Below are 125,125 nucleotides of genomic sequence, written 5' to 3'. Positions count from 1 at the left end.
ACAATTGTATGATGTATACGTCACTAATTCAGAGCCAATAGCGAGCCGTATCTTGTTTTCTCACACTTGAACCTAGCTAGCTGGCTAGTTTTTTGCAGCGAGTGTATGTAACGATGGCAACTGCAGAGAGAGTAATCAAGGACGATTAGGTGGCTAAATTGTTAGCATCGCCCTTTTCAAGACTAACTTTGAATTAAAAATGTAATCTTGTACAGACCGGGAGACCAACTCCTGCACTGCCTGATTTGATGGAAAGAGTTTTGAAAGGCATTTTCAAGTTAATAATTATGAGCACTATCCGTGGCTGTGAGCCAACAAAAAAAGCTTTACTGTTGGAATTGCCTACTCTTCAGCACTGATAATAGCTCAACCTGGACAATTGGTTTCAAAGATTTAGACTGTTTGACAAAGTCAGCACGTCGACACAAAAACTCAACTTCACACCTGCGAGCTACAGTGAGTTACATTTTTGGGGGGGACACAGATCTTGAGAAAAATGCTGCTAGGCCACCAAGATGAGAGAAAAAAAATCTTGCATTCTTTTAGTTTACCAGCACCTTGTGACATCACCAGATTAAGAGAGTGCGCATAGCAATGAATGAACAGAGTTTGCTGGAAGTTTCTTTCACCTTGGTTTGTACGGCGTTTATTCCAGAGGCCATGACTGCGGCCCCATCATAACACTGCGCCACAATTCGATTCCATCTACGAGGACACTGTGAGTGAGACCGGAGTTCCGACGGGGGCGCAGGACACATACAAGGAGACGTTCGCGGGCAGTACCAACAGCTACACAGTGCGATCATTGACAACATTGTCAGTCAGCTAATAAACAGGTTCAATGACCATGAAAGGCTCATGTTCCTTGCCCTCCTTGACCCACAAAAGTTATCAATATATAGGGAAACACCAAACTTTCCAAACGTTGCATTCTCAAGTCTCGAGGAAAACTATGGCCCTAATTTTGATTTGCCGCGGCTTAAAACAGAGCTCACCGTTATATACTCCATGTCTGACTTCGAGGGTAAGAGCCTGGCTGATCTGCTCCACTTTCTCCAGCAGAAGAGTAATTGATAGTATGCACCAATTGTATCTGCTTACCTGTCTAGTTTTCACCATTCCAGTGTCCACTGCATCAGTAGAAAGAACATTTTCAAGACATATTCCAGGAACACCACTGGACAGGCCTGACTGTCAGCCCTGGCTTTGACCTCAATCGAAAAATAACTTCTTTCAGATTTAAAATCAAAAGACAAGCTATATGAACCTGCCATTGCCCATTTCATAAAGAAGGACAGAACAAAGGACTACGTTTTTAAATTATAGTCATAATGGTGAAGGGACTTTTTGTTTTTATCTACAGCTTGCTTTTTGTTGCTATCTCGTTCATATCATTTTGAATACATTGTGTAAAATATTACTTCAACTTTAGATCACTGATTGTGTGGTTAAAACTAAGGTAATGACGTTGCAATTGGAAGTACTGGGTACATGACATTTCGTGTTGTGCATTTTTTTATTGTTGCATGCTGGAGATAGAACATCGAATACAGCGCAACTTTTTCTCTCTCTGACAGCGTATACTGTCCGTGGTCTTGAAACAATGTGAGTAGTTGTGTGGTTGAATTTATTCGGCCACTATTTGAGTGACTGTTTGTTCTGGCAAATGTTTATTTGAAACGACCCAATCATATTTTATTCTAACGTGGTTCCTGCTATTGATATTTGCAACCGTTGTGTACGTGTGCTGCTTCTGTGAACCACAGCCGAGGAGTGGTTTAGGACCGTTTGACTCTGTCATCAAGTAATTGCTTCCCCTACATAGGTCTGCAAAAGACAGGTCTCATGTCATGCTCTGTATACACAGGCATCCAAGTTCTCTATATGTATGACGTCAGATCTTTTTCCTCAACTAAGGGCCTATCTCCAATAGTCATGTTTCGCCACTGTTTTCACATGACCATGTGACCACCAGGAAAAACTTGGTCTGCAGAACCTCCTGCTACAGAGCTATAGGTAACTACCAAAATATACTTGAGTAAATGAGAGATACAAAAGCCTTGCTCAGACTGCAGGCCTTAATCCTTAAAGAGCAACTGCCCCTAAAAAGCAACTAATCCCTTTGAAAACAATAGTGTGCAACGGCAGCCCTTAATTAGGGGCGTTCCTCCATGTTCCTCCACACCCCCCTCGAGCATCCCATTGGTTCCTTCATGAATATTTTAAAAACATTTATTCCGATTTTTTTTTTTTTTCATGTGAGCTGTATTACCCTCAGAACCCCTACTTCTCGCAACTATGGAAAATATATGTTGTATGTTTCTGGATGATGCACTATGATGCCTTGTTGACAACATGGGCTCAGGTGTGCAACTACCAGTGGGGTGATACTGGAAAGACCTTTCTGGTAACCACAAGGTAGCTAACTTTTGATAAAGCGAGGCAGGCTAGCTAACGTTTTAGCTAGCATTAGCGTAGCTATATAGCTACCTCATTACAATTTAGGGCATAGCTCATATAAGTTTGAATTGTTATTTGAATTGTTTTACCTTTATTTAACCAGGGTAGTCCATTTAAGAACCAATTCTTATTTACAATGACGGCCTACCCCGGCCAAACCATAACCCGGACAATGCTGGGCCAATTGCGTGCTGCCCTATGGGACACCCAATCACGGCTGAATCACAGCCTCGAATCGAACCAGGGTCTGTAATGACACCTCTAGCACTGAGACACAGTGCCTTAGACCGCTGTGCCACTCGGGAGCCCCGGGTAAAGTTATAATTTGATAATGCTAGCGAGGCTGAATAGCTCGTTACAGGCTAACTGATGTTAGTCTACAAATAAGATTTGCATGTTAATTAGTAGCTAATACAAGTGTATTCTGTATTGTCTAGGGCAGGTATTCCCAAACTGGAGTATGTACGCGTAATGCCGTCAGGGGTATGCCAAATAAAAATGTGATTCACATTTAAAAAATATATATAAACTCAGCAAAAAAGAGTCCTATCACTGTCCACTGCGTTTATTTTCAGCAAATATTTTTATGAACATAACAAGATTCAACAACTGAGACATAAACTGAACAAGTTCCACAGACATGTGACTAACAGAAATTGAATAATGTGTCCCTGAACAAAGGTGGGGTCAAAATCAGAAGTAACAGTCAGTATCTGGTGTGGCCACCAGCTGCATTAAGTACTGCAGTGCATCTCCTCCTCATGGACTGCACCAGATTTGCCAGTTCTTGCTGTGAGATGTTACCCCACTCTTCCACCAAGGCAAGTTCCTGGACATTTCTGGGGGTAATGACCCTAGCCCTCACCCTCTGATCCAACACGTCCCAGACGTGCTCAATGGGATTCAGGTCCAGGATTCAGGTCCGGGTTCTTCGCTGGCCACGGCAGAACACTGACATTCCTGTCTTGCAGGAAGTCACGCACAGAACGAGCAGTATGGCTGGTGGCATTGTCATGCTGGAGGGTCATGTCAGGATGAGCCTGCAGGAAGGGTACCACACGAGGGAGGAGGATGTTTTCCCTGTAACGCACAGCGTTGAGAATGCTTGCAATGACAACGAGCTCAGTCCGATGATGCAATGACACACCGCCCCAGACCATGACGGACCCTCCGCCTCCAAATCGATCCCGTTCCAGAGTACAGGCCTCGGTGTAACGCTCATTCCTTCTACGATAAACGCGAATCCGACATCACCCCTTGTTAGACAAAACCGCGACTCGTCCATGAAGAGCACTGTTTGCCAGTCCTGTCTGGTCTGGCGACGTTGTTGCTGATGATGTCTGGTGAGGACCTGCCTTACAACACGCCTACAAGCCCTCAGTCCAGCCTCTCTCAGCCTATTGAGGACAGTCTGAGCACTGATGGAGAGATTGTGCGTTCCTGTTGTAACTCGGGCAGTTGTTGTTGCCATCCTGTACCTGTCCCGCAGATGTGATGTTCGGATGTACCGATCCTGTGCAGGTTTTGTTCCACGTGGTCTGCCACTGCGAGGACAATCATCTGTCTGTCCTGTCTCCTTGTAGCGCTGTCTTAGGTGTCTCATAGTACGGACATTACAATTTATTGCCCTGGCCACATCTGCAGTCCTCATGCCTCCTTGCAGCTTGCCTAAGGCACGTTCACGCAGATGAGCAGGAACCCTGGGCATCTTTCTTTTGGTGTTTTTCAGAGTCAGTGGCCTCTTTAGTGTCCTACGCTTTCATAACTGTGACCTCAATTGCCTACCATCTGTAAGCTGTTAGTGTCTTAACGACCGCTCCACAGGTGCATGTTCATTAATTGTTTATGGTTCATTGAACAAGCATGGGAAACAGTGTTTAACCCCTTTTATAATGACGATCTGTGAAATTATTTGGATTTTTACAAATTTTCTTTGAAAGATAAGGTCCTGAAAAGGGGATGTTTATATATATATATATATATATATATATATATATAAACAAAAAAACAGTACATTTATATTTTCCAACAGGGCTATACATTTGGGTGAGGTTTTTTTATCGCCTGAATAGCCTAGTTTCACTGCCAAAAATAAAAATTAAACCATCTAGTGGTCAGCGAAATAACAACACAATGTCAAGTACAGGTAGTCTAGTCAAATAATTAACATCCAATCACATTAACCCGTTACTCTCTGACGGGAATCCTTCACTCTTGTGCAGGCATTTAGAAACAAAACATGACAATTTGAAAAATAAGCCAAAAATTAGCTTGACCCGAGTTACTGCCTGATGACAGATGGCTTTATCAACAACGGTAATGTCTTTATTGAAGATTCATCTCTTCAGTAGGACCTATGATTGAGTGCAGTCTGGCCCAGGAGTGTGAAGGTGAACGGAAAGGCACTGGAGCAACGAACAGCCCTTGCTGTCTCTGCCTGGCTGGTTCCCCTCTCTCAACCTGGATTCTCTGCCTCAAACCCTATTACAGGGGCTGAGTCACTGGCTTACTGGTGCTCTTCCATGCCATCCCTAGGAGGGGTGCGTCACTTGAGTGGGTTGAGTCACTGACGTGATTTTCCTGTCCAGGTTTGCACCCTCCCTGGGTTGTGCCCTGGGGGAGATCTTCGTGGGCTATACTCGGCCTTGTCTCAGGATGTCAAGTTGGTGGTTGGAGATATCCCTCTAGTGCTGTGGGGCTGTGCTTTGGCAAAGTGGGTGGGGTTATATCCTTCCTGTTTGGTCCTGTCCAGGGATATCGTCCAACGGGGCCACAGTGTCTCCCGACCCCTCCTGTTTCAGCCTCCAGTATTTATGCTGCAGTAGTTTGTGTCAGAGGGCTAGGGTCAGTCTGTTACATCTGGAGTATTTCTCCTGTCTTATCCGGTGTCCTGTGTGAATTTAAGTATTCTCGCACTCACTCACACACACACACACACACACACACACAGAGGACCTGAGCCCTAGGACGATGCCTCAGGACTACCTCGCCTGATGACTCCTTGCTGTCCCCAGTCCACCTGGTTGTGCCGCTGCTCCAGTTTAAACTGTTCTGCCTGCGGCTATGGAACCCTGACCTGTTCACTGGGCGTGCTACCTGTCCCAGACCTGCTGTTTTCATCTCTCTAGAGACAGCAGGAGCGGTAGAGATACTCTAAATGATCGGCTATGAAAAGCCAACTGACATTTACTCCTGAAGTGCTGACCTGTTGCACCCTCGACAACCACTGTGATTATTATTATTTGACCCTGCTGGTCATCTATGAACATTTGAACATCTTGGCCATGTTCTGTTATAATCTCCACCCGGCACAGCCAAAAAGAGGACTGGCCACCCCTCACAACCTGGTTCCTCTAGGTTTCTTCCTAGGCTCTTTTCCTTGCCACCATGCTTCTTCACCTGCATTGCATGCTGTTTGGGGTTTTAGGCTGGGTTTCTGTACAGCACTTTGTGACATCAGCTGATGTAAGGGCTTTATAAATACATTTGATTGATAATGTCTTGTCATCTAAAAAAAATACCCGGGTTGATATAAACAAAAATATAAAAACAGAAATAAACGCAACATGCAACAGTTTCAAAGATTTTTCTGAGTTACAGTTCATATAAGGAAATCAGTCAATTGAAATAAATAAATTAGGCCCTAATCTATGTATTTCACATGACTAGGAATACAGATATGATAGGGGTGTGGATAAGAATAGCAGTCAGTATCTGGTGTGAGTGTGACCACCATTTGCTTTCTGCAGCATGACACATCTCCTTCGCATTTAGTTGATCAGGCTGTTGATTGTGTCCTGTGGAATGTTGTCCCACTCCTCTTCAATGTGCGAAGTTGCTGTATATTGGCAGAAACTGGAACACGCTGTCATACATGGGTGACATATCTGGTGAGTATGCAGGCCGTGGAAGAACTGGGACATTTCAGCTTCCAGGAATTGTGTCCAGATCCTTGCGACATGAGGCCGTGCATTATCATGCTGAAACACGAGGTGATGGCGGCGGATGGATGACACAATGGGCCTCGGGATTTTGGGCTGTCCATACCATAACCCTCCTGCCACCATGGGGAACCGCTCGCCCACACAACGCCATACACGTGGTCTGCAGTTGTGAGGTCAGTTGGACGTACTGCCAAATTCTCTAAAACAACATTGGAGGCGGTTTATGGTAGAGAAATTAACAATCAATTCTCTGCAGTTAGCATGCAAATTGCACGCTCCCTCAAAACTTGATACATTTGTGTCATTGTGTTGTGTGACAAAACTGCACATTTTAGAGTAGCCTTTTATTGTGCACCTGTGGAATGATCATGCTGTTTAATCAGCTTCTTTATATGCCACACCTGTCAGGTGGATGGATTATCTTGGAAAAAGAGAAATGCTCACTAACAGGAATGTGCTGGCTTCTGATTAAATTAGCTTTTTGTGCATAATGGAACATATCTGTAATATTTTATTTCAGCTCACCCGGAGGCTTCTAAAAAATCCTGCTATGCCCTCCGACGAACCATCAAACAGGAAAAGTGTCAATACAAGGCTAAGATTGAATCGTACTACACCGGCTCCGACGCTCTTCTTATGTGGCAGGGCTTGCAAACTATTACAGACTACAAAGGGAAGCACAGTCACGAGCTGCCCAGTGACACGAGCCTACCAGACGAGCTAAATCACTTCTATGCTTGCTTCGAGGCATGCATGAGAGCATCAGCTGTTCCGGACGACTGTGTGATCACACTCTCCGTAGTCGACGTGAGTAAGACCTTATAACAGGTCAACATACACAAGGCCGCGGGGCCAGACGGATTACCATGACGTGTGCTCCGGGCATGTGCTGACCAACTGGCAGGTGTCTTCACTGACATTTTCAACATGTCCCTGACTGAGTTTGTAATATCAACATGTTTCAAGCAGACCACCATAGTCCCTGTGCCCAAGAACACGAAGGCAACCTGCCTAAATGACTACGGACCCATAGCACTCACATCCGTAGCCATAAGGTGCTTTGAAAGGCTATCAAGGCTATCATGGTCCAAACACACCAAGACAGTTGTGAAGAGGAGCACGACGGCACCTTTACCCCCTCAGGAGACTGAACAGATTTGTCATTGGTCCCCAGATCCTCGAAAAGTGACCGGTTGCATCCTGACCGGTTGCATCACCAACTGGTATGGCAACTGCTTGTCATCTGACCGTAAGGCGCTACAGAGGGTAGTGCGTACGGTCCAGTACATTACCGTGGCCAAACTTCCTGACATCCAGTACCTAGGCGGTGTCATTGGAAGGCCCAAAAATGGTCAAAGACTCCAGTCACCCAAGTCATAGACTGTTCTCTCTGCTACCGCACGGCAAGCGGTACCAGAACGCCAAGTCTAGGACGAAAAGGCTCTTTAACAGCTTCTACCCCCAATCCATAAGACTTCTGAACAGTTAATTAAATGGCCACCCGGACTACTTACATTGAAAACTGTTGAGCGTGAAAAACCCAGCCGCATTGCCGTTCTTAACACAAACCAGTACGCATTGGCACCTACTACCATACCCAGTTTAAAGGCACTTAAATATTTTGTCTTGCCCATTCACCCTCTGAATGGCACATAAACACAATCCATGTCTCAATTGTCTCAAGGCTTAAAAATACTTATTTAACCTGTCTCCTCCCCTTCATCTACACTAATTGAAGTGGATTAACAAGTGACATCAATAAGGGATCACAGCTTTCACCTGGATTTACCTTGTCAGTCTGTCATGGAAAGAGCAGGTGTTCATAATGTTTTGTACACTCAGTGCATGTAGGTAATACATTCACTTAGAGATAGCGTTACAGTATTATACAAAGGAAAAGAGTTAAAAACCACGGAATGATACCACTGCTCTCCTAAAGAAGAATGTGTGTGTGAGTCCAACGTTTCATACATGGAAGCCTGTGCATAAAATACAATTACAGCAGTGGAGGCTGATGGGAGGAGCTATAGGAGGACTGGCTCATTGTAATGGCTGAAAAGGAATGATGGAACGGTATGAAACACATTGCACATATGGAAACCACATGTTTGACTCCGTTCCATCTATACCATTCCAGCCATTACAATGAACCCATCCTCCTATAGCTCCTCCCACCAGCCTCCACTGAATTACAAGTATATGTGTACAAACCTGTGAAATACAGTAAGATGTTCCCAGGAACATGGCATGAAAGAAACACTTATGTACAGCATGAAATTGCATCCTATTCCCTATCTAGTGCACTACTTTTGCCCAGGGCTCATAGGGCTCTGGTCAAAAGTAGTGCATTATGTAGGGAATAAGGTGTCATTTTGGCCGCACTCAAGTCATTATAATACAGTAGATTCAAACATAATACTATTTTGGCCTACAAAGCAAAGGCTATTTTTACTGTATTCATACAAACAAAGGCATATTGCAGTTATCTTGTCTGTGGCGTAAGAAAATAGAAGAACAATACTTTTTCCCACTTCTAGTACATTTACACATAGGCTCTCACTGTGCTCAGGTGTCAGATGCTTTTTTTTAACCTCTTGTCTAAAATGCAGTCTTCAGCTTTTGACATCTTAGACTACAGCGAGTTCAAAGTTTGTGCACACCCACGTTTCATGGCAAGGATGGGTATTCTCCAGATAAACTCCTCCCACACGTCAAGTCAAAAAGATGGACTCCGTCTTAGGGTGAACAGAACACTACGGGATGTATCCTCATCTAGAAGGAAGGAGGGTGGAAGTTCGCCAACATGGATTCCACTAGGCAGGCTCTATTGGTGCGTAGTTGATATTCTAATCTTGCACCTTAGTCCTGTCACCAAGTCGTTGTAGCAAAAAAGCTTTACAATAATAAAGCACGGCAGTCTCTTAGTTCCTCTCAGTTGGATGCTTCCTGGGCCTGGAGGGATTATTATTGCTGTGATACAAAGACTACTTTGGTCTGTCTATGTCCAACCTGACATTCATGTGCTTTTAATTTGACATCACGCGTGTCCAGCTTCTCCCCTGTGATATGTATGTGTTACATATTTGTATCTCTACGCCAAGGAGTCTTTCTTGAAAGAAGCTTTACTTGCTGATCATAAATGTCTGAGCGCTTGAGGCGAAGGTGGAGGTATATTTCAGAAGTGAAAAGTAGGTAAACTGGCTGCCACCGAGGTATGCCACCAACGACCTTGTATCCCAAACAGTCACAACCAATCACATACAAAGCACTGTTAGAGTGGTGTTGTGTAGCAAAGTGTGCCTCATCGTAGAATATGTCACCGGCCCTTACCCAGCCCTACCGCCCTATACAATCTGGGCCTTGTGGATGAAGGAGGCGTGTGGTGATGAGGTGAGGAGGATGCCATTGGGCTGGTATTTGGGGAGCGGTTTGGGTCTCAATGTTCCATTGTTCTGCTGGAAGTGAGGGTTGAGTCCACATTCTACTTCTGAGATCTGAGAACTGTTGGTCTTGCTGTCCTGGTCTTCTGACCTCCCCTGATCCAACGGACTCATCCTCGGGCACGTTTCCCACTCCCCCTCCACACCTTCATCCTCGTCTTCGTCGTCTGTGATGGGCGGGTTGTTGCAACTGAGAGGGGAGTGGGTGTTCCTGCTACCGGGCCCCTGTCGTATATGTAAACCCCACTCCGTTGGGATGATGGCACTGCCGGTCAGGGACCTCAGCAGCTCGACGGACTGTTCCATGGGGAAGGGAGAGGGTTGGAGAGGGGGGTGGAGATGGTTTGACTGTGAGACAAGTGGTAAATATGTGGTTAGATAAAGGAAAATACGACTCATCCATAACTATAGATCATTTGAGTATCTCTAGCAATCTCTACTAAACCTATGAGTTTAAAAGGTTTACAAGAAATTGAGTATGCCATTGGTGATGCCTCAAGTCTAGCATTGCATCAGAAATTGCAACCATGATTTCTGAAAGAACAGTGAATTTATAAAAATTATTCTGAATTTTGCAACCCCCCCCCCCCCCCCCCCCCACACACACACACACACTTACCAAAGACATGGTGCTGTTCTGCTCATTTGACTCCACCCTAAGTCTGTTCTCCTCCTCTCTGTCCATGGCTCTGCTCTCCCTCCCTCTTCGTGAAGAATTGTACAGAACAGGTCGACCCAGGTAGTCTAGCCCCCCGCCCCCTACCAGAGTAGATCGACTCTCCCTAATGCGCCCTTGCTCCTGTGTGTGAAGGAAAGGGAGAAAAAGATCACTTTAAACAAATGTTAAAATTAGAATGAGATTTGCCTGCCCTGCGCAGCTCAGAACTTAGCGGCCATGCATCTGGAGGCTAAATCAGAGGTCTCCCTCACATGCAGAGAAAGAGTGAAATGGAGACTGACCACTACGGAGGACAGACTGGTCCGCAGTGTCCCCTCCACTCTGAGAGGGATATCCTCCTCTGTCTAAAAGAACAGGGGATAAGAAAGAGAGGGAAGGGAGAGAGGGAGGGAGGGGGGAGAGAATGAGACAGGGACATAGAGTGAGGGAGAGAGAGAAAAAAATGACCATATTAACTTCAAGCAAATAGATAATGCTCATGGAAGTGCTAGTATTTATTTACAGAATGACAGCATGCCTAGACCACAGACCAGTGGAGGCTAGTTGGAGGAGCTATAGGAGGACGGGCTCATTGTAATGGCTGGAATGGAATAAATAGAACGGTATCAGACATGAAAACCATATGTTTGACTCGGTTCCATTTATTTCATTCCAGCCATTATAATGAGCCCATCCTCCTATAGCTCCTCCCACCAGCCTCCACTGCCACATACTGTAAGATATGGTGATTTAATATCCTACCTGTCCTCTAGTGTCCATACTGACTGAGTTCATTTTCCTGAAAGATGCCTGTCTGGAGAGAGTACTGATCTCCTCCCTGAGAGACAGAGGCATTGTAAAATATTCGGAATTACTGTTTCGGCGTAACATTTATCCTTAAGATTCTATAACGATTTTAGGGGAGTTACTGTAAAGTTTGAAAACATACTTCCTCACAGTGAGTTCCCTCGACAGTTTCTTGTTCTTGCGTTTGTGGTGACGGGTCACAGAGATGACTATGATGATCATGACTAGAAGCAGTACTCCGGCCACTCCTCCCACTATTACCATCAGGAGACTGTCGAACGACGCCTGCTTCTGAGGCAACTCTGAGGGAGAAGGACAATAGGAAGTGATGTCATATTCAAAGAGATACAGAAATACACATCATTTTGAAAATGTGTGTGTGATTGTATAAACTGGCTTTGTTAGCTAAACTTCTTTGTTTAACAGAACAAAGGTATTTCACAGAATTTTGTTTCAGGATACAAAAATAAATGAAAAATAAAATACAACATATATATCCAGGACTAAAGTAAGACAATTATTACTCATTCAATATCACTCTCTAACATGAGTGATAGCCCAACCTACCTGTCACAGTGATCTCCACCTCTGCGTTATCCGCCCCCACAGAGTTCATGGCCACACATTGGTAGATGCCAGCGTCCGTCAGGACGAGGGGCCGATTAAACAGCAAGGATCCATTCCCTGTGGTCACGCCCTCTGGTAAGTCTCTGCCCTTTCTGCACATAACAGAAATACTATAGCACTTAACATTGGGTTTAACAGAACAGTACTGTTTATATCTTACAATAATGGTCTGAATGCCATAACTCTATAAACACCCAACAACACCACAAGGTACTTAATTGAACCTGAATGCACCCCTTTAACACACCCATCAGTAACGCACAAAACATCGCATTCAAAACAACAACACTAACCGCAATGTCATAGCAACACAGCCCAAAATAATATTGACTATGGATCACCAACCACACTTCCCTGATAGGACCACAACAGTGATATAAAGAAAAACATGACTAAGAATTTGTGGGCGCAACAAATTCATTAAAATGGCTTTTTCTGACCACTACTGAGCTGTGTTTTGGACCTTTTGAACATACCCCCATTTGAGCAGGAGGAACCAGAAACAGGAACCGTACAGTTTTGCATATAGATATAGATCACACAGCATGATTATGTTCCAAACAAATCCAATTCCTTACCCCCATACCTCCCCACTCCTTCTTCCCCTTCCCCAGTTCCTTGTCTTTCATCCCTCCTTTTCGTGGCCCACACTCTTCCCTTTACCCCCCCCCCTTCCCCTCCCCTCCCTCTTGTGAAACTGTCTCTTCTGTCTGCCCTTGCACAAGCTGCAACACGACACTATGACAGCAGGGTTATTACTTCTGCTGCTGCTTTGCATTGACAAGTACAAAGAAGGAAACTGGTTTTCCCACTGCAACGGGCGTGTGTGTGTGTGTGTGTGTGTTAGGATGAGTACGAAAGTTTTTGATCAAGTAAGGAGAGATTGAATGTAAAAAAGAGATCTGGGTCTTAAGTATGAAAGTGTGAGATAGAGGTGAGTCAGTGTGTGTGTGTGTGTTTGTGGGGGGGGGGGGGGGGGGGGGGGGGGGGGTTGTGGGTGTCTTGTGTCTTTGTACTTTCGTGTGTGTGGTATATATCTGTTACTCACACGCAAACACACCTTACTGTAGGTGTGTTCATGTGACTAACAGCTTTAGACTTGGTGACAAATTTCTCACACGATCTAGTAAACCACATATAAAAATATAGAAAACATAATTAATCATACTCAATCATAACTTCTATAAATCTAACCAGACATACAGCCTGACACACATGAGACACTTTCCCTAAAGGCCCATCTGTAATTTTATTAAGAATTATTAATTTTCAATAGATGGTTCGTTTTACCTCCACCCTCTACCACACCCAGAGAATGGTTTAATCCACCTAACAGCAGGATGCCTTCCAAACGCTGCCAGAAAAATTACTCAAGTGAAAAACCACAAGAACTTCAGTCAGCTCTCTCTGCCTTCATTGGATTACTTTAGCACTGTCGGCAATCATCACCGTGAATGACAATATATCTGAGATAGATGTTCCATTTGAACTGTCCCTGAACCAAAAGTGTATTACTATTTATCTAACCTTTATTTAAAAACCTCACAGGAGGTTGGTGGCACCTTAATTGGGGAGGGCGGGATCGTGTTAATGGCTTGAGCGGACTCAGTGGAATGGTCAAATACATGCCATCCATTCCAGCCATTATTATGAGCCGTCCTCCCCTCAGTAGCCTCCACTGTACTACATGCTCCGGGAACTTTGGCAACTATTGAAGGGGTATTTCACCTTGACATATAGTCATTACTATATCATCAACATCACATTTATCCAAACTACAAGCTAGAACATTTTCATTTCACTGATAGAATCGGGAAGTTTCGACTCCCTGTGTATTGGTCTGCTCATAGTGAACCTCAAAGTCCGGCATTCATAGTGAATACTGATACCGCAAGCTAGGTAGAGGAGACGTGCACAAAAACTTGAATAATGGTGTTGTTTACTTCGACCGACCAACACACAGTAATCTCAGGACTTCTTTAGGCAAGATTTTTTTTTAGAAAACGTTTATTTTTCACTGTTTGTCCTCATGCCCGTGTGATGTTCTATGCCTGGCTGTCCTAATTACAAACAAGCGTCATATTTCACCATTCTACCTACAAGACTCACCCTGATTCTGCGGCTATCAAGAATGATGCGGTGACCTAAAGATTATCAGGCTGAACTGATGGGGAATCCATTTCGATGACAGCTGAGAAGTGATGCGATACCATCAATTTCCCCCCCTTCACAACAAAACAGAAGATTCTCAATTAGAGGTGACCTAACGTTAGCTAGCTTGCTAGCCTAGCGGGATGAGTTAGCTAGCTAACGTTGCAGTCCTGTATTGAACTCTGAAAGCCAATCAGCTAAATCATATAGCTATCTACAGTATCTTTCAGTATACACACGGTCAATCAATTTCGCCTATGCCATGGTGGTCACTGCTGGACTGGTAACTTAACTACCTTCAGCAGAGTAAACATGTTTGTTTATTTGTTCTATCTTTGACTGACGTTAGCTGACGTAAGATAGCTAATGTTACCAAATAAAGTATCTCAATTTGGTAGCCATTTATTCCACCCTTGTCTGGAAAACACTCCGTTACTAAAAATAGAATTGTCCATACAGCTAACTGTTGGTGGCAATGATGAATCTGTATAAATCTATGGTTGGTTCTCAGCCAGTCTCAGCTGGCTAGCAATCTTGTTGTCCATTTTGTGACGCTAGTTAGATAACAGCAAGCTGACAGTATTGGAAGGTCCATGTTAGGTATGCATAGCTAGCCAGTCTAATAGAGATCAATGCAATTAAGTGTAGTGGTTAAATTGTGTATTGCTGTGCATTTTCTTGTTGTCATGTATTGTCATGTTGTGTCCTGTTCCTGTTCTTTCTCTTCACCCTGTCTCCCTCTGCTGGTCGTATTAGGTTACCTTTTCTTCCCCTCTTTCCCCCAGCTGTTCCTTGTCTTCTCTAACTACCTCGTTCACCCCTTTTCCCACCTGTTCCCTTTTTCCCTCTGATTAGGTCTCTATATCTCTCTGTTTCTGCTTCTGTCTTTGTCGGATTCTCGTTTGTGTTACTCATGCCTGAACCAGACTATCGTCGTGTTTGCTGCAACCTTGTCCTGTCGGAATCTGCCTGTCCATCTGAGCCTACGTGTGTTTCGTCATTAAAGAAACTCTGTTTTGTTAATTCGCTTTTGGGTCCTCATTCACGCACCTGACAGAAGAATCCGACCAAGAATGGACCCAGCGACTTCGGCTCCTCTCCACTCAGCCGTCGAGATCCAGGGAGCGATGCTAGGCAGACACAAGCAGGAATTGTCTGCTGCTCGACATGCCGTTGAGACCCTGGCCACCCAAGTCTCCAACCTCACAGAACAGGTTCACCATCTCCGCCTCGATCCACCGGCCACTTCCAGGGCTTTCGAATCTCCGGAGCCCAGAATCAATAACCCGCCGTGTTACTCTGGGGAGCCCACTGAATGCCGCTCGTTCCTCACCCAGTGTGATATTGTGTTTTCTCTCCAGCCCAACACTTACTCCAGGAGCACTGCTCGTATCGCCTATGTCATATCTCTCCTTACTGGACGGGCTCGTGAGTGGGGCACGGCAATCTGGGAGGCAAGGGCTGAGTGTACTAACTAGTATCAGGACTTTAAGGAGGAGATGATACGGGTTTTTGATCGATCTGTTTTTGGGGAGGAGGCTTCCAGGGTCCTGTCTTCCCTATGTCAAGGTAATCGATCCATAACAGACTACTCTATTGAGTTTCGCACTCTTGCTGCCTCCAGTGGCTGGAACGAGTCGGCTTTGCTCGCTCGTTTTCTGGAGGGTCTCCGCGCAGAGGTAAAGGATGAGATTCTCTCCCGGGAGGTTCCTTCCAGCGTGGATTCCTTGATTGAACTCGCTATTCGCATTGAGCGACGGGTTGATCTTCGTCACCGAGCTCGTGGAAAGGAGCTCGCGTTCTCCGTTGCCCCCCTCTCCGCATCACTACCATCTTCCTCTGCCGGCTCGGGTGCTGAGCCTATGCAGCTGGGAGGTATCCGCATCTCGACTAAAGAGAGGGAACGGAGAATCACCAACCGCCTCTGTCTCTATTGCGGTTCCGCTGGTCATTTTGTCACTTCATGTCCAGTAAAAGCCAGAGCTCATCAGTAAGCGGAGGGCTACTGGTGAGCGCTACTACTCCTGTCTCTCCAAGATCCTGCACTACCTTGTCGGTCCATCTACGCTGGACCGGTTCGTCAGCTTCCTGCAGTGCCTTGATAGACTCTGGGGCGGAGGGCTGTTTTATGGACGAGACCTGGGCTCGGGAACATGACATTCCCCTCAGACAGTTAAGGGAGCCCACGGCCTTGTTCGCCTTGGATGGTAGTCCTCTCCCCAGGATTCAGCGTGAGACGCTACCTTTAACCCTCACTGTCTCTGGTAATCATAGCGAAACCATTTCTTTTTTAATTTTTCGTTCACCTTTTACACCTGTTGTTTTGGGCCATCCCTGGCTAGTTTGTCATAATCCTTCCATTAATTGGTCTAGTAATTCTATCCTCTCCTGGAACGTCTCTTGTCATGTGAAATGTTTAATGTCTGCTGTCCCTCCTGTTTCCTCCGTCTCTTCTTCACAGGAGGAGCCTGGTGATTTGACAGGGGTGCCGGAGGAATATCACGATCTGCGCACGGTGTTCAGTCGGTCCAGGGCCACCTCTCTTCCTCCACACCGGTCGTATGATTGTAGTATTGATCTCCTTCCGGGAACCACTCCCCCCCGGGGTAGACTATACTCTCTGTCGGCTCCCGAACGTAAGGCTCTCGAAGATTATTTGTCTGTAGCTCTTGCCGCCGGTACCATAGTCCCCTCCTCCTCTCCCGCCGGAGCGGGGTTTTTTTTTTGTTAAGAAGAAGGACGGGTCCCTGCGCCCCTGCATAGATTATCGAGGGCTGAATGACATAACAGTGAAGAATCGTTATCCGCTTCCTCTTATGTCTTCAGCCTTCGAGATCCTGCAGGGAGCCAGGTTTTTCACTAAGTTGGACCTTCGTAACGCTTACCATCTCGTGCGCATCAGGGAGGGGGACGAGTGGAAGACGGCGTTTAACACTCCGTTAGGGCACTTTGAATACCGGGTTCTTCCTTTCGGCCTCGCTAACGCTCCAGCTGTCTTTCAGGCATTAGTCAATGATGTCCTGAGAGACATGCTGAACATCTTTGTTTTCGTTTACCTTGACGATATCCTGATTTTTTCACCGTCACTCCAGATTCATGTTCAGCACGTTCGACGTGTCCTCCAGCGCCTTTTAGAGAATTGTCTTTTTGTGAAGGCTGAGAAGTGCACTTTTCATGCCTCCTCCGTCACATTTCTCGGTTCTGTTATTTCCGCTGAAGGCATTAAGATGGATCCCGCTAAGGTCCAAGCTGTCATTGATTGGCCCGTCCCTAAGTCACGCATCGAGCTGCAGCGCTTTCTCGGCTTCGCGAACTTCTATCGTCGTTTCATCCGTAATTTCGGTCAGGTGGCAGCTCCTCTCACAGCCCTTACTTCTGTCAAGACGTGCTTTAAGTGGTCCGTTTCCGCCCAGGGAGCTTTTGATCTCCTCAAGAATCGTTTTACATCCGCACCTATCCTTGTTACACCTGACGTCTCTAGACAGTTCGTTGTCGAGGTTGACGCGTCAGAGGTGGGCGTGGGAGCCATTCTTTCTCAGCGCTCCCTCTCTGACGACAAGGTCCATCCTTGCGCGTATTTTTCTCATCGCCTGTCGCCGTCGGAACGTAACTATGATGTGGGAAACCGCGAACTGCTCGCCATCCGCTTAGCCCTAGGCGAATGGCGACAGTGGTTGGAGGGGGCGACCGTTCCTTTTGTCGTTTGGACTGACCATAGGAACCTTGAGTACATCCGTTCTGCCAAACGACTTAATGCGCGTCAGGCGCGCTGGGCGCTGTTTTTCGCTCGTTTCGAGTTCGTGATTTCTTATCGTCCGGGCTCTAAGAACACCAAGCCTGATGCTTTATCTCGTCTCTTCAGTTCTTCAGTAGCCTCCACTGACCCCGAGGGGATTCTCCCTGAGGGGCGTGTTGTCGGGTTGACTGTCTAGGGAATTGAGAGGCAGGTAAAGCAAGCACTCACTCACACACCGTCGCCGCGCGCTTGTCCTAGGAACCTTCTTTTCGTTCCCGTTCCTACTCGTCTGGCCGTTCTTCAGTGGGCTCACTCTGCCAAGTTAGCCGGCCACCCTGGCGTTCGGGGTACGCTTGCTTCCATTCGCCAGCGTTTTTGGTGGCCCACCCGGGAGCATGACACGCGTCGTTTCGTGGCTGCTTGTTCGGTCTGCGCGCAGACTAAGTCCGGTAACTCCCCTCCTGCCGGCCGTCTCAGGCCGCTTCCCATTCCCTCTCGACCGTGGTCTCACATCGCCTTAGATTTTGTCACCGGACTGCCTTCGTCAGCGGGGAAGACTGTTATTCTTACGGTTGTCGATAGGTTCTCTAAGGCGGCTCATTTTATTCCCCTTGCTAAGCTTCCTTCTGCTAAAGAGACGGCACAAATCATCATCGAGAATGTTTTCAGAATTCATGGCCTTCCGTCAGACGTCGTTTCGGACAGAGGTCCGCAATTCACGTCTCAATTTTGGAGGGAGTTTTGCCATTTGATTGGGGCTTCCGTCAGTCTCTCTTCCGGCTTTCACCCCCAGTCTAACGGTCAAGCAGAACGGGCCAATCAGACTATTGGTCGCATCTTACGCAGTCTTTCTTTTCGCAACCCTGCGTCTTGGTCAGAACAGCTCCCCTGGGCAGAATACGCCCACAACTCGCTTCCTTCGTCTGCGACCGGGCTATCTCCTTTTCAGAGTAGCCTCGGGTACCAGCCTCCGCTGTTCTCATCTCAGTTCGCCGAGTCCAGCGTCCCCTCCGCTCAGGCTTTTGTCCAACGTTGCGAGCGCACCTGGAAGAGGGTCAGGTCTGCACTTTGCCGTTATAGGGCGCAGACTGTGAGAGCTGCTAATAAGCGTAGAACTAAGAGTCCTAGATATTGTCGCGGTCAGAGAGTTTGGCTCTCCACTCAGAACCTTCCCCTTAAGACAGCTTCTCGCAAGTTGACCCCGCGGTTCATTGGTCCGTTCCGTATTTCTCAGATCATTAATCCTGTCGCAGTGCGACTTCTTCTTCCGCGATATCTTCGTCGCGTCCACCCGGTCTTCCATGTCTCCTGTGTTAAGCCCGTTCTTCGCGCCCCCGCTCGTCTCCCCCCCCCCCCCCCCCCCCCATCCTTGTCGAGGGCGCACCTATCTACAGGGTCCGTAAGATTTTGGACATGCGTCCTCGGGGCCGTGGTCACCAGTACCTAGTGGATTGGGAGGGGTACGGTCCTGAGGAGAGGAGTTGGGTTCCCTCTCGGGACGTGCTGGACCGTTCGCTGATCGATGATTTCCTCCGTTGCCGCCAGGTTTCCTCCTCGAGTGCGCCAGGAGGCGCTCGGTGAGTGGGGGGGTACTGTCATGTATTGTCATGTTGTGTCCTGTTCCTGTTCTTTCTCTTCACCCTGTCTCCCTCTGCTGGTCGTATTAGGTTACCTTTTCTTCCCCTCTTTCCCCCAGCTGTTCCTTGTCTTCTCTAACTACCTCGTTCACCCCTTTTCCCACCTGTTCCCTTTTTCCCTCTGATTAGGTCTCTATATCTCTCTGTTTCTGCTTCTGTCTTTGTCGGATTCTCGTTTGTGTTACTCATGCCTGAACCAGACTATCGTCGTGTTTGCTGCAACCTTGTCCTGTCGGAATCTGCCTGTCCATCTGAGCCTACGTGTGTTTCGTCATTAAAGAAACTCTGTTTTGTTAATTCGCTTTTGGGTCCTCATTCACGCACCTGACACTTGTAGGTGGTACTTGTAGTGGAGGCTGCTGAGGGGAGGACGGCTCATAATAATGGCTGAAACATAGCAAATGGAATTGCATCAAACCCCGTGTTTGATGTATTTGATACCATTCCAAAAATTCTGCTTCAGTCATTGCCACAAGCCTATCCTCCTCAATTAAGTTGCCACCAAACTCCTGTGGTGCAGAATCTCATTCCACCAAGATGTGCTTCCAAACCCTAGCTCTGCACAAGGTGAAAGTAAATTGACAAAAATATTTACAAGGTGATGTCTAAAATAGCTACATTTCCAGTAAGCATGGTATAAACATGAATTGGTTAGTGTTATAGGGTTACAGGTGGTTAGAGTTAGCATGAGGACCACAGAATACCTTCCAGGCCATGTAATCAATTTAGTCTATACCTCTTCTCTTTTTACCTTTTCTTTTTGTAAACTCTGGTTATCTGGAGTCATTTCACAGTGGCCTGCTGAAAAATACCCCAAAGTGGAGGCATTTTGGGTACACAAGCATGAGGAACGGAACACACCTTGCAGTTATGGAGCACAGCAAGATTGTGGGACAGAAACCAGCAAGGGACACTGAAAGATATAAAATCAAGACTACAACAGTAATGACACAATCACCTCATTATTCTCTCTGCAGATTTTCAAAACATAATACAAAGACATCTACAAAATTCCCCTCCAAAGAGCTTCTGTTGACAAGGATGATCTGTCAATGGACTGGGGGAGGTTTACAGACAGCACTTTGAGATGTGTAAGGGGTTTTTGGTTGTGCAGGGTTGTGCTTAGACAGTACATTTATTGTTGTGTATGAGAGCGATTGAGGTGCCATTTCTCCTCAATCTCCCATACACAACAATTCATACTGTGTACGCACTGCCTTCCTAAGACTTTTCACATCTTTAGCCACCCAGCCCATTCACTTTATTGATTTATCTTTTCTCTCAGAAGCAGCTCCCAATGTCCCCTCATTAAGCAATACGCTAGCCGGTCCCATTCGGTTGATACCTGATACCTTTGTCCCTTCCACAAAAAGTGTAAAATGCTAAGACCACAACCATATATTTCCAGGAGATGTGCAGTACCAGCAAATCTTCTACAAGAAGACCAAACATTTGGTGGTTAAGAAGCCCTACACCACTTTTGGCAGAGTCTTATCCAGCTGGCCGTTCACCGCAGACAGTTCAGGCCCATCGCAAAGAGTCTTAGCTTCCCAAGCCAACCATTGCCAGTGTACCGAAGCCTGATAAATAAAATACAATTGCATTGGTCGCATACACATATTTAGCAGATGTTACTGCGGGTGTAGCAAAATGATTGTGTTCCTAGCTCCAACGGTGCAGTAATATCTAACAACAATACACGCACATCTAAAAAGTAAAAGAATGGAATTAAGAAATATTGAAATATTAGGATGAACAATGTCGGAGTCCAGAGTATATCAGTGGAGCCTGCTGAGGGGAGGACAGCTCATAATAATGGCTGGAACGAAGTAAATGGAATGCAATCAAACCATGTGTTTGATGTATTTGATACAACTCCACTAATTCTGCTCCAGCCATTACCACGAGCCGGTCCTCCCCAGTTAAGGTGCCACAAACCTCCTGTTGAACTCTTGGCTTTCTCTCAACCAGCTTCATGAGGTAGTCACCTGGAATGCATTTCAATTAACAGGTGTGCCTTGTTAAAAGTTCATTTGTGGAATTTCTTTCCTTAATGCGTTTGAGCCAATCAGTTGTGTTGTGACAAGGTCAGGGTGGTATACAGAAGATAGCCATATTTGGGCTAAGACCATGTCCATATTATTGCAAGAACAGCTCAAATAAGCAAAGAGAAATGACAGTCCATTACTTTAAGACATGAAGGTCAGTCAATACGTAACATTTCAAGAACTTTAAACGTTTTTTCAAGTGCAGTTGTAAAAACTATCAAGTGATATGATGAAACTGTCTCTCATGAGGACCGCCACAGGAAAGGAAGACCCAGAGTTACCTCTGCTGCAGAGGATAAGTTCATTAGAGTTACCAGCCTCAGAATTCGACAATTAACTGCACCTCAGATTGCAGTCCACATAAATGCTTCACAGAGTTCAAGTAGCAGACACATCTCTACATCAACTGTTCAGAGGAGACTGTTAATCAGGTCTCCATGGTCCAATTGCTGCAAAGTAACAACTACTAAAGGACACCAATAAGAAGAAGAGACTTGATTGGGCCTAGAAACACGCGCAATGGACATTAGACCTGTGGAAATCTGTCCTTTGGTCTGATGAGTCCAAATTTTAGATTTTTGGTTCCAACTGTCGTGTCTTTGTGAGATGCAGAGTTGGTGAACGGATGATCTCCGCATGTGTGGTTCCCACCATGAAGCATTGAGGAGGAGGTATGATGGTGTGGGGGTGCTTTGCTGGTGACACTGTCAGTGATTTGTTTAGAATTCAAGGCACACTGAACCAGCATGGCTACCACAGCATTCTGCAGAGTGTTCAGGATCTCAGACAGGGGCAAGGTACACCTTTCAACAAGACGATGACTCTAAGTACACAGCCAAGACAATGCAGGAGTGGCTTCGGGACAAGTCTCTAAATGTCCTTGAGTGGTCCAGCCAGAGCTCAGACTTGAAACAAATGGAACATCTCTGGAGAGACCTGAAAATAGCTGTGCAGCGACACTCCCCATCCAACTTGAGAAGAGCTTAAAAAGATCTGCAGAGAAGAATGGGAGAAACTCCCCAAATACAGGTGTGCCAAGCTTATAGCATCATAACCAATAACACTCTGTAATCACTGTCAAAGGTAGTGCTGAGTAAAGGGTCTGAATGCTTATGTAAATGTGATATTTCAGTTTTGTATTTTTCATATATTTGCAAAAAAATCTAAAAACCTGTTTTTGCTTTGTCAAAATTTGGAAAAAGTAAAGGGGTCTGAATACTTTCAGAATGCACTGTATGTACAGTTGAAGTCGGACGTTTACATACACCTTAGCCAAATACATTTAAACTCAGTTTCACAATTCCTGACATTTAATCCTAGTAAAAATTCCCTGTTTTAGGTCAGTTAAGATCACCAGTTTATTTTAAGAATGTGAAATGTCAGAATAATAGTAGAGAATTATTTATTTCAGCTTTTATTTCTTTCATCACATTCCCAGTGGGTCAGAAGTTTACATAAACTCTGTTAGTATATGGTAGCATTGCCTTTAAATTGTTTAACTTGGGTCAAACATTTCGGGTAGCCTTCCACAAGCTTACCACAATAAGTTGGGTGAATTTTGGCCCCTTCCACCTGACAGAGCTGGTGTAACTGAGTCAGGTTTGTAGGCCTCCTTGATCGCACATGCTTTTTCAGTTCTGCCCACAAATGTTCTATAGGATTGAGGTCAGAGCTTTGTGATGGCTACTCCAATGCCTTGACTTTGTTGTCCTTAAGCCATTTTGTCACAACTTTGGACATATGCTTGGGGTCATTGTCCATTTGGAAGACCCATTTGCGACCAAGCTTTTACTTCCTAGCTAAGTTGGCAAACATAAAAATAATTCAATTTCCCCCCCAATGTAACACACAGTGGTGGTGTGTGGGTAAAATCACTGTGGAAGACAAGCCAGGGGAAAAAATGCCATATTAAAACCTATATGTTCTGACCATTGCATTGTTTGCTCTATAACCATTTCATATGCCTTGCCACCGTGGTATATAGGCCTAAGGCTGAGACAATAAGAAGACACAGTGGCAGAATCATTTCAACCACACCTTTGTTTCATCACAAAGCCAGAGAGTAACCTCCACAAAGCATATTGCATGGAACAAGCAGTTACATAACTTACAGCATGGTCAAGCAAGTTAATGTTTCTGTCATTTTCACACCACTAAACAACTATTGATTTAGAACCACGGAGAGTTACCGCAAGTCACAAAGAAAACAGGAGCTGCCTCCACTATTCCAGCACTATTTCAACTTCAACATTTCAACATCATGTAATCACCTCTGCTTAGTCCAATACAGTTCGAACTAAAAGATACCAAAAACTATTTAGTCCAATCAATGTAAGCTAAATATAATGTGGATGACCATGGCTCTGATTTGTGTGCGTGGGAGTGCTTTGCAACAACAACAAAAAACATGTTGACTCACACTACTTGTAGAGAAATGCCAATGCCATCCTCCTCTCTTTCATGTTGACAAAACGTTCTACCACGCTGTCATACAGTACATGCTTAAATGTTTTGTTGTCCTAGGCTACCTGGCTAAAATGCTTGCTCGCTAGCCTAACGTCCTTTCATGGGCAACGTTAACTAGTTGTTTTTTTAATTAAAATTTCATCTTTTCATCTTTAAGTTTCCATTTCATCTTTAAGTTCAAATTTCATCTTTAAGTTCTCATTTCATCTTTAAGTTCAAATTTCATCTTTAAGTTCTCATTTGCAACTGCGACCTGGCCAAGATAAAGCATAGCAATTCGACACATACAACAACACAGAGTTACACATGGAATAAACACAACATACAGTCAATAATACAGTAGAACAAAAGAAAACAAAAATTCTATATACAGTGAGTGCAAATGAGGTAAATTAAGGCAATAAATAGGCCATGGTGGAAAAGTAATTACAATATAGCAATTAAACACTGGAATGGTAGATGTGCAGAAGATGAATGTGCAAGTAGAGATAACTGGGGTGCAAAGGAGCAACATAAATAAATAAATACAGTATGGGGATGAGGTAGGTAGATAGATGGGCTGTTTACAGATGGGCTATGTACAGGTGCAGTGATCTGTGAGCTGCTCTGACAGGTGGTGCTTAAAGCTAGTGAGGGAGATATGAGTCTCCAGCTTCAGAGATTTTTGCAGTTCGTTCCAGTCATTGGCAGCAGAGAACTGGAAGGAGAGGCAGCCAAAGGAAGAATTAGCTTTGGGGGTGACCAGTGAGATATACCTGCTGGAGCACGTGCTACGGGTGGGTGCTACTGTGGTGACCAGTGAGCTGAGGCGGTGCTTTACCTAGCAGAGACTTGTAGATAACCTGTAGCCAGTGGGTTTGGCGACAAGTATGAAGCGAGGGCCAACCAACGAGAGCGTACAGGTCGCAATGGGGGGTAGTGTATGGGACTTTGGTGACAAAACGGATGGCACTGTGATAGACGGTATCCAGTTTGTTGAGTAGAGTGTTGGAGGCTATTTTATAGATGACATCACCGAAGTCGAGGATTGGTAGGATGGTCAGTTTTACGAGGGTATGTTTGGCAGCATGAGTGAAGGATGCTTTGTTGTGAAATAGGAAGCCGATTCTAGATTTAATTTTGGATTGGAGATGCTTAATGTGAGTCTGGAAGGAGAGTTTACAGTCTAACCAGACACCCAGGTATTTGTAGTTGTCAGAGCCGTCCAGAGTAGTGATGCTAGACGGGCGAGCAGGTGTGGGCAGTGATCGATTGAATAGCATCCATTTAGCTTTACTTGCGTTTAAGAGCAGTTGGAGGCCACGGAAGGAGCGTTGTATGGCATTGAAGCTCGTCTGGAGGTTAGTTAACACAATGTCCAAAGAGGGGCCAGACGTATACAGAATGGTGTCGTCTGCGTAGAGGTGGATCAGAGAATCACCAGCAGCAAGAGCAACATCATTGATGTATACAGAGAAGAGAATCAGCTCGAGAATTGAACACTTTGGCACACCCATAGAGACTGCCAGAGGTCCGGACAACAGGCCTTCTATCAGAGAAGTAGTTGGTAAACCAGGCGAGGCAATCATTTGAGAAACCAAGGCAGTCGAGTCTGCCAATAAGAATGTGGTGATTGACAGAGTCGAAAGCCTTGGCCAGGTCGATGAATAGGGCTGCACAGTAATGTATCTTATCGATGATGGTTATGATGTCGTTTAGGCCCTTGAGCGTGGCTGAGGTGCACCCATGACCAGCTCTGAAACCAGATTGCATAGCGGAGAAGGTACGATGAGATTCAAAATGGTCGGTACTCTGTTTAACGTGGCTTTTGAAGACCTTAGAATGACAGGGTAGGATAGATATAGGTCTGTAGCAGTTTGGGTCTAGAGTGTCACCCCCTTTGAAGGGGGGGATGACCGCGGCAGCTTTCCAATCTTTGGGAATCTCAGACGATACGAAAGAGAGGTTGAACAGGCTAGTAATAGGGGTTGCAACAATTTCTGCAGATAATTTTAGAAAGAGAGGGTCCAGATTGTCTAGCCCGGCTGATTTCTATGGGTTCAGATTTTGCAGCTCTTTCAGAACATCAGCTATCTGGATTTGGGTGAAGGAGAAATGGTGGGGGCTTTAGCGGGTTGCTGTGGAGGGTGCCGGGCAGTTGACCGGGGTAGGGGTAGCCAGGTGGAAAGCATGGCCAGCCGTAGAGAAATGCTTTTTGAAATTCTCAAATTATAGTGGATTTATCGGTGGTGACAGTGTTTCCTAGCCTCAGAGCAGTGGACAGCTGAGAGGAGGTGTGCTTATTCTCCATGGACTTTAAAGTGTCCCAGAACTTTTTAGAGTCAGTACTATAGGATGCAAATTTCTGTTTGAAAAAACTAGCCTTAGCTTTTCTAACTGCCTGTGTATATTTGTTCCTAACTTTCCTGAAAGGTTGCATATCACGGGGGCTATTCAATGCTAATGCAGAATGCCACAGGATGTTTTTGTGCTGGTCAAGGGCAGACAGGTCTGGAGTGAACCAAGGACTATATCTATTCCTAGTTCTAAATGTTTTGAGTGGGGCATGCTTATTTAAGATGGTGAGGAAGGCACTTTTAAAGAATAGCCAGGCATCATCTACTGATGGGATGAGGTCAATGTCATTCCAGGATACCCCAGCCAGGTCGATTAGAAAGGCCTGCTCGCAGAAGTGTTTTAGGGAGCGTTTGACAGTGATGAGGGGTGGTCGTTTGGTCGCAGACTCATTACGGATGCAGGCAATGAGGCAGTGATCGCTGAGATCTTGATTGAAAACGTCAGAGGTGTATTTGGAGGGCGAGTTAGTTAGGATGACATCTATGAGGGTGCCCGTGTTTACGGATTTGGGGTTGTACCTGGTAGGTTCATTGATAATTTGTGTGAGATTGAGGGCCTCAACCTTAGATTGTAGGATGGCCGGGGTGTTAAGCATGTCCCAGTTTAGGTCACCTAGTAGCACGAGCTCAGAAGATAGATGGGGGGCAATCAATTCACATATGGTATCGAGGGCACAGCTGGGGGCAGAGGGAGGTCTATAGTAAGCGACAACAGTGAGAAACTTGTTTCTGGAAAGGTTAATTTTTAGAAGTAGAAGCTCGAATTGTTTGGGTACACACTTGGATAGTAATACAGAAGTCTGCAAGCTATCTTTGCAGTAGATTGTTAACATTAGGCTTCTACATTTAGCTACATATTAAACTTCTATCCTCTCAGGCCAGGGGCACAATGTTTTATTTTATGGTTGGATCAGAATCGCTGTTATAATCATTGGCCAGTACAGAGAATTAAGTAAAACCACAAGTCCAAATCCTTATCTCCATCCAAGGCTAATTTAGGAAAGGACCAATTTTAGCTAGTTAGCTAGCCACCAGAGGAAAACAACACAACGAGATACATAACGAGTTTCTGTCAATGACGTATGCTCTCGATTCGATGTGAATGGAGTGAAGCCAAATCCAAACTGGCTTCCCTTTACACTTTTTTTTGGTGCGCCAGGACCATTCAGAGTTGAGCTCACTCAGTTTAGCTCAATGCTGATTGACTATTATTTTATTTTAAAAATTATCAAGGGAGGCCAAATACTCGCTGGCTTCCCTTGCATTCAATGCTACGGGCAGCAACAATTTCATACTCTTTTGGACCAGACTGCATCAGATAGATGGCCTACACATACAGAGACATAGGGGCGCTGTTTCGCTCGCTCAGATTTTTTCTCCGGTGAGATACTGTACATTCAGCCGCTTGCGAATTGAAGGTCACTTTTTGGGGAAGCCTGGTTTCCCTTGGCATCCATGAGTACATGCCACTGGCAACACAGTAGAATGTTAGCCAGCAATACACAATATGGGTTTCAATAGATAAACTAAAGTTAGCTAGGTGGCTTGCAGGAAAAATAACTGACTTAGCTAGGCACCGTATTTGTCATCTGCCCTCTTGGTGCTGGCATTTGCTGTAGCTGAGCTTCTAACACTAACTAAAGCCAAGTCTTTGTTTTGAATCCTCTTTGCTAGCTAATTGATGCTCTATCGTCAAATTTGGGTTGATTAGAGGAATCACTTGAAGCCATTGCATCTGGTCAGTTCTTAAAATTCTGCCCAAACGATTGTTGTTAATGTCCACCTCCTTTTCAAAGAAGCCTGCCTTGGGGGAGGGACAGGGGCCAGAGACGAAGCAACGTCCAAACACAAGTTGTCGTTTTTCAGTGACTGGAAAATATGTCTGATTGTACATTTACTGATGAATCCACCAATAGCAACATTGCTGAAAGACATCAAATGGCTCTATCGAACAAGGACAACCATATCTACACCCACAAAAACGTATAGTGCGATCAGTATAACATAGAGCCTTTGCGAAAGGCCACAAAGCAGGACTAGACTATATGCATTTTTAGATACACACTCAGCAGAGTGAAATAGAGAGCAATGACGTGGTGCACACATCTGCACAAATGTGTCCTAGTACGCAATCTTCGGGGACCACTTTTGGCTCGTGAGCGCCACTTTCACAACTACTGGCTAAAAAGTTTACAAAAGTACTGGAGAATCTCTTTAACCATGTAAGTCAATCAAGATTCAAGTCAATCGCCTTATTATTGACAATGACTGCCTGGCAAGTGGCACAAAAAACAACTCCTGAACTCCCCGGTTGGCCCACTATTAATAACTGACTAATAGAATTACCAGTAAATCAAACTAAAACAGATTAGCCAGACATGATGTGAGTCAGACAGGCAGAGAGGGTAGGTTGGGAAAGTAAGTGTTACCTGGTCCAATTGAAACTCTGTGGTTTGGGGTTTCCTCCACTGACACAACTGAGGGCAGCTTCCTCCAGACCAGCATACCAGTTCTGATCAAACCCAGAGATCTCTGCATTGGGAGGATCTAGAATAGAGGAACATGATCAAAGTCATTATTTTGGCAGAACTGGCAGATACACAGAAATACACAATCACACACACTAATAATAAAGTCAGGATAAAAAATGAGCTGTAAAAGATCTTCCTGGTGAGAAAGAAGCACATTCAGCTTACAATGAAGTTACTTTAGATTCTGAATTCTACCAGGGACTTTAAATAAAAAGGGGTATATTAAATGGAAAAGTCACCGAAGGCATAGAAGTCTGTATAAACATGTAGTGAAGTGTCACAATTAAAAATGATATTTCATCTCACGTCTAGATTCATAGTTATTAAAGGCCCAGTCCAGTCAAAAACTAGATTTGTCTGTGTTTTATATATATTTCCACACTGAGGTTGGAATAATTCTGTGAAAACGATGATATTGCCCTTTTATTGTGAGAGCTGTTTTAAAAGACTGCCTGTTTTGGTGGGTTGGATTTTTGGCCTTCCATGGTGACATCACCATGCGGTAAATTAGTTAATAGACCAATAAGAAAGAGAAGTCCAAGCCTCTCTGTTAATAACAGCAACAACAAAAAATCCCCTTGTAAAATGCCCTTTTCTAAGACCATTTGAATTGAAAACAATCACTAGAAGGTACTCTTATTACCCTGAAATGGTTTGATATTGAGATAAAAATGGCTGCATTGGACCTTTTAATGCGAAGTCTAAACTCACAGTGCACCACCAGGTTGTTGGTGATCCTGCGTGGTTCCTTCAGAGCCGGGTGCGTCACCAGACAGTCCAGCCTCTTCCCATCCATACTCCTCAGGGGATGCAGAGAGAAGTGGGTGGAGACTGAACCACCCTCCAAACTCCTGTTGTGTGATTGGCCTGGTAGTTCTGTGTCCCAGGAGAGGTTGGGCGGAGGGCGGGCCACAGAGCGGCAGGATGCAGCCAATTGGAAGGACTGGCCTTCGACAAGGACCACAGGGTCCAGGGAGGAGATGGGCGTGGCTGCGGGGGTCAAGGGTCAAATGTCAAAGGAATCAACTATTCCTTGGTCTTAGTGCTTGGGAAGGTGATCTTAGAACTGGTCTTAGTTGTTAATTGGAGGTTAAGCTGATCCTAGAACATTGTGACATGATGCTTCAGGGGGTGGAAGTTCTTAAATGCTTAACTAGGATCAGCTTTATGATCCAAGCTGAAATCTAATGAAATCTAGATTTCTAAAGTACTCTGTTAGGTAGATGTTTAAAAAACAGGAACTTTTATCTTAAAAAGACAGCTGGATACACTGACAGTTACAATGACAGTTGTGGCTTACATGACTACTATCACCACTAGAGCTATTGTTTTAGCTAATAATACTACAACTGACACCTGTAAACATCATCATCAATCATTATTATAATCACCGTCGTCAGGACATTATACTCTGTAAATCCAAGTCCTACAATGAGTAAGGGGAAGCAAGGGGAGGGACTTACTCCACACGGTGAGTGACAGCTGTTGTTCGAAGTTCCCCGAGGGGAAGGTGCTGATGTGACAGTTGTACCTGCCCTCATCTGACTCAACGGTGTTCATGATGATCAGGGATGAGTCCACGGTGGGTTTCCTGCTGCTGAACCGCACACGCCCTGAGTACTGACCAAACTCTGAGAGAGGGGGGAGATTGAGGAGAAGGGGGGGGGGGGTCATACAGGGAGAGTGAAGAGGGGGGTGGGTGAGAGAGAAGAAGACCGAGTTAGAAAGAGAGATAGAGAGGAAGTGAGATATGGGGGTGGCAAAAAGAGAGAGATGGAGTAGCTAGATTGAAACTGAATATGTGGTTTTGTCTTCCACTCTAAATATAACTTGTAAGGCTTCAAGGGCTAGCAAAGCAGATGAACTACCAATACATAAAGAGATGGATGGTTGACACTCTTAGTACTTTAACATCTATATGTATGTGTCCTACCTGTGTGTCCGTCGGTGTGGTGTACTGTGATGATCTGGTCCTTGGTGCCATCTGCTTTCTCCTTGGTCCAGGTGACCTGTGACAATGAGAGACGAGACCATTCTGTTAGGGACGTCTTTTCTAAGATAAAACCAGATATGTTGAACAGAGCATTATGGGTACTGTAGTAACTCATGCTACAGACCTGAACCACCACCTGGCCCACTTCCACCTTGAACTGGCAGGGCAGCCGGGTCTCAGCCTCAGCCAGGGAGTCGAAGGAGTACGGGGGAGGGGGCTCCACAAAGTCCCCCTGCACCACAGCGACTGGGGGGAGGGGGGGGGGGCGTGAGAAGGAGAGATGGAAGGGGGAGAAAGAGAGTTATTTATTTGTTGACTTTATTTTATTTATTTATTTATTTATTTTCCTTGGGGAAAATGTGTGTGGCATTGTTGACGTCATTTACAATAGAAATACAACACAATGTCACAGTGTAGCGAGAGAGATAATGAGAGGTTGAAAGACATTAGGAAGACTGTGCACTGAACCATGAGGATTTTGTAGTCTTAACACTTTCCTTACTGTCCTTTATATGCTTCAGGGGGTGAGCGACAGAAAGAATGAGAAGAGAGGAGATGTAGAGGATAGAGAGATGTGGTTGGAAAGAAGACAGAGAGGCCAAGAGATGGGGGGGAGGAAGAGTACACAAAGAAGAAAGGGAGGCAGTCAGAGGGAGGACATAGAGCAAGCGATTCGATGTGTCAGTGAGGATATGTCGCTTGACTTGTTGCACTAGTGAACCTCCGAGTGTCCAGAGAAACACACACACACACACATACTCACGTGCACACACACAGTGACTGCAAACGCATGCACACACACATGCAAACGCACACATATACGCACACGTATGTACGCACAACCTGCCCTATTTGATGTAGACATCTTATATCATCTACAGTGGCACACTAAAGTGGCACACGGTTTCACAACATTGATGATCCTTATGGAATGAAGGCCTGATTGCCATCTCCTTTTCTCATTAAAACAACGTGTTCTTTTTTGGCCAAACAGCTCACTCTTAGCGTAACAGAAAAAGCATTTATGCAACCTACCAAATACCAATACAAATGTTAAGTAAAAATGTTGTAATCGTGCTCTATGTAGAGTATTTTTTTATACCCATAATACATTTAGGATACCAGTTCCAGATAACATGAACTCAGCAAAAAAAGAAACGTCCCTTTTTCAGGACCCTCTTTCAAAGATAATTTCGTAAAAATCAAAATTACTTCACAGACCTTCATTGTAAAGGATTTAAACACAGTTTCCCATGCTTGTTCAATGAGCCATAAACAATTAATGAACATGCACCTGTGGAACGGTCGTTAAGACACTAACAGCTTACAGACGGTAGGCAATTAAGGTCACAGTTATGAAAACGTAAGACACTAAAGAGGCCTTTCTACTGACTAAAATATCAAAAGAAAGATGCCCAGGGTCCCTGCTCAACTGCGTGAACGTGCCTTAGGTATGCTGCAAGGAGGCATGAGGAGTGCAGATGTTGCCAGGGCAATACATTGCAATGTCCGTACTGTGAGACACCGAAGACAGCGCTACAGGGAGACAAGACGGACAGCTGATCGTCCTCGCAGTGGCAGACCACGTGTAACAACACCTGCAGAGGATCAGTACATCCGAACATCACACCTGGGGGACAGGTACAGGATGGCAACAACAACTGCCAGAGTTACACCAGGAACGCACAATCCCTCCATCAGTGCTCAGACTGTCTGCAATAGGCTGAGAGAGGCTAGACTAAGGGCTTGTAGGCATGTTGTCTGGTGAGGATCTGCCTTACATCACTGGCAACAACGTCGCCGGACCAGACAGGACTGGCAAAAAGTGATCTTCACTGACAAGTCGTGGTTTTGTCTCACCAGGGGTGATGGTCGGATTTGCGTTTATCGTCGAAGGAATAAGCGTTACAGCGAGGCCTGTACTCTGGAGCGGGATTGATTTGGAGGTGGAGGGTCCGTCGTGGTCTGGGGCGGTGTGTCACAGCATCATGGGACTGAGCTTGTTGTCATTGCAGGCAATCTCAACGCTGTGCATTACAGGGAAGACATCCTCCTCCTTCATGTGGTACCCTTCCCGCAGGCTCATCCTGACATGACCCTCCAGCATGACAATGCCACCAGCCATACTGCTCGTTCTATGCGACTTCCTGCAAGACAGGAATGTCAGTGTTCTGCCATGGCCAACGAAGAGCCCGGATCTCAATCCCATTGAGCACGTCTGGGACCTGTTGGATCGGAGGGTGACGGCGAGGGCCATTCCCTCCAGAAATGTCCAGGAACTTGCAGATGCCTTAGTGGAAGAGTGGGGTAACATCTCACAGCAAGAACTGGCAAATCTGGTGCAGTCTATGAGGCGGAGATGCACTGCAGTACTTAATGCAGCTGGTGGCCACACCAGATGCTGACTGATACTTTTGATTTTGACCCCGCCTTTGTTCAGGGACACATTATTCTGTTTCTGTTAGTCACATGTCTGTGGAACTTGTTCAGTTTATGTCTCAGTTGTTGAATCTTGTTATGTTCATACAAATATTTCCGTATGTGAAGTTTGCTGAAAATAAATGCAGTTGACAGTGAGAGGACGGTGCTAAGTTTATTATATGCCCATAGTAAAAGCTGTTTTGATATGGCTGTACTGATTCAACGGTGACTTTTGTTGTTGTTGAACTAATAGTTTGTGTGTGTGTGTGTGTGTGTGTGTGTGTGTGTGTGTGTGTGTGTGTGTGTGTGTGTGTGTGTGTGTGTGTGTGTGTGTGTGTGTGTGTGTGTGTGTGTGTGTGTGTGTGTGTGTGTGTGTGTGTGTGTGTGTGTGTGTCATGCGTGAGCGTGTGTTTGTAAACAGCAGACAGATTGTCTTTAGTATGATTTATGTATTTACCAGTTCACTTTGTTGTCTACCATGCTGACAGGTGCTGTATTTTTCCATGTGAACAGTGTGTTACTGTTGTGTCACAACAGAGTTGTGAACATGGAGTAGGGGCAGGCAAGGCTTTGAGGTTTCCTGAGGAATCTGCCTGTGCAACATTACTGCCATAACACTCCACCTATGACACAGCATCCGGTCTGTCTGACTGACTGTCTCTCAAGATTAAATACACATTGCCAAGATAAGGGTCTCTCTATATCTCTCTTTCCCTCCTCTCTAAATTGCTGTCTTGCTCTATCACTCTGTCTCTCTTTCTCTGTCTCTCGCTCTCTCTCTTTCTCTGTCTCTGTTGCACTCTCTCTTGCTCTCTCTCTCTCTCCCCCCTCTCTCTCTCTCCCTCTTTCCCTCCTCTCTCTCTTGCTGTCTTGCTCTGTCACTCTGTCTCTCTTTGTCTGTCTCTCGCTCTCTCTCTTTCTCTGTCTCTGTTGCACTCTCTCTTGCTCTCTCTTTCCCTCCTCTCTCTCTTGCTGTCTTGCTCTATCACTCTGTCTCTCTTTCTCTGTCTCTCGCTCTCTCTCTTTCTCTGTCTCTGTTGCACTCTCTTGCTCTCTCTCTCTCTCCCTCTTTCCCTCCTCTCTCTCTTGCTGTCTTGCTCTATCACTCTGTCTCTCTTTCTCTGTCTCTCGCTCTCTCTCTTTCTCTGTCTCTGTCTCTCTTGCTCTCTCTCTCTCTCCCCCTCTCTCTCTCTCTCTCCCTCCTGTCTCTCTTGCTGTCTTGCTCTATCACTCTGTCTCTCTTTCTCTGTCTCTGTTGCACTCTCTCTTGCTCTGTCTCTCTCTGTTTCTTTCTGTCTGTCTCACACAAACCATGTCTTTGTTTTCCTCATTTAAAAAGTCATTATACATCAGCTTATATAAATACAGCACAGGACAATAGGCGCCTGCTGCAATCCTTCTCTGATCCTCATAGAGAGAGAGAGAGAGCACAGGAAAAGAGTCAGACTGAATCACAGACATGAGGGGGGAAATTGATCAACAGTAACCTGTTTTTCCTGAAATATCAGACAACTCCTCAAGTGTTGTTCATCTAATCCAGCAAAGACTAACCCAAGAAGCTGGACAAGTTGGCAGTAGCCTACTTATTTAAATATTTATATAAAAATCGACTTGCTAGGTCAATTACCAAAATCCATAGAGGAGCACAGATAAACCAAAACTAAAAATGCAGAGCTTTAGCTGAAAATAGTTGTCATTATTGTGTGTTACTTTGTTTATATCGCTTTACTTAGACCCTTTGCAGTGTTATTTCTCCTAGTCTAAACATTACATCATGAATAACTAACTTACTGAAACTCCAAAGGATCCACAGCAGTGGTGTCAGTCTGCCCAGGTGAGATGTCATTCTCCCCGGTTCGGTGGAGTGGTCCGCCCGCCTTGATAGATCTGGAGACAGCTAGAGGTTTGTGGTCTATTCTGATGATTGAATTTGTTGTGACTTTGGTCCAATTTCCACTTAACTTCCGTTTATGATCTTATCCCAGACAGTGAACTTTCATCCAGTGTCAAGTCCAAGACAGGAATGTAAAAAAAAAACGTCTAGGCTAAAAGTAGTATAGATCCTCAGATTTAGCCAACATTTATGATTCGACCATGTCTGGCTTGTTGTTGTTGGCTTATCTTATTCCAACAAATCCTTTGGAAAGTTGTTCTCTCTCAATGTGAAAAGTGCTGCCTATTCCTTTTTTTGCATTTTGGAAAAGCAATTGATTCCTAGTGAAATGCACAAATGATGTTCTGTTTCTTTGACACAAGCACACCATATTCTGGCTTCTCAAAAGTAGGAGCGGTTACCTGTTTTCTTGGGTACACCTGTTACAAGCACGCTCTCGCTCTCTCGCTGTCTCTGACACACACACACACACACACACCTGGGAAGTCACCTTTCCAGTTTAGTTAAAGCAACAGACAGTTATTTTCAGGCCTTTACTTGCAGCCTTCCACAAGGCTCAACCGGGAGGTGAAGTGATGTAGGCACAGTACAAATGCCCTCTAGATGGAGTAGCCTAAACAACTTGTCTCGATATCGAAGATACAAAGATACATCTATCTATCTACAAACTACATCATGAACTACATCTATCAATTTAGACAGCAGAAAATGGTTGTTGACGTCTACATAGGTGTGGTAACTATTAATTGCAGACGTAAAGAGTTGAAGCTTAAGCAAAATGGCTCCATTCTGGCTCTGACAGAACGACGTCTCTACTGAAGGGGTTAAAGAATAAGTAAAACAGGTATCTGTCTACCTCTAAAACAGTTAAGTTAAAAACCCTCAGGCACTTTCAGTTGGGTAAATTGACTCCCCCTTCCTTTTTTCTCTCTCTCTCATAGGGCGGCGCACAATTGGCCCAGCATCGTCCGGGTTAGGGGAGGGTTTGGCCAGGGTAGGCCGTCATTGTAAATAAGAATTTGTTCTTACCTGACTTGCCTAGTTAACTAAAGGTTCAATTTTGTTCTCCAGTACAGTTGCCAAGACATGTTTCATAATTTGACATCTTTTTGAGTTTGCATGTTCAGGTCATGTTTAGGTCAACTGTTGTCCTGTTTTTCTACAGTGTGTAATAAATTAATGTAAGTAAGATATGTGAATATATCTATTACACAGGTACAAGAGCAACTTAATAAACAGTTACCATATATGTTTTGCCATGTTTTCACTTTCAGTTAAGTGAGGCCAAAGTAGCTGTTACAGCATCATTGTTTGTTAACTACATCAGACATTGCATTGGGCTACGCAGAGAAATCCCCCCCTCCCCCATTGTTTTTCTGTGAATGTGCAGAGACACCCACAAAACTTAGCAGTGCCCACAGGATGTGACTCGGACAGTGTGTGATCAGTTGTCATGGCATTGGTGTAACGGAAATCAACCTCTGAAATAGCTATGAGAAACTGTGAAAAAGAAGCGCAAGATACCACAGACCCATCATTTTGATATTTTATTAGAATGTATTATAAAAGCACCATAGAAGCTTTGAAAATACCTAAAGTACACCCAGAACACAAGTCTCAAGAGTAAAAAAGGGGTATATTATTTGCTAAAACTGTATATTGATCTATTTAGAAAAATATTTGAAAATACCTAAAGTACACCCAGAACACAAATCTCAAGAGTAAAAAAGGGGTATATTATTTGCTAAAACTGTATATTGATCTATATAGAAAAATATTTGAAAACACCAAAAACATCAATCTCAAGCTAAATCTAAGACATTTTAGTATAAGTAGCATACAAAGAAGACATACACTGTCAAAAGTGGGGCATTTTTACCCACAGCTCAACTTCCCCTTTAATCTTCTCACATTTCTCTCTCTTACGACACATACAAAGGAGGTTCACACATACGCAAGTAAATGTTAAAAAATGAATACATTTTCTCTCAAACCGTTAAAAGCTATGTTAAATAAAATACATAAGAGGCCTGGGAAATTCTTGGAGACAAAAGTGATTTGACAGATGACTTCTTCAACTCTTCACCCTCTGCTACTTCAATCTTTTCTTCTGACCGATGGTCTCATAGGTATCCGCAGCATGAGGGGTCAGACCCTGAGATAGAGAGACAGGGAGAAAGAGAGAGAGTAAATATATCATGAAGCAAGGCCCTACAATTTAAACTCCACATATTGACTAAGACAACCTTCACCATCACACATTCATTATCACCACCATCATCATCATCAACTCACCGTATAGATACCCTCCTCCGCTTTCTGTGTCAGAGTAAAAGAGGAAATCCATTAGGAAAAAACACAAGTGTGTGTGTTTATTTTTTTAGGCAGTGTGTGAGATTAGCTATTTGGTTTAATGTTAAATGTTAGCCTGGAAATCACCCTCTGCCCCCAACCCACTGTAAAGCTGTAGGGCAGTAAATGTGTCTGTCTGCATTATACAGGACTAAATAAATGGATTGCATATATCACGTTACATCGATTTGACCCCCAGCCAACTGCAAGGTCTAGTTTCTATGTATCTGGGCGTCATGGGGTCTTGTTTAATGGAGTTGGATGTAGATCATGTTACAGTGCGTTTCTCACCGGTGGCTTTTCTGTCCCAGACCCAGTCACCGGAACCATCTGTGGGAAAAACTGAGTGTTGAGAGATAGATGGGGTAAGAACTTGGTAGAGACAGAAAGAGGAAACTGAAACAACCCCCTAGCCTCAGGGACTTTAGGCACTTAGATCTGAAAGGATCGGATGGGTAGGATAGGTATAAGCAATATGGTGAAATTTACACCAAACCTTTCAGCGCACAAGGTGGAGCTACTATCATATTGTTTATACCCATGGTCATACTGTATTGCACATAAGTATAAAGACTGATCTAAAAACCTATCTTTCAGATCTACACGAAATGCCAGTTACAGTTGTCGTGGCTATTGGATCGGGTATAATAATACATTAGGTGGGTGCTTATATTTGTCCTATTTCACACATGTATAAGTGTGTATTATACACGTGTGAATTGGCAATGTATTTTTTTTGCACAACTCCCCCTGATGCACCCTCTGAGAGTGGGTATAGCAAGAAAGAGATCAAAGAGAATTTAGGGAGGCAGGGAAAGAGGGGGATTGGGAAAAAGAAGGACAGAAAGGCAGCTGTACCTTGAGCCTGCAGTAGAGCACGGTGAGGATGATACCGTACAGAAACAAGATACCGTCCAGGATATAGCAGATCTGAGACTCACCCAGGGCCGCTGAGAACAGAGGAGAACACTTTCTAGTTACAGGCCGGCCCTCTTGAGGTTTGACCACCATTTGTCATTTAGCAAACTCTCTTTTTCAGAGTGACTTAGTCTGGGCATAAAACTAAGGTAGGTAAAAACGACCACATAATATCACAGTTATTGCAAGTGACCTCCAGTAACCAGGGTTGGGAGGATTACATGTAATCCGTTACATGTAAAAGGTTACAAAAAAACAGTAACTGTAATCCGTTATGTTACCAGCAAAATATTGTAATCAGATTACAGATACTTTTGAAAAACTAGAAGATTACTTCGAAGATTACTTTTCAATTCAGAAAGGATGTTTGCAAAAAAAATATCTTTGACAAACAGTAACTGTAATCCGTTATGTTACCAGCAAAATATTGTAATCAGATTACAGATACTTTAGAAAAACTAGAAGATGTTTGCAAAAAAAATATCTTTGACACTTCTTTGTTTTGTCAATGACATTCAAATCAGCATTGAAAAAAGGCAGCAAGTTTAAGTTTGTTCCACCTGAGCGAGTCTGACCACAAGTGAGAGACCAGAGACTATGATGACACTGCAAATGTGTTAGATGGATCGCGGGAAAAGAGCAGGAATAGGTTTTTGTAGACTACAGTCCAAGCTATGTCTTCCAATTGTGCGACTACTGTTGGCATTCAAAGATTATCCAATTTGAATAAACACATGGAGGTAAGGATGACAGCAGTGCTGTAGTCTACAGTGATACGGATATCACTTATTATTGATACCTATATAGCGCATTGATGTGAATCACACTGCTGCTCTCTCATTTAGCTATTTGCGCCTTACGGATTGTGGCTGTTGTGGATGCCTGTTCACAAATCTAAATGTGCATTTGAATCCAATAATGATTGAATTCAAGAAGTTTAAACTGCCTATCAATAATCGTTTTTGAAACCAGTGGACAGCCAGTGAAATATGTGCTCTTGCAACAGCTGCATAGTGCGGATCCCAGCCAATGGAATAAAAGTGAGGCTTTTATTATTATGCTCAATCTAATTCATGCTGATAAAAAAAATCCATAGACCTAATGGACACATGCTCAAACTCGTATGCTTTTCATAGTCTTAAAAAGGGGCAATCTGTAGTTGCTATATCCATTTATGGATTTATAAATTATATATATTAATGTAAGGATATAATTGAATCGTATATGTAGTAAAAAGCGATGCGTTAGAAGAAGCCTACATAATAAACAATTTAACATCCATCTATGGCCAGCTATGGAAACTTTAACATTGATTTATCCTGCAATAGATGTCGTTCAATTGGTAAAATATTTTTGTCTTCTTCTAATGCCTCTTAAGGGAAAGTAATGTAAAAGTGACTGAATGTAATCAGATTACGTTACTGAGTTTGGTTAATCCAAAAGTTGCGTTACTGATTACAATTTTTGGACAGATAACTAGTAACAGATTACATTTAGAAAGTAACCTACCCAACCCTGCCAGTAGCCTTAGTCTATCATGCAAATCTCAAGGTTATCTTTCATTACCCGTTTGGCTGTTACCTATCTACTCCTATCCACACCATGTCAAAAAGGATCTTGGCTAATAAATGTTCCTTTTTCAGAACCCTCTTTCAAAGATAATTCGTAAAAATCCAAATAACTTCACAGATCTTCAAGGTAAAGGGTTTAAACACTGTTTCCCATGCTTGTTCAATGAACCATAAACAATTAATGAACATGCACCTGTGGAGCGGTCGTTAAGACACTAACAGTTTACCGACAGTAGGCAATTAAGGTCACAGTTGTGAAAATGTAGGACACTGAAGAGGCCTTTCGACTGACTCTGAATAACACCAAAAGAAAGATGCCCAGGGTCCCTGCTCATCTGCTTGAACGTGCCTTAGGCATGCTGCTGCAAGGAGGCATGAGGACTGCAGATGTGGCAAGGGCAATAAATTGTAATGTCCGTACTGTGAGACGCCGAGGACAGCACTGCTCATTCTGTGCGTGATTTCCTGCAAGACAGGAATGTCAGTGTTCTGCCATGGCCAGCGAAGAGCCTGGATCTCAATCCCATTGAGCACGTCTGAGACTTGTTGGATCAGAGGGTGAGGGCTAGGGCCATTCCCTCCAGAAATGTCCAGGAACTTGCAAGTGCCTTGGTGGAAGAGTGGGGTAACATCTCACAGCAAGAACTCACACATCTGGTGCAGTCCATGAGGAGGAGATGCACTGCAGTACTTAATGCAGCTGGTGACCACACTAGATGCTGTTACTTTTGATTTAGACCCCCTATTTGTTCAGGGACACATTATTCCATTTCTGTTAGTCACATGTCTGTGGAACTTGTTCAGTTTTTGTCTCAGTTGTTGAATCTTATGTTCATACAAATATTTCCACATGTTAAGTTTGCTGAAAATAAAAGCAGTTGACAGTGAGAGGACGTTTCTTTTTTTGCTGAGTTTGTCATTCTGTACTGACAAGTAGGCTTTGATCATCGTCATAGCACAAATTTGTCAGCAAAGCGGACACCCTAATCTTATAGGAGTGGCTATACGGTATATGCGAAATCAACTCTTGTGGCATTATATTCACTAAATATCAGTATCCCCCCAAGAATTTAGGTTTTGGTTATAGACGTGGGCATAAGCCAAAGTAAACATCTGTATCTGTTGCAAAGCTTACCCTGGGCTCAGACCATTTACAGTAAATAATATGTGGCTTCACTTTAACCTGACTCAACTGATTGCAAAGCCCCCAGAGATTAATGTAAAAAACAAAATTCCAGCAACTCTTCACTGATTGACCTACTTCTGACAAGTACTTGTCCAGTGGTGTCTTTGCTAATGATCTCAGTGATCTCAGTGATCTTTGTCCTATTGCGTGTATTGGAGACGGCAAACAGATTAACACTGACCCTCGTATAATTATGAAGAGACATTTAACGTGTTTTTCTTCATGAAAGTATTACTCTGAATGTTTCTCTATCAGCTGCATGCCTGACCCTGAATTAGATCTAGAATTGTTCTCATCTATTTGAATATCTCTGGCAGACAAACACGCTTCCTTTAAACACAGAGTAAAACATGATAAATCCTTGGTTCTCTAAAGAACTTTCAGATGTTATGAGAAATCAGGCCTTGGCCAAGGCTAGAAAAACTGACTGTGTAGCTGATTGGCAGTTTTTCAGGCAGTTGAGAAATAGATGCACTTCCTCAATCAAGAAAGCTAAAAATCGAGCTACTTTCTAAATTCTTAGACTCTGCTGGTGATCTGTCTACATTTTGGAAAACGGTTAATGTACTGAAGGAAATTCCTTTCCATCAATGCCTAAGAAAGTTGTGCCAGACTCATCATTACTGAGAAAAATTAGATAAGTGATGCATTTAATCAGCATATAATATATATTTTTTAAATTTGAAATAAATGGTGGTTTAACCGACCCAGGTCAGCCGGTCAACTGCCTACCCCTCTCCCAGTCTCCAGTTGGCTCGATGGAAGTTCCATCAACTTCAAGTAAACCTTTTCATGTCAACAACTTTCTTCTTGTGATGTGCTCGATGGCTTGCGCAAGATTGATGTGATTTTAAAAAAAAAATAAAAAATGGTGCTGCTTTGCTTGATCCTTTCTTGCTGCAGCTTTCTGCTCCTCTGATTTTTACCTTACAATTATTTCTGGTACCATCCCTAGGGTCTGGTAGGTGGCCCATATACTCCCCCTTCACAAACGTGGTGACCCATGTGCCATAAATAATTATTACACAGCTCATTCAAATAACCAACTCATCAAGCTTTGATTACTTGAATCAGCTGTGTAGTGTTAGGTGGAAAAAACTAAATGTGCCAGAACCGAGTTTGGGAAACCATGCAGTATACATCATTGCATTATTGTATTAGAATGTAGGCTGGCCTACCTTGTAGATCAGTGCATTGCGCTCTTGCATAAACTTCCACCATACCGTAACCCATTGTTAAGTTATAGATGCTCAGGGATGGCTAAGTCTGAAAACCTCTTCGATCTCCACTGAGTTAGGTAGATCTTCCTTTAGGTCGTTATGCACCTTGAGGAATGAGGAATGATCTAAAATACACTTTAAAATGGAAAGAATTGGTGCCTCTAGGGCATTTCAGACAGCTGCTAGGGGACCTTTTTACTGCTTGTTGTGTATTGTGCATAACAACATGTATTTTAATGTTTATATGAATGTGTAGTGTAATGTCTTCATTATATTTTGTGGGTTCATCTGGAAAAGAGATCGTGGTCTCAGCATTGACTTCCTGTCAAAATAAAGCTAGATAGTTAGTGATAGCATTATGTATGAAAATGTCAGCACTAGTTCTTCCTCTGTCGCAAGTGTTAAAAAGAGGACCGATGTGGCAATGGCTTCGCTTCTGCTTTCACAGAAATGGCCCTGAACTATACGTAGATTTTTCTCTCTCCATCAGACAATGATTTTGCCCTTTAGAGAATGATAGAATCACCTGTCCTACACTTATATTTAAAAAAACAAGCACATTTTGCATCAAACACTGATCTAAAATAAATCTATAAATAAAACCAGGTTAAAAACAATCATGAGCAAAAACCATTTACAGACAGCTATTTCTATGATTTACTTAATTTTGGGGAAGGATACATTAACATGTCACCCACTTCAATTATTGAAACATGTCGTTACAGGGTTTCTATGAACAAAAAATGGTCAATAATTCATATTACCAAATAAAAGTTCAATGAGTTCCAAAGAGATTACATTCTCAAATATTTTTACTGAATACCTGACATATGCTCTGGACCTGCCCATGAGATCTGATCTTAACCATAGGACTCAACCATGATTCTTTATCATTCACAATGTTTAGTCCAGTGTGGGACTAGATTTAGTTGCAATTACAACTAAACAGCAACTGTTTTGCTCATTTCTCATCATGTTAATCCCAGACATACATTTTCATAACCAAGGTCAATACCAATCAGCGGTTATAGTATCAAACTCCATACTCACTAGCACTGCCAAAGCTCATCCACAGAGGAAGAGCTGAAAGAACTAGGAATCTGCCTCCCATCACAGCAACAGGTATACAAAAGGACACAGCAACAGATGATTTTTTACTGGACGTCTGACTGCTCAGTCAGTAAAAAGCATGTAGGTTGAGCAGGGCTGAAGAGTTAGTGGTTTGAGGTGATGACGTAGTGTTGCAAAGAAAGCCAGGGTAAAGCAGGGGGGGGGGGGAAGTTGTGGTCGAGCTCAGTCCATTTAGTTTTGTGCAACAGGGCATTTCGAGAAAAAAAATATCACACGTAAAAAAAAAGTATATTTCTATTTCAAGAGACTAACCATGAGAAAAGTACACCATTTGACAGATCAGTAAAAATAGTTATTAGGTTTATCATTGAAGTGTTACAGTTTACGAGTGTGTCACTACAGATCATATAAATAATACACTATGTGAGGATACGGACAGAGCCTTCATCTGAGACAGATTGTGAAGACCGAAAGGGGAGAAATCCTCTTCAGAGGGGAACCATTGTTATCAACACAACAGTCTTTTGTTTTAACTTAACAGTCAACTTCTCCAAACACAATGTCCTGGGTTCCTGTCACAAGTTTGTTAAAACTCAATCATACATTAACCATAAATATTTGAACAGGAATTACACAAATAGAATTGCTGTATGAGTTATAAGTATACTGATAATCAATGGTTTCACTGACAACGTAAGGGTCATGTTCAGCAAGGATACTTTTTGGGGAAACAGAGGGTTACTACATGAACTTGTCCTATGTAACAGATTTGTGTTTTTCCATTGCAACACATTTTGCTGCGATGTGCTCTACTGAACACGACCAAGTAGAAACATGTCTTACCAATAAGGGCCACCACATCAGCCAGCATGTGTCCTTTAGCCATCATATCCAGGGCAGCCTGGGGAAGACATCACAAAACTATTAACCAACCCAGGGGGGGGGATGCTACTAAGCTATATGGAATTGTTTTAGAAGGTCACACCAAGGATCATTTTGCTATTTGATTTTGAATTTTAAGACCACTTGAAGTATCAAAAGAAAATATTTAAAAAAAATATTAGATGAAAAATATGGATTTGGCCTTACTGCCTTTAGCCCATATAAATGCATAGAATAACAAATTCACTACATGGAACAACAGATTTTATTTTTGCGGGGCGGGGGAACTAAAGGAAGTTTGTTCTGAAGTGTCTGTCCTATATCTGAGAGATATATAAAGTATAAGAAAGAACACACACACATACAAACATACACATGTTTAACCCCTTATTCTTTTGCACTAAACAGCCTCCATTATTTAAAACTGGTACTGGGGGACCTTCAGACAATTCTTGTGAGGCCTGTGGGTGTCCTAGAGCAAAACAACAGACATGTTGGGGAAAGTCTCACCTTTCCACAAATTAGTGTGTAGCCCAAACGCAAAGGACAGAAGTTGGCAGATCATCTGTACCGACTTCAGACGAGTCCCAAGACGCTTGTGGGGGGGGGGGGGACTCAGCAAAACTGAGAACACTATTGTGTTCGTGAGTCTCCTCTACCCATAAAGGGGTCATAATAGTTTTCTAGGCCAAACTGACAATTTCGCGATAAGACCGATTTTTGGGATGTCTCATGGTCTGACAAACCTTGATGTTGCTTTGCCACCTTCCACCGCAGTTGCGGAAGGCCGACACGGTGGATTCAGATGCAACCCATGCAAAAACAGATCTCTCTACTTTAGACAGAATTTAACAGGGATTTGTTAAATTATGCTAATTCGATGTTAGCGGGGCAGTGACATAAGTAGCCTTGAGGAAGTAGTTTAACACATTGAATAATTAATAACTACATTGAACAATGCGGGGTGTGAAGTCTGTGTAAGTGTGTGAGTGTGCATGCGTAGTTTAAACTCCCGTACCAGATGAGCGAATCTTGGAGCTTTGATTTTGCAGCGGTAGGGCCTGCTGGAGCCGTCAGACACCAGATACACACCAAACTCTCTTTGAACGAGACAGGAGATTGCATTACACAACAGCCCCACCTAAAGCACATTACATTCAATGTCTTCATCTACCTACACAGGGACAACAGATTAGAATTAGCCGGCTGGTTAGATCTGGTACATTGTACCTGGCTGTCAAATACATGTAATATCTGCAATAAAGGACACGATATTGTGTTTGATCTATAGGCATCATATGACCTACAAAATGGACCAGGTGAAGGAGAATCTCACCATTAGTAATGGTAAACTGCACTTATCAAATAGTCTCAGTATTTGAGGATAGGTGAAATACAGAGAGCGTCTCAAATCCGTTATATCCATGACTGTCTGAGGAAGGGAGGGCTTACCTTGGGTGCTTCTACTGCCGTATATGTAGATCCGGGGGCAACTGGTAACCCTCTGTGTACAGCTTAAAGTGATGGATCAGAGACTCCATGGACATCTAACATGGGAACATAATTAAACCACCATTACAACTGATGTTAATGCTTATATAATAGACTCAATGTGCAACACTCCACCGTACACATAGAAATCAGGGCTTATAAAGTTTGACTATAGAGTAAAGCGGATATAGTCTGAGGATGATCTAAAATGTCCTAAAATAAAACCTTTTTTCCTGCAGTTTCCTTGGGTTTTTCGAAAGGCGCTTTAAATCCAATGCATTTTTATTCCAAATAAAATTTCAGCCATTAAATGAGTCTCACCTTCATCTCAGATCTCTTGGGCGGGGCCACCTTGGCGTCATCCACTTTGAACTCCTGCTGGCATCTTGTTGAGGGCCTCGATCACAATCCTGAGACTCTGCCTCATCTCCTCCACCCTGCACAGGTACCTGACCAACACCAAGGAGGAAAGGAAGGAGATGTAAAAAAAAAAAAAATGTAAAAAAAAAATTCTGTCGATAAAATGTGATGAAAATATGAAATAACACATATGGAATCATGTAGTAACCAAAAAATGTGTTAAACAAATCAAAATATATTTTAGATTCTTCAAAGTAGACAACTTTTGCCTTGACAGCTTTGCACACTCATGGCACGCTCTCCACCAGCGTCACCTGGAATGCTATTCCAACAGTCTTGAAGGAGTTCCCACATATGCTGAGAACTTGTTGGCTGCTTTTCCTTCACTCTGCAGTCCAACTCATCCCAAACCATCTCAATTGGGTTGAGGTGGGGTGATTGTGGAGGCAAGGTCATCTGATGCTGCACTCCATCACTCTTCTTCTTGGTCAAATAGCCCTTACACAGCCTGGAGGTGTGTTTTGGGTCATAGTCCCACTAAGCACAAACCAAATGGGATGGCGTATCGCTGCAGAATGCTGTGGTAGCCATGCTGATTAAGTGTGCCTTCGATTCAAAAATAAAAAAATCTGTGTCACCAGCAAAGCACCCCCACATCTCCTCCTCCATGCTTCACAGTGGGAGCCAGACATGCGGAGATCATCCGTTCACCTACTCTGCGTATCACAAAGACAAGGCGGTTGGAACCATAAATCTCAAATTTGGACTCATCAGACCAAAGGACAGATTTCCACAGGTCTAATGTCCATTGCTCATGTTTCTTGGCCCAGGCAACTCTTCTTCTTATTGGTGTCCTTTAGTAGTGGTTTCTTTACAGCAATATCGACCATGAAGGCCTGATTCACGCAGTCTCCTCTGAACAGTTGATGTTGAGATGTGTCTGTTACTTGAACTCTGAAGCATTTATTTGGTATGCAATCTGAGGGGCAGTTAACTCTAATGAAATTATCCTATGCAGCAGAGGTAACTCAGGGTCTTCATTTCCTGTGGCGGTCCTCATGAGAGTCAGTTTCATCATAGCGCTTGATGGTTTTTGCAACTGCACTTGAAGAAATGTTTAAAGTTCTTGACATTTTCCAGATTGACTGTTCTTCACGCCCGACTAGCATCACCACCCTGGATGGTTCCGACCTAGAATATGTGGATATCTATAAGTACCTAGGTATCTGGCTAGACTGTAAACTCTCTTTCTAGACTCATATCAAACATCTCCAATCTAAAATCAAATCTAGAGTTGGCTTTCTATTCCGCAACAAAGCCTCCTTCACTCACGCCGACAAACTTACCCTAGTAAAACTGACTATCCTACCGATCCTCGACTTCGGCGATGTAATCTACAAAATAGCTTCCAATACTCTACTCAGAAAACTGGATGCAGTTTATCACAGTGCCATCTGTTTTGTTACTAAAGAACCTTATACCACCCACCACTGCGACCTGTATGCTCTAGTCGGCTGGTCCTCCCTACATATTCGTCGCCAGACCCACTGGCTCCAGGTCATCTACAAGTCCATGCTAGGTAAAGCTCCGCCTTATCTCAGTTCACTGGTCACGATGGTAGCACGTGCTCCAGCAGGTGTAGCTCACTGATCATCCCTAAAGCCAACACCTCATTTGGCCGCCTTTCCTTCAAGTTCTCTGCTGCCTGTGACTGGAACAAATTGCAAACATTGCTGAAGTTGGAGACTTTTATCTCTCTCACCAACTTTAAACATCTGCTATCTGAGCAGCTAATCGATCGCTGCACATAGTTCATCTGTAAATAGCCCACCAAATTTACCTACCTCATCCCCATACTGTTTTAATTTATTTACTTTTCTGCTCTTTTGCACACCAGTATCTCTACCTGCACATGACCATCTGTTAATTTATCACTCCAGGGTTAATCTGCTAAATTGTAATTATTCGCCTACCTCCTCATGCCTTTTGCACACAATGTATATAGACTATTTTTTTCTACTGTGTTATTGACTTGTTTATTGTTTACTCCATGTGTAACTCTGTGTTGTTGTCTGTTCACACTGCTATGCTTTATCTTGGCCAGGTTGCAGTTATAAATGAGAACTTGTTCTCAACTAGCCTACCTGGTTAAATAAAGGTGAAATAAAAAAATAAAAAAAAGTAATGGACTGTCATTTCTCTTTGCTTATTTGAGCTGTTCGTGTCATAATATGGACTTGGTATTTGACCAAATAGGGCTATCTTCTGTATATCTCCCTACCTTGTCACAACACAACTGATTGGCTCAAACGCATTAAGGAAACAAATTCCACAAATTAACAAGGCACATCTGTAAATTTAAATGCAATTCAGTGCCTACCTCATGAAGCTGGTTGAGATATTGCCAAGAGTGTGTAAAGCTGTCATCAAGGCAAAGGGTGGCTACTTTGAAGAATCTCAAATATAATGTATATATAAAAAATATATATTTTGATTAACACTTTTTTGGTTACTACATGAATCCACGTTGTTATTTCATAGTTTTATATCTTCACAATACTTAGACAGCAGCATACCACCCTGCAATCTACTGCTGGCTAGCTTCTGAACCTAAGCAGGGTTGGTCCTAGTTGGTCTCTGGATGGGAGTCCAAATGCTGCTGGAAGTGGTGTTAGAGGGCCAGTAGGAGGCACTATTTCTTCTGGTCTACAAAAACATCCCAATGCCCCAGGGCAGTGATTGGGGACATTGCCCTGTGTAGGGTGCCGTCTTTCAGATGGGATGTTAAACGGGTCCTGACTCTCTGTGGTCACTAAAGATCCCATGGCACTAATTGTAAGAGTAGGGGTGTTAACCCTGGTGTCCTGACTAAATTCCCAATCTCATACCTAATCATCCCCAGCTTACAATTGGCTCATTCATCCCTGTAACTATTCCCCAGGTTGTTGCTGTAAATGAGAATGTTTTCAGTCAACTTAGCGGGTTAAAAGAACAGGCTGACATAGAGGATAATATGAGTTACCTGTCATAGCAGTCTCCCTTGTTGCCAATGGGGATGTCAAACTCCACCTCGTCATACTTGTCATAGGGCTGAGACTTCCTCAGGTCCCACTTGATGCCTGAACCCCTCAGCATCACACCACTGACAGACAAGCAGAGTTAGTTACAGATGTCATTAGGTTTTCAACTGTTTGAGAGTAAGAGAGTGGATATTGCCACAAACTACCATTCAAAAGTTTGGGGTCACTTAGAAATGTCCTTGATTTCCATTGGCCACTGCCTAGAAGGCAGCTTCATTAAATAGTACCCGCAAAACACCAGTCTCAACGTGAAGAGGCGACTCCAGGATGTTTGCCTTCTAGGCAGAGTTCCTCTGTCCACTGTGTGTTCTTTTGCCCATCTTGATCTTTTATTGGCCAGTCTGAGATATGGCTTTTTCTTTGCAATCCCGGAGTCACCTCTTCACTGTTGACGTTGAGACGGGTGTTTTGCAGGTACTATTTAATGAAGCTGCCAGTTGAGGACTTATGAGGCGCCTGTTTCTCAAACTATTGCTTCTTTAAAATCAGCACAACAAACTTGGATTAGCTAACAACGTGCCGGCTGCTGATAGCGGCCATCTGTACACCTATGTAGATAACCCATTAAAAATCAACCGTTTCCAGCAAAAAATAGTAATTTACAACATTAACGTCTACACTGTATTTCTGATCAATTTGATGTTATTTTAATGGACAAAAAAATTGCTTTTCTTTAAAAAACAAGGAAATTCCTAAGTGCCCCCAAACTTTTGAATGGTAGTGTAGAGAGAGATATATAAATACACACACACACACATATATATATTTGCCTCAGCTAAAGCCATAGTTGAGTGCATCCTCAGCAGACAACCCCAAAGTCCACAGTTTGGTTCTTCCAGATACGGTTGTTGGTCAACATCTCCTCCACCTCGTCTATTCTGATGGAAAAGTTCTTGCACCATTCGTAGATGTCATCCATTAGCCCCAGTGGCATGTCCTGGAACAAACAGATAACACAATCTTTGTTTAATAGCCACCATTACATCACATTCATTGAATCCATAGCTGTAGGGTAAAGTTTCCCCTAGATGCTGATCTTGGGTCAGTTTTGCATTACGGTTAAGGTTAAGATTGGGGGAGAGGATGCTGATCCTAGATTTGGACCTAGGGGAGCCGTCACCTGGTGTACTCCTCCAGGTCTGACGTAGGCTGCATGCATCCTGGCCCCTGAGACACGCTCATAGAACTCAAACATCTAGAAGGATAGAGACAAGAAAGAACATCCTTAAAAAAAACATACCTGTGAATGAACTCAAAATGGCTTCTACAGCAAACCTTTATTTACACAAGTCAATTAATAACAAATTCTTATTAACAATGACAAACTGTGCCCTATCACCTCAAAGGTCATACACTAGTCTACCCAGTGCCCTCACCTTTTCCCTCTCCTCAAACATCCAGAAGAAAGGGGTCATGGCTCCGATGTCCAGGGCGCGCGTGGTGATGGCCATGATGTGGTTCATGATACGAGTCAGCTCTCCGAAAAGAACTACAACACAGAAAAAGACACTGAAAATGCATACTTACTTCACTACTGCTGCCCCTCTTCTGCCTGTGTGAAGATTGCATTCCATGACAGGCCACATTCCCTCTGTGCATCCATGTTGACTGTTGAACTTGAATATCCATGTTGACTGCGATCTACTGCCCCCTAGTGACCTTGTATAAAATGGCAAATTGGTCCAGATCTTAGAAGGTTATGCTTCTCACGCTTGTTACTGTCGTGCTGGTAAAGGAGGGAGGTGCAGCACTTTTCTAACTGCAAATGTTCATCCCTGATTCAAAATGTACCCTCATCTCTAAGCCTAAATTAAGGGCAAAAAGCTTATATACTTGGCTCGATTATTAGGGATTCACTCGAAACCAAAATGGCAGCAAACCGTCTGAAATAGGAAACCCATTTTATGTTGTAAAACATTTTGCACCGGTGTGCACTAATGAATACCTGACATAGTGGTACGTTTTTCCTTTCTGGCATGGTCATCTAGCAGCACCTAGTCTCACCTCTGATCCACTGTGCACGGGGTGGGGCCTGGATGTTGAGCAGCTTCTCCACGGCCAGAGAGTAGGCCTGCTCGTTACACATCATGGATACGTAGTCCAGCCTGTCAAAGTAGGGCAGCGCCTAAAGTGCACACACATCAATGCAATTCCTCCAATAAAAACATGCCTGATACAGAAGAGTCTAAACATGCATCATGTACATTACAAGCCAGGACACACTGATGCAAGTTACTTTCAGCCAATTTTCATATCCGCTGCGCATACCTTACTGTCTCTAGGTGTGCTACAACAGGGTAGCAACTACATACTGCAGGTAGGTCTTGTACTCGATGAGTTTCTCTGTGCCGCAGGCCCACATGGGGATCACACTTCTTCACCGACTCCCCGCTGATGTCAAGCACCAGACGCAGCACGCCGTGGGCAGCGGGGTGCTGGGGCCCAAAGTTAATGGTGTGGTTAGACACCTTCTCCATAGGAGCATCTTTATCTGTAGAGAGAAAGAGTGGTTGAGAGAAGAGTCAGCAACTCTTGGAGGACAGTGGAAGTTGACAAGAAAGATTATTGTTAAAAAGTCAAATCAATGCGTTTCGGCTCTTGGCCTTCATCAGGGATTTGCAGATTGAGAGGTTGCAGAGGGTCTAGTTGGTTTGGAATTCATGCATATGAGTTGAGATAAAGCTATATGTAGAACGACTATGATAAAGTCACAGCGTATGACATGGAATGACTAAATCTATAATAAAGTGATCAAGTCACAGGCTGTGTTTAGAAACCACTGACAACCACTTTGACTATGGGCAAATGGTTCAATGAAATAGGAGGCAATAAAATACAACTACCATACATATCAATATTTGGTCTCTACCTAAATAACTAGCCTATTCATAGGGGCATACCATTCCATGGTGGGGGGACCCATTTCTCAGTGATGGCGCTGGGATACATCACCGCCCCGGCATACTGCTCCGTCCACTCCACATCTGGCTGCCATTGTTTTTGTCTAGAAGAAAAGAACAAGCAACCATGATGTGTCAATAGGGAATCAGTACTGTTTCTAAGGCACAGTGTGGGATGTTGTTTAGCCAGTGTCTAACCTACAAAGGCTCTTGAGGTAAGCCAACTCAGTCTTGAGCAACCACAAGTGCCAAGGAAACACCTCGTAATGATGACAGAGGTCAGGGTTGGGCATTATTACGCTCTAGGTCAGCCAAAACAGACAGGTCACTAATCACATTTCACACAGCAGGGGTAGGCAGGGTCCATAGCCTAATTGTCAAGGCACAAACGTATGAAACATACTCCCTGCTGGCTCTCCCCCCTTGAAAAGCCTGAACTGTTTCAAGTTACTGTCTTACACGTATTGATGTTTGACTCTGAAGTGTTGTTGACCTCAATGATGTACATGCAACTTCACATAACTTCACCTAAGTAGCTAACGTTAGCTAAACGTGTTGTTGTTGAGTAACGTTAGCTAACTAGAACAAGTCAAGGTGGACAGCTAGCTAGCCTGGAGTTCAGACCGGTTTGGTGCCAACATTCCAATCCTTGTGCAATGTTTTTCAGACGACAGTGAAAATAATGCATTTCATTTGCTTCAGCACATTAACAAATTGTTAGGTATTATGCTAGCTAATTAGTTCACTAGCAAGATGACAAGCCGGTCACGAATGTGCTGCTATTAACTCAACATCCACTTCGGCTAAATAGCGGACTTGAACTCCACGGTGAAGGAAGCTCAAGTAGATAACCGGTTGGCTAGATAACTACAGTAACACACAGCCAAACTTTCAAGCTGTTTAACGTTACAGCAACTATACAACAGTCACGTTTGACATAACATAAGAAACTTAGATCTAGATGTAGGGTGGGCTGTTAAGTCTGACCGAAAAAACAAAACGCTGTTATATGGTGAGCAGGTAAGCCCTATGGACTCATATTCTAGCTTGCTAATACTAGCGTTAGCTAAAGTAGCGGTTATGTGACAGTATTTTTTTTTGTATCCCTGAACGACTTATTTGGATATCATTAACAAGTTAAATTATTATTGCAGGACAGTGCAACCAGGGCTGACCATATTACTATTTAAAATACATTTTGTTGAAGGACGTCCAAGTTTGCTAAGCGACCTCAATTACTGTCCCCGCCATCATGGCGGTCATCCTCTGTGGAATGTAAAGCCGACTACAACCCCAAAAGGTGCATTACCGCCACCAATTGGACAGAGTTAAAAAAGTACAAATAAAACCCATACTTTATAGAAAAAACTTAATCCACCAAAAATAAAACAATAAAAACCTCACTGACAAAACCAAAACACGTACATGTATGTATTCCTTCCTTCCTTAAAATCTCAATTCTCAAGCTCTATGACCTGAGAGGGAGGTACTCCGCCAAGAAGTCTTTCAGTCCCATGAACCATTCCGCCTCATCCACAATAATATCTATTTTCTTGGATTTCCTCTCCACTTTGGCAGTGCCATTAATCACCATAGTTAAATTCCTAGGAAGTTTCCAATCTCCTCAAAAGTATCTCTGGTTGTGCAGTCGGCAACAATGATTTTCTTATTTTTTTGGTTTGGGAAGCAAAGATGACAGAGTTATGTTACTGCCACCTATCGTACTGAAATATAATGGAAGTTAAGTTGGCGCTAGAAAAATTGTGTGACAATACTCCATAAGAATTTTTATGATAGTGGAAAGAAGTTAAAATTGTTAGTGTTGAAAATTTGACGCTAGTGTATTGTAGAAGTATAACTGTATTTGTAGTAGTAGGATAGAAGCCTTTAGTTGAATAGTAACAGTAGAAATAGTGAATACAGTGGTAGTGGAAATAGTCAAGTGACTGTTGCCATGTAGCAGTGTTGTTGTGCTTTTTCACATGTATATAATACAATTATTAGTACAATTAATGGGTACCGATAAAAGGCTGTCAAATGATTTAAAATCATTAGTAAAGTTAATTGTATTGATTTGCTGTGATTAATCGCATTTTCAGACATTGTTCAAATTTGACTCTAATTAAAGATGTTTCCATTTATTTAGTTTTTTTATATTACATTGTGTTGTAGGTAATAATATATGTTGACTGTAGGGGAAAACAAAATAAACTGTATTCTCTGAATTGGAAGTTATCCCATTCCCCTGAAAGCATCACACAATATGGTTAATTTTATAAAAAACAGTGCTTTTTATTTCTGTAATACTGTGGAAAAATAATTACATACCATTTTTAAAAAATATTGGAGATAATGAACTTAAAAAATGAAAATGTGATTTTTGTTGTACATCTTTTGAACAGTTTTTCTCTGCTACGTTGAACAGTACAATAAGATAAACATTGTATTTCTAAATTCAAAGACACAATAATACAGGATACAGTCCTACCAGAGGTATACAAGTATTGGAACAGGATTGCGAAGAGAAATGATATGGACAGATTAATGCAGCGTTTTCCAAACTCGGTCCTCGGGACCCCAAAGGGGGCATGTTTTGGTTTTTGCACCTAACACTACACAGCTGATTCAAATAATCAAAGCTTGATGATGACTTGTTTATTTGAATCAGTTGTGTAGTACTAGGGCAGAAAACCCAAACATCCGCCCCAGGACCGAGTTTGGGAAATGCTGTATTACTAAAACACTCACACACATAAACACATACAGACATACACACACGCATACAATATTCACACACACACACGCAGGTAGAGTACGGTATGTCTATGTGTTACATACACACACAGCCATTCACACATCTATACAAACACTGTACAAATAGATGTGCACACACACACACACACACACACACTCTCTCTCTCTATCTCCCTTTTGCTCATTCTTTCTTTCACCCATACACATTCACACAATCACACACCACTATATGTCAATACTGTAGAAAAACCTTCATTGCCCCTTTCTATACACATTCTCCTCAGGCCTCGTCATCATGGCTGATTGTGTATGAGTAATGAAAGTGTTTACCACATGTTCCCTAAGGCCACTCTCTTCTAAACCTCTGTACACACCATCTCACTAGCCATGGTCCCAGCTCTGTTTGTTCGCAAGTGTGACAATGACCACAGGAGTAGGCAAGACAGCACAAATAGACCTGGGACCAGGCTACCACATCACCTCTTTCTATTTCAGCAGGGGGCACCAGGCTAAGGCTTATAGCCTGGATCCAAGCTGAATTTGCTATGTTTCATCATATCAATGATGTAGTATATTCATATAAATGGTGTAACAAAGCGATTTCAGTTTGGATCCCAGGCTACCAGGCTTATAGTTCCATATGCCCGGAACTGCCTCAATACCTAAACCCTTGGTAGGCCTAGCAACACACAACACCTGCCAATATAAGGACCTCCTGCATGCTATCTACTGCATAAATGCTTGTAACCCAAGATTTACATCAAAATAAAGAGCAACATGGACACTTGGTAAAAAGGTTCCTGTATATACTCCCCCTTCCTGAATTCTGCCAGTCATCATTGGCTGACAGAAACAGGTCAACAAATACTTCTTCATGTTTCTCTTTGTTTGTTGGGGTGAATATCACCCAAACAAATACTAAACCCTCTCAAGTTAGAACATTTTGGTCCACAGACACCTCCTTCACAGAAATATGACAAAAATAATTCAGTAAAATGTTAAAAAATAGAATACAAAGCTCTAGTTTGTTGGTGTGCAAATAAAAACAGACATATATAATACAGCTATAGATATAGATAACGGATGTCTAAGCAATGAATACTGTTTGTAATGCAGTGCAAAACGTACCATGGCCCCACTAACCAGCACCAATGGCGCCAATGAAGTAAAGCATTCTGGGATATATATGTGCTCTAAGATCACTGTATAAAACAACAACCAGCTAAAACAAAATGGCAGACAGTCATTACTCCTCATTGGTTGAGGTTTCTCCCGCCCAACGAACGAGCGAAGGTACCATATTTGATGGTCAATTTCTCCATGATATGCCTTACTTTAATATTTGGCAATCGTATATGGAATAAATTGCCTGTAACACCCCCCCCCCCCCCCCCCTCTCGTCACTCATTACAGTCTAAATTCATAGCACTTCTGCTATTCATTTTGACAATTAAGATCTAAAGATCTCTTGTTCTCTCTAGTCCTATTTTCTCTGGTCTTGATTGTGACTTTCGCTTTCTGCTCTTTCAGAGCGAAGAATTGAACACTGGGAGTGTTGGAATTCTGATTACAAGGAAATCCCCTCTGTCTCATTGGGATACTCTCTATTTTCCACTGATCTGGACTATCTCTCTTTCTCATACCCTCCCTGTCTCGTGGGCAAACTCCTGTGTGTGTGTGTGTGTGTGTGTGTGTGTATGTGTGTGTGTGTGTGTGTGTGTGTCTGTCTGCATGTGTGTCTCAGTGTGTGTGTGTCTGTGTACGCTCAAGTGTGTTTGTGTGTGTATGTTTGAGAATGTGAATGTGTGTGTGCGTCTGAGTGACAGTGTGTATGAGAATGCACCCTCACCCTCTACGTGAGAATGAACTGTATCTCACACATGTGTCTGCATCCTCTGTGTGTGCCCTCTGTGGCCGTAGTCAGAATGCTGCGAGGTATAGGAGAAGCGGGTCGAGCTTCCATACTTCCCCAGTCCAGTCTCTGACCCTGACGGAGCTGCCCCAGGCCCCACCCCCACACCAGGCCCCACCCCTGGCACAGGGCCCACCCCCGGCCCCACCCCGTACATCTCATACGACGGACCGACTTCCAAGGGAGCCAGAGTGGGCGGGGCGAATCCCATGCGGTAGGGGGTATAGGGGTGAGAGGGATAGCCGTAGTTGTCGTATGCCAGTTGAGAGGAGTCCAACAGGCTGCAGTCCCCAGGGAAGTCGCTGGTCTGCGGCGGGGGGTTGGGAGGGGGCGGCTGGCTCTGCCCAGCCCGGGTGAATGTGTTAAACTGAGCATAGCTGTTATGGGACAGTCTGGAGGGGGGACGGGGGTCGTAGCAGCTGGGGCGGCCAGGGGTGTTGAGGGGCCCTGGGCCTGGAGGGCCTCCTCCGCTGGCCGTGGCCCCTGATCCTCCAACACTGCTGCTTATGGAGGCAGCGCCCCCTGGGGTGTTGGAGGGCCGGTAGTCGGAGTAGTGCATGGAGCGGGAGGCGGGACGGCCCTCGTCGTGGGTGGAGGCTCGCACGTTGTAGTAGCCGTTGGTGGGATCCTGGAGAGAGAGAAGAAGACATATTGTAGCTAAGGTGTGTGTGGGTGTCCGTGTGAATGTGTGCGTGGGTGCGTACGTGGGCGCGTGTGTGTTTGTGTGTGATGAGATCACCTTAAGGTCGTACTCCTGGCGTGTGTCTAGAGTGTCGCTGCGTAGGTCCTGTTTCAGTTCTATATCGTCTTTAAAGGGCTGAGAGGAGGGAGAGAAGGGCACAGAAGAGGGCAGAAACTAAACCATCAAACAACGAAAAAACAACAAAGGTGGGGAGGAATCCAACATAAGAGGGGGACCAAAGTAGAAGAAAAAGAGAAAAAGAAGAGAAAGTGACAGATCTAAATTAAAGTTGAAAAAGGGTCATCATAAGTGTTAAAAATGTGAGTATTGTGATTGAAAAGATAGAACAGCAAAAGTTGATACAATTGAGAGGTCAAAATAATTTGTGCATTTCTCCTAAGAGGTTGGTTGTGTAATGTGAGAGCTTCCGAGTTCAGGCATCATTGGAATGATTGAATAAACTTTATTGATCCCCTGAGGGGAAACTTGGGTAACATAAACCAAAGGTAGGAAAGTTCAAGGCAACCTGCTGTCCCGTTGTCATGGCAACTCACCGAGTACATGGCCTTGACCATGCGTGATGCCGTGGAAACACTGCCGGAGTCCTCCTCCAGACTGTGGGTCTCCTTGTTTATTGTCTCTACCTTGATGTCTGGCTTACCCAGCGTGACCCCGCGACGACCTGGAAGCACGGCACAACAGCACAGCACACAGTTGAATACTGCTGGATATGTCAGGGTATATTGATTTAGATAGATACAATATGTATACCGTATGTATACGTGCATGTAGGTTATGCGAATAATGGGGTCATATATTGATATCAAATCAAAAATCGAATCAAATTGTATTTGACACATACGCCTAATACAACAGGCGTATATCTTACTGTGAAATGCTTACTTACAAGGCCTTAACCAACAATGCAGTTCAGAAAATATTAACTAAATATACTAAAGTAAAAAATAAATAAAAATAGTAACACAATAAAATAACAATAACGAGGGTATGGGTTAGATATCTGACGACAAAAGGGCTTAGAGGAAGGAGAGAAGAGGGCAGAAACTAAACCATCAAACAACAAAGGTGGGGAGGAATCCAACATAAGAGGGGGACCAAAGTAGAAGAAAAAGAGAAAAAGAAGAGAAAGTAACAGATCTAAATAACACGGCTCTATACAGGGGGTACCGGTACTGAGATAATGTGTGGGGGTACAGGGTAGATATCTCAAGACAGGTGTATGGTGTTTTTAGGGCATGGGCATCTGAAACATGTATTGGTGTGTGTTTGATACTTTATAGATGGTTTGACTGTGTGTCACTCACTGCCTTTGTGCTGCCGGTAGAAGATGAGCACCAGGACTAGTAAACACAGGAACAGCAGGATGGTGCAGCCAACAGTCCCTCCTGCTATTATACCCACTGGGACCTCCTCTGAGAGAGGGAAGAGAGGAGAGAGGAATGAAGGGAGAGAAGAATGGGGAGATCGAGAGGGGGGGTAGAGAGGAGGGAGGAAGGAAAGGGGGAGGGAAAGAGACAGAGAGAATGGGGGGAGGAGAGATAGAGGAACGGAGAGAGAGAAGGAGGGAGCGAGATAGAGGAAGGGAGAGAGAGAAGGAGAGAGAGAAACAGTATTCAACACAATACAACATGCAGATTCAGCTAAAACATTGTAATAGAGCAGGCATGAGTATATATGGTGGTTATTGTTGTTGTTGTATCAAGTTAGGAGAATGAATATAATGGTGATGTATATAATGGTGGTGAATATAATGGTGATGAATATAATTGTGGTGAATATAATGGTGATAATGGTGGTTATTGTTGTTGCTGTTGTTGCTGTTTGTCTCTGGTCATACCAGTCTCCTCCAGGGTGATGATCATGGTCCCGGGTCCGAAGGCGTTCCAGGCAGTACAGTTGTAGGTGGACAGGAAGTCAGCCTCCATGACGTTGTTGATGGTGAGGGTGGAGAGGACAGCCCCTCCCTCAGACAGAGGTTTACTCTGCTCCACCGTGTACCTCTCCAACAGAGTCCCCTTCTCCTTCTCCCACACGTTCTCTTTCCACGCCCACACCTGAAACACAGACAGACAGACAGACAAACAGACAGACAGACAAACAGACAGACAGACAAACAGACAGACAGACAGACAGGCAGGCAGACAGGCAGGCAGACAGATGCAAGTTAACACACCCATATGGACTCCATTGAATTATGTGTACTGACACACACATGCATATGCATTAGGCATATACATATTTGACATATTCATGTTTTACACATGCAGGCACACTGTACACACAACTGGGCATACAAAGACGTACACACAGACGTACTGAAGTAAACAACAAGCACATGCAACTATTAAAAACACATTCACGCACACTTACAACGCGCACAGAATGAGATTCACACACTACCAACAGCAACTGTTCCAAGCCTCTCTATCTCTTTATCCTTGGACTATAGAGTAACACGTAGTGGTTTTAGAGCTGGTGAGAATCTTACACACTTCAGCAACTTCTAACCCGCTAAAAAGTATTATTCACACTGAAGTATGAAAGAGTATTTAAAAATGCATGAGGCCACATGTTCCTGTAATCTACCATTTATTCTGAAAAACAGGAAACTCTGGTGGAGGCATTTACCCGGGACAACTGTTCCAGTCCTTCATATTTTATAACCGCTTTTCTGTCCCTGCATTAAGGACGCACAGTAAGCTGCTGCATCAGAGAGAATCAAACTCACAAGGCTTAGAGAGGAGAGGAGAGACCAACTACACACAGACTGTGTCACAAATAGCACCTTATTCCCTGTACAGTGCACTACTTTTGACCAGGGCACATAGGGTGCACTATGTAGGGAGAAGGGTGCCATTTCAGATGCAGCCACTGCCTGAGAGCATCCGGACCAGAGAGACGAGTGGAGGAGAGGAGATATCAGCTGGTTTCAGACACTGACCGGCTGCACTAGAAGTGTCCCTCGACTAGAAATCTTGTTTCCTTGGTGGGTCTCAGGACAATTCGTAAAGATTTTGGCGGCTGCCATAAAACAGAAAGAGATTGGGAACCGCTGCTAGAGTGTCGACCATGTCAGTCTCATGACGATAAAGTAATCCCACGACGAAAATGTACAGGTGGCAATCCCACGACGATAATGTATAGGTGGTAATCTCATGACGATAAGGTATAGGTGGTAATCTCACGACCATAATGTACAGGTGGCAATCCCACGACGATAATGTATAGGTGGTAATCTCACGACGATAATGTATAGGTGGTAATCTCATGACGATAAAGTATAGGTGGTAATCTCACGACCATAATGTACAGGTGGCAATCCCACGACGATAATGTATAGGTGGTAATCTCATGACGATAAGGTATAGGTGGTAATCTCACGACCATAATGTACAGGTGGCAATCCCACGACGATAATGTATATGTGGTAATCCCATGACGATAATGTATAGGTGGTAATCCCACGACGATAATGTACAGGTGGTAATCTCATGGCGATAACGTATAGGTGGTCATGTAAAAGCTTGCAGTAGAGTTTGTACAGTATCGACTGTCAACTTACAATCTTGTCCGGTGGAGGTGTGCTGGCGATGTAGCATTTGACCTCTCCTCTCTCCCCCCTCACCGCATACTGGACGGGCTCACTGGAGATGATGGGGGGACCTGGATAGGAAGAGATAAACAGAGTGAGCGTGAGAATGAGTGAGGGGTGGTACATTCCGCTCCATGTATAAACAAGAATAAATACTACACCAAGGAATAGTTTGAAATAAAAGTTGCACACTCCGGTCTTCATAGCAGTATTAAAGCCTACATCCAATCATCACACTCATTTGAACCATAAACTCAAGCTTATCTATTCTTGTGTGATGTGTGGTGTTCATTACCGTTGACAGTGAGCGTGACCTCTGTCTCTCCCACTCCGATCCTGGGGACGATGGCCTTACACACGTACTGCCCAGCGTCCGCCTGGCTCACTGACTTCAGGAACAGCTGGTTGTTATTACTAAGGACCTACACACGGGATGGAGAGAGAGAGGAACAAACAGAGAGTCAGGAACAAACAGAGAGAGAGGAACAAACAGAGTCAGGAACAAACAGAGAGAGAGGAACAAACAGAGTCAGGAACAAACAGAGAGAGAGGAACAAACAGAGTCAGGAACAAACAGAGAGAGAGGAACAAACAGAGAAAGAGGAACAAACAGAGTCAGGAACAAACAGAGAAAGAGGAACAAACAGAGAGAGAGGAACAAACAGAGTCAGGAACAAACAGAGAGAGAGAGGAACAAACAGAGAGAGAGGAACAAACAGAGAGAGAGGAACAAACAGAGTCAGGAACAAACAGAGAGAGAGGAACAAACAGAGAGAGAGGAACAAACAGAGTCAGGAACAAACAGTGAGAGGAACAAACAGAGAGAGAGTAACAAACAGAGAGAGAGGAACAAACAGAGTCAGGAACAAACAGAGAGAGAGGAACAAACAGAGAGAGAGTAACAAACAGAGAGAGAGGAACAAACAGAGTCAGGAACAAACAGAGAAAGAATAACAAACAGAGAGAGAGGAACAAACAGAGAGAGAGGAACAAACAGAGAGAGAGTAACAAACAGAGAGAGAGGAACAAACAGAGAGAGAGGAACAAACAGAGAGAGAGTAACAAACAGAGAGAGAGAGAGGAACAAACAGAGAAAGAGGAACAAACAGAGAGAGAGGAACAAACAGAGTCAGGAACAAACAGAGAGAGAGGAACACACAGAGTCAGGAACAAACAGAGAGAGAGAGGAACAAACAGAGAGAGAGGAACAAACAGAGAGAGAGGAACAAACAGAGTCAGGAACAAACAGAGAGAGAGGAACAAACAGAGAGAGAGGAACAAACAGAGTCAGGAACAAACAGAGAGAGAGAGGAACAAACAGAGAGAGAGAGGAACAAACAGAGAGAGAGGAACAAACAGAGAGAGAGGAACAAACAGAGTCAGGAACAAACAGAGAGAGGAACAAACAGAGAGAGAGGAACAAACAGAGTGAGAGAGGAACAAACAGAGTCAAGAACAAACAGAGAGAGAGGAACAAACAGAGTCAAGAACAAACAGAGAGAGAGGAACAAGCAGAGTCAGGAACAAACAGAGAGAGAGGAACAAATAGAGTCAGGAACAAACAGAGAGAGAGGAACAAACAGAGAAAGAGGAACAAACAGAGAGAGAGAGGAACAAACAGAGTCAAGAACAAACAGAGTCAGGAACAAACAGAGAGAGAGGAACAAACAGAGTCAAGAATAAACAGAGAGAGAGAGGAACAAACAGAGAGAGAGGAACAAACATAGAGAGAGGAACAAACAGAGAGAGAGGAACAAACAGAGAGAGAGGAACAAACATAGAGAGAGTAACAAACAGAGAGAGAGGAACAAACAGAGAGAGAAGAACAAACAGAGAGAGAGGAACAAACAGAGAGAGGAACAAACAGAGAGAGAAGAACTAACAGAGAGAGAGGAACTAACAGAGAGAGAAGAACTAACAGAGAGAGAGGAACAAACAGAGTCCGGAACAAACAGAGAGAGAGGAACAAACAGAGAGAGAGGAACAAACAGAGAGAGAAGAACTAACAGAGAGAGAGGAACAAGCAGAGTCAGGAACAAACAGAGAGAGAGGAACAAACAGAGTCAGGAACAAACAGAGAGAGAGGAACAAACAGAGAAAGAGGAACAAACAGAGAGAGAGGAACAAACAGAGTCAAGAACAAACAGAGTCAGGAACAAACAGAGAGAGAGGAACAAACAGAGTCAAGAATAAACAGAGAGAGAGAGGAACAAACAGAGAGAGAGGAACAAACATAGAGAGAGGAACAAACAGAGAGAGAGGAACAAACAGAGAGAGAGGAACAAACATAGAGAGAGTAACAAACAGAGAGAGAGGAACAAACAGAGAGAGAGGAACAAACAGAGAGAGAGGAACAAACAGAGAGAGAGGAACAAACAGAGAGAAACAAACAGAGAGAGAGGAACAAACAGAGAGAGAGGAACAAACAGAGAGAGGAACAAACAGAGAGAGAAGAACTAACAGAGAGAGAGGAACAAACAGAGAGAGAGGAACAAACAGAGAGAGGAACAAACAGAGTCAGGAACAAACAGAGAGAGAGGAACAAACAGAGTCAGGAACAAACAGAGAGAGAAGAACTAACAGAGAGAGAGGAACAAACAGAGAGAGAAGAACTAACAGAGAGAGAGCAACAAACAGAGTCAGGAACAAACAGAGAGAGAGGAACAAACAGAGAGAGAGGAACAAACAGAGAGAGAAGAACTAACAGAGAGAGAGGAACAAACAGAGAGAGGAACAAACAGAGTCAGGAACAAACAGAGAGAGAGGAACAAACAGAGAGAGGAACAAACAGAGTCAGGAACAAACAGAGAGAACGATGTGGACAGAAGAAAGGGGGAGTGCGATGATGTGGCCAGATGCCGTTCTACTTTTTTAGATATTAAAAGAGAAAGACTTGAGAAAGAAAGAAATGAGAGATAAGAAGAAAGGAGACAGACAAGGGATAGACAAGAAAGGCGGGACGGGATGGTTGTTGTTATTGAGGACCTACACAACGAGAGAGAAAAAGAGAGATGGACACAGAAGGAATGCAAAAGAGAATAAAATAGAGGTGAAGTAGTGGGAAAGACAAATGGAGGAGAGGAGCGAGGGAGCATCAGGAAAAAGCCAGGAGAAAGAGACGGACAGAGCAGGGGGGGCGAAAGAGAATAGAGAGACTGAGAGAGACAGAAGGATATAAAAGAAAGGGAGTCTATGAAGATAAAGAGAGCGACAGAAGGAAGAGAGAACTGGTCCTCACCATATTGGAGCCCTTCTTGGTCCAGGTAAGTGTTAGAGGAGGGTTGCCGGCCCATTTGCAGTTCAGAGTGACATCAGAGTCTATGTCCACTGTCACTGGCCTGGGCTCCACTACCAGAATAGGACCAACTGGGGAGAGGGGGGGAGGGAGAGAGAGAGAGAGAGAGAGAGAGAGAGAGGGGGGACTTTTATTTAACCAGGTCAGCTACTGATAACAAAGTCAAATACAGTACAAAAATGACCACGTAAAGAGAAATGAAAGACAGACAGACAGACAGACAGACAGACAGACAGACAGACAGAGAGAGAGACAGACAGACAGACAGACAGACAGAGAGATAGACAGACACACAGACAGAGAGAGAGACAGAAAGAGACCGACAGAGAGACAGACAGATGCTATTTGCCAGCCATGGAGGTCTAGTTAGACTCACAGTGTACATCGACCAGGATGCTGACGTTGGTTTTGCCCACGGCGTTGAACACTGAGCAGGACACTGGCTCAGTGAAGAAGGAATGGTCAGCTTTGGTGGTGAACACACTCTCTCTGGCCCCCTGCAGGATCACTCCACCTTTAGCCCACCTGAGAAAGAACACACATATTGTATGAATAAACATGTACTGCCAGGTTTGGTTCCCACATTGGCCAAACACTTGGTCACCACGACTACACATGTAACTACCCAAACACAGTACCAGTCAAAAGTTTGGACAAACCTACTCATTCAAGGGTTTTTCTTTATATTTTACTATTTTCTACATTGTAGAATAATAGTGAAGACATCAAAACTATGAAATAACACATATGGAATCATGTAGTAACCAAAAAAGTGTTTAAAGAAATCAAAATATATTTTATATTTGAGATTCTTCAAAGTAGCCACCCTTTGCCTTGATGACAACTTTGCACACTCTTGGCATTCTCTCAACCAGCTTCATGAGGAATGCTTATAGTAAAAATGAATAAAAAATCTTGAATGAGTAGGTGTGTTAAAGCTTTGGACTGGTACTGTAGATAAACACAACTATCCAGCCAGACTAATGCACAGCTAGAGAGAGAGGCAGGTGGACATATACTGGAGACAGACAGAAAGGTGAACAGATACTGTAGGTAGCTAGAGGACATACATGTATCCCATGATAGGAGGGTTGGCGGAGGCGGCGCAGGTGAAGGTAACTCTGTCCCCCTCTAAGACGGAGCGAGGCTCGATGGACAGTGTCACCGTAGGGGGGTCTGGAAAGAGAGGACACACGGGGATAATGAGGCACACCGACAACATAAGCAAATAACAGAGAGAAGGAGAGAGGAGGGGGGCAGAGAGGAAAAAGAGAGGACCCCCTCAAGAACCCCCTCAAGGGTCCTGGGCAGTGATCTAAGTGATGTACTGGTTTTCATTAGGAGCTGTTGTCTGTGAATAACATCAGATATTCAGTCATCACAGTCTGTCATAAGAACTATGTCAAGCTAAGGGGAAGGTTATGAACAAGTCTTCATCGAATTCCTTTGAGGGTGACTTACGGTGTACGTTGAGGGTGACTTACGGTGTACGTTGAGGGTGACTTACGGTGTACGTTGAGGGTGACTTACGGTGTACGTTGAGGGTGACTTACGGTGTACGTTGAGGGTGAATTACGGTGTACGTTGAGGGTGACTTACGGTGTACGTTGAGGGTGACGGTGGTGCGTTTCCCGGCGGGGATAGCCAGGTTACTGGCCACACAGCTGTAGTTCCTCCCTGTGTCTGTGTCCACTGGGTGGATGGGCAGGAAGCTGTGGGTCGTCACCCTCTTCCTGTCCGGGAGCACCTCCTGATGGAGAGAGATGGAGGGAGGGAAAGAAGGAACGAGGATGGGAGGGACAGAAATGGTCAAGAGAGGGGTAACGATGGACTCAAGAGACGACAGCCAATACAACGATGAGAAAAGGTAGGAGTAACAAAGTCAGTCACTGTGTGTATGGATTTGAGTGAGTGTGTGTGTGTGTGTGCGTGCATGCGTGCGATATGTACGTGTGTGTGTATGTGTGTGTGTGCATGTGGGTGTTATAATACTATGTGTTTGTATGTGTACACGCTTGTTTCATTGACTCACGGTGGTGCTGACTGCTCCATCTACAGGGATCCCATCTTTCTGCCACTCTATCATGGCAGGGGGCTTGGCCCCGCGGGACACACAGCTCAGGTTATAGTGGTCCCCTGCATTCAGCAGCACCTCAGGGGCCCCGTCTATCACTGGGTCATCTGGGGGGACTGGAGATAGGACAGGGGGGTTAAACACATGCATGTACTGAAATACACACGCATACACACACACAACCACACAAACACACACACAACCACACAAACACACACACAACCACACAAACACACACACAACCACACAAACACACACACAACCACACAAACACACACACACACACACACACACACACACACACACACACACACACACACACACACACACACACACACACACACACACACACACACACACACACGCAGTTGCTGTATCTTACTGAGGACGGTGAGTTTGGCTCTTCTCGAACGTAGCGCAGCGTCTGGGGCCTGACACTCGTACAGGGAGTCATCAGACAGTTCAGATGAGATGATCTCCAGGTTATACTGGCCCAGCTCCTGCACCCGCAACACACGGTACCTCGGCCAGGCTGGGGGGAACGGAGAGAGAGTCAGACATAGGGACAGTCAGTGGAGGCTGGTTAAACGATAAATGAGCAGGGCAGGCTCATTTGGAATGTATTGAAGGTAATGATAAACAAAGAACACAACCATGCACATATTCGTATGTATGCGCTCTCTCTCTCTCTCTCCCCCTCCCTTCCCCCCCTTCTATTGCTCTCTCTTCTAGCGCTCACACAGCTCATGTGGTGCTATACATTCTTACCAGCAGGTGGCAGCCATGCTCTCTTTCACCAGCAAGAGAAAAGAATGCATGCATTATGACAACAACGTTTTGGAGGACTCCAAACGGACAGAAATGCTGGTGAAGATTTCATGTCCTTTCTCTTCACAAATAAATGCCATCGGAATCATTCTGTCACAGTAGAATGCACTGTATGTATATCCATATGCTTCAAATGAGCTTAGCCTCCCATAACCTTGTGTGTCCTTGTACCTGACATATCATGTGTGTCTGTATGTTGTCTATGCATGCATTTGCATGTGAAATGTCGAGAGAGCGAAAGCTTATGAAAGGGAGAGGGAAAGAGATCAAGGCAGCGAGGGAGAGAGAGAGCGAAGGAGCGAGGGAGAGAGGCAGGGTGAGAGAGAGGGAGAGAGGGAGAGAGGGAGAGAGGCAGGGTGAGAGAGAGGGAGAGAGGGAGAGAGGGAGATAGGCAGGGTGAGAGAGCGAAGGAGCGAGGGAGAGTGGCAGGGTGAGAGAGAGCGAGGGAGAGAAGGAGCATGTGTATGATGGAACCAGTGTTCATTCACATGTTTCTATTTAAAAGCTTTGGCTTGAAGCACTGAACCATTACAGTATCAATATGATTGAAAGAGAGGGAGACAAAGAGAGAGAGAGAGAGAGAGAGAGAGAGAGAGAGAGAGAGAGAGAGAGAAAGAGAAAGAGGGAGAGAGAGATAGAGAGGGAAAGGAATGGTGAGAGGACAGATGAAGAGGAGCAGCAGAGGAAGGGAGGGAGAGAGAAATGAGAGTGTTTGAGGAAAAGCAGAGACAAAGAGAGGGAAGAAGAGCGAGTGTGAAGGAGAGGAAAAGAGCGGCAGAGGGGGGAGAGGGGGAGAGAGAATGAAGAATCAGTGAGAGGTTGAACAGAGGCAGAGAGAGAGAGAGAGAGAGAGAGAGAGAGAGAGAGAGAGAAGGGGATATAGAGGGAGAAAGAGGGAATGAATAGAGGGAGAAAGAGGGAATGAAGCAGGAAGAGAAAGAATGTGAGAAAAGCAACGAGTTTACATTTTTTTGTATTTTCAACAAGCCTTTTTTCTTACAGATAGAACATGTGTGTTTGTGATAGAGATAGGCATAGGTATAGAGAAATTGATGGACAGATAGAGAGAGAGCCTGGCATAGAGAAAGAAAGAGAGAGACAAAGAGGGAGAGAGACAAAGAGAAAGAGAGAGAAAGAGGGGGAGGGTAGAGATAGAAAGAGGGGGAGAGGTGGTAGAGAAAAGGTAAACTCCACAACAGCATAGAATGACAGACAGGGCGATATACAGAGAGGCCTTGTAAGCAGGGCGACTAGAAATGATGGGTGTTGGGTGTTGTTGGGTGTTGTCAGGGGGGAGGAGGGGTCTTAGAGTTGTTGTAGTCTCACCCCTGAGGTCCTCTCCGATGCCCAGGGCCAGTCCATCCTTGGTCCACTGCACAATGCCCGAGTAGTTAAACACAACACACGACAGAATCACCCTCTGGCCCAGCACCACCGACTGGTCCGCTGGCTCCTGGGAGAAACGCGCTGTCCACACTGGGGTAGGAGAAGGAGGGAGGGAGGAAGGGAAAGGGGGAGCGAGAGGGAGAGAGATGGGGGGGAGAGAGAGAAGGGTGCATAAGCATCAATACAAACCTATAACATCACATTTTGTTACAAGCCCACAGCTGTGTTGTTGTTAGATTGTTGTTACAGTAGATACCTACAGCGTCATTATACACAAACTGAGAATAAACTGTTTAAAGGGGCCATGTAGAGACAGAGAGGTGCATTTCACTCATTGGAGTTTTTGTGGTAAAATTAGTAGCTAGGCCTAAAAGTTAAATTGTTCTCCAGCTACTACGATCTACAATTTCTGATGGTGTGTTTGATATGGTTTCTCGTTCTCCTTCAACTGAAGACAAGGATAACTAGTTGGAGATCGAGGGAGCATTAAGACATCGAGACATAGAAAGATTAGGAAAATAGTGAGAAAAAGATTTCAACAATGGAGAGAGGAGATAGAGGGGGAACGAGGGAGTGAAACATGAGCTGATTCAGGAGGAGAAGAGAGGTAGATTAAACCCTTACGATTTAACCCATAGAGTCTCACCCCATCTCCCAGTCCCTCATGGCTTCCCTGTCTTAAACCTCTCTTTCTAGCTTTGTCTTGCTCTCTCTTTCTTTCTCTTTCTCTCTCTCCATTCCTCCCTACAGTATGAGTCATCTCCCAGGCTTCCTCTCTCCCTCTCTCTAACATCTAACTACAGTACATGTCATTGTCTCTACTCCACAGGGCTGTTACAGCTCTACTGAGAGCCACCATAGTTCTTTCTGCAATGTAAACCTGTACTGTATTCATCTGATGAAGTGTTGTGACTGCTTGTCCAATCTGAAAAAAGTTGTGTTCCATGGTACATAATGACATACGCTGTAATTAAACTGCTCATCAAGACCGCTAAACAACGAGAGACTGACAATCCAAGTCAGATTTATGTTGAGCAGTCTTTTGGTTGTGTTGTTGTGTTTCTGTTGTCCGTCTCTCTCTCCTTCTCCCTCTGAATGTATCGTATACATACAGTGTAATGTACTGTTTTCTTGACTGGACTGGTAAACAATGAAAGAATGGCAATCGAATTGCATTTCTGTCTCACTTATCTGTGATGTTTCTCCCCTCCCTCTGTCTCGCTCTCTCTGAATGTGTATCGTTTTTATTAACCAATGCATGAAATAACACATATGAAATCACGAAGTTACCAAAAAAGTGTTAAACAAATCAAAATATATTTTAGATTTTAGATTCTTCAAAGTAGCCACCCTTTGCCTTGATGACAGATTTGCACACTCTTGGCATTCTCTCAACCAGCTTCACCTGGAATGCTTTTCCAACAACACTCCATCAATCTCGTTCTTGGTCAAATAGCCCATACACAGCCTGGAGGTGTGTTGGGTCATTGTTATGTTGAAAAACAAATGATAGTCCCACTAAGTGCAAACCAGATGGGATGGCATATCGCAGGCAGAATGCTGTGGTAGCCAATCTGGTTAAATGTGCCATGAATTCTAAATAAATCACTGACAGTATCACCAGCAAAGCACCCCCACATCATCACACCTCCTCCTCCATGCTTCACGGTGGGAACGACACATGAAGAGATCATCCGTTCACCTACTCTGCGTCTCACAAAGGCACGGCAGTTGGAACCACAAATCTCAAATTTGGACTCATCAGACCGAAGGACAAATTTCCACCGATTTAACGGCCATTGCGTGTGTTCCTAGGCCCAAGCAAGTCTCTTCTTCTTATTGGTGTCCTTTAGTAGTGTTTTTTTGGCAGCAATTCAACCATGAAGGCCCGATTCACACAGTCTCCTCTGAACAGTTGATGTTGAGATGTGTCTGTTACTTGAACTCTGTGAAGCATTTATTTGGGCTGCAATTTTGGAGGCTGGTAACTCTAATGAACTTATCCTCTGCAGCAGAGGTAACTCTGGGTCTTCCTTTCCTGTGGCGGTCCTCATGAGAGCCAGTTTCATCATAGCGCTTGATGGGTTTTGCGACAGCACTTCAGTTCTTGAAATGTTCCGCATTGACTGACCTTCATGTCTTAAAGTAGTGATGGACTGTCGTTTCTCTTTGCTTATTTGAGCTGTTCTTGCCATAATATGGACTTGGTATTTTACCAAATAAGGCTATCTTCTGTATACCACCCTGAACTTGTCACAACACTGATTGGCTCAAACGCATTAAGAAGGAAATAAATTCCACAAATGAACTTTTAACAAGGCACACCTGTTAATTGAAATGCATTCCAGGTGAACACCTCATGAATAAGGATGCAAACTGGTGAGGGCCCAAAAAGGTGACACTTGTTTGTTGTTACACTGAAACATACAAAACATCCCTGCTAGGGGGAAATGCAGGTTTTAACTAATTAAACAACTAAGAATATGATCTACATGATCCGTCTCTGTGTGTAAAATAAAAAGTGGTTAATGTGAACCTAACTCACAGCTACAACATGTAAAGAAAGCAATCCAATGTTATTTGTTGCCTAGACTTTACAGCAAATGACACTCGAGTCTTGAGAAAAAACAATCCACTAATATTTCAGTTAGCCATGACAGCCTTTATAATAGAATGCTTGTGACCACACACATCTAAATATTGCACTTGGGGAAAACACATCTTAAAGTAGAAATAGAATGAAACAAACAGACATTCTATTTTTGCTCTATTATAGTGGCCACTACAGCAGACATCGATCAAGTGCACAAGGCTACATGTGTGCAAAAATAACGTTCACAGAGTTTTAAAAATATATAATCTCCCCTCAATCACTCACCCACATGTGTTACTGTCAAGTTCAACACAACAAAAACAATATATTTGGGCTGCACTCCACATTATTACATTGTACACTTTCTGCCTGTGGACATCTGTTCTACAATGTGCCAGCAAAAGTGAGAAAGAGGGAAAGTGTGTGGTGTTCCTTTCACCTCTATAGAGGCATCCAGTTTAAGCCAGGCCCAGCTCCAGCTACACTTGTTTAACAAACAACACCTCATTTACACCTACTTCTCTCATACTGAAAATTAACCACATACTGTAGAGGGAAAACATTAGTCAACAGGTTTGTTAACAGGTTAGTTTGTTAGTTAGTCAACATTTTACACAGATTGCCAGGGTACAGTAGTCATTTACAACATTAACAATGTCTACACTGTATTTCTGATAGATTTGATGTTATTTTAATGGACAAAAATGTGTTTTTCTTTCAAAAACAAGGACATTTCTAAGTGACCCCAAACTTTTGAACAGTAGTGTCCATATATACAGTTGAAGTCGGAAGTTTATATACACCTTAGCCAAATACATTTAAACTCAGTTTCTCAATTCCTGACATTTAATCCTAGTAAAAATTCCCTGTCTTAGGTCACTTAGGATCCCCACTTTATTTTAAGAATGTGAAATGTCAGAATAATAGCAGAGAGATGTAACGACCATTGGTGGAAGAAGGTGAGGACCAAGATGCAGCGTGGTAAGTGTTCATCATTATCTTAATAAACTGAACACTAAATACAACAAGGAACAAAAGAAACAACCGAAACAGCTCCGTCAGGTGCAAAACACCCTAAAAAGAAAATACCTACCCACAAAACCCATGTGGGCAAGAGCTACCTAAGTATGGTTCTCAATCAGAGACAACGACAGACAGCTGTCCCTGATTGAGAACCATACCCGGCCAAAAACAAAGAAATACAAAAACATAGAAAAAAGAACATAGAACGCCCACCCTAGTCACACCGTGGCCTAACCAAAATAGAGAATAAAAAGCCTCTCTATGGCCAGGGCGTGACAAGAGAATGATTTATTTCAGCTTTTATTTCTTTCATCACATTCCCAGTGCGTCAGAAACTTAAATACACTCAATTAGTATTTGGCAGAATTGCCTTTGCATTATTTAACTTGGGTCAAACGTTACGGGTTACTTCCACAAGCTTCCCACAATAAGTTGGGTGAATTTTGGCCCATTCCTCCTGACAGAGCTGGTGTAACTGAGTCAGGTTTGTAGGCCTCCTTGCTCACACACGCTTTTTCAGTTCTGCCCACAAATTTTCTATAGGATTGAACTCAGGGCTTTGTGATGGTCACTCCAATACATTGACTTTGTTGTCCTTAAGCCATTTTGCCACAACTTTGGAAGTATGCTTGGGTCATTGTCCATTTGGAAGACCCATTTGCGACCAAGCTTTTACTTCCTGACTGATGTCTTGAGACGTTGCTTCAATATATCCACATAATTTTCCTACCTCATGATGCCATCTATTTTGTGAAGTGCACCAGTCCCTCCTGCAGCAAAGCACCCCCACAACATGATGCTGCCAACCCACGTGCTTCACGGTTGGGATGGTGTTTTTCGGCTTGCAAGCCTCCCCCTTTTTCCTCCAAACATAACGATGGTCATTTTGGCCAAACAGTTCTATTTTGTTTCATCAGACCAGAGGACATTTCTCCAAAAAGTATGACCTTTGTCCCCATGTGCAGTTGCAAACCGTAGTCTGGCTTTTTTATGGTGATTTTGGAGCAGTGGCTTCTTCCTTGCTGAGCGGCCTTTTAGGTTATGTCGATATAGGACTCGTTTTACTGTGGATATATATACTGTTTCCTCCAGCATCTTCACAAGGTCCTTTGCTGTTGTTCTGGGATTGATTTGCACTTTTCACACCAAAGTATGTTCATCTCTAGGAGACAGAACGTGTCTCCTTCCTGAGCACTATGACGGCTGCGTGGTCCCATGGTGTTTATACTTGCGTACTCTCGTTTGTATATATGAACTTAGTACCTTCAGGCGTTTGGAAATTGCTCCCAAGGATGAACCAGATGTGTGGAGGTCTACATTTTTTCCCGAGGTCTTTTTCTGAGGCACTGAGTTTGAAGGTAGGCCTTAAAATACACCCACAGGAATACCTCCAATTAACTCAAATTATGTCAATTAGCCTATGAGAAGCTTCTAAAGCCATGACATAATTTTCTGGAATTTTCCAAGCTGTTTAAAGGCACAGTCAACTTAATGTATGTAAACTTCTGACCCACTGGAATTGTGACACAGTGAATTATAAGTGAAATAATACGTCTGTAAATAATTGTTGGGAAAATTACTTGTGTCATGCAGTAAGTTGATGTCCTAAACAACTTGCCAAAACTATAGTTTGTTAACAAGAAATTTGTGGAGTGGTTGAAAACTAGTTTTAATGATTCCAACCTAAGTGTATGTAAACTTCTGACTTCAACTGTACATACATATATACTGTTGTATTAGCCATGTTTTCATACTGCTTTCTTGATAAACAATGAAAAAATCACACATTGTTTCTCGCTCTCTCTCACTATGTCTTTCTGAATGTACTGTATACTATACATACATAATATATGTATGTACTATATGTTCTTTACCCATACTGCTTTCTATTTCGGTGGTCCTCCTCCTCCTCCCCCATCTCTTCTGGTTGGAGGGGGTTTAGAGCCACACTGTCACAACCAATTTATCACATTAAATATCAGTCCTCTAGCACTTTCACTCTCTCTCCCCAGTTCCCTCTCTCTCTTGCTCTCTGAACCCTCCAGCGTTCCTCTGTAGGTCCTCATCTCTCTCACTTTCTTAACAACTGGCATATGCCTGCTCATCCCTCCATGACCCCAAGTCTGTCTCTCTAACTTCCTCCAAGTCTCTTTCTTTCTATCTCTCCCTTTCTCATGTGTGGGCATACTGTACCCCCTCCAAACCTGATTGAATGTGTGCGATTCGAGGAGGTAGCCTACAGTATGCCTGATATCATGAAAAACACAGTCATGTGTAAAACATGTCCTGGACAATAATAGCAATGGCTTCTGACAGAAGCAGAACATAAACGATTCCAAAGAGAAAGAACAAATATCATGTTCATACAAACAACGTGCATTTGTATGTCTAGCATAGGCCTACAACATGTAAATCACAGACGAAAATAGAAAAGAGCAGTGGTCCTAGACTTGAGCCCTGTGGCACACCACATTAAAGAAAAGGCTGCTTCGAAAGTGACAATATCAATGTGATCCACCATTAGTCCAAATGAAAGCCATGGAATGACTACGAAAACCTCTAAATTAGGCTCTTATCCAGTCAAATCAAATCAACGTAGCTCGCTAGAAATACTATCTGATCTGTTAACCTCCTCTGTCCACTGAGTATAAGGCTAGAACTAAGGACCAAACAGCCCCAGGGCAGACAAGGCATCACTCCCTTGACCTTAAACACCACTGGACAAGGTATTCCCTTCACTGTCATCCAAGAAACCACAAACAAGATCCACACTGGAACTATGGGGAGGCTATTTCAATAGCTTGACAATGAGAGCACACAATACCTTCCCAAGTCATGCTAGGCATACATTAGGGGCAAACTGAAAATACGGTCCATATCAATATGTTATATGGTCTGTGTATGGCCATACTACTTACTCATATAATTATTCAATGTGTGTGTGTCTGAGTAGGAGACAATGAGAAAAAAAGCTATAGAAAAAGAGCAGAGAGAGAGGTAGATAGGAAGAAAGAAAAGACAGACGAGAGAGAGAGAGAGAGAGAGAGAGAGAGAGAGAGAGAGAGAGAGAGAGGTAGATAGGAAGAAAGAAAAGACAGAAGAGAGAGAGAGAGAGGTAGATAGGAAGAAAGAAAAGACAGAAGAGAGAGAGAGAGAGAGAGAGAGAGAGAGGTAGATAGGAAGAAAGAAAAGACAGGAGAGAGAGAGAGAGAGAGAGTGAGAGAGAGAGAGAGAGATAGGAAGAAAGAAAAGACAGGAGAGAGAGAGAGAGAGAGAGGTAGATAGGAAGAAAGAAAAGACAGAAGAGAGAGAGAGAGAGAGAGAGAGAGAGAGAGAGGTAGATAGGAAGAAAGAAAAGACAGAAGAGAGAGAGAGAGAGAGAGAGAGAGAGGGGTAGATAGGAAGAAAGAAAAGACAGAAGAGAGAGTGAGAGAGAGAGGGGTAGATAGGAAGAAAGAAAAGACAGAAGAGAGAGTGAGAGAGAGAGAGAGAGAGAGAGAGAGAGAGAGAGAGAGGGGGGGGTAGATAGGAAGAAAGAAAAGACAAGAGAGAGAGAGAGAAATAAAGAAAGAGAGTTAGATAGGAAGAAAGAAAAGACCGAAGAGAGAGAGAGAGGTAGATAGGAAGAAAGAAAAGACAGGAGAGAGAGACTGAGAGAGAGAGAGAGAGAGAGAGAGAGTGAGAGAGAGCGAGAGAGCGAGAGAGAGAGAGAGTGTGAGCGAGAGTGAGAGAGAGAGAGAGAGAGAGAGAGAGAGAGAGGGGTAGATAGGAAAAAAGAAAAGACAGGAGAGCGAGAGAGCGAGAGAGAGAGAGAGAGAGAGAGTGAGAGAGAGAGAGAGAGGTAGATAGGAAGAAAGAAAAGACAGAAGAGAGAGAGAGAGAGAGAGTTAGAGAGTGAAAGAGAGAGTGAGAAAGAGGTAGATAGGAAGAAAGAAAGACAGGAGAGAGAGAGAGAGGTAGATAGGAAGAAAGAAAAGACAGGAGAGAGAGAGGTAGATAGGAAGAAAGAAAAGACAGAAGAGAGAGAGAGAGCTCTTGAATTCTTCCATTATGTGGGTTATGCTGCAGTGACAAATTTAGAGTGTCCTGATTTCCTTGAGTCAGTGATCCCCAGATACCATCGAGAGACTCCGAGTACCCTGACCGCACAAAGACATGGTCACAAAGATCCCTGAACGCACACACACACACAGTTTCACACACACACGCAAGCACGCACACACACACACACACACACACACACACACACACACACACACTCACACACACACACACACACACACACACACACACACACACACACACACACACACACACACACACACACGGAGCCCTTAGGAAACAGACACATGCACACACACAACTAAACCTCTGCCACACCTATGACCAGTGACCACATAAAAATAGCATACCCTGTCAACACACACACATAAACACACACGTCAAACCAAACATCGACCACATTGACTGTCTATCTATAACATGCGGTCGAATAGACACATCATGGTCACCAAACCCTATCCACACAGACGCAACGACAAGCCAAGCCCTGCTGTCAACAAAGCCACATTGACACACCACAGCCTGAGCACACAGTGAAATGGTACGAAGAGCTGCAATTAACACCTCTTGTGCCTGACAATCCCTTAATCTGAACAACAACACAACATGTTACAGACTTGCCCTATTAGCTGTGTGTGAAATATTGTGTGAAAACTGTTCCAGCCACCCTGCTAAGAGGAATGCCATCAGGACAGATAACATTCGTCTTTAATTGCTAGAGAGGATGCCCTCGGATATCTCACCACATATATGTCATGACGTTTTACTGTCTCCTGAGCCACAAAAGGCTACAGTATGATGTCACGTCAGGGCTTTGTCTGATGTGCCTGAATGAATTGAGTGCATTTCATTAATCCTTTTAAAGCAAGAACGTTTGATAAAATGAAATTTATATGGATTTGTTAATCAATCTAATTATCTCTATCTGTCTATCTATCTCTTTATTGCTCCCTATCTATCTATCCCTCTCTCTCTCCCTCTCTCAATCCTTCTACCTTTCTCTCCCTCTTTCCACTCTAGCCAATCCTGCTCTGTCGTTGGATCACAGACATCACCATAGCAACAGCTGACGTCTAAAGTAACTGCCCCCCAAAAAGTTTTTGTGTGTAAGTGTGTGTGCATGCATGTGTGTATGTCTGTGTGTATGTGTTTGCGTGGGTACATGAATGTGTGTATGTGTGTGTGTGTGTGTGTGTGTGTGTGTGTCTGACGAAACCCTCCCTTGTGTCTGATACACCCATTTTCTGCAAACCATTAATCATGACCTCATCCCTCCACCTATCCAATTAATTGTCCAGCCCGCTTTTGTCTCTTTCTCGCTTTCATTCTCTCTTTGTTTCTCTTTCTCTCTCTCTATTCCCTTTCAGCTCATATTATCCAAGTTCACTATGTTAACCATTCAATATTGAATACGTCTCTCCTATATGTGGACAGCAGTTGGTGATATTTAAAATGCAGAACAAGCAAAGAGGTGGAAGCGTGACAAAACTGTGATGAAGATGAGGATGATTATAGTTTTGAGGATAAGGGGACAATGAAATAGTTAGGAGTGCAACTGTTGCTGCCTGACACCACCTGAGTTTACCTGACAATAACCACATGGAGAAATGGCAGACTAGACGGGGCATAACCTTTGCAATGGTAATACTGCTATATGGCTATAAGGATAGAGGGAGAGAAAGGATAGATGAATGGAAGGATAGAGGGAGAGAAAGGATAGAGATAAAGGATAGAGGGAGAGAAAGGATAGAGGGAGAGAAAGGATAGAGATAAAAGATAGAGGGAGAGAAAGGATAGAGATAAAGGATAGAGGGAGAGATAGGATAGAGATAAAGGATAGAGGGAGACAAAGAATAGAGATAAAGGATAGAGGGAGAGAAAGGATAGATGAATGGAAGGATAGAGGGAGAGAAAGGATAGATGAATGGAAGGATAGAGGGAGAGAAAGGATAGAGATAAAGGATAGAGGGAGAGAAAGGATAGAGATAAAGGATAGAGGGAGAGAAAGGATAGAGATAAAGGATAGAGGGAGAGAAAGGATAGAGATAAAGGATAGAGGGAGAGAAAGGATAGAGGAATGAAAGGATAGAGGGAGAGAAAGGATAGAGGGAGAGAAAGGATAGAGAGAGAGAAAGGATAGAGAGAGAAAAATGATAGAGATAAAGGATAGAGGGAGAGAAAGTTTAGAGGGAAAGAAAGTTTAGAGGGAGAGAAAGGATAGAAAGAGAGAAATTATAGAAGGAGAGAAGGGATATAGGAATGAATGTTTAGAGGGAGAGAAAGGATAGAGGGAGAGAAAGGATAGAGAGAGAGGAAGGATAGAGACAGAAATGATACAGGAAGAGAAAGGATAGAGATAGAAAGGATATAGGGAGAGAAAGGAGAGAGACAGAAAGGATATAGAGAGAGAAAGGATAAGAGGGAGAGAAAGGATAGAGATAAAGGATATAGGGAGAGAAAGTTTAGAGGGAGAGAAAGGATATAGGGAGGGAAAGGATGGAGGGAGAGAAAGGATATAGAGAGAGAAAGGATAGAGAAATGAAAGTATAGAGAGAGAGAAAGGATAGAAGGAGAGAACGAATAGAGGGAGAGAAAGGATAGAGATAAAGGATAGAGGGAGAGAAAGGATAGAGAGAGAGAAATGATAGAGATAAATGATATAGGGAGAGAAAGTTTAGAGGGAGAGAAAGGATAGAGAGAGAGAGGATAGAGGAATGAAAGGATGGAGTGAGAGAAAGGATAGAGGAATGAAAGGATAGAGGGGGAGAAAGGACAGAGATAAAGGATAGAGGGAGAGAAAGGATAGAGAGAGAAAGAATAGAGGGAGAGAAAGGATAGAGATAAAGAATAGAGGGAGAGAAATGATAGAGGGAGAGAAAGAATAGAGATAAAGGATAGAGGGAGAGAAAGAGTAGAGATAAAGGATAGAGGGAGAGAAAGGATAGAGAGAAACAATAGAGAGGGAGAAAGGATAGAGGGAGAAAAATGATAGAGGGAGAGAAAGGATAGAGAGAGAAAGGATAGAGGGAGAAAGGATAGAGGGAGAGAAAGGATAGAGGGAGAGAAAGAATAGAGGGAGAGAAAGGATAGAGGGAGAGAAAGGATAGAAAGAGAAATTATAGAGGGAGAAAAAGGATAGAGAGAGAGAAAGGATAGAGGGAGAAAAAGGATAGAGAGAAAGGATAGAGGGAGAGAAAGGATAGGGGGAGAGAAATGATAGAGAGAGAAAGGATAGAGGGAGAAAAAGGATAGAGAGAGAGAGAGAAAGGATAGAGGGAGTGAAAGGATAGAGAGAGAAAGGATAGAGGGAGAAAAGGGATAGAGAGAGAGAAAGGATAGAGAGAGTGAAAGAGGGACCATGCTGCCATCATGTTAGTCAATACACAAAGGTGACTGGCCTGAGGTGGAGAAAGAACAGGGGAAGAAAAGGAGAAAGAGAAAGAGGCATTGTGTCCATTTTTCCCTTCTGTCTCATCTTACCTCTTTATCCTCCCCTTTATCACTCGTAGACCCCTCTCTTTCCCTGTCCCTTTGTCACCATGTACCCCCGGTTCCTTTCCGTTCTCTTGCTTTCTTTCCTTTGTCTGTCCAGTGGCACATACTAAGAAATAATCATGCCTTCCCTCCCTCAGTCTATCTCTCCATCTCTTTACATTTACCCTCTCTACCTCTCCACCACTCCTTCTATCTTATTTATTTCCCTTGTTCCCTCTCTTTATTCCTCGCTCCCTCTATCCATGCAGACCCTGGTAAAATGGTTGCCATAGAAACAGATTTATTTGGAAATGGAGGGAAGATAATTATTTCCTCTCTCTCTCCATTTGTCGCTCTGTGTGTATGTGTGTTTTTTCTCTCTGTCCTCTTCTCTGGGGCTAATCACCCATATTTCACATCTCAAGTGCTTTATTTGTATTGAACCACCATTACAGACATTGTTACCATGGCTACAGCCAGTCAGGACCACTGACACAATGATAGACCCAGTGGCCATGGCAACACCTTGTGATCAGTGTAGGGTAATATGGTAATTCATGTTCAAAGTGTCTGACACATTACGGGACCAGAGGAATACGCCTGGGTTTTTCACAACCCTTCTCCTTAAAATAAGCCAGCCTCGGCCCTCCATTGTGAAACGAGCATGTGAATGAGTGACAAAAGAATACTTGAGGGTAACCAAGGGTGACTACCACGGACTACCAATGACAGCTTCTAACCCTGATCAAGGGCTACGCAATCCACAAATATCAAATTTGGTTGTTTTATACTAAGCTAGATCCTTGTTCTAGAATATTGTAATTCAAAATCTGAATTAGGTAGCAAAATCAATACTGTTATGAATCAATATTTCACCACAGTGGTTTCCAAACTATGTTTTGTTGTGGCCTACCCTATGACCTACCACATAAACAAACAATATGCTGTATCCAGCCAGACCTCAGTCTATCACCGCGAACAGCCCATACCTTGACCTACCCAACTTAAGAGAAACACTGATTTAACTATTCAAATAGCCGAGGTTCTATGTTCAGTGCTTTCCATAACTCATGCTCTTCAAGGTCTACTTTAATTCAATCCAGTTCAATCTAATTGTATTAGTATGTCGCTTCTTACAATGTCATCCGTCACAAACAATCTAATAAAAGCTGGGGCCTTGACCCCTGGAGTGATGTTAGGTTACATATTCATGGGCCAGGCCACACACCCCTGGATCACTAACATCTGCAGGCTGTCGAGGAGGAGGTGTACGGCTATAGCAACACACTATGTAAGGGGCTTAATAGCAAAGTGCCGACCTACAGGTGTGTATCATTGCAAAATTGAAGGAATTCTCAATTGAAAGTCTACTGTAAACTCAATAGTTTAACAGTTACTAGTGAAATGTTTACACGTCAACGAGCGCCTGTATGGAATTTATGTGGATAAGCTGTATGTAACCATATCCTTCTCCCCCCTAAAACATTATCTGGTTATCCTGACTATTTCCCCGCAGGCTAAATGGCTGTACGGATAGCAGTGTAGACCAGCCAATAAGCTTATTAGTTAGTTGGCTAGCTGTAATGTTGTTATTGTAGAGAGGGAGAGAGAGATGGATGGAGCGACACAAATCTCCCTCCCCTTCTCGAGGAGAAACTCAGCGAGGGAGAAATGAAATGACATCATCACCCGTCGGCCACATTCCTACAGGGGGAGGAGGGAGGGAGGGATGGAGGGATGGAGGGATGGAGGGAAGGAGGGAGGGGGATTGGGGGACAGTGGGCGAAGAGGGGGAAGGGGAAATGTCTAAAACTTTTTAGGAGAAAAACACGACCCACAACAGCATTGAATCCCTCTCGTGTGTGTGTGTGTGTGTGTGTGTGTCTCTCTCTCTGTGTGTGTGTCTTCAGTACAGGGTTTCTGTACTCTTCCTTCATCATGTGCTCCCTCTTTTAATTCATGTGCTTCTTCTGACCCCTCCCCCTCTTCTTTCCTCTCCTCTCCACTGACTAAAGGAATGTGAGAACCACATCTGGAACTTATTAGAGAATGAGAGGGAGAGAGAGAGAGAGAGAGAGAGAGAGAGAGAGAGAGAGAGAGAGAGAGAGAGAGAGAGAGAGAGAAAGAGAGAGAGAGAGAGAGAGAGAGAGAGAGAGAGAGAGAGAAAGAAAGAAAGAAAGAAAGAAAGAAAGAAAGAAAGAAAGAAAGAAAGAATGAGAGAAAAAGGCTGAGGGGTAAATGGAAATAGAGGGAGAGGGGAAAATATTTTTAAAAGTATGAAGGGACAGATAGAAAGACAGAGAAGGGAATCGAGCTTAGCTAGCAGAAAGAAGGAAGAGGAGAAATGGAAGGACGGAGAGAAGGGAGACAGAAAAATGGAGGGAGGGAGAAAAATGAAGAGGAGTTTCAAAAGCGATTAATGCCAATTAATTCTAGTCTAAGCCAAGGCATGTGCAGAGGCATCTTCCAAGGACCCAGAGCTCAGGGAAGGAGGGAGAGGCCTCAGATGTGGGTTAAAGAATTCTGATCTGAGCATAGCCCTTTGAACTCGCTCTTCCATATTCTCTGTGAATGAGGTGTGTGTGTGTGTGGGAGGGGGGGAGGGGGGGGGGGGGGGGGGGTGGAGTGTATGTGGCTAGCTGTCCCCACAGAGGAGCCAGTCAGGCTTGAGTAATCGTCCCTTTCTCTCCCCCTGGTCCACCCCTCCTCTTTCTCTCTCGCGCTTTCTTTCTTTTCCTCCCCCCATCCCCCACTACAGCCACCCACCAAAAAACTATAATCGGTCTTGTTCTGGCCCCCTCGACTTTACCCACCTGCCCACCAGACCACCCCCACTACCAGTGACCCCCCTCCCCCCCACGCCCTAACCACAACTTTTTGTCACCCTTCCCCCACCCCCAAAATATGCTCGGGCATAATGTAGACACAGTTTGAAAACATGGCAAAGAGGCTGAGTCATAAGTGATAAACTTGGCTCTTTCTCTCTCGTTCTCTTTCTGTTTCTATCACTTTCTTTCTCTCTTGCTCTGTCTCGCTTTGTGGGAACAGAGAACATATTAGGAGAATGTTTTCGGAACTCCATTTGTTCGCCAAGTTTAAACAGATGATAAATGTAGTAGAGGCTTTAACTCCTACTGCTATATGACTTTGAATTATCATAACCGAATGGCTGGCTGTAATGTTGAGCTACACAATGTGTAATATAATTTGTTACAGTGGTTTAGATCAGTTTATATATTAGTATGAAGTGGACAATGAGCCTCATCTAATTTGTAGCTTTTGTTTTTTTCTAGAACAAACATACTAATACAGTCATACTATTATGACAAATAGTTTTACCAAACAAACATGCACTAAAGCATCAAGTCACATTGTGTTGACAGTGAAAGTAACATTGTAGCACAGCCATAACTAATGTGCCAAAAATGTTAAGCATTCCTTGATTACATTCTGGAATTGGGAGTATGGTTCAAAACCTTACAGCTGAATCCACATTATGAACAGATCTACATTATGAACAGGTCCACACTATGAACAGATCCACATTATGAACAAATCCACATTATGAATAGATCTACATTATGAACAGGTCCACACTATGAATAGATCCACATTATGAACAGATCCACATTATGAACAGGTCCACACTATGAATAGATCCACATTATGAACAGATCCACATTATGAACAGGTCCACATTATGAATAGATCCACATTATGAACAAGTCCACATTATGAACAGGTCCACATTATGAGTAGATCCACACTATGAATAGATCCACACTATGAATAGATCCACACTATGAATAGATCCACATTATGAGTAGATCCACATTATGAATAGATTCACACTATGAATAGATCCACATTATGAGTAGATCCACACTATGAATAGATCCATATTATGAATATGTCCACATTATGAATAGATCCACACTATGAATAGATCCACACTATGAATAGATCCACATTATGAATAGATCCACATTATGAATAGATCCACATTATGAATAGATTCACACTATGAATAGATCCACATTATGAGTAGATCCACATTATGAATAGATCCATATTATGAATATGTCCACATTATGAATAGATCCACACTATGAATAGATTCATATTATGAATATGTCCACATTATGAATAGATCCACATTATGAATAGATCCACAATATGAATAGATCCACACTATGAATAGATCCACATTATGAATAGATCCACACTATGAATAGATCCATATTATGAATATGTCCACATTATGAATAGATCCACACTATGAATAGATTCATATTATGAATATGTCCACATTATGAATAGATCCACACTATGAATAGATCCACAATATGAATAGATCCACACTATGAATAGATCCACATTATGAATAGATCCACACTATGAATAGATCCACAATATGAATAGATCCACACTATGAATAGATCCACATTATGAATAGATCCACACTATGAATAGATCCACAATATGAATAGATCCACACTATGAATAGATCCACATTATGAATAGATCCACACTATGAATAAATCCACATTATGAATAGATCCACACTATGAATATATCCATATTATGAATATGTCCACATTATGAATAGATCCACATTATGAATAGATCTACATTATGAATAGATCCACACTATGAATAGATCCACATTATGAATAGATCCACATTATGAATAGATCCACATTATGAACAGATCTACACTATGAATAGATCCATATTATGAATATGTCCACATTATGAATAGATGCACACTATGAATAGATCCACATTATGAATAGATCCACATTATGAATAGATCCACATTATGAACAGATCTACACTATGAATAGATCCATATTATGAATATGTCCACATTATGAATAGATGCACACTATGAATAGATCTACATTATGAATAGATGCACACTATGAATAGATCCACATTATGAATAGATTCACACTATGAATAGATCCATATTATGAATAGATCCACATTATGAATAGATCCACATTATGAACAGATCTACACTATGAATAGATCCATATTATGAATATGTCCACATTATGAATAGATCCACATTATGAATAGATCCACATTATGAATAGATCTACACTATGAATAGATCCACATTATGAATAGATCTACACTATGAATAGATCCATATTATGAATATGTCCACATTATGAATAGATCCACACTATGAATAGATCTACATTATGAATAGATGCACACTATGAATAGATCCACACTATGAATAGATCTACATTATGAATAGATGCACACTATGAATAGATCCATATTATGAATATGTCCACATTATGAATAGATCCACATTATGAATAGATCCACATTATGAATAGATCCACACTATGAATAGATCCATATTATGAATATGTCCACATTATGAATAGATCCACACTATGAATAGATCTACATTATGAATAGATGCACACTATGAATAGATCCACACTATGAATAGATCTACATTATGAATAGATGCACACTATGAATAGATCCATATTATGAATATGTCCACATTATGAATAGATCCACATTATGAATAGATCCACATTATGAATAGATCCACACTATGAATAGATCCATATTATGAATATGTCCACATTATGAATAGATCCACATTATGAATAGATCTACATTATGAATAGATCCACATTATGAACAGATCCACATTATGAATAGATCCACATTATGAATAGATCCACATTATGAATAGATCCACATTATGAACAGATCCACATTATGAATAGATCCACATTATGAATAGATCCACATTATGAATAGATCCACATTATGAATAGATCCACACTATGAATAGATCCACATTATGAATAGATCCACATTATGAATAGATCCACATTATGAATAGATCTACACTATGAATAGATCCACATTATGAATAGATCCACACTATGAATAGATCCACATTATGAATAGATCCACATTATGAATAGATCCACATTATGAATAGATCTACATGTGATTCGAACTACACAGTTGCATGAGCTACATGTTCCATTTTATTTATTTTTTAACAAAATTTGCAAAAACATTCAAATGGGATATATAACTGATAAGGGTTGGTTTCTTTGGTCAGTAGTGTGTGTGTGCGTGTGTGTGTGTGTCAGTATGTGTCAGTAGTTGTGGCATTGTTCACAAGGACAGAGCCTGACAAATGGACAAACGTTGCACCTGCACTGAGGCCTTTGTTATAGCCAGCACTTCAAGCAGTCTAGGTAGGAACAGTAGCAACAGCAAGTTGCAGTGTCGCAAGATTGGGAGGTGTAGGTCTACTAACAACAATAGCATTTTCATGAATTATAAAGAGTCTTTGTAGTTGAATGGTTAACAGCACATTCATTTACCTTCAAACCATGTGAAATGTCGGTTACGAAAACTGGAAACATAAAATAAAAACAACATAATAGCTTGTATCTTCAAGTGTTTTGAGAACAGTGTATTGGACTGGCAGTTCAAAGAGTATGGCCTACAAATACATGATGAAATGGTGACATTGCACTTTGGCATAATGAGCACAGTGTGTGAGACAGTTTACAGCCATGCCACAAACATAACATAGAGACATGTATGCTATGTTACATAGTGTGCGTGTGTGTGTGTGTGTGTGTGTGTGTGTGTGTGTGTGTGTGTGTGCGTGTGTGTGTGCGTGGCTTGTAGCAGAGCCACTTACACTATATGTACAAAAGTATAAGGACACCCCTTCAAATGAGTCTATTCGGCTATCTCAGCCACACCCGTTGCTGACAGTGTGTATAAAATAGAGCACACAGCCATGCAATGTCCATAGACAAACATTGGCAGTAGAAAGGCCTTACTGAACAGCTCAGTGCTGAACAGCTCAGTGACTTTCAACGTGGCACCGTCATAGGATGCCACCGTTCAATAAGACAGTTTGTCAAATTTCTGCCCTGTTAGAGCTGCCCCGATCAACTGTAAGTGCTGTTATTGTGAAGTGGAAACGTCTAGGAGCAAAAACGGCTCAGCTGCGAAGTGGTAGGCCATACAAGCTCACAGAACGGGAACAGAATCGTCTTTGGCAACACTCACTACCGGATCCCAAACTGCCGCTGGAAGCAACATCAGCACAATAACTGTTCGTCGGGAGCTTCATGAAATAGATTTCCATGGCCGAGCAGCCACACACAAGCCTAAGATCACTGGCGATGGAACCCTGACATGTTCACCGGAAGTGCTACCTGTCCCAGACCTGCTGTTTTCAACTCTCTAGAGACAGCAGGAGCGGTAGAGATACTCTTAATGATCGGCTATGAAAAGCCAACTGACATTTACTCCTGAGGTGCTGACTTGCTGCACCCTCGACAACTACTGTGATTATTATTATTGGACCATGCTGGTAATTTATGAACATTTGAACATCTTGGCCATGTTCTGTTATAATCTCCACCCGGCACAGCCAGAAGAGGACTGACTGGCCACCCCTCATAGCCTGGTTCCTCTCTAGGTTTCTTCCTAGGTTTCGGCCTTTCTAGGGAGTTTTTCCTAGCCACCGTGCTTCTACACCTGCATTGCTTGCTGTTTGGGGGTTTAGGCTGTGTTTCTGTACAACACTTTGAGATATCAGCTGATGTAAGAAAGGCTACATAAATACATTTGATTTGATTTGATGTGCAATGCTAAGTGTTGGCTGGAGTGGTGCAAAGCCCGCCACCATTGGACTCTGGAGCAGAGGAAATGCATTCTCTGGAGAGACAGTCACACTTTACCATCTGGCAGTTCGATGGACGAATCTGGGTTTGGTGGATGACAGGAGAACACACATCATCCCAATGCATAGTGCCAACTGTAAAGTTTGGTGGAGGAGGAATAATGGTCTGGAGCTGTTTTTCATGGTTTGGGCTAGGCCCCTTAGTTCCAGTGATGGGAAATCTTAACACTTGATGACAATTCCCCCGTGCACAAAGTGAGGTCCATACAGAAATGCTTTGTTGAGATTGGTGTGGAAAAAATTGACTGGCCTGCACAGAGTCCTGACCTGAACCCCATCGAACACCTTTGGGATGAATTGGACCACCAACTGCGAGCCAAGCGTAAACGCCCAACATCAGTGCCCGACCCCACTAATGCTCTTGTGGCTGAATGGAAGCAAGTCCCCACAGCAATGTTCCAACATCTAGTGGAAAGCCTTCCTAGAAGAGTGGAGGATGTTATAACAGCAAAGGGGGGACCAACTCCATATTAATGCCAATGATTTTGGGATGGGAATGTTCGACAGGCAGGTATCCACATACTTTTGGTAATGTAGTGTATGTGCACTGATGGATTTATGAGAGAGAAAACTGGACACATCATGCATTCAGCATGTGGCAATGAGTCCAGGAGAAACATCACTGCAAAAAAACAACTGGAATTGGTATGATTGTGTGTGTGTGCGTGCATGCGTGTGTATGTGCATGTGTTAGTGTGTGTGTAACCGATGTGAAATGGCTAGCTAGTTTGCGGGGTGCGCGCTAATAGCGTTTCAATCGGTGACGTCAGTCACCGTCACTCGCTCTGAGACCTTGAAGTAGTTGTTCCCCTTGCTCCACAAGGGCCGTGGCTTTTGTGAAGGGATGGGTAACGATGCTTCGAGGGTGGCTGTTGTCGATGTGTGCAGAGGGTTCATGGTTCGAGCCCAGGTAGGGGCGAGGGGCGAGGAGAGGGACGGAAGCTATACTGTTACATATGCGATTGTGTGTGTTAGTTTGTGTGTGCGTGGGTTTGTGTATCAGCTTCATTCCATGTGTGAATGTGATGTATGTGTGTAATGACTATTCATAAGGAATACTGTTTACAGCAGCCACAACATAGGTCATTTGTGAGTTGGATTAGGCAGTGAAAAAGTAATACAATACTAACATTGAGTTTGTAGTTAATAACTAGTAGCCTAATATTGTGTATGGATGTTGAGAGAAGGACAAAGGAGTAGCTCTGGCCTATAGCAATCTAAAAAGAGACACATGGATGACATCATCCTATAGACTTTTCAAACACGCCCCCTACCTACAATATGATAAAGTGGTCGGATGGTCAGTACCTGCGCGTGCCTGCACATCCACAGCACACACACTCTCTTACTGTCACACGCACAAGGTAGACAATGAAAAGGGAGGGTTGCCTTGTGCCGTGCGCGTGAGCACGAGGAAGATGTCATCTAACAGGTAGCCTGAGAAATCACTTTACCCTTGAGCAATTGTCTCCTAGCAACTACGTTATAACAATAGCCTACCTGTCATTACTCAGATATGATATCTAGACGACATTAGGGGTATTATAGTTGCAGCTATGTTGGCCATACCTCGTCTCCAGTGTCCGTGGTATGTGTGTGTGTGTGTGTGTGTGCGTGCGTGCGTGCGTGTGTGTTATTAGGCTATACATATCACAGGCACCAATAAAATATGGCAAGCAACGTTTGAATGATTGAAGCAAGCCGTTCCCACATTCCAATATCGAGCACATTTGGTCACTTTAGACGTGCACTGTCATTCAAATCACATCCTTTCTGTCTAACATCCTATTTGAATAAAAGGCTATAGGCTACCGAATGCACAGGACTAAGGTCATATTGTGGATACTAGGTTCTTGCACCAATCAGGCCATGATCATGTTAGACACACGCACCCCATGAAATAGCCTACCACACACTGCGGCGCATGTAATGAGAAACTCATCGCCATACACTCTGAACAATTGAGCATCTACCTCTCTCTCTCTTTCTCTCTCTCTCACGCGCGCGCACACACGCACGCACACATTCACACACACACATCTGAAGCGAAACTAGAATAACTTTTCCCCTCATCAAGTTTGAAAGCCTTGGTATTGTTCGACAACATGAAACAGTGTGTCATTGATTAGGGAAGGTAACAGGGAAAACCCTAATCTTACCACGGTGAAAACTCAACGCCAAACTCAGGAGCAAAAGCCGCTGCATGGTTCAGAAGACCAGTAAGTCCGTTAGCTCAATTCTCCGTGAGGGCAGCATTAAAAATCCTAGTTGGATTCTATTCACCAGTATAGGGTAATTGTAATCCTTCCAATTAATATATGACGGTTTTCTTCGTTCTCCACCTCCCCTTACTGCTTTTTTTTGTTGCGGTTTACAACATTTCTCCGTTTTTCCTCCTTTCCCCCTTTCCGTTGTCCGCTCTTTCGTGCTCGGGCGATGGTCCGTTTACTCATTAGCGACGCATTCCTCTCTCTCTCTCTCTCTCTCTCTCTCTCTCTCTCTCTCTCTCTCTCTCCCTCTCCCTCTCTCTCCCCCCCCCCCCCCCCCACTCTCTCTCTCTCTCTCGTCAGCGCCACAGCACACTCCCCTCCTCTTTCTAGTCTGAATCTCGCGTTAGATGTTACCGCTATTAGATGTGCATTTCTTTGTCACCAGAAAACAACTAAAATACATTGTCCGTGTTTGTTGAATTTTGAATCATCATTATCTCTGTATTTTTATTTGTAAGAGAGATGGAGCAATAGGTTGTAGATCTAATGACGTGTCATGGTTATGGACGTGACTAGTTGAATCATACTGTAAAGCAAATCATTCTGCATTCATTCTGCGTGACACAACCACGTTCTGCCCCAAAAGTGACAGCATATGTTGCTTCCTTTCCCTCAATTTAATGATGAAGGCTATACAGATGTGGAGTTCACTGTCACTGCTGAGTCTGTGTAGTGGTCTATTGGGCTATTGCTCTCATGTTCCCATCCCTCGCGTTGCTTTAAAGTATAGACCAGTGTTGGAGCGCCCTCAAGTGCACTGACTCCTGAACTACTCCCCAAACAACTGGAGCAACTATTAAAATACCTTCACACGGATGCACCTCATAAAAACAACAAATTCAGCTACACTAATTTGTTCACTGAAACATTTACCGCTATAATTATGATTCCAGGCATTGCCATCATTACAGTGTTACCTTGTTTGATCCGTTATTGCAAGAGCAAAAGCCGCTGCATGGTTCAGAAGACCGAGCAGAAGACTGCTCATTCAGTAGACTGGTATTGATATATTTTTCCTAAATAAGTGGTTCATTTTCTACGATTACTCAGAGATGATTTACTTCAGGAAAAAAATATATAGGCTAGGGATGGATTGTTTGTGCGGTTAAATAAATCTGTCAATAGTATCATGGGATTTAAAAAATATATTTTTTATAATATAGGCCTAGCAAGAATTTCCTTTGATATTGTAATGCTAAATTAGTGGTCGAACATACAGTTCTATCACGTAAAGAACAAATAAAATGAAGCATAAAAATATGTACATAAGTGTTTCTTTTATATTAATTAAACGCCAGATGATACATTTATATCATTATTAGTATATATATATATATATATATATATATATTTAAGTTATGGTGTATAGAGATGTAGTGAAGTGCAGCCCTATATTTAGAATACTTATTAGAAGGATGCTTTGATTGAAATGGTGGCTGCAATTTATTATGGAACAGCATTCATTTTCTGTAATAAAAATTTCGCAGGTCTGCCGTGAAGCATCAAGAGTGGCACATCTCTGCCGGGACTCGAACCCGGAGCCTCTGGATTAGAAGTCCAGCGCGCTATTCCATTGCGCCACAGAGACTGCGGCGATAAACGTGATCCTGGTCAGGTTTAGATATTCACATCCCTCTAGGTCGACGCTTTCTGTATCTTTCTCGCATCAGCACCACCCTCCGTCGACATTTGAGTTCGATATGAGAGACCGTTAGAGGGCGCTGTAGTAAGCTCTCTCTTCAATGGACTTCATAAATGGCGATGGTGTTCATTAGTGACATGCAGAAAATGCTTTCTATTTAAGCTTTAATCAAATGCGCAGTGCAATAAGGAGATTGAAAAGCAATAGCCAATATACTGTGTGGAATATTAGATACAGTTTGCATCATTATATTTTCCTCAGAATAGCCTACTAACTAAGGGATTTTTTTTATTGTGCTGAATCTAAGGTTCCATAGCCTACTGGATATATTGTGATGATTGACAACTTTTTATCTGCTATGACTGTTCTCCCAGACAGCAGATAGCAATGTATATAAATTAAGCAATGAGGCCCGAGGATGTGAGTTATATGGTCAATAAACCATGGCTAAGGGCTGATCTTATGCATGATGCAACACAGAGTGCCTAGATACAGCCCTTAGCTGTGGTACATGTATTTTGTAAAGAGCAGCCATATTGTTGTCAGTCCGCTAGGGACCTGTTTTTAATTAATTAAGTGTGTATGTTTATTCTGTGTTACCATTTAATTAGCTAGTAAATAAATAATTAAACCAATTTGTGTAGTACTGAATCATAAGTAAGGTTCTGGTTTTTGCAGATGCAAGGAGGTTACGACTGTTCATAAGGATGATATGCTACAAGGTTATGATTAATATATTGACTGTTTATAGATGTGATTAGGTAAAGACCTTTAGTTGAATTCGGGGATGGTAACTCTTTAAAGATCCGCTCTCCTGGTGCCCCAGATCCTAATGAGTTAATTTTTACATGATTAATTTAACCGAGTAATGAATAAATATAGTTAGTTGAGTAGATAAATAACAGTCTTCAGATTTATGTTACAGTCAAGTCAAGACAATATCAAGGATTGCATCAAAAATGAATACATAAATACCATTTGAAACTGGATGAGTTGATAATTTGAATCAGCTGTGTAGTGCTATGGCAAAAACAAAAATGCACCCATTTGAGTCCCCAAGAACAGGACTGAGAACCATTCCTCTTCATTGGGACCTCTTCATCTGCAGACAGGCTTTCACAGCTTTCTGTATGTGTGGACAAAAAAAACATCACAAGAAACAGACTTCATTATACTCAAATTAGACAGCACTGAATATTATGTTACTCTTATCGCTGTCTTCACTTCTATGGACTGGAACTACACGAAAGTACCTGCCCTATACAGAATAGCTTACTCTCTCTTTTTGACAGTTGGGGCTGCTAACGTTATCCTTTCACCCTCCTCCGTGGCTGTTAGCTAGCTACCTACAAATGCATTTTTAGTTATTTTTTTACAATGATAAATACATCAAGATAGCTGGCTAATATGAAGTTAGGTAGCTGGTGATATTTCATTAACTTAGCTAGCTAGCTATACAGTATATAAAGTTAGCTAGATAGATAGCTAGCTAGCTACGTTACCAGCTAATTCAGACTTCAGTATTATCTCTTTGTTATTCTTAAATGTTGATTATTGTTCTTGGTCCCTGATTGTCCCCTAGGCCTACATGAATAATCTAAAGAAAATGAAGTGACATTATCCATTTTAAATTGTTAAAGGAAAGCCCCCCTCTATATTTTATTTTCAGCAGTTCACTGTTGATACAGTCCCAAAATGTTTTGAGAGTTAATTTCATGTAATTACCATTTCAGTTTCTCTGACTGCTTGTCAGACTGCTTGTAATTTGTGATGAAAGGAATAAAATAGCCTATACAAAGGAATTTATGCTATCCATGTAGCTACTTTAAATTTAGGCACAGATCCAAACCCAGAGTCTAATAATACATGCAAATTCTACAGAATCTCATTCCTGTCACCACCTCACAGGGAAGTAACCTTTAGGAAGAAACCAGGAAATACATGCCAGAGAATTCCCTTCTGATAGGCTACCCTTGTGACTACGTTTAGCATGAATATACCTCCATATTATCTGGATATGCAGTAGGCTACAGCTCAACATTTCTAAGGCCAACCCCTTGTCATATATGTAGGTTTAGATATTCAAAAAAATGGGTTAGGCACTTGTCTTTTATTCAGATTGGGAGTGGAAGCCAAGTTGTATTCACTCTTCCTCTGACCAGTCTGTTTAGCTAACATTCCACTCATTTTACTCCGTGTCATATGTCAAAGATGTTTCTCAATGGCAAAGAGTACAAGGAGTGGAATGTTAGCTAAACAGACTAGTACCCAGGCTGCCACTGACATAGGCTCATATTTGATCTTTGACCTGCATGTCCTAAACTCGAGGACTGGGAACGACCTTCGCATACTCTTCTGGTTCCTCTGTTTTAATTAGGACAGACTCAACAATGCCAAGGCTCTGTTGTGGTTCACAAATCAGTGTCACTGTAGTAACCCAAATGCAGAGTAGGGATGAATAATTTCCAGAAAATCTACCACGTTTCAATACTGGGAATAATTCATATTTATTCCCGAGAGTCCCGGGAAATACTACAAAAATCAGAAATGTCCATTTAAAGCATTTAAACCAAGATATGGTCCCGATGCCAGGGTTCTCCCCCCAAAAGATTGTTGCTGCCCCATATTGCCTGTTTGGCTGCGGAACTAGTGAAAGTGATATTTAGTAATGATAGTGTAACTTTGATCGTCAATAGCATAGTTGTGAATTGCGAACCAGGCCGTTATTAAATTCTGATCGTTACCATGTTCCTCAATTCATTCAGCACATTTCAGCGGTAGGCCTTGGCTATCTCGACACAGAAGCGCGCTCCAGGACGCACAGAGAGCACCCCGAGTAGGCTACATCGTTGTCGAATCATACAAACTTTTTTAACGGCAGTCAAACAAAAGTCAAAATGAACAAAGTTGCTAAACTTGATAGATAACCTCCAACGAATGACAGAAAACTTTGTTCATTCCATTGTTTTTAAACTGGACATGGTTCTACAGAAGTTCCACCAGTTGAAAAAGCTAAGTAGTAACATGATGGCGATGCCATCAAATTGCAGTCACCGTAGTCATAATATGCAGGAGAACTATTATGGAGGCAGATCCCTGCCAAAAGGTTGCATGTATGTATTGTTAGGATCGTAAGAAAAGCCATGCGTGAAACATTAAACGTTAAAAAAAAAAGATCACTAAACGTACAAACCCTTTGATACGACTATGAATTCACATTTACACGTTCGGTTTTTACTTTACGTCTCCCTTTACTTGGTTACAGACATTTTTTTATGAGTACAAACTTTTGTTAGTAATGTGGCATCTGCAAAGGACATGAACTGAATTTAGCTTGTCGAACTTAGCTCGTCAATGAAGCAACTATAGCCCAGACGTTTGAGTTTCTTTGCAGCTAACATTACCGGTTTCATTTCCAAAATAAAAGTATTGAGCTTGTTTTAGAACTGCATTCAATAACGACGTCATACCAGTAGATTATGTAGTGTAGGTTTGGGACTGAGAATGATAAAGACATAGAAGAGCCCTGTCTAGAATAACCGCCTGAGCTGCAAAATAGGAAGTAAATATTATTTATGCTAGGCCTATTCCTCTATCTAAATATGTCATTTATAGACGCGTGGGGCTAGTGTGGTGATCATGTAACCTAATGAATCACACTTTTTCCAGTTTTTGGGAGCTTGTAGGCCTAATATTAGCCATTTTGACTGTTGTATTAGGGTATTTCCTCTTCTGTAGACTTGTTATAGCAATTTGCGTTGCACAACGTCATCGTGCAGAGGCTATATCCATATCAATAAATGTGACAAAACAAAATATTGATTACGTCTTGGCTATACCCTGTCCTGAGCAAAATAGCCAAGGGGTCCCAAATGGTCAAGACTACCTATAGCCTATTCTTATTGCCAGATCTGTTTTCCCTATCAGCCACTGCACATGCTTCTTCAACTATTTTGTTTAAAATTTATTTAGAGGCTATATTTAGAGGCCTGTGAGCTAGGGTCTCTTTTTATGGGGAGCCCTATAATAAACACAGTTATAAAACACAAATATAGTTCTAAAATTATTCCGCAAGACACCAGTACCCAAAATGATAGCCTAAATTCCTAAATTGCAATTGCCCATAAGTTGAAGGCATATTTTTTATTTGGATAGGCCTAAATTAAACATTGAATTATTAAAGTGATAGGCAAAATAACTTTGGAGAATTTAGATACATTTCAATAAACCAACGCATAAGACTGTTCTATCCTCTTTGATTTATTTCCTATTGCAACTCAGACTGAACTGAATGAAGGATGAATTAAATGTTGAAATATGTGGGAATGACAAGTTGCATGCATCATGCATGCTCTGCACTTTACTTGGCTAGTAGGCAAATAGGCCTACATTAGGGTACAATGACTGACTACATGACTCCAGAAGGGTATCTTCTGAGGCTGAGGGGTGCTCTTCTGAAGGCTCATGGTGCTATGGTGTTGCATGGACATCACAAGCTCTTCAACTGGGCAGCAGTGTCGCGATGGAGGGAATAGCCTATACGGAGACTACCTAAGACCACTGCAACATAGTTATTCTAACGTGTGGGAAAGCTAATGACCGATTTAGCCTATGTTTAACCTCTCCCCTTGTTCATTTCAAAGTCCATATGTTCATGACCCGTTTCATATAAATCATGTCAAATTATTTAAAATTCATATGAACCCCTCCTACAAGAATATGCTTTGGCAGGGTTTTGACTGATATAAAAAATATTTTGAGTGGCAAAGATTCAATTACAGTTTTTCTCAATTGCTAAAACACTAAAACCCATTGGCTGAACAAAGTTCTCAGTTGCCTGGACTCATTTAGCTAATTATGCAGTCTGACCATTTTCCTGTCAAAATGTTTGGGTGTCAGCGAAAATGAATGGAGTAAAAAGTACATTTTCTTTAGGAATGTAGTTTCGTAAAAGTAAAAGTTGGCAAAAATATAAATAGTAAAATAAAGTACAGATACCCCCCAAAAATATTTAAGTAGTACTTTACAGTATTTTTACTTAAGTACTTTACACCACTGCTGCCTGGCCTTTCAACCTATCTCATTGTAGAGCTAGAGGAGTTAGAGCCCTGTCTATGTTGATGGATAAGATGAGAGCACCCCTCCAGCTTGGATGGAGTCCGTCACTCCTCAGCAGGCCGGGCTTGGTCCTGTTTGTCCCAGAAAGACGGACAGTTATCTACAAATTCTATATTTTGGGAGGGGCAGAAAACAGTGTTCAACCTGCGTTTGAGTCTGATGTAGAGCTCATCATTCCCCCTAACTGGGAGGGGGCCAGAGACAATTACTCGATGCCAACACGTTTCTAGTTAAGTTACACGCTGAAGTTATGTTGCGCTTGGTGACCTCTGAATGTTTCGTCCTAACATCGTTGGTGCCGACAAGGATAACAATATCCCTATATAGTGGCGACACATAATTCAGGGCACCAGGGCACTCATTGTCTTAATAAATCAAAATTACGGATTGCCTCTCATCCACTCGTGAGATGAGAGGCAATCCCCTTATGCCATAGTTTGTCAGTAGAAAACAGATTTGTTTAAGCAAGTCAGACAAAAAACAGCCATGTTTTTTTAAAAGGCAGTAAATGAGGCTGAATTAATTGTTTCGCAGCCAGACAAGGCTCCGCTGATAGCCAGGTGTAGCGGTGGTAAGGATTCACTCCATGGTGCTGAAAAGAAAGCTCTGCTGTTGGGAAAGCTTTATGTAGGCCCTAACAGTTTGTGGACACCATTTGTCACCGTTATAGTGCAATGAATGTATTGTTTTGTGTTGTGTAGTGGCTTAGCTGGCATGCATAAAAATAAAAAAATACATAGTTTGCCCCACCAACATGAGTAAAAGTCTAAAAGTATTTGGTTTTAAATATACTTAAGTATCAAAAGTAAATGTGATTGCTAAAATATAATTAAGTATCAAATACTTTCAAATTCTTCATATTAAGCAAACCAGAAGGCACAATTTTCTTGTTTTTTAAATTTATGGATAGCCAGGGCCACACTCCCAACACTCAGACACCATTTACAAATAAGCATTTGTGTTTAGTGAGTCTGCCAGATCAGGGGCAGTAGAGATGACCAGGAATGTTCTCTTGATAAGAGTGTGAATTGGACTATTTTCCTGTCCTGCTAAGCATTCAAAATGTAAAAGTACTTTTGGGGTGTCAGGGAAAATGTATCTGGTAAAAAGTACATCATTTTCTTTTGGAATGTATTGAAGTAAAAGTAAAAGTTGTCAAAAAATATAAATAGTAAAGTAAAGTACAGATACTTAAAAAAATGATTTACTGTAAATCTTTTAGATTAGCCTTTACGTCAGGAGTCCTGCCCCCTTGTAAACAATGTATGATCGCTGGATGATTATTTAAAATCTAATTTTGAGGGTAATAGATACGCCAACGACTTGGGTTTTCAATTTGTCAGAGCTAATGGTGGAAGGCTTCAGCGACTCAGACCCTGTAACGGGTGGAGAGGTCTGAGAATGCTCGGCCTCTTACTCGTTGCTTATTAATGGGGAGAACTGGTTCAAAGTTTTTGTTGGCTGAATGAGCGACGCCAGTTGAGCATGCCGGCAGCCGTTCTTTCCAGAAGCATTGAGAAAATAACCTGGCTGTGTGGATTGTACGGGAGGATTTATATTACTATCTGTACTTACTGGTGGCACAGACGCTTTGTCATCCTTTCCTACTTTTAAATTTCCCTTGCCTAACGATTGCACCCGAAGCTGGGCTTGCAACTCGTCTGTCCTCTCCATAAGGCGATAGTTTATGGAGCCAGATACCTGCCAAAAGGTTGAACATATGTATCGTTAGGCTAGTAAGAAAAGCCATGCGTGAAACATGGAACATAAATGTAAACAATTACGGACTTATATTTTAGCCTTGAACAAATATCGTGTTGCAATTCTGACTTAAAATGATACCTTACAGAGTTTTGGCAGTTTCATCTCATCAACAAACAAAAACACGTACAACAAACGGCCTGTGAGAAGTGCTACCCGAACAAGCATAACACAGTATAAAAAAAACGGAAGTCAGGCAAACTGGAAAGAGGTATCCTGCATGTTTCCAAGTTAAAAGTGTCCATTTTCTTTTACTCCTCAGTTGAGTTTACTTCACATTTAGGTAGCTAATGTCATGGATTTGTTTGCCAGCGCAAGTCTAGATAGCACGAGCTATATTATGCCTACAACAGTGAAGTTTCAGTGCGCTAGGTGTATCTCTACAGCATGGGCATATCTCTAAGTGACGTGGACATCCCCATGCATGCACCTTATCAAAATATGACTAATTCAGTATTGCACCATCCCATTCTCTGGGCTCTGTCTGCAATCATAATCAGTATTATATACCAGGAATAATGAAACATATAATAATAATAGATATTTGGTGAATCCAGTGGTGATTTTAGCATGAAAATGTGGGGCAAAAAAGAAAACACGTGGGACGCTTGCCAGCAAAGTCACTACACAGCACAACATTAAACAATACATTAATTGCACTAAAACAGTGACAAACAGTGCCCACAAACTAATGGGCCTACATAAAGCTGTTCCAACAGCAGAGTCCCAAAAGCAGTCCCAACATCTTACCACTGCTACACCTGGCTATCAGCGGAGCCTTGACTGGCAGTGAAACAGTTAATTCAGCCTCATTTACTGCCTTTAAAAAAACATAGCTGATATGGCTGACTTGCTTAAACAAATGTGGTTTCTAATGACAGTTGAGATGTACAAACTATGGCATAAGGGGACGACAAGCGGATAAGAGGCAATCCGAAATGTCGATTTAGACATTAATGAGCAAGCTAGGACGGATGTAGTTAATATAACTATTTGTTCAGCACTTTTGAAATGTACAGCGACAGAATTCAGAACATGTGTCGTTCTTACAGTGTTCTCCCTGTATACCAAGTCAGAACCATAGGATAAATAAAGGGGGCATATAAGCAGACAATGAAAGCTCTTACAATATTCAATGATTACACCTGCATTTTGGAGCTTCCTTACTAAAGAAAACAAAAAAGAGACCATGTTTGTATGGGGCTTTATTAACTCAATGATATATATATATATATATTTACGTTGTTTGCAACCTGATATGTGATACGAATTATTGCCAAAATAACATGCAAACAGGCATGCCCCAAACATTTTGGGGCAAAAAATGTGGGGCTCAAAACAAGAATTTGCCCTGAATGACGGCTTGCCACCGGGTGGATCTATTACAGTTTTTCTCAATTACTAAACCACAATTTCTGAAACCTTGCTCCATTTCCTGAAAACATTACACACAAAACTTCATCTTCAAGCACTATTTACATAACCTCTGACTCCTCTTGCAAAATGAAACATTCGCCTCAAAACAGTTTTACCTGTGTTCAAAGTCAAACACTGCTCTCATATCATAAACAAAGTGATAAAAATTATATACACTCTCAAGCAGTCAGTAAACAATACACCGAAAAATAGAAAACACATTGTTCAAAACATACAGTGCCTTGCGAAAGTATTCGGCCCCCTTGAACTTTGCGACCTTTTGCCACATTTCAGGCTTCAAACATAAAGATATAAAACTGTATTTTTTTGTGAAGAATCAACAACAAGTGGGACACAATCATGAAGTGGAACAACATTTATTGGATATTTCAAACTTTTTGAACAAATCAAAAACTGAAAAATTGGGCGTGCAAAATTATTCAGCCCCCTTATGTTAATACTTTGTAGCGCCACCTTTTGCTGCGATTACAGCTGTAAGTCGCTTGGGGTATGTCTCTATCAGTTTTGCACATCGAGAGACTGACATTTTTTCCCATTCCTCCTTGCAAAACAGCTCGAGCTCAGTGAGGTTGGATGGAGAGCATTTGTGAACAGCAGTTTTCAGTTCTTTCCATAGATTCTCGATTGGATTCAGGTCTGGACTTTGACTTGGCCATTCTAACACCTGGATATGTTTATTTTTGAACCATTCCATTGTAGATTTTGCTTTATGTTTTGGATCATTGTCTTGTTGGAAGACAAATCTCCGTCCCAGTCTCAGGTCTTTTGCAGACTCCATCAGGTTTTCTTCCAGAATGATCCTGTATTTGGCTCCATCCATCTTCCCATCAATTTTAACCATCTTCCCTGTCCCTGCTGAAGAAAAGCAGGCCCAAACCATGATGCTGCCACCACCATGTTTGACAGTGGGGATGGTGTGTTCTTTTTCGCCAAACATAACGTTTTTGGTTTCATCTGACCAGAGCACCTTCTTCCACATGTTTGGTGTGTCTCCCAGGTGGCTTGTGGCAAACTTTAAACAACACTTTTTATGGATATCTTTAAGAAATGGCTTTCTTCTTGCCACTCTTCCATAAAGGCCAGATTTGTGCAATATACGACTGATTGTTGTCCTATGGACAGAGTCTCCCACCTCAGCTGTGGATCTCTGCAGTTCATCCAGAGTGATCATGGGCCTCTTGGCTGCATCTCTGATCAGTCTTCTCCTTGTATGAGCTGCAAGTTTAGAGGGACGGCCAGGTCTTGGTAGATTTGCAGTGGTCTGATACTCCTTCCATTTCAATATTATCGCTTGCACAGTGCTCCTTGGGATGTTTAAAGCTTGGGAAATCTTTTTGTATCCAAATCCGGCTTTAAACTTCTTCACAACAGTATCTCGGACCTGCCTGGTGTGTTCCTTGTTCTTCATGATGCTCTCTACGCTTTTAACGGACCTCTGAGACTATCACAGTGCAGGTGCATTTATACGGAGACTTGATTACACACAGGTGGATTGTATATATCATCATTAGTCATTTAGGTCAACATTGGATCATTCAGAGATCCTCACTGAACTTCTGGAGAGTGTTTGCTGCACTGAAAGTAAAGGGGCTGAATAATTTTGCACGCCCAATTCTTCAGTTTTTGATTTTCGTTAAAAAAGTTTGAAATATCCAATAAATGTTGTTCCACTTCATGATTGTGTCCCACTTGTTGTTGATTCTTCACAAAAAAATACAGTTTTATATCTTTATGTTTGAAGCCTGAAATGTGGCAAAAGGTCGCAAAGTTCAAGGGGGCCGAATACTTTCGCAAGGCACTGTACAATTCTCAGGGCGAAGTACATTTTTAATCTAAAAAATATTCATATTTTTCCGTCATTGTCTTTTGATGAACGAAAACATGTTCTATCATAGTAGCTCAAAATTGATCAGAAATTACTACTCTGCTTTACTCTTTGCAATTTTGTTTTTTGTTCATCCTCCTCCTTGTATCCCTATTTCTACAGTACTGTACCCTGCATCTCACAAACTTGTCCTTTGTCTCTGTGATACTGTAATTCTTGTTCTTTGTTGATATGAACCTGCAACCAGTCAAAATCTATTGAGCAGTCAGTACTGTTAATAAATGGAAAGCACAAAGTTCAGGGCCATACAATTTGTCCATTGTACAGTATACAGCCTACAATGCACTGTACTACAGTACACAATACTAAAAGGGACAAAAAAGCAAAGGAGTAAACATGTGATCAATGTGCCAGGCCAGAGCACTTCGTCGACATCACAAGCAATATTGTCCCTCCTGAGGCAACGGGGGAAGAAGTATCCAGCCCTGACAAGATTCCTCACCTATATCACCACACGCTAAATCCATGGCTTGCAGCAGATTTACTCTGGTGTAGGGTTGTCTATCATACACTTTCCACATCCAAGAGGAGAAAAACTCCTCAATCGGATTCAGGAAAGGGGAGTATGGAGGGAGGTACAAGTTCATAAACTGCCCATTGATGTTAAACCATTCCCTTACCTGAGCAGCTCGGTGGAAACTGACATTGTCCCACACTATCACATAGGTGGGAATGGGATTCTCATTTAGCTCTTGACCCTGCTGCTCTTGAACCTGCTGCTCAAATAAAATATATCTTAGATTGGCAATAAATCTTAGAAGGTGCTGGGTGTTATATGGCCCGAGTGTAACATGGTGATGTAGAACACCATGGTTGCTGATAGCAGCACAGATTGTGACATCGCCACCTCGTTGACCAGGGACTTCAACAATGGCCCGCTGTCCAATCATGTTTCGGCCTCTCCTTCTCCTCTTCGTTAGATTGAAGCCTGCTTCATCGACAAAGATGAACTCATGGGGTCTGTCCAAGGATTCCAAGTCAAATATTGTCTGTGTAGAAATACAACATACTGTATGTAGGATTTTGTAAGTCGTACAGAGACAGTGCTATACTGTAGAGTACAATTAGGCTTCTGATTGACATACATTGTATGTACTGAAAAGTAATGTCATTCACATAGTATGTGTTAGTACTGTAGACAATCTGGATTACAGTAAATGTTAGGCCTCCTGGGCTGTATACAGCGTTCCTCACTGAGTTCCCTGAATTCCTATTGGACATTGTAGTCAGTGCAGATAATATTCACATGTTTGGTGACTTCAATATTCACATGGAAATGTCCACAGACCCATTCCAAAAGGCATTCGGAGCCATCATAAACTTAGTGGGTTTTGTCCAACATGTTTCTGGACCTAAGTATTGCGACAGTCACACCCTGGATATAGTTTTGTCCTGCATAATAAATATTTTGGATCTGTCGTACAACAATCTTATTTTGTTTTCAGACCCCAACCAAGGATTATCAAAAGCTGCGCTATAAAAACTCGAACAACCCAAAAATTCCTATATGCCCTGCCAGACTCCCTCCACCTACCCAAGGACGTCAGTACAAAAATCAGTTAACCACCTAACTGAGGCTCCACATTTAACCTTGCGTAATACCCTTAATACAGTCGCATCCCTAAAAACAAAAAACAGTTGTCACAAGAAATTAGCTCACTGGTATACAGACAATACCCAAGCCTTGAAGCAAGCTCGCAGAAAATGGGCACGGAAATGACGCTCCATCAAACTGGAAGTCTTCGACTAGCTTGGAAAGACAGTGCCGTGCAATATCAAAGAACCTGCTCGATCAGCCTAATTTTCCAACCTAATTGAGGAGAATAAGAATAATCCAAAATGTATTTTTGCTAGTGTTTCAAAGCTAAATAAAAAGCAGCATTCCCCAAGAGAGGATGGCTTCACTTCAGCAGTGAGCAATTCATGAACTTCTTCGACGAAAAGATCATGATCATTAAAAAACAAATTACGCTCCCGGGTGGCGCAGTGGTTGAGGGTGCTGTACTGCAGTGCCAGCTGTGCCACCAGAGACTCTGGGTTCGCACCCAGGCTCTGTCGCAACCGGGAGGTCCGTGGGGCGACGCACAATTGGCCTAGTGTCGTCCAGGTTAAAAAGAAAATTACACACTCCTCTTTGAATCTGTGTATTCCTCCAAAGCTCAGTTGTCCTGAGTCTGCACAGAACTGCTAGGATCAATGGAGACACTCAAGGTTTTTAATCCTGTATCTCTCGACACATTCACAAAAATAGTCATGGCCTCTAAACCTTCCAGCTACATACTGGACACTATTCCAACTAAATTACTGAAAGAGCTGCTTCCTGTGCTTGGCTGTCCTATGTTGAACATAATAAACGGCTCTCTATCCTCCGGATGTGTACCAAACTCACTAAAAGTGGCAGTAGTAAAGCCTTTCTTGAAAAAGCCAAACCTTGACCCGGAAAATGTAAAAAACTATCGGCCTATATCGAATCTCCCATTCCTCCCAATTTATTTTGAAGAAGCTGTTGCGCAGCAACTCACTGCCTTCCTGAAGACAAATAATGTATACGAAATGCTTCAGTCTGGTTTTAGACCCCATCACTGTACTGAGACTGCACTCGTGAAGGTGACAAATTACCTTTTAATGGCTTCAGACCAAGGCTCTACCTCTGTCCTTGTTCTCCTAGATCTTAGTGCCACTTTTGACACCATCGATCGCCACATTATTTTGGAGAGATTGGAAACCCTAATTGGACTACACCAGTGGCACTCATTGTGCAGCCTGCATGCATGCATTTTCCATTCATAATACATAACAATGATACAATGTAAATTCAATGCGTTTAATGCAAGCCTGAATCACAGTGTTCCCTGAACCCCCCCATCTCAGCCTCCGTATCTATGGTGCAATAGTCTATGTATCGGGGGGCTAGGGTCAGTCTGTTATATCTGGTGTAATTCTCCTGTCTTATCTGGTGTCCCGTGTGAACTTAAATATGCTCCCTCTAATTCTCTCTATCCCACTCCTCCCGGAGGACCATGCCTCAGGACTACCTGGTCTGATGACTCCTGGCTGTCCCCAGTCCATCTGGTCTTGCTGCTGCTCCAGTTTCAACTGTTCTGCCTATGGAACTCTGATATGTTCACCGGACATGCTACCTTGTCCCGGACCTGCTGTTTTCGACTCTCTCTCTCTTTCTACTGCACCTGCTGTCTCGACCTCTAAATGCTCGGCTATGAAAAGCCAACTGACATTTGCTCCTGAGGTGCTGGCTTGGTTCCTCTCTAGGTTTCTTCCTAGGTTCCTGCCTTTCTAGGGATTTTTCCTATCCACTGTACTTCTACATCTGCATTGCTTGCTGTTCGGGATTTTAGTCTGGGTTTCTGTATAAGCACTTTGTGACATCTGGTGATGTTAAAGGGGCTTTATAAATACATTTGATTGAGTGATAATTGGTAAAAATCAAGTTGATGATTTTACAGACATGAAAAACAGGGAGATGAAGAGAGGAAATGGTTTAAATATCAAGGTATTGTCGTGGAAATTACCACTAAGGACTCCAAGTCAAAGTTTAATGAACACATCTTTATTGATATCTTTATTGATATTGAAGCTCTCATTGATATTGAAGCTCTATTGAAGCTCTCATTAGGGCAGCAATACGAGACAGTGCAGAGAGGCGGGGGAAATGTTCTAGCTGTATTTTGATAAGCATAGGCGAGCCGTGCTCTGATACAGCAACCTATGGATTACAATGAAGGATTTTGGGTTTCCTTGGGATTGGGACGATAGGTAAATAGCCTTTATTTAAAGGCTAGTGAGTCAATAGAAAAATAATACATTTGATTTGGGCTAAATTATTGCATGCTAAATGTTTCTGATCAAAGATAGATGAGCAAATGAATAAATGAGCTACCATTTCCACTTGCACAGCCAGAGAGCAATTGACCAAATATATAGACAGAGATTCAGTGAAACAAAATCACATTGATTGATTATCAGATATGTCACAGGTTTTTGGTTGGGAGTAGGACAAACTACTACGCAAGTGAAGAGCAAAATAGAGCAAAATAGAGAAAAAAAAAGATTATCATTAGCACACTACAACGTAGCCTAATGGTTACCAAATATCCAAATGGAGATTCAGTGAAAACAAAAATGTGACATTGATTTATCTAGACGAGTCCCCTAAGCTTGTCTCAAAGCAGCGTGATGGCGCTGGCCCGGTCAAAACGGTGCTGAAATTATAATCTACGTGACCACACACAACTATTGCTTTAAATTAGTATAACGGTTGGATATGACTTTGGGAGTTTCAGTATAAGCATGAATTTGATACATGCCTTCAATTGCATTAGAATACCTTTTTACAATATTTTCATCATTCAGATGATCATAATAAGGTGAGTTTTCCTCTCTCTGTGCTTTTTCTGGCCCAATGTCCGTTTCCTCGTCTCCTCACTCCGCTACCGTCCACCTCCGCCATTTTGTTCTCAACACCAGTTTAAATCAACATAGCCTACTGTTTTCCAGAAATCTTGCTTTTTTTCGCATTCGGGCTATTTTATTTCTGTGATGTCGGACTAGGCCTGGGCTCCGACTTCATCTCACCAGGCTCGGGTCGGACCGGGATCGAATTTTGAGTTCTGATGATAACTGTAAATCGCATTTGTTTCTCGTGTGCAGTCAGGCAGTGTCAAGTATGTGTGTGCTTTGAATTTATGGAGACTTTGTGTGAAGTAAATAAGCTAAGGTAAAAGCTTACCTGTTTGGATAATGTGCCATTTTATTTTTAGCTAATTTGCTGCTGCGCGTGTGTATTTTGTGGAATTGCATTAGTGCAACATTGGTGGGAAATGTTGTAGTTTCCCGGGTCTTGTCATTAAAAAAAATTCAGGAAATGTGAAGAGTGGTCCTGGGACAGTCCGGGGATCCCAGTTACTGTTGTTAAATCTCAAAGTATCCCATGTTGAGTCAAAAAGCCACCACCACACAAGGTTAAAACACTGAGGTCCTCCCAGTCTGCTGGGCCACTACCAGCTTGTCCACAGGTTCACTGTATATTCATGTTTCTCATGACTCTGGCTGCTGAGGAAGAGGGGATTGTACTAGGGTGATCTTACAGTCTACTTCCTCTTGTGCTGGGATGTAGAGGTTCTCATTAATGCTCATCTCATTGTTGTTGTTGAACATATCACTGATGAGGTTGGTTGGCTTGGGAACTTTGGGGAGGATCTTGTCCTTGTGTCTATAGGCAGAAGACACAGTCATTTGGTATAATATCTAAAAAAGGACCTACAATATATGCATCACCATTCAGAGATCGCAGTATCCCATATTTTGTGGAGTGAATTCAGACGTGTATAGATTGATGTGTACTCACTTCCTTATACAAAAACAAACCAGGATGGAAACTATAACCGCCATGACTGAAATGAAGACGGCTGCAACATGCAGGTGCCAATCCCGATTCCCATCTTTACCTAAACAAACAAACAACAACGTCAGGATAGAGGTTTACATATAACCGGCTAATAAGATGTTAAATCCACTTCAATCAGTGTACATGAATGGGAGGAGACAGATTAAATAAAGATGTTTAAGCCTTGAGACAATTGAGACATGGATTGTGTATGTCAAATCAAATCAAAGTTTATTTGTCATGTGCGCCGAATACAACACGTGTGGACCTTACAGTGAAATGCTTATTTACAGGCTCTAACCAAGAGTGCGAAAAAAAGGTATGTGTGTGTGTAGGTAAGTAAAGAAATAAAACAACAGTAAAAAGACATTTGAAAATAAGACTAGCAAGGCTATATACAGACTCTGTTTAGTCAGGCTTATTGAGGTAGTATGTACATGTAGGTATGGTTAAAGTGACTATGGGGGCCCCTCAGGGGTGTGTGCTCAGTCCCCTCCTGTACTCCCTGTTCACTTATGACTGCATGGCCAGGCATGACTATAACACCATCATTAAGTTTGCCGATGCTACAACAGTGGTAGGTCTGATCACCGACAACGATGAGACAACCTATAGGGAGGAGGTCAGAGACCTGGCCATGTGGTGCCTAGACAACAACCTCTTCCTCAACGTGATCAAGACAAAGGCGAGGATTGTGGACTACAGGAAAAGGAGGATCGAGCACTCCCCCATTCTCATCGACAGAGCTGTAGTGGAGCAAGTTGAGAGATTCAAGTTCCTTGGTGTCCACATCAACAACAAACTATCATGGTCTAAACACACCAAGACAGTCGTGAAGCGGGCATGACAAAGCCTATTCACCCTCAGGAGACTGAAAATATTTTGCATGGGTCCTCAGATCCTCAAAAAAGTTCTACAGCTGCACCATCGAGAGCATCCTGACTGGTTGCATCACTGCCTGGTATGGCAACTGCTTGGCCTCCGATCGCAAGGCACTACAGAGGGTAGTGCATATGGCCCAGTACATAACGGGGGCCAAGCTTCCTGCTATCCAGGACCTCTATACCAGGTGGTATCAGAGGAAGGCCCTAAAAATGGTCAAAGACTCCAGCCACCTTAGTCATAGACTGTTCTCTCTGCTACCGCACGGGCAAGAGCTACTGGGGCGCTAAATCTAGGTCCAAAAGACTTCTTAACAGCTAATAAAATGGCTACCCAGACTATTTGCATTGCCCCCGCCCCCCCCCCCTCTCTTTTACGCTGCTGCTACTCTCTGTTTATTATCTATGCATAGTCACTTTAACTCTACCTACATGTACATATTACCTCAATTACCTCGACTAACCGGTGCCCCCGCACATTAACTCTGCACCGGTACCCCCTGTACATAGCCTCGCTATTGTTATTTTACTGCTGCTCTTTAATTAACTTAAAAAGAATAATAATAATTTTTACTCTTACATTTTTTACTTAACACATTTTTTCTTAAAACTGCATTATTGGTTAAGGGTTTGTAAGTAAGCGTTTCATTGTAAGGTCTCCCTACACCTGTTGTATTCGGCGCATGTGACAAATACAATTTGTTTATACCAGCTCCATTTTATTTAGCTCATAATTATGAGAGGATGGCCCAAGAAGAAAGAAAGAACGGGGAAACCATACCATATATTTCCTCCTCAGTCCAGTCACCCTCTCCCATACCACACAATTGTAAAAAGATGGGCTTAATGCGAACACGATACTGACAGTGAGGGTCATAGTTCACCATGATCCAAGTCTTGTCTTCTAAGGACATACTCTGGAACGACATTACAGCAACAGACATTTGAGTGCTTTTACTCTACTAAACCTACATACTGTAATTCAAGACAACAAAGTTGATAAATAAAAGTGTACTTTATACAGTGGCTGGTTGTAAAAGACAATAATATTTTTGCAGACAAGTACTAAAAAGAAACAATGGCAGATTCACTGCCCATACAGAATCACTACCCACACTTCTCTTTCCTTACCTCAGGTATTTTACATCTGGTATAGTTGATGACGTACTTCCAACAGTGTGGATGTCTTATGTCTGGTGAAATCCAGCTAATATTGAGGTTGCTCCCTTCCTCTGTGATCTTCAAATCAAGAGGTATAGGCTGCACCACTGCAGGAAGCATGAACAGGGAAAGAGATAATAAAGCAACCTCTGAGAGAAAAACTGTATACATTGATGAAAATTAGATGCAAATTAAGCCAAATTGCCACGGGATGTTGATGCAACGTGATTACGATGATGTTAATTAAATAATAAGGAAACTATGATGACTCAGACTATTTATTATTTAGATTTTAGCCTCAGATTTAGCCTGAAGAGTGAAAATAGAGTAGTTTTAGTCTTACCATGGTCCTGAGGATTCACTTCGAAGGTATTCCGTACCGATGAACCGTTGAGAGTCCCATTGACCTGGAAGAAGATCCGCGTGTGGGAGTCTCCTCTCAGATGACATCCTGTCCTCTGATTGCCGTTGTACAGGTACTCATTGCATTCCGATACCTTACTCATATTTTTTAACCTGAAAAATCAGAAATGACGGGACTGAGATTGTATAGGTGTTGTCATAGTTACGGTCCTAAATATTTCCTAACCACATGACCCAATCAGGAAAAACATTGGGTCATAGATATAACAACTGAAAAACCAGCTAAACAAAGACTATCTTTGTAACTCTTCATCTATATTTTGTTGAATATAAACACTCTTCCACAGCCTTGTACTGGACCGTGAGTGGTGGAGAAGCAGGAAGTAGAATTGTTCTCACCCGTAGTAAAGCTGAAGGTCTTCTGGGACCTGATTGGCTAGGAGCCAGCTGCAGTTCATGGCCTTAGAGGTGTAGAGAAAACATTTGAAGTTCGTCACCAACTCTGTTATAGGAGAGAGAAAGAGCGAGAGGGTAGAGAGCGAGAGAGAGATTTACACCCAAGTGAATGACATTAACCCTATAGTATACTGTATATGGCCAGTTCCCTGGACAGAGATTGTCTAGTACTGGCCTAAAAAGTATGTTTATGGAGATCCTCCTTAAAATTTGCGTTGTTTCCAATACTAGGTTTAATCTGATTTGGAAAAACAGCCCATAGAGAGTGACAGAGTTGTTTAGGAGAACATTCTGTTGTTGATAACCAACCTGTGGGGGCAGGGATGGTGTGAACTACAGTTTGACTCATCTGTGTCTTGTTACACTGAGTTTGTATGAAGAAACGCACACCTCCCATCAGAGGAAAACACTCCTCTAACCGTGTTTCCTTCTTCCTCCTGATTATGTTATTCTGTGAGGAGAAGAATTAAAGATATTACAGAGGGAATTAATTTAGGAACTTAACAGGAATAAGGGGCTATCTACCAATGTTTAATGTGCCCATAGAGCTCTGGTCAAAAGTAGTGCAGTATATAGAGCACAGAGTGCCATTTGGGATGAAGCCTTAGTCTGGGTGATGATGGGTTGGTTGTTGGTTTAGTGTTTTATGGAAATGTTCAGTATGAGTCTGTGAAAAAATATTTTGGCTTCAGAGGTCAATAAATGTAATCTAATCAACAAAAAAAAAATCATCCAAAGTAAAGTATAACATTAGCTTTTTAACTTGATCTAGTGCCAGAATACAAGTACTGCCGGCAGTACGAGGAAGTGTTTATATTACTGCACATCTGTAGGCCTACAACCCATTGGAAAACAGTGGGCAGACAGTCAATCATGTTCAACAGACAACTCTATTCGGTTGACCGATGATAGCTAGGACGGCCTGTAACGTTTTCCTCACCTTGCCTATCCTTGATATATTGATATGGTATTTACATCTCTGACTATCAACATTCTCCAGTAGACTCCATGAAAGCTCCCAGCAGAACTCGTTCGTCCAAGAGAAAGTCACATTTCTTGGTGATGGGAGCTCTAAAGGAAAAACAATAACAACTCTTATTATGGTCATGCTCAAGGGTTAAGTGGGATACATACAGGGGTATAAAGGGGTTGTAAATCAAATCAAATGTTAATTGCCACATGAGCTGACTACAACATGTGTGACCTTACCGTGAAATGCTTACTTACAAGCCCTAAACCAACAATGCAGTTTTTGCACATTTGGGCAGTTTTGATACATTTTTAACAGAAATACAATGGTTCTTTGGATCAGTCTAAAACTTTGCACATCCACGGCTGCCATCTAGTGGCCAAAATCTAAATTGCACCTGGGCTGGAATAATACATTATGGCCTTTCTCTTGCATTTCAAAGATGATGGTATAAAAAAATACAAAAGAATGGTTGGTTTTTTCTTTGAATTATCTTGTAAGAGATCTATTGTGTTATATTCTCCTATATTCATTTCACATGTCCACAAACTTCAAAGTCTTTTCTTTCAAATGGTACCAATAATATGCATATCCTTGCTTCAGGGCCTGAGCTACAGGCAGTTAGATTTGGGTATGTCATTTTAGACGAAAATTGAAAAAAGAGGCCGATCCTTAAGAGGTTCCGATCCTTAAGAGGTTCGTTGTTGAGATCTGATATTATGTGCAGCGCAGGTCATAAGACTATATTCAACCAATCACGTTTCTGAAATCGTTTCGCGCAAAATTCCAGCTAAACTCGGAGATTACAAAACGAGTGCTTCTGACGAAGAGCTACAAAAGTAAGTAAATAGCCCTATTAGACTGAAAGATATATGGTCATTTCGTCAAATGTGTGAGGCTCTCCAGTCTCCATGCTCATTAGTTGCTCATTCAACATATTTGAGGCTACTTCACAGTCCCGTTTTAAAAGTCTCCCTTCCTAACTGATTTACATTCCCTGAGACCAGAAATGTTTATTTGGCCAAATATTCCCAGGCTGTCCTAAAAAGAAATTCGCGAGAAAAATGAATTGGCTAGGTAGGTGTGGCTGGTGCGCTTAAGTTAACTCGTTCAGTGTAGCGCCAGAGCGTCACTTCTCACAGTGGTGCTTATTTGATCAAATTAGATCAAAGCTGAATCAATGTCTTGGAAGATCACATAATGATTAATTAGCATCATACATAACATAAACAAATATGCCTATAATAGCATAGTATAACGTTACTATTATAACAAAAACACCATACCAGTTCTTATGGGATTTTAGGAAGGTTGGCTGAATAGTCAGCGCGCGAATGTAGGCTACAAGGCAGAATGTGCTTTGATTGAAACAAAATACAGTAAGGCTATATAGTTAACACCATCTGCTCTAATTTTCTCACGAAACAGTAATTGAATTGCCAGAAGATCTAAATGCCTCCAAAACAAATGTATAATGTAGGCTACACTGTCCAGCCAATGTTCCGCGAAATCATCAATTTGTCCTGCATTTGGGAATTTTAAATGTGGTCAACGGTATAGCATTCCCATTTTAATTAAATACACAATACGTGTATCTGCCTAATTTATTACACAGTAATCTGTTCACTCTAGATCACCTCGGTATGCACTTGCAAGTATGGACAAAGTTTGTGGTGAAAATATTTGCGCAACTTGTCACTCTGACGTTATTAACGGGAAACGTCCTGAGTGCCAAACCAAGTTTAATAAAGACATAAACTGAACATATCAAACGATACGACCAGATAGCCTACGACCATGGTATAAAAACAAAACTGTATAAAAAATATGATATTACCTGTTTCAGGCTGTGTAGCTACGAATGAAACGAAATAGTACAAGACGAAAACTCCCCAGCATTTGTACATTGTATCAACCTATGCTAGTGATCTCTGTCAAGACCTGTCAGTCCCGACCGAATTCTATCCAAAATAAAGTTCTCAACAGATGTTGCGCTGTTCAGTTAAAAAGGGATGGAGAAAACCAGGGATCCAACAAAACCGAAAAGAAACGTGGAAAACAGCTGTTTGTTGTGCTAAGAAAGAAGGATCTTACAATTCTCCTGATCCTGCTCTGAAATGAAAGTGGGCGGAGTTTGAGCAGTGGCTGTATCAACTCAGTTTATAGTTACTGTGTAGCTGTGGCCGAAACAAAGCCTAATTGAGTTTTCACCTCTAAATAAGTCAGTTGTTATGGATGCATTGACATCCATTGTTCAATATTTTCACATGGACTGGAAGTACATTATTTTACCATTATAAATATTAAATACTTTTTCATAATTTCTGTATATAGGCCTACTCTATTTCTAAGATTCAACGTTAAAGTAGGATGAAAAATAGGAGATACAACTTTAACTAATGATCTCTTTAATTCAAGAATGGATCCCTATTTTCTTCCACTTCCAGATGTTTCAAGTTCAACTTTAATTCCTTCAATTGAACTCTGAATTGCATGATAAATAAATAAAAAAGATAGGAATAGAAAACAAACAAACATGCATACATGCAACATAGAAACTGTTGTTGTGGCTGATCTTAGGAGTTTGCTTTCAATAGGTGAGTGGTGTGAGATCTTCTGTATCTACATTTAAATAATTTACCAGAAACTCTTATCCAGAGCCTGTTCAGGTTATTAAGTGCACATCAGCAGATTTTTCACCTTTCGGTTACTGACCCAATGCGCTTGACTGGTAGGCCACCTGCTGCCCCATCTTTCTTTTTTTTTCTTTTTTACTTTTTTTTAATTTTTATTTGACCCCTTTTTCTCCCCAGTTTCATGGTATCCATTTGGTAGTTACAGTCTTGTCTCATCGCTGCAACTTCCGTACGGACTCGGGAGAGGTGAAGGTTGAGAGCCGTGTGTCCTCTGAAACACAACCCAACCAAGCCGCACTAGTGGAGTCGCCAGTGCGCGATGGGACAAGGATACCCCTGCCGGCCAAACCCTCTCCTAAACCAGACGACGCTGGGTCAATTGTGCGCCGCACCATGGGTCTCCCGGGTCACGGCCGGCTGCGACAGAACCTGGACTCGCACTGCAATGCAGTGCCTTAGACCACCGCGCCACTCGGGAAACCCCATCGTTCGGTTCTTGCATTAACAGGCCTGAATTCTTGCCAATGGCAAACAAATGGGGTGGGAAGACAATACAAGGTTTTTGTTTTATGACTGGAGGATGTGATGAAGTTCTTCGGGAAATTAAAACCAGACAGCAGTTAAAGGGCACAGACAGCAGTTAAAGGGCAATTCCACCACTTTTCAACCTCATTTTTGTTATATCTGGCCCAATACCAATCTACATATCCCGTTCATGTCCATAACGGAAATGTATAATTGACTTTAGTACATTTGTTCTCTGAGCTTACTGATGGACAAATCTGAAAACATGTTTTAAATCGGCCAAAGCGTTTGTTTACAGTGAGAGAAAAAAATAAATTTGGACACACCTACTCATTCCAGGGTTTTTCTTTATTTTTACTATTTTCTACATTGTAGAGTAATAGTGAAGACATTAAAACTATAAAATAACACATATGGAATCATGTAGTAACCAAAAAAGTATTAAACAAATCCAAATATATTTTATATTTGAGATTTTTAAAATAGCCACCCTTTGCCTTGACGACAGCTTTGCACACTCTTGGCATTCTCTCAACCAGCTTCATGAGGTAGTCACCTGGAATGCATTTCAATTAACAGGTGTGCCTTGCTAAAAGTTAATTTGTGGAAAGAGAAACAAAGAGAAACAACAGTCCATCATTACTTTAAGACATGAAGGTCAGTCAATCCGGAAAATTTGAAGAGCTTTGAAAGTTTCTTCAAGTGCAGTCGCAAAAACCATCCAAGCGTTATGATGAAAACTGACTCTTATGAGGACCGCCACAGGAAAGGAAGACCCAAATAAAATTAAATAGATACATTTTTATTGGTTACATACACGTGTTTAGCAGATGTTTGTCACGAACATCGTTGGAATGAGGTGAGGACCAAAGCGCAGCGTGGTGAGTCTTCATCATATATTTATTAAACCGAGAACACTAAACAAAATATCAAAGGAGAAACTAAACTAAACAGTTCTGAAAGGTGACATACACATAACAGAAAATAATCACCCACGAAACACAAGTGGGAAAAGGCTACCTAAGTATGATTCTCAATCAGAGACAACTAACGACACCTGCCTCTGATTGAGAACCATACCAGGCCAAACGCAAAACACAACATAGAAAAAGGAACATAGGCAACCCACCCAACTCACGCCCTGACCATACTAAAACAAAGACATAACAAAAGAACTGTTATTGCGGGTGTAGCGGAATGCTTGTGTTTCTAGCTCCGTCAGTGCAGTAATATCTAACAAGTAATATCTAACAATTTCACAACATATACATATATTAAGAATATATAAATATACAGTGTCTTGCAAAAGTATTCATCCCCCTTGGTGTTTTTCCTATTTTGTTGCATTACAACCTGTAATTTAAATAGATTTTTGTTTGTATTTCAAGTAATGGACATACACAAAATAGTCCAAATTGGTGAGAAAAAAAACCCTGAAAAGTGGTGTGTGCATATGTATTCACCCACTTTACTATGAAGCCCCTAAATAAGATCTGGTGCAAACCAATTACCTTCAGAAGTCACATTATTAGTTAAATAAAGTCCACCTGTGTGCTATCTAAGTGATGATCTGTCACATGATCTCAGTACCTGTTCTGAAAGGCCTCAGAGTCTGCAACACCCCTAAGCAAGGGGCACCACTAAGCAGAGGCACCAACAAGCAAGCGGCACCATGAAGGCAAGCGACACCATGAACAGGTCATGGGCAAAGTTGTGGAGAAGTACAGATCAGGGTTGGGTTATAAAAAAATATCAGAAACTTTGAACATCCCACAGAGCACCATTAGATCAATTATTAAAACATGTAAAGAATATGGCACCACAACAAACCTGAGAGAGCCACCCCAAGAGAGGGCCGCCCACCAAAACTCACGGACCAGGCAAGGAGGGCATTAATCAGAGAGGCAACCAAGAGACCAAAGATAATCCTGAAGGAGCTGTAAAGCTCCACAGCGGAGATTGGTGTATCTGTCCATAGGACCACTTTAAGCCGTGCACTCCACAGAGCTGGGTTTTGCGGAAGAGTGGACAGAAAAAAAACATTGCTCAAAGAAAAAAATAAGCAAACATGTTTGGTGTTTGCCAAAAGGCATGTGGGAGATTCCCCAAACATATGGAAGAAGGTACTCTGGTCAGATGAGACTAAAATGGAGCTTTTTGGTCATAAAAAAAACGCTACGTCTAGCGCAAACCCAGCACCTCTCATCACCCCGAGAACACCATCCACATAGTGAAGCATGGTGGTGGCATCATCATGCTGTGGGGATGTTTATAATAGACAGGGACTGGGAAACTGGTCAGAATTGAAGGAATGATGGATGGCGCTAAATACAGAGAAATTCTTGAGGGAAACCTGTTTCTGTCTTCCAGAGATTTGAGACTGGGACGGAGGTTCACCTTTTTATTCATCGACAGGGACTGAGAAACTGGTCAGAATTGAAGGAATGATGGATGGCGCTAAATACAGATACATTCTTGAGAGAAACCTGTTTCTGAGCCTGGGACGGAGGTTCACCTTGCAGCAGGACAATGACCCTAAGTATACTGCTAAAGCAACACTCAAGTGGTTTAAGGGGAAACATTTAAATGTCTTGGAATGGCCTAGTCAAAGCCCAGACCTCAATCCAATTGAGAATCTGTGGTATGACTTAAAGATTGCTGTACACCAGCGGAACCTATCCAAATTGAAGGAGCTGGAGAAGTTTTGTCTTGAAGAATGGGCAAAAATTCTAGTGGCCAGATGTGCCATGCTTATAGAGACTAGAGGTCGACCGATTATGATTTTTCAACGCCGATACCGATAATTGGGGGACCAAAAAAAGCCGATACCGATTAATCTGCCTATTTTATTTATTTATTTGTAATAATGACAATTACAACAATACTGAATAAACAAATATTTTAACTTAATATAATAGATAAATAAAATTAATTTAGCCTCAAATAAATATTGAAACATGTTCAATTTGGTTGAAATAATGCAAAAACCAAGGTTTGGAGAAGGAAGTAAAAGTGCAATATGTACCAGGTAAGGTAGCTAACGTTTAAGTTCCTTGCTCAGAATATGAGAACATATGAAAGCTGGGGGTTCCTTTTAACATGAGTCTTCAATATTCCCAGGTTAGAAATTTTAGGTTGTAGTTATTATAGGAATTATAGGACTATTTCTCTCTATACCATTTGTATTTCATTAACCTTTGACTATTGGATGTTCTTATAGGCACTTTAGTATTGCCAGTGTAACAGTATAGCTTCCATCCCTCTCCTCGCTCCTACCTGGGCTCGAACCAGGAACACATAGACAACAGCCACCCTTGAAGCAGCGTTACCCATGCAGAGCAAGGGGAACAACTACTCCAAGTCTCAGAGCGAGTGACGTTTGAAACGCTATTAGCGAGCACCCCGCTAACTAGCTAGCCATTTCACATCGGTTACACCAGCCTAATCTCGGGAGTTGATAGGCTTAAAGTCATAAACAGCGCAATGCTTGAAGCACAACGAAGAGCTGCTGGCAAAATGCACGAAAGTGCAGTGGGAATGAATGCTTACGAGCCTGCTGCTGTCTACCACCGCTCAGTCAGACTGCTCTATCAAATCATAGGCTTAGTTATAACATAATAACACACAGAAATACGAGCCTTAGGTCATTAATATGGTCGAATCCGGAAACTATCATCTCGAAAACAAGACGTTTATTCTTTCAGTGGAATACGGAACCGTTCCGTATTTTATCTAACGGGTGGCATCCATAAGTCTAAATATTCCTGTTACATTGCACAACCTTCAATGTTATGTCATAATTACGTAAAATTCTGGCAAATTAGGCGGCCCAAACTGTTGCATATACACTGACTCTGCGTGCAATGAACGCAAGAGAAGTGACACAATTTCACCTGGTTAATTTTGCCTGCTATCTAGAAGAAAAAGAAACGCACACCTATTTAGGCGAGGTGCTGGCTACGGAGTAGAAAACTTGAAAATAAAAGAGAGCCGCACACTCTAGGAGCGCAGATGCAAAAAATTTTGACAGCCACGCTGTTTTCATCAGGGTATAATCACAAACACTCGTCTATGTAATGTCAAAAGACACAGGTGTCTGTAATCATGGCCAAGAGTGGCCTAATATCATTGGTTAATTATCAAATATTAAATGGCATACAAAGAACAGCATACAAACAACAAATGGATAGCATACGATCGATCATAAATTCCTTTTAGACTACACAAACTTACAAACAATTACAATGGCAAAGTCACAATAATCACAAGAATGGCTTCAGATCAAAGTCTACTTGAGACCGAAGGGAACAAGGGTCTTTAAGTTAAAGATCCAGGCAGCCTCTCGTTTTAACAATAAATTATCAAGGTCACCCTCTCTCCTACATGTTCGATGCCAATATAACGCAGAGACGAAATCGAGTGGCCTGCCTCCAAGAAGTGGGCCGCAACTGGGTAAGTCAAGTTTTTACACCTAATGGTGCTACGATGCTCTGAGATACGTACTTTTAATTCGCTCTTTGTTTTACCCACGTCATTTTTTACCACAAGGACAAGTTATAAGATAATTAACTGCCTTAGTGGAGCCCTTAATAACACCTTTGATTGGGATCGATTTCCCTGTTTGTGGGTCTTTGAAGGATCTACATTTATAAGTGCCATTGCATTGAGCACAGCCATTACATTTGTAATTTCCATCCAGTAGGGGTGCAAATAGACGTTGGTAGTTAGTAGTAGTTAGTTAGAACGCATGGTAGTTAGAACGCATGAATGCATCTTTTTGCGAGACTGACCTTGAAAAAGGTCATGTCTCGTTTTGTTTTAAATTTTCTCAGTGGCAATATTAATCTGATCCTTTTTGTAGCCCCTCTCCTTTAACTTTCTTGCGTCTCAGCCATAATTCTGTCGAAATCTGATAGTTTTTTGCAAATTCTTTTGATTTGACAGAATTGGCTGTAGGGCAATCTATTTTTTAAGGGAAGTGGGTGACAACTATCAGCCCTCAACAAACTGTTACGATCAGTAGGTTTCCTGTAAAGATCAGTGTATAGAACATTATCTTCACACAAGATCAGAAGATCAAGAACACTGATTTGACGTGTATCAGATTGCATAATAAATCTCAGTAAATCTTTCTTAACAGGAGTTAAGAAAAGCATGGAATGCCTGGAGCTGTTTTGATTCACCCCTCCATAGAACAAAAATATCATCAATATACCGTTTCCAAATAATGATGTGAGGCAAGAAAACATTTTTGAGAGGATTGAAAATAGACTGTTTCTCCATGTAACCCACATACAAATTAGCATAGTTAGGAGCCATGGGGTATCCCATAGCAGTACCATTCGTCTGAATAAAGAAATCATTTAGAAACATGAAATAGTTATGTGTGATATTAATATTGCCTGCTAACCTGGATTTCTTTTAGCTAAATATGCAGGTTTAAAAATATATACTTCTGTGTATTGATTTTAAGAAAGGCATTGATGTTTATGGTTAGGTACACATTGGAGCAACGATACGCACCGCATCGATTAAATGCAATGCAGGACACGCTAGATAAATTGGTAATATCATCAACCATGTGTAGTTCACTAGTGATTATGATTGATTGATTGATTGTTTTTTATAAGATAAGTTTAATGCTAGCTAGCAACTTACCTTGGCTTACTGCATTCGCGTAACAGGCAGGCTCCTCATGGAGTGCAATGTAATCAGGTGGTTAGAGCGTTGGACTAGTTAACTGTAAGGTTGCAAGATTGAATCCCCTGAGCTGACAAGGTAAAAATCTGCCGTTCTGCCCCTGAGCGAGGCAGTTAACCCACCGTTCCTAGGTCGTCATTGAAAATAAGAATGTGTTCTTAACTTGCCTAGTTAAATAAAGATTAAATAAAGGTGTAAAAAAAAAAGAAAGAAAGTTTGGTGTCCAAAAATACCGATTTCCGATTGTTATGAAAACGGCCCTAATTAATCGGACGTTCTGATTAATCGGTCGACCTCTAATAGAGACATACCCCAAGAGACTTGCAGCTGTAATTGCTGCGAAAGGTGGATCTACAAAGTAGGGGGGCTGAATAGTTATGCACGCTCAAGTTTTCTGTTTTTTGGTCTTATTGCTTGTTTGTTTCACAATAAAAAATATTTTGCATTTTCAAAGTGTTAGGCATGTTGTGTAAATCAAATTATACAACCCCCCAAACAATCAATTTTCATTTCAGGTTGTAAGGCAACAAAATAGGAAAAATACCAAGGGGGTGAATACTTTTGCAAGCCACTGTATAGACGTGCAATGGCAGAGCGGCATAGACGAAGATACAGTAGAATAGTATAGAATACAGTATATACATATGAGATGAGTAATGCAAGATATGTTAACATTATGAAAGTGACTAGTGTTCTGTTTATTAAAGTGGCCAGTGATTTCAAGTAAATTTACATAGGCAGCAGCCTCTATGTTCTAGTGATGGTTATTTAACAGTCTGATGGCCTTGGGATAGAAACTGTTTTTCCAGTCTCTTTGTCCCAGCTTTGATGCACCTGTACTGACCTCGCCTTCTGGATGATAGCCGGGTGAACAGGCAGTGGCTTGGGTGGTTGTTGTCCTTGATGATCGCAGTAGTTTGCCCCCGGTAATGCGTTGGGCAGATCACACCATCTACTGTAGAGACCGGAGGTTGCAGGCAGTGCAGTTGCTGTACCAAGCGGTTATAGAGCCCGATAGGATGCTCTCATTTGTTTATCTGTAAAAGTTTGTGAGGGGTTTAGGTGCCAAGGCAAATTTCTTTAGCCTCCTGAGGTTGAAGAGGCGCTGTTGCGCGTTCTTCACCACACTCTGTGTGGGTGGACCATTTCAGTTTGTCAGTGATGTGTTCGCCTAGGAACTCGCCAGTGGAAGCTTTCCACTGTAGTCCCATCAATGTGGATAGGGTGGTGCTCCCTCTGCTGTTTCCTGAAGTCATCTCCTTTGTTTAGTTGACATTGAGTGAGAGGTTATATTCCTGGCACCACACTCCCAGAGCCTTCACCTCCTCCCTGTAGGCTGTCTCATCTTTGTTGGTAATCAAGCCTACTACTGTTGTGTCATCTGCGAACTTGATGATTGAGTTGGAGGCGTGCTTGGCCATGCAGTCATGGGTGAAGAGGGAGTACAGGAGGGGGCTGAGCACGCACCCTTGTGGGGCCCCAGTGTTCAGGTGTTGAGGATCAGTGAAGTGGAGGTGTTGTTTCCTACCTTCACCACCTGGGGGCGGCCCTTCAGGAAGTCCAGGACCCAGTTGCACAGGGTGGGGTTCAGACCTAGTGCCTCAAGCTTAATGATGAGTTTGGAGGGTACTATTGTGTTGAATGCTGAGCTATAGTCAATGAACATCATTCTTACATAGGTATTCCTCTTATCCACATGGGATAGGGCAGTTTGCAGTGTGATGGCGATTGCATCGCACGTGGATCTATTGGGGTGGTATGCAAATTCAAGTGAGTCTAGGGTGACAGGTAAGGTAGAGGTGATATGATCCTTGACTAGTCTCTCAAAGCACTTCATGATGACAGAGGTGAGTTCTATGGGGCGTGAGTGAGTGTTGAAAAACAAGAGTTACCTCTGATGCAGAGGATAAGTTCATTAGAGTTACCAGCCTCAGAAATTGCAGCCCAAATAAATGCTTCACAGTGTTCAAGTAACAGACACATTTCAAATCAACTGTTCAGAAGAGACTGTGTGAATTAGGCCTTCATTGTCGAATCTCTGCAAAGAATCCACTACTAAAGGACACCAATAAAAATAAGTGAGTTGCTTTGGGCCAAGAAACACGAGCAATGGACATCAGACTGGTGGAAATCTGTCCTTTGGTCTAATGAGATTTTTGGTTCCAACCGCCGTGTCTTTGTAAGACTCAGAGTAGATGAACGGATGATCTCTGCATGTGTGGTTACCACAGTGAAGCATGGAGGAGGATGTGTGATGGTGTGGGTGGGTGCTTTGCTGGTGACACTGTCTGTAATATATTTAGAATTCATGACACACTAAACCAGCATGGCTACCACAGCTTTCTGCAGTGATACGCCATCCCATCTGGTTTGCGCTTAGTGGGTCTATCATTTGTTTTTCAACAGGATAATGACCCAACACAAAGCAAAGCTGTCATCAAGGCAAAGGATGGTTACTTTGAAGAATCTAAAATCCTAAATACACTGCTCAAAAAAATAAAGGGAACACTTAAACAACACAATGTAACTCCAAGTCAATCACACTTCTGTGAAATCAAACTGTCCACTTAGGAAGCAACACTGATTGACAATAAATTTCACATGCTGTTGTGCAAATGGAATAGACAACAGGTGGAAATTATAGGCAATTAGCAAGACACCCCCAATAAAGGAGTGGTTCTGCAAGTGGGGACCACAGACCACTTCTCAGTTCCTATGCTTCCTGGCTGATGTTTTGGTCACTTTTGAATGCTGGCGGTGCTTTCACTCTAGTGGTAGCATGAGATGGAGTCTACAACCCACACAAGTGGCTCAGGTAGTGCAGCTCATCCAGGATGGGACATCAATGCGAGCTGTGGCAAGAAGGTTTGCTGTGTCTGTCAGCGTAGTGTCCAGAGCATGGAGGCGCTACCAGGAGACAGGCCAGTACATCAGGAGACGTGGAGGAGGCCGTAGGAGGGCAACAACCCAGCAGCAGGACCGCTACCTCCGCCTTTGTGCAAGGATGAGCACTGCCAGAGCCCTGCAAAATGACCTCCAGCAGGCCACAAATGTAAATGTCTGCTCAAACGGTCAGAAACAGACTCCATGAGGGTGGTATGAGGGCCCGATGTCCACAGGTGGGAGTTGTGCTTACAGCGCAACACCGTGCAGGACGTTTGGCATTTGCCAGAGAACACCAAGATTGGCAAATTCGCCACTGGCGCCCTGTGCTCTTCACAGATGAAAGCAGGTTCACACTGAGCACGTGACAGACTTGACAGAGTCTGGAGACGCCGTGGAGAACGTTCTGCTGCCTGCAACATCCTCCAGCATGACCGCTTTGGCTGTGGGTCAGTCATGGTGTGGGGTGGCATTTCTTTTCTTCCTCCATGTGTTCGCCAGAGGTAGCCTGACTACCATTAGGTACCGAGATGAGATCCTCAGACCCCTTGTGAGACCATATGCTGGTGCGGTTGGCCCTGGGTTCCTCCTAATGCAAGACAATGCTAGACCTCATGTGGCTGGAGTGTGTCAGCAGTTCCTGCAAGAGGAAGGCATTGATGCTATGACAGACCTGAATCCAATTGAGCACATCTGGGACATCATGTCTCGCTCCCTCCACCAACGCCACTTTGCACCACAAACTGTCCAGGAGTTGGCGGATGCTTTAGTCCAGGTCTGGGAGGAGATCCCTCAGGAGACCATCCGCCACCTCATCAGGAGCATGCCCAGGCGTTGTAGGGAGGTCATACAGGCACGTGGAGGCCACACACACTACTGAGCCTCATTTTGACTTGTTTTAAGGACATTACATCAAAGTTGGATCAGCCTGTAGTGTAGTTTTCCACTTTAATTTTGAGTGTGACTCCAAATCCAGACCTCCATGGGTTGATAAATTTGATTTCCATTTATCATTTTTGTGTGATTTTGTTGTCAGCACATTCAACTATGTAAAGAAAAAAGTATTTAATAAGGATATTACATTCATTCAGATCTAGGATGTGTTATCTTAGTGTTCCCTTTATTTTTTTGAGCAGTGTATATTTGGATTTGTTTAACTCTTTTTTTGGGTTACTACATGATTCCATATGTGGAAGTCCAGGACCAGGACCCAGTTGCACAGTTCATAGGTTTGATGTCTTCACTACTTTTCGACAATGTAGACAATAGTAAAACAAATAAAGAAAACACTTGAATTAGTAGGTGTGTCCAAACCTTTGACTGGTACCGTATATTACCAACAATTATTAAGATCTGATCCTTTGAACATGTACAGTATTCACATGACTTGATTTGTGAAATGTGTAAAAAAAAAAAACAGTAACCCCATGTATCCAAAGAGTAAATAGATTACGATACAGAAACAGCTGTAGTTCACAAATGTCAATAAATTGAATCATACATTTAGCATATTTGGTCTTAGAACAGGTCAAATAACAATATGTTATGCTTTTAAACTATTTCATTCTTAAATGTATTTCAAAAAACAAATGCTGAAGTAATTTGAATGATTTTTTCACATTTCTCAAAATCCCAACTTTGGTTCACACTGGAAGTTTGATAGATAATGACCATTTTAAAACGTCAATGTGGCCTGTCTTAACACTTGTACTATGTTGACAACAAATGTCATGCATTTACAGAAAACAGAATTTGTTCAGTGGTCGTATTTTGTTATTGTACTAAATATAGTACAAGAACGTGAATGGGATATGGGAAAATGTTGCATTTCTACAAAAAAATATAAAGTTCTACTTGATGACATCATCATGTTAAAACATTTGATAAACAATGATCTTCAAACACTATGAGATTTGCTGTGACATGGGAATCATGAAAATACCCATGTTTTGAAAATCACTGTTTTTTCTAACTTTAAATCCTACCATGTGATGTCTCAGAGAACATTTCTTTCTTCTTATTGTTTTAACATAGAAACCCACCGTTTCCACATATGTAGACACTGGTATGGTGCTGGAAATCATGAATATGAGGTTAAAAAGTGGCAGAATTGCCCTTTAAGAAGATAGATTTGACCTTACAATGGCATCATCTGTATAAATAAAGGATAGATGGATAAATTAATGATGCATGACTCAATTCTGCCCGAGTGAAGACGTGGATATTAAATAGGCCAATTTATTAGATCGGTATCAGTATTTGAAGAGTACCCACATAAGGACTTCATAACACATTCCCTTTCTTACCCCCACGGTGCTTCTGGCTCTGCATTGCTTGCTCTTTGGGGTTTTAGGCTGGATATTTATGAGTAGTTGTGATAACTGCTTATGTAAAA

General features: G+C 42.6%; 4 protein-coding genes, 1 non-coding gene and 1 pseudogene across 9 annotated transcripts; all 6 read right to left on the bottom strand.

Annotated features, from left to right (window-relative positions):
- Nucleotides 1-7,569: 7,569 nt before the first annotated feature.
- On the bottom strand, nucleotides 7,570-35,578 carry LOC110531693 (nectin-4). 2 transcript variants are annotated; one of them, XM_036987527.1, is made up of 12 exons: nucleotides 35,047-35,578; nucleotides 30,959-31,080; nucleotides 30,775-30,850; nucleotides 30,305-30,472; nucleotides 29,553-29,831; nucleotides 28,740-28,857; nucleotides 11,877-12,028; nucleotides 11,452-11,611; nucleotides 11,265-11,340; nucleotides 10,805-10,867; nucleotides 10,464-10,643; nucleotides 7,570-10,192 (listed from the first exon to the last, which is right to left on the bottom strand). In XM_036987527.1, exons 1-12 carry the CDS (start codon nucleotides 35,099-35,101, stop codon nucleotides 9,749-9,751), a joined length of 1,893 nt encoding a protein of 630 aa, XP_036843422.1. In that variant the 5' UTR covers nucleotides 35,102-35,578; the 3' UTR covers nucleotides 7,570-9,748. The 2 variants fall into 2 exon arrangements, with proteins under 2 accessions (XP_036843422.1, XP_036843423.1); XM_036987528.1 differs by having other exon boundaries at nucleotides 7,570-10,141.
- A 1,172-nt stretch (nucleotides 35,579-36,750) lies between these two features.
- On the bottom strand, nucleotides 36,751-43,627 carry LOC110531694 (high affinity immunoglobulin epsilon receptor subunit gamma). Of its 2 annotated transcripts, none has more exons than XM_021615013.2 (5): nucleotides 43,447-43,627; nucleotides 38,360-38,451; nucleotides 37,793-37,843; nucleotides 37,445-37,468; nucleotides 36,751-37,304 (listed from the first exon to the last, which is right to left on the bottom strand). In XM_021615013.2, exons 1-5 carry the CDS (start codon nucleotides 43,505-43,507, stop codon nucleotides 37,242-37,244), a joined length of 291 nt encoding a protein of 96 aa, XP_021470688.1. In that variant the 5' UTR covers nucleotides 43,508-43,627; the 3' UTR covers nucleotides 36,751-37,241. The 2 variants fall into 2 exon arrangements, with proteins under 2 accessions (XP_021470688.1, XP_021470689.1); XM_021615014.2 differs by having other exon boundaries at nucleotides 37,793-37,831; nucleotides 43,447-43,622.
- Nucleotides 43,628-43,886: 259 nt separating this feature from the next.
- Nucleotides 43,887-53,573, bottom strand: LOC110532967 (annotated as a pseudogene).
- An 874-nt stretch (nucleotides 53,574-54,447) lies between these two features.
- LOC110531692 (kin of IRRE-like protein 1) lies at nucleotides 54,448-90,124 on the bottom strand. Of its 2 annotated transcripts, none has more exons than XM_036987525.1 (15): nucleotides 89,798-90,124; nucleotides 68,665-68,814; nucleotides 66,893-67,042; nucleotides 66,469-66,626; nucleotides 66,036-66,186; nucleotides 65,507-65,612; nucleotides 64,813-64,961; nucleotides 64,380-64,507; nucleotides 61,437-61,563; nucleotides 61,112-61,212; nucleotides 59,387-59,603; nucleotides 58,854-58,961; nucleotides 58,083-58,210; nucleotides 57,586-57,702; nucleotides 54,448-57,474 (listed from the first exon to the last, which is right to left on the bottom strand). In XM_036987525.1, exons 1-15 carry the CDS (start codon nucleotides 89,841-89,843, stop codon nucleotides 56,809-56,811), a joined length of 2,502 nt encoding a protein of 833 aa, XP_036843420.1. In that variant the 5' UTR covers nucleotides 89,844-90,124; the 3' UTR covers nucleotides 54,448-56,808. The 2 variants fall into 2 exon arrangements, with proteins under 2 accessions (XP_036843420.1, XP_036843421.1); XM_036987526.1 differs by having other exon boundaries at nucleotides 57,586-57,663; nucleotides 89,798-90,122.
- A 1,298-nt stretch (nucleotides 90,125-91,422) lies between these two features.
- On the bottom strand, nucleotides 91,423-91,496 carry trnar-ucu. Its single transcript has one exon. It is a non-coding gene; the product is annotated as a tRNA-Arg (tRNA).
- Nucleotides 91,497-105,297: 13,801 nt separating this feature from the next.
- On the bottom strand, nucleotides 105,298-113,126 carry il13ra1a (IL-13 receptor-alpha-1-a precursor). 2 transcript variants are annotated; one of them, XM_021614386.2, is made up of 9 exons: nucleotides 112,824-113,126; nucleotides 110,957-111,087; nucleotides 110,326-110,467; nucleotides 109,960-110,062; nucleotides 109,541-109,713; nucleotides 109,168-109,304; nucleotides 108,818-108,953; nucleotides 107,117-107,216; nucleotides 105,298-106,981 (listed from the first exon to the last, which is right to left on the bottom strand). In XM_021614386.2, exons 1-9 carry the CDS (start codon nucleotides 112,891-112,893, stop codon nucleotides 106,807-106,809), a joined length of 1,167 nt encoding a protein of 388 aa, XP_021470061.1. In that variant the 5' UTR covers nucleotides 112,894-113,126; the 3' UTR covers nucleotides 105,298-106,806.
- Between the last annotated feature and the right edge of the window lie 11,999 nt (nucleotides 113,127-125,125).

The sequence above is a fragment of the Oncorhynchus mykiss genome, chromosome 9, assembly GCF_013265735.2.
Source record: "Oncorhynchus mykiss isolate Arlee chromosome 9, USDA_OmykA_1.1, whole genome shotgun sequence".
NCBI classification, from domain to species: domain Eukaryota; kingdom Metazoa; phylum Chordata; class Actinopteri; order Salmoniformes; family Salmonidae; genus Oncorhynchus; species Oncorhynchus mykiss.
This window is presented reverse-complemented; position numbering and strand designations above follow the sequence as displayed.

What these genes read in the sequence shown, in the direction of transcription:
- il13ra1a (XM_021614386.2), bottom strand. Translation starts at nt 112,893, where the DNA reads ATGTACAAATGCTGGGGAGTTTTCGTCTTGTACTATTTCGTTTCATTC. An exon ending in GACCTTCAGCTTTACTACGG is followed by an intron (nt 109,714 to 109,959) that starts GTGAGAACAATT and finishes CTGATTTTTCAG; the next exon opens with GTTAAAAAATATGAGTAAGG. An exon ending in AGTGAATCCTCAGGACCATG is followed by an intron (nt 109,305 to 109,540) that starts GTAAGACTAAAA and finishes TGCTTCCTGCAG; the next exon opens with TGGTGCAGCCTATACCTCTT.
- LOC110531694 (XM_021615013.2), bottom strand. Translation starts at nt 43,507, where the DNA reads ATGGGAGGCAGATTCCTAGTTCTTTCAGCTCTTCCTCTGTGGATGAGC. An exon ending in GATGAGCTTTGGCAGTGCTA is followed by an intron (nt 38,452 to 43,446) that starts GTGAGTATGGAG and finishes CTCTGTTCTCAG; the next exon opens with CGGCCCTGGGTGAGTCTCAG. An exon ending in CTGGGACAGAAAAGCCACCG is followed by an intron (nt 37,469 to 37,792) that starts GTGAGAAACGCA and finishes ACTCTGACACAG; the next exon opens with AAAGCGGAGGAGGGTATCTA.
- LOC110531693 (XM_036987527.1), bottom strand. Translation starts at nt 35,101, where the DNA reads ATGACATCTCACCTGGGCAGACTGACACCACTGCTGTGGATCCTTTGG. An exon ending in GTGGATCCTTTGGAGTTTCA is followed by an intron (nt 31,081 to 35,046) that starts GTAAGTTAGTTA and finishes CCCTCCCCCCAG; the next exon opens with TCGCTGTGGTGCAGGGGGAC. An exon ending in AGAACAGCACCATGTCTTTG is followed by an intron (nt 10,193 to 10,463) that starts GTAAGTGTGTGT and finishes CTTGTCTCACAG; the next exon opens with TCAAACCATCTCCACCCCCC.
- LOC110531692 (XM_036987525.1), bottom strand. Translation starts at nt 89,843, where the DNA reads ATGCAGCGGCTTTTGCTCCTGAGTTTGGCGTTGAGTTTTCACCGTG. An exon ending in CGTCACCCTCAACGTACACC is followed by an intron (nt 65,613 to 66,035) that starts GTAAGTCACCCT and finishes CTCTCTTTCCAG; the next exon opens with ACCCCCCTACGGTGACACTG. An exon ending in CTACCGGCAGCACAAAGGCA is followed by an intron (nt 58,211 to 58,853) that starts GTGAGTGACACA and finishes CCGTGCTTCCAG; the next exon opens with GTCGTCGCGGGGTCACGCTG.